Source organism: Muscardinus avellanarius, assembly GCF_963383645.1.
Source record: "Muscardinus avellanarius genome assembly, chromosome: 8".
Taxonomy (NCBI): domain Eukaryota; kingdom Metazoa; phylum Chordata; class Mammalia; order Rodentia; family Gliridae; genus Muscardinus; species Muscardinus avellanarius.
Window position 1 is genome coordinate 3982943 of NC_137794.1, and position 115875 is coordinate 4098817.

At 54.7% G+C, this 115875-nt stretch overlaps 8 protein-coding genes across 10 annotated transcripts; 4 read left to right on the forward strand and 4 right to left on the reverse strand.

Moving 5' to 3' along the window:
• Nucleotides 1-11363: 11363 nt before the first annotated feature.
• Nucleotides 11364-11618, forward strand: MYMX (myomixer, myoblast fusion factor; the record flags this gene model as incomplete). The annotated part of the gene is made up of 1 exon (XM_080699975.1): nucleotides 11364-11618. The coding sequence occupies one exon, from the start codon at nucleotides 11364-11366 to the stop codon at nucleotides 11616-11618; it is 255 nt and encodes an 84-aa protein (XP_080556101.1).
• Nucleotides 11619-21503: 9885 nt separating this feature from the next.
• On the forward strand, nucleotides 21504-29255 carry SLC29A1 (solute carrier family 29 member 1 (Augustine blood group); the record flags this gene model as incomplete). 2 transcript variants are annotated; one of them, XM_080699795.1, is made up of 12 exons in its annotated part: nucleotides 21504-21547; nucleotides 23864-23945; nucleotides 24610-24782; nucleotides 24858-24997; nucleotides 26021-26155; nucleotides 26240-26337; nucleotides 26466-26544; nucleotides 26930-27021; nucleotides 27400-27508; nucleotides 27714-27799; nucleotides 28731-28930; nucleotides 29144-29255. In XM_080699795.1, exons 1-12 carry the CDS (start codon nucleotides 21519-21521, stop codon nucleotides 29253-29255), a joined length of 1335 nt encoding a protein of 444 aa, XP_080555921.1. In that variant the 5' UTR covers nucleotides 21504-21518. The 2 variants fall into 2 exon arrangements, with proteins under 2 accessions (XP_080555921.1, XP_080555922.1); XM_080699796.1 differs by having other exon boundaries at nucleotides 26466-26538; nucleotides 26897-27021.
• Nucleotides 29256-46067: 16812 nt separating this feature from the next.
• On the forward strand, nucleotides 46068-51040 carry HSP90AB1 (heat shock protein 90 alpha family class B member 1; the record flags this gene model as incomplete). The annotated part of the gene is made up of 11 exons (XM_080700602.1): nucleotides 46068-46214; nucleotides 47309-47515; nucleotides 47604-47763; nucleotides 47876-48009; nucleotides 48091-48399; nucleotides 48745-48910; nucleotides 49043-49233; nucleotides 49333-49480; nucleotides 49603-49871; nucleotides 50325-50658; nucleotides 50735-51040. 11 exons carry the CDS (start codon nucleotides 46068-46070, stop codon nucleotides 50842-50844), a joined length of 2175 nt encoding a protein of 724 aa, XP_080556728.1. The 3' UTR covers nucleotides 50845-51040.
• Nucleotides 51041-51624: 584 nt separating this feature from the next.
• On the reverse strand, nucleotides 51625-54241 carry SLC35B2 (solute carrier family 35 member B2; the record flags this gene model as incomplete). Of its 2 annotated transcripts, XM_080700657.1 has the most annotated exons (3): nucleotides 51625-52563; nucleotides 53731-53881; nucleotides 54048-54241. In XM_080700657.1, 3 exons carry the CDS (start codon nucleotides 54107-54109, stop codon nucleotides 51625-51627), a joined length of 1152 nt encoding a protein of 383 aa, XP_080556783.1. The 2 variants fall into 2 exon arrangements, with proteins under 2 accessions (XP_080556783.1, XP_080556784.1); XM_080700658.1 differs by lacking the exon at nucleotides 53731-53881 and having other exon boundaries at nucleotides 54052-54120.
• A 2227-nt stretch (nucleotides 54242-56468) lies between these two features.
• Nucleotides 56469-65051, reverse strand: NFKBIE (NFKB inhibitor epsilon; the record flags this gene model as incomplete). Its single annotated transcript, XM_080700767.1, has 6 exons — nucleotides 56469-56534; nucleotides 57843-58082; nucleotides 58243-58331; nucleotides 60227-60449; nucleotides 62458-62560; nucleotides 64684-65051. The coding sequence occupies 6 exons, from the start codon at nucleotides 65049-65051 to the stop codon at nucleotides 56469-56471; spliced, it is 1089 nt and encodes a 362-aa protein (XP_080556893.1).
• Nucleotides 65052-71998: 6947 nt separating this feature from the next.
• On the forward strand, nucleotides 71999-77637 carry TMEM151B (transmembrane protein 151B; the record flags this gene model as incomplete). The annotated part of the gene is made up of 3 exons (XM_080700264.1): nucleotides 71999-72115; nucleotides 73935-74375; nucleotides 76513-77637. The coding sequence occupies 3 exons, from the start codon at nucleotides 71999-72001 to the stop codon at nucleotides 77635-77637; spliced, it is 1683 nt and encodes a 560-aa protein (XP_080556390.1).
• Nucleotides 77638-79795: 2158 nt separating this feature from the next.
• Nucleotides 79796-90199, reverse strand: DRC5 (dynein regulatory complex subunit 5; the record flags this gene model as incomplete). The annotated part of the gene is made up of 5 exons (XM_080700592.1): nucleotides 79796-80043; nucleotides 80730-80904; nucleotides 82277-82726; nucleotides 87250-87818; nucleotides 89929-90199. 5 exons carry the CDS (start codon nucleotides 90197-90199, stop codon nucleotides 79796-79798), a joined length of 1713 nt encoding a protein of 570 aa, XP_080556718.1.
• Nucleotides 90200-101312: 11113 nt separating this feature from the next.
• AARS2 (alanyl-tRNA synthetase 2, mitochondrial) lies at nucleotides 101313-115359 on the reverse strand (the record flags this gene model as incomplete). Its single annotated transcript, XM_080700603.1, has 22 exons — nucleotides 101313-101477; nucleotides 101808-101918; nucleotides 102008-102091; nucleotides 102600-102710; nucleotides 102872-102994; nucleotides 103235-103343; nucleotides 103476-103585; nucleotides 103905-104042; nucleotides 105232-105372; nucleotides 105471-105584; nucleotides 105702-105874; nucleotides 106095-106239; nucleotides 106564-106697; nucleotides 107116-107227; nucleotides 107322-107360; nucleotides 107687-107795; nucleotides 107955-108100; nucleotides 111215-111359; nucleotides 112096-112263; nucleotides 112478-112623; nucleotides 113873-114064; nucleotides 115117-115359. The coding sequence occupies 22 exons, from the start codon at nucleotides 115357-115359 to the stop codon at nucleotides 101313-101315; spliced, it is 2958 nt and encodes a 985-aa protein (XP_080556729.1).
• Nucleotides 115360-115875: the final 516 nt, after the last annotated feature.

A 115875-nucleotide genomic window follows, 5' to 3' on the forward strand; every position in this document is an offset into this window, starting at 1 on the left:
GCTCTCCCTGGCGGACTTTGGTCAATGGGGAGTCAAAGCCTATTCCAATAATTACACACACATTTTAAGTTCGCATGCACACAGTTCTCTCACTAGCACGTCAAAGCCCGATTCCAAAGTCCAGTCGGCCAGGTGGGAGGGTGCTGCTGTTGACAGTGGCCTGGCGGGTCTCTTGAGCAACTAGTCTGAGAGGCAGCCGTAGGGACAGGGCCCTTGGTGCTGTGATCAGGGTCACTTCAGGCACGCCCCTTCGATGGCAGGGCTCGGGGAGTTGAGACAGTCGTGCTGTCCTGGCAATTCCTTGCCTAGCTGGCATTTAGCTGGCTCCGGTCCTTCTTTATTTATTTTATTTTATTTTATTGCGGGTCTGGGATGGAACTCAGGGGCATTAGACCTTCGAGCTACACCCCCTGCCCTATTTTTTATTCTTTATTTTGAAACACGGTCTCACTGAGTTGCAGAGGGCCTCACTAAGTAGCTGAGGCTGTCCACGAACCGCGATCCTCTGGTCTCAGCCTCCCAAATGCTGGGATGACAAGCGTGTGCCACCACGCCCGGCTACTTCCTTCTTTAAATGAGGTCTTTCTGTGTAGTCAAGGCTGGGTTGTTTACCTTTCTTCTGATTGGTTAGCTTGCCTATGTCACTTTCTTTCTTTCTTTCTTTCTTTCTTTCTTTCTTTCTTTCTTTTTTTTTTTTTTGCCATACAGGGATGAAATCCAAGGGCATTCTACTTCTGAACTACACCTCCAGCCTTATTATTTATTCTTCATTTTGAAATAGGGTCTCACTAAGTTGCAGAGGGTCTCACTAAGTAGCTGAGGCTGGCCATGAACCTGCGATCCTCCTGTCTCAGCCTCCCAAGTCCCCCCCTTTTTTTTTCCAATTATTTACACTTACATAATCTTTGTGTACCACTATTCTCTAGTCCTCCATCCTATATTTGTTTACAACTTTAATATTTGTTAATATCTATCTTATACCATTCTATCCCATGATATTTGTTTAGAATTATCCTATAGTATTTCACAGCACACTATCAATTAAAATCACACTGTCAATCAAACTTTGACACTGATAGTACTCGTTAATATTCTGATTCAAAATAAGCAAGGCGGCTGGGTGTGGTGGCACACGATTGTAATCCCTGCGCTTGGGAGGCGGAGACAGGAGGATCAGACAGGTTCGAAGCCAGCCTCAATGGCTTAAGAGACCCTGTTTCCAAATAAAAATACTTAAAAAAAAATGGGTCTGGGAGTGTAGCCCGGAGGTAGAAGGGTTTCCAGGAACCCCAGGACCACCAAAATAAGCCAGGCATGGTGGTGCACGCTTGTAATCCCAGCCTATGGGAGGTGGAGATGGGAGGATGGAGAATTGCAGTTAAAGGACAGCTTCAGCTCCTTAGTGAGGCCCTCTGCAACTCAGTGAGACCCTGTTTCAAAATAAAGAATAAAAAATAGGGCTGCGGGTGTAACTGAGAGGTAGAATGCCCCTGGGTTCCATCCCTAGTACCACAGAACAAAACAAACAAACAAATAACAATATTCTGTTTCAAAATAAAAATTGATGGGGACTGAGCCTGTATTGGTTGTAAATAAAAGTGGTTTTATTTGCTCATAAAAACAAGTTTTCATACTTAGGCAGAACAATAAAATCCTCTTCTCTGTCTCTAAGCTGTCAGCCAAAAGCTGCAGCCAGGGTTGACCTTGACCAGCTAAAAGTTGGCTTTTAGCCCAGCTGAACACTGAGTGTTAAATCACAGACCTCTGCACTTATAGTAAAAGAATTATATAGCCGGGCGTGGTGGCGCATGCTTGTAATCCCTACGCTTGGGAGGCTGAGACAGGAGGATCGCACAGGTTCGAAGCCAGCCTCAGCTATTTAGTGAGGTTCCCAGCAACTTCATAAGACCCTGTTTCCAAATAAAATATAAAATAGGTCTGGGAGTATAGCCTGGAGGTAGAAAGCCCCTGGTTTCTATCCCCAGTACCACAAAAGAAGAAAGAAAGAAAGAAAGAAAGAAAGAAAGAAAGAAAGAAAGAAAGAAAGAAAGAAAGAAAGAGAGAGAAAAAGATATATATAGACTCTTAAAACAGTTTAGACTAGCCGGGCAGAAAGAAAGAAAGAAAGAAAGAAAGAAAGAAAGAAAGAAAGAAAGAAAGAAAGAGAAAGAAAGAGAGAAAAAGATATATATAGACTCTTAAAACAGTTTAGACTAGCTGGGCAGAAAGAAAGAAAGAAAGAAAGAAAGAAAGAAAGAAAGAAAGAAAGAAAGAAAGAAAGAAAGAAAGAAAGAAAAGAGAAAGAAAGAGAAAAAGATATATATAGACTCTTAAAACAGTTTAGACTAGCCGGGCGTGGTGACGCACACTTGTAATCCCAGCATTTGAGAGACTGAGACAGGAGGATCGCAGTTCGAGGACAGCCTCTGCTGCTACTTAGTGAGGCCCTTTGCAACTCAGTGAGATCCTGTTTCAAAATAAAGAATAAAAAATAGGGCTGGGAGTGCAGCTTGAAGATAGAATGCCCCTGGGTTCCATCCCCAGTACCGAAAGAAAAAAAAAGTTTTTTTCAAGTAACTTCTACCAGACAGAGATAGGAAAAGACTGAGAACGCACCAAGGTCATAGGTGGGCAATACATGCTTTGTACTTCAAAGAGGGCATATACCATGTAGTTCCCTGACCTTGCTAACCAAATAATGCTTTTTTGTGTGTGTGGTACTGGGGATGGAGCCCAGGGGCATTCTACCTCCAAGCTACACCCCAGCCCTGTTTTTTATTCTTTATTTTGAAGCAGGGTCTTACTGAGTTGCAAAGGGCCTCACCAAGTAGCTGAGGCTGTCCTCGAACCACGATTCTCTTGTCTCAGCCTCCCAAAAGCCGGGATTACAAGTGTGTGCCACTACGTCTGGTTAAGTAATACATTTTAACCAATGATCTAACAGAAAAGGCTCACACAGCAGAGTTAACTGGCAGACCTGCACCTGCTTTTGGTGGGAAAAGAGGACTATTAGCTAAGCAGGATGGGAAAAAGGAGCTGATGAATTCTTATTTTAAAAAGTGTCATGTAGGCCGGGCGTGGTGGCGCACGCTTGTAATCCCCGTGCTTGGGAGGCGGAGACAGAAGGATCGCGCAGGTTCGAAGCCAGCCGCGCTGGCGTAAAAGACCCTGTTTCAGAAATATAAAATAGGTCTGGGAGTGTAGCCCGGAGGTAGAAGGGCTTCCAGGAACCCCAGTACCACCAAAAAAAAAAAAAAAGTGTCATGTGTTCAGAGACCTCAGTGTCTTACTTTTAAGGTACTCCACTGCGTCCCTCTGACATAGTGCTTTGATTGTTCTGTCCCTTTGCTTACGCTTGCAGCAGTGCAGTTCTGGCTATTTTTTCTAAACTAGCTAAGAATAAGAACCCACAGTGACCTCTCAACCGTCACAGTTTTGGAGCCAATGTGGGGCCATAACTGTTACAAAACTAAGCCAGGCGTGGTGGCACAGGCTTGTAATCCTAGTACCTGGGAGGCTAAAACACAGGTGGAGCACAGGTTTGAGGCTAGTCTCAGCCACATAGTGAGGCCCTCTGCAACTTAGTGAGTAAAGAATAATAATAAAAAATAGGACTGGGAAGCCAAGTGTGGTGGTACACGCTTGTAATCCCCGCGCTTGGGAAGCTGAGACAGGAGGATCGCACAGGTTCAGAGCCAGCCTCAGCTATTTAGTGAGGCTCTCAGCAACTTAGTGAGACCCTGTTTCCAAATAAAATATAAAATGGGTCTGGGAGTATAGCCTGGAGGTAGAAAGCCTCTGGGTTCCACCCCCAGTACCACCAAAAAAAATAAAAAATAAATAGGACTGGGGGTATAGCTCAGAGGTAGAATGCCCCTGGTTTGAGGCTGGGGAATATATCTCAGTAGTAAAATGCTACTGAGTTAAATCTCAACACAAGAAGTACAAGGAGAGGGTGGGGGAGGCATCATGATGCTGCAGAAATACATGGTTCTAGACCCAGCGTCCAACAAGCCCACGGCTTTGGAAACCGAGGCTGGGACGGATGGGGTGTGTCTTAGTGAAAGTCACGGCAACCCAGATCTGGGCAGTGCTTGGTGGGGCCTCTGGGTCCCTCTGAACCACACAGGGTCCAGTGGGAGTGCCAGTGGGAGCTCCGCCTCGTCTTTTCTTGCCTTTGGCCCAGTACATAGGCTTTGTTCCCCAAGGGCTCTCGAGCTGTGTGCAGCCCAGGGACTTTCCCACATCCTGGGAGTGTCTTTGGGTCAATGGAGCTTTGGGTTCAGTAGCCCAGGCTCTGGGGCAAAGATGCCCAAGCCTGGATCGTGGCACAGAACTTTATTTTTTCTTACCGCCAATGTCTTCTGCCAGGCAATGGCGACTCAGCAGCAGCCGAGTCTCGCTCTCCTGAAACTCACATTTTAGTGCAGGAGGCAGATGACAAACAAGATAAGGGAGGGCAATGTTTAGCATGTGGGACAGAGATAGCCGAAGGGTGGAAGGAGTGTTCCTTTAAATAGAGATGGAGCCACGTAGACACTGTGAAACTCCTACCAAGAGCTTTTGTCAAAACTGGGCCCAGCGGCACAGTCCTGGAATTCCAGCTTCTCAGGAGCCTGGTGCAGGAGGATCAAAGTTTGAGGCCAGTCTTGGCAATTTAATGAGACCCTGTTTCAAAAAAGAAAAAAAGGAGGAGTGTGGGTAGCAACATAACCCAATGGTAGAATGCCCCTGGGTTCCATCCCCAGTACTATGCCAAAAAAAAATTTTTTTTGTCCTGTTGATCTGTCTTATATCAACTTATCTGACCTGCTAAAGAACCCAGGTCTGAGCTGGGCATGGCAGTGCACTTCTGTAATCCTAGTACTTGAGAGACTGAAACAGGAAGATAGAAGGTTCAAGGATAGTTCCAGCAATGTAGCATGACTCTCAGCAACCTAGTGAGACCCTATTTCAAAACAAAAATAAAGCCGGGCATGGTGGCACATGCCTGTAATCCCAGTACGTGGGAGTCTGAGACAGGAAGATCACAGGTTCCAGGACAGTCTCAGCAAGTACTGAGACTCTCATCAACCTAGCGAGACCCTGTTTCAAAATAAAAATAAAATAGGCATTGGAGTGTAGCTCAACAGTAGCCCCTGAGTTCAATCCCCAGTACCAATAAAATACGATAAAAAGGGGTGTAGCTTGGAAATAAAATGCCTCTGAGGTCAATCCATAAAATAAAATAAAATAGGGCTGGGGTATGTATAGTTCAGAGGGAGAATGTCTCTGGGTTCAATTCCCAGTACACAAAAAGAAAAAAATCCTAGAGGTATGGAAAGGTACATATAATAGTTATTCTCCACCATGGTTTGGTGACCATAAGGGACCTTACAAGTGTTGTAGAATTCTCATGGCGTTAGACCTGCTCACTCCAGGACAGCAGCAGACATAGGGTTCTGGGACGTCCTGACAGAAAGCCAATTGAAGGCAGGATTCTCCCTTCCCAAGGCTCCCAAATCTCTGCCTGCAAAGAGAGGGTGTATCTTGGTCAATTCTCACCGCTAAAATAACAAAGGACTGACCAGCAACTAAAAGGAAGAAAGATGTATTTGTTTGGGGTTTTTGTTTGTTGGTTTGTTTTGTTTTGCTTTTGTTTTTGCAGTACTGGAAATTGAACCCAGGGGGATTGTACCTCCAAGCTATACCCCAGCCCTGTTTTTTATTCTTTACTTTGAAACAAGGACTCACTAAGTTGCAGAGGGCCTCACTAAGTAGCTGAGGCTGCCGCAAATCTGCAGCTGAGATGCTGGTGTGACCAAGAGTTCTAGTGTTTATTCTTTAGTTGGCACTGGAAATCAAAGTTACTGAAGGTTAAGAATTTTAATTAAGAGCCGGGTGTGGTGGTGCACGCTTGTAATTCCAGCATTTGGGAGGCTGAGACAGAGGACTGTGGTTCGCGGCCAGCCTCAGCTATTTAGTGAGGCCCTCTGCAACTCAGTGAGTGAGACTCAGTTTCTAAATAAATAATAAAAAATAAAGCTGGTGGTGTAGCTCGGAGGTAGAATGCCCCTGGGTTCCATCTCCAGTACCACAAAAATAAAAAAGAATTCTAATTAATATATGTAATTAAACTATTAGAAATAATAAGGGTAATTACACTACATGAAAAGTATGCAAGTCATCTGAGATATGTTTTTGGTACAGAAAGTTATAGGTATGATATATATGCATGTGTACAGTACTGGAGACTAAACTCAGGGGCCTTCTGTGTCTGAGGATCGTGCAGGTTCAAAGCCAGCCTCAGCTACTTAGTGAGGCTCTCAGCAACTTAGTGAGACCCTGTTTCCAAATAAAATATAAAATAAGTCTGGGAGTGTATCCTAGTGGTAGAAGGCCCCTGGGTTCCATCCCCAGTACAAAATAAAAGTGTTTCTTCAAAAGGGCTGGGGTATAGCTCAGTGGTAGAGTGCTTAAAGCCCTGCGTTCAATCCCCAGCATGGCAAAAAAGAAACAAAAACAAACAAACAAAAACAAACAAACAAACAAAAAACAGTACAAAAGTACACTGATGAAAAGCCAGACTTTGGTGATTTGGTGTTTTCTCTCTCTCTCTTTTTTTTCTGTACTGGGGATGGAACCCAGGGGCATTCTACCTCCAGACTTATTTTTTTATTTTTTATTTTATTATTATTATTTTTGTGTGTGTGTGGTACTGGGATTCCTGGAAGTCCTTATACCTCCGGGATACACTCCCACGGGCTACACTCCCAGACCTATTTTTTAACTTTTTTATGTGGAAACAGGGTCTCTTAAGCCAGCGAGGCTGGTTCCGAACCAGCGCGATCCTCCTGTCTCCGCCTCCCAAGCATGGGGATTACAAGCGTGCGCCACCATGCCCAGCGAAGCCTTATTTATTTTTGAAACGGTCTCACTGAGTTGCAGAGGCCTCTCTAAGTAGCTGAGGCTGGTCCCAAACCCGGATCCTCCTGTCTCAGACTCCCGGATGATGCTGGGATTATAAGTGTGCGCCACCACGCCTGGCCAACTCGGATTACTTTATTATTGTTTTTATTTTGAAACAGGATCTTGCTAAGTTGCTGAGAGCCACGCTCTGTGCTGAGGCTGGACTAGAACCTGTGAGCTTCCACAGCCTCCCAGGTGCTGGGATTACAGACTGCATCACCACCATCACCACCGCTATCAGGCTAATGACTGTTTCCATTTCCTTATTATTACTTTGTGTTGGGAGCTCCCCCTTGTCGTCTGCTCTTGATAAGAGATTGTGAAAGTAATCTCCTAAGTAATCTGCCTAGGGGGAGAATTCTGTGTTTATTAAAATAATTTCCTGTGCTTCTTGCCATCATCATTAGGTTGTAGCTTTTTTTTTCTTTTCTTTTTTTTGGTGGTACTGGGGATGGAAACCAGGGACATTCTACCTCCGAGCTACACCCCCTGTGCTATTTTTTATTCTTTATTTTGAAAAAGGGTCTTAATAAGTTGCAAAGGGCCTCACTAAGTACTGAGGCTGGTCGCGAACCACGATCCTCCGGTATCAGCCTCCTGAATGCTGGGATTACAAGCATGTGCCCGGCTACTTTTTTTTTTTTTTTTTTTTTTTTTTTATTGTACTGGGGATGTAACCCAGGGACTTTCTATCTCTGAGCTATACCATGAGCCCCCCCCCCTTTTTTTTTTTTTTGCGATACTGGGGATGGAACCCAAGAGCACCAAGAGCATTCTACCTCGGAGCTACACTCCTAGCCCTATTTTTTGTTCTTTATTTGGAAACAGGTTCTCACTGAGTTGCAAAGGGCCTCACTAAGTAGTAGCTGAGGCTGTCTGCGAACTGCCATCCTCCGCCTCAGCCTCCCAAATGCTGGGATTACAAACTTATGCTACCATGCCTGGCTTCTATTTTTTATTATTTATTTTTATATTTATTTATTTATTTATTTATTTATTTATTTATTTATTTATTTTGCAGGTCTGAGAATGGAACCCAGGAGCAATCGACCTCTGAGCGACACCCCCTGCCCTGTTATTTTGAAACAGGGTCTCACTAAGTAGCTGAGGCTGGCCGCGAACCTAGATCCTCCTGTCTCAGGCTCCCAAATGCTGAGATTATATTCTTTATTTTTAAACGAGGTCTCACTAAGTTGCAGATGGCCTAAGTCCCTGAAGTTGGCTGTGAACCCTTGATCCTCCAGTCTCAGCCTCCCAAGTACAGGGATTACAAGTGTGCACCACCATACCCGACTATTTTTTAATTTGAAACAGGTTCTCACTAAGCCGCTAAGCATGTGGCACCATGCCTGGTTCTTCATTAGGATTATTATTATTATTATTATTATTATTACTACTACTACTACTACTACTACTACTACTACTACGTAAAACTAAGGGGCAAGAGTGTAGCTCAATAGTAGAGCACTAGCTAAACATGTGTGAGGCTCTGGGTTCAATCCCCAGTAACACACACGTGCGTGCACACACGCACACACACACCAAAAAATAAAATAATATCCCGAGTTTTTTCAATTTTAAAAAAGCTAGCTGGAGCCGGGCGTGGTGGCAGATGCTTGTAATCTTAGTATTTGGGAGGCTGAGACAACAGGATCCCAGATTTGTGGGCAGCCTAACTGCTTAGTGAGGTCCTCCACAACTTAACCCATTTCAAGATAAAAAATAGAGCTGGGGGTAAGCTTGGAGGTAGAATGCCTCTGGGTTTATTCCCCAGTACCACAAAAAGAAGAAGAAGAAGAAGAAGAAGAAGAAGAAGAAGAAGAAGAAGGAGGAGGAGGAGGAGGAGGAGGAGGAGGAGGAGGAGGAGGAGGAGGAGGAGAACTGAAGTTTTTCTGCAACCATGTGACTTTCTGTATCCATCTTTCACTCTGGTATGTCCCACAATGATCTGTAATCCTATTTAATCAACTGTTCTAAGTCCTTAATAGTTTCTGAAATCAAATTCTAAGTTGTTTTTTTTTTAAACCTCAAACTAACTTTGAGATTTTCCAGATGAGCTCTGGAATATATCAAAATAATTTGTTCTCTCCCCTTAAGAAAAACAGAGATGTTAAGCTAATTCGAATTTTTTTAATATTGAGGATCAAACCTAAGGCCTTGCTCATGCTAAACAAACACTCCACCACTGAGCTACAGCCCCAACCCTAACTAGGCTTATATGATATTAAATTATATGGGTACCATTGTCAAATAATAAGTGATACTATGCCGTGTGTGTGTGTGTGTGTGTGTGTGTGTGTGTGTGTGTGTGTGTGTGAGATACTGGAGATGGAACCCAAGGCCATTCAACCTCCGAGCTATACCCCCAGCCCTATTTTTTATTCTTTATTTTGAAACAGGGTCTCACTGAGTTGCAGAGGGCCTCACTAAGTAGCTGAGGCTGTCCACGAACCATGATCCTCCTGTCTCAGCTTCCCAAATTCTGGGATTACAAACATGCGCCACTACACTGGGCCCCCGCCCTATTTTTTACTTTTTTATTTTTATTTTTCTTGTGTGTGTGGTACTGGGGATGGAACCCAGAGGCTTTCTACCCCTGAGCTACACTCCTAGACCTATATTTTATTTGGAAACAGGGTCTCGCTAAGTAGCTGAGGCTGGCTTCGAACCTGCGCGATCCTCCTGTCTCAGCCTCCCAAGCAAGGGTATTACAAGGGTGTGCCACCACGCCCGGCTTATTCTTTATTTTTTTAAACAGGGTCTCGCTGAGTTGCCGAAGGCCTCACAAGTTGCTGACGTGGCTCGGAACCTGCAATCCTCCCGTCTCAGCCTCTCAAGGACTAGGATTACAAGCGTGCGTCACCACGTCCAGTTTGTGATGTGTATTTTAAAGGACTCTGGGGATATGATCATTTATCTCACCCCACCCGCATCTGCCATTGGCATCACCATCATCTCTACCACCGTCAAAGACCTTGAAGAAGCGGCCTTGGTGGCACAGTCCCTGCATTCAGGAGACTGAGACAGGAGGATCGCAGTTGGCGGACAGCCTCAGCTACTTAGTGAGGCCCTCTGCAACTCAGTGAGACCCTGTTTCAAAATAAAGAATAAAAAACAGGGCTGGGCGTTGCTCAGCAGTAGAATGCCCCTGGGTTCCATCCCCAGTACCGGAAAAAAAAAAAAAAATCCTCAGGCCTGTTCACTTTACGAAGAAAAAGGACGAGTTGCTAAACGGGGTAGATTTACAGGCAGATTCTTCCTCCCCTAGTGGCTTCCTGAGGAAACCCAACAGCCATTTGTTTATCCCAGGGCTGCGGGAAGGACGTGTATTGATTGGCACATGCGTACACATATGCCAATCCTGCGTTCATGATCTTCCTCAGTTCTCACCATCGCCCTGCAGGGGAGCAACGCTTACAACCTCGGTAAAACCACTGAGGAGCCGGCATGGAGCTGCACGCTTCTAATCCCAGCATTCGGGAGGCTGAGATAGGAGAATCGTGGTTCTCAGCCTCAGCTACTTAGTGAGGCCCTTTGCAATTCAGTGAGACCCTGTTTCAAAATAAAGAATAAAAAATAGGGCTGGGGGTATAACTGGGAGATAGAATGCCTCTGGGTTCCATCCCCAGTATTACAAAAGGAAGAAAGGAAGAAAGAGAGAAAGAAAGAAGGAAGGGGAGGGCGACTGGGTTCCAGCTCCGGGATCTGACCCAGCCAGGGCAATTCCTGCACCTGTTCCCTCCTCCCGTCTCCTTCCAGATTGGAAAGGAAACCAGCCCAGCTGCCCTCTGCCCTCTACACACCAGGCGCCAGAACACAGCTGTTTCTTTGTTGCCCACCCCCAGGCGGGCTGAGCTGGGTGGGTCTGGGCTGGGTGGGGCGGCCCGTATTGTTTCAAGCTAGTGGTCTCCGCTGCAAATGCAGCCAGAGGTCGATTCTGAGCAGCAGTTCTGACCTGTGAGAGCTGCCAGGGACCGGATTCATGCGGTAGGGGGCCGGATCGGTGGGGTAGGGAGGCGAGGGGGCAGAGGTCTGTGAGGACCTGGAGTTTCCAAAGGAAAAATTAGAGTTGCCCGGGGAAGTACTGGGTGGTGGGAGAGGGTGGGGGTGTGCCAAAGAGCGGGCTGCTAGAGGAAGGGGGATCGGAGAGCAGAAGGGCACCAAAGGCAGGAACTGGCAGACTGTGCACCTGAGCTCCGGCTTTCCTCTCTCTAGCCGGAGCTCAATCCCCCCAACGGGGCTACGCTGAGAACCCGCCAGAGCCAAAGAAAGGGCTTCACTGCAGCAAAGCGACCCGCGGATCGAGGTGTCAACGCAGGCGGGCCCCCCTGCCCACCCGCCTCTTTGCCAGTGAGGTGAGCGGGAGGAGCAGGCCGAGCGCCCGCCCGGGGTGCCTTCGCAGACACTGCCCCGCCATGCCCGCCCCGCTGCTCCCGCTGCTGCTGAGAGGGCTCCTGGCCCGCCTGCTGCTGCCCGCTGCCCGCCTGGCCCGCCGCCGCCTGCTGCCCCTGCTGCGCCGCCTGGCCAGCCGCCTGGGCTCCCGGGAGCTGCGGGAGACTCTGCTGGGCTGTGTGCTGCTCGTCCTCAGCCAGCGACATCCGCCAGACGCTGGGGAGGTCTCCAGAGTGGAGCAACCAGAGAGGAAGGAGAGGTTGGGCCTCCAGAAATAAGGCCACCACTCCCGGGGCTGCTGGGCCCACCTGGGTGCTTTGGGAGCAGCGCAGTCCTGGAAGCCACAAGCTGCAGCCCGTCCAGTGGGCAGAAGATCTGGTGGGGTCTTACCTGAATGTCCTCCTGCTGCCAGCAGAAATGTCTTTCTGGAAGGATGCTGTGTCTAGTAGACAATTGATCATTGATTCTTCTCCCCCTCATCCCAGTTCCTCTCCAAGATTCTGCTAATGGCCTCTGGTCTCAGGGTGGTGCAGAGCTGACCTCCCAGTGAATGGGGACATTGAGTCCAGAGAGGGCGATTCTAAACCTAGGGACAAGTGACAGCTCAGCTAAGAAGTGATATTTGAATCTAGAGTGTCGGGTCTCCCAGCCTCGGGACCTACCTTAAGATAACGAGATTGGGAGGCTGAGACAGGAGGATCGCGATTCAGAAGGCTGGGACAGGCTGGGATGGGAGGATCGCGATTCACAGCCTCAGCCACTTAGCAAGGCCCTTTGCAGCTTAGTGAGACCCTGTTCCTAAATAAAGAATTAAAAATAGGGCTGGGGGTATAACTCGGAGGTAGAATGCCCCTGGGTTCCATCTCCAGTACCGCAAAAAAAAAAAAAAAAAAAAAAAAAGACAGCCTCAGCTAGCTACTTAGTGAGGCCCTTTGCAACTCAATGAGACCCTGCTTCAAAATAAAAAGAATAAAAAATAGGGCTGGGGTTGTCACCTGGAGGTAGAATGGGCCACTGGGTCCCATCCCCAGTACTGCAAATAATAATAATAAAATAATAATAATAATAATAATAATAATAATAATAACAACAACAAGATCTCAGTCACCTTTGAAGGTCCACATAAAGCCCAGCACAGAGGAAGTGCTCAATAAATACTCCTTGAACTCCTGGGATGTCCTTGAAAGTCTTGTCACCCACACCTCTACCCCTGCCCCTAGGACTTAACTTGCCTGGGCAGCTGGGGAGGGGCCGGGCCTCCTTTGCCACCTGTTCCTGTTCCCCCTCTGTCTCCACAACCCGGAAGTTGTTTCTAGTATCTAACTGGTCAGAATGCTACTCAGCGACCCATTGTAGCTAGGTTCTGTAGGGAGGAGGCCGGCTGGCCAGCACAAAGACTCTGGAGGCTTTGCTAGAGAGGTGGGAAAACAGAAACTTGTTTGCTAAGGGACCCTGTTGTGGGGGGTCGTGGGGTACAGAAATGCAAGCTTTTAGAACTGGGCGTGGTGGCGCACCCTTGTAATCTCAGCACTTGGGGGACTGAGACAGGAGGATGGCATGTTCGTGGCCAGCCTCAGCTACTTAGTGAGGCCTTCTGCAACTTAGAGAGACCCTGTTTTAAAATAAAGACTAGACCAGTCGTGGTGACACATGCTTATAATCCCAGCATTTGGGAGGCTGAGACAGGAGGACCTGAAAACTACCCTTCTTCATTTTTCCTCCCCAGTGGTAGGTGCTTGGGGGTGTTTAAGAATTGTTTGACACATTTGAGAATGGGGCTAGTGGCCTATGGTTGTAATCCTAGTACTTGGGAGGCTGAAACAGGAGGATTGCAAGTTTAAAGTCAGCCTCAATAATGCAGCAAGGTTCTCAGAAACCTAGTCAGACCCTGTTTCCAAATAAATTGGAGCCAGGTGGTGGCCCACGCTCATAATCCCAGCATTTGGAAGGCTGAGATGGGAGGATCACCGTTTGCAGACAATCTCGGTTACTAAATGAGGCCCTTTTCAACTCAGTGAGACGCTGTTTCAAAATAAAGAATAAAAAGCACGGCTGGGGGTGTAGCTCAGAGGTAGAATGCCCCCTGGAATCAAAAAAAAAAAAAAAAAAGCGGGCTGGGGGCGCAACTTGGAGATAGAATGCTTCTGGGCCCATTTCCAGTACCAAAAAAAAAAATTTTTTTTTTTTCACATTCCAGCCTCTGGATAATTTTCTTATTCTTTCCTATGCAATGACACAGGCTTGGGCTCTAGGTTGAGAGGGGACAGTCAGGAATGCTGGACCCTGAGAAGCGACCCCCGACCCCAGCAGGACCCCACCTCAAATACACCTTTGCTTCCCGCCTGAATCCTGAATAGGTGCGCGCGGCACCCGTGGCAGTTGGACGGGCAGGGTGCAGGGGTCCGAGTCCCGAGGTCTCTAGGCAGCTTCCAGGGCCCCGGGGCCAGCTGGCGGCCCCTCCCATCGGGCCTCCCAGCCCCTCCCCAGCCAGCCGCAGGGCGGGAGCTCGGGCGACCGGCCATCTGGGTCCAGCCCCTCTCCCTCGGGGTGGCCGAGCTCCGGCCACGGCTGTGGGCCCAGCCCGGAGCCAGCTGAGGCGGACGGGGACCGGACTGCCGACCGGAGGATTCCCGTCCCCTCCCCCAAGTGCGGAAGCCCCCCAGAGTCGCAGCAGGTGCGCAGGGAACAGCTGTCGAGCGCCGGCGGTGGGAGGGGCGGGCCGGGAGGGGCTGCGGGCTCTCCGGCCGCCGGGCGGGCTGTCGATCAGAATTGCGGGTTCTGGAAGAGAGGATCCTTTCTGGGAGTTTGAAGGCCGACCTTGCCGACTCCTCCCCACACCACCGCCCCTTGGAGGTGTCCCCAAGGTCAGACACCTGCCCAGAACTGAGGCAGGGGTCAGAGGCCTGAGAAACTGGGCTGGACCCGGCGGAGACCTCGTAAACAAAGACTTCCTCTTGAACCCTGACCCAGTACCCACCCTCACATCTGTCTTTGTTTAAAATTTGAATGTTGTAGCTAGGCGAGGTGACACAGTCCTGTAATTCCAGTGCTTGGGAGGCTGGGATGGGAGGATCGCAGATTCCAGGCCAGTGCACCATGACTTAGTGAGACTCTCAAAATAAAAATAAAATAAAATAACGGAGTAGATCTGGGAGAGCAGAGGGAGAATCCCCCCCCCCAACTCGGGGTTCAACGCCTAGTATTGCAAAAAGGAAAAGAAAAAGATGCATTCATCACCGATTCTTTGCATGACTTCAGTGGTGTGTGAGTAATAACACTGTGGATTGAACACAGGGGCGTTCTACCTCTAAGCTACACTTTGAGCCTTGTTTTATTTTTTTATTTTGAAACAGGGCCTAGCTTTATTTCTGAGGCTGGCTTCAAACCTGAGACCTTCCTGCTTTAGCTCCCACGTACTGACTGGGATTACAGGCATGCACCACCACGGCAGCTTTAACTTTGATTTTTATTTATTTATTTTTGGTACTGGGAGTGGAACCTAGAGGCTTTCTACCTCCGGGCTATACTCCCAGACCTATTTTATATTTTACTTGGAAACAGGGTCTCACTGAGTTGCTGAGAACCTCACTAAGTAGCTGAGAGTGGCTTCGAACCTGGGTAATCCTCCTGTCTCAGCTGCCCAAGCACGGGGATTACAAGCATGCGCCACCACGCCCAGCTAACTTTGATTTTTATTTGTTTATTTATATTTATTTATTTATTTATTTTTATTTATTTTTGTGGTACTGGGGTTCCTGGAATCCCTTCTACCTCCAGGCTACACTTCCAGACCTATTTTTGTATTTTTATTTGGAAACAGGGTCTCTTAAGCCAGTGAGAGTGGCTTGGAACCTGTGCGATCCTCCTGTCTCCGCCTCCCAAGCTCGGGGGATTACTTTGATTTTTAAATACTGCGCTAGGGGTGGAGGTGTCACTCAGCAGGAGATCTTGTCCCCAGTGTGCAAGGCCCTGCGTTTAAACCCCAGCACCTCAGGCAACCAAACAAAAATCCCACCCACATTGCATGAAAACATTTGTCTTGGTTACTAAGTGTTGTTTTTTTTTTTTTTTTTTTTTTTTTTTGGTATCCCTTAAAATTGGCATCTCAGGCAAATACCTTATGGGCCTCTCCCTGCTGGGAGGCCATGAAGATATAATCACACACACATCTGAGAATGAGAGAGAGTGTGTTGGTGACAAATCCCCACACCTAGCAAACACAGATGGCCTGCTGGTGGCAGCTGAGGGCTTAGGCCTGAGGGGAGACGACTGTGGGTGGTGGCGAGGCACCTTTACATCCCGTAAGGGGAAGGAAGGCACCACAGTCCTGCGCCGGTGAGGACGCGGGGTTGGGAGCGGTGATCCACAGGACAGCCCTGCCCACCCTGCCTGGTGGACCTGTGGATACAGGGAGGGAGAGAACCAGAGCCCAGGGGCAGGCCTGGCAAGGCACCAACCTCTCAGAGTTGGGGCTCCCAGGGCTGACCAGCAGAGGGCCCTGGCACCCAGCAACTCTTCCTGCCCCCGGAGGCCACTCAGAGCCATGTGGGTGCTGGCTGGGGCCCAGGCAGGGTGCATGCCAGATGGGCTTCTCTCCAACAATAATAGGCCTGGCTGCTGCCATCTGCCATGCGGGCCAGGCCCAGCGGGGGCGGGAGAGGAACCAGTCATCCCCAGTCTGGCCCGGCCCGGCCCGGACCCTCGCCACTTCCTCCAGTTTCCTTCCACTTGCCGCCTTTGAGCACAGCTGCAAAACAGCCACCAGTCACCACGCCTGGCAGATCTGCCTGCCCGGCCCTCCACCCTCAGAGGCGGGAGGCCGGGGCCAAGGAAGAGGGGAGGAGCCCCTAGGAGAGGAAGAGAGAGAGACAGGACAAACAGGATGGTGGGAATCCAAGGTTGTGGACAGAGGCCGCTCCAGAGCTGAGGCAGAGCCCGCAGATCACCTCCCACGCCGGCTTCCTGCCCTCCGTTTGCTTAGCCCAGGGGCAAGACTGTGTCATCTCCTCCGCAGGAACGGAGGCTGGGACACCCCTACTGGAGTAGTCAGGAGCGCTAGGCGAACCCTCCCTCCCTCCTCAGGGCCTGACTTTCTCTGGGGAGAGGGTTTAACCTGCATTTACTACTGCTAATTGTTAATTAGTGGCTGCGGCTTTTTCAGGGCAGGGGTCCCGAGGGCAGCTGCAGGTGGAGTGGGCAGCCTGGGCCAGATCTTTTCCTCCTTCCAAGACCTCCGAGGCCTTGGATGGCTCTAAAGCACTGATGGCTGCTGTAGGGTCAGCTACTGACCCTCATTTACTGCCCCACAACAAAGGAGTCCTTGTGGACCCCTCCTCAGCAGGCCTACCCCCAAGGAGAGGATGTGGCGCCAGCAGGACTTCCACCTCCGACCCTGTTCAGCGGGGATGGAACAATGGGATTCTGGCTTCTGGCTGGGTGTAAGGCTCTTCCTGGCTTTCTCTTCTATCCCCAGTTGCACCCCAGTCTTTCCAAGCACTTCAGGGCTGTGCCTCTTGCCCCCCCCCCCAGCTCCTTCAAGTCAGAGTTGTGGGTGATGTGATGTTTACGGGCCTATGTCTGATGTGTATGAATCGGGCAGAAAAGCCCACCAGGCAGGTCATAGAGCCATTAAGGAATCCGACAAGGGAGTGGGGTTGGAGACTGAAGTCTTCTTAAAGGGAAAGGAGGAGGGTTTGAACAGAAGACTGTGTTAAAAGTGGGGCTCTGGAGCCGAACATGGAGGCACACACTTGTAGTCTCAGCATGTGGGAGGCTGAGACAGGAGAATTGCGTTTCGTGGCTAGCCTCAGCTACTTAGTGAGGCCCTTCGCAACTCAGAGAGACCTGGTTTCAAAATAAAGAATAAAAAATAGGGCTGGGGGTGTAGCTCGGAGGCAGAATGCCCCTGGGTTCCATCCTCAGACCCGCAAAAATAAATAAATAAATAAATAAATAAATAAATAATAGGGTTGGGTATGTAGCTCGGAAGTAGAATGCCCCTGGGTTCCACCCCCAGCACCGCAAAATATATAAATAAATATAAATAAATAAAAAGTGGGGCGCTGGAAGCCGCGCCTGCGGCGGCGCACACCTTCATCTCTGTACTTGGGTGGGTCGGAGGCCAGCCTCAGCACCTCGGCGGGACCTTGTGTCAAAATTAAAACAACAAAATAAGGTTGGGGATGTGGCTCTGGGGTCGACTGCCTCCGGGTTCAATCCCCAGCACCAAGACGGAGAGGAAAAAAGTGGAGGAAAAAGTGGGGCTCGGGGGAGGGGGGGGGATAACGGAGCCCGCGGCGGGCGGGGCGCGCAGGGCCGTGGGCGTGGCCGTGGGCGTGGCCGTGGGCGTGGCCGGCGCGGGGGCGGGGCGCGCGGGCTCGGCCGGGCGGGCCAGCGCTGGGCGGGCTGCAAGGCGCTCGGGGCGCGGGAAGCTGCGGGGAGAGCGCGCCAGCCCGCGCGGAGGACCTTCCTGGGCAGGTGCTGGGGCTGGGGGCGCGGCCGGGGCGCGGGGCCGGCCGGGCTGGCGCGGGGGCCGGGGCACGCGGCGGGCCGCTCCCGAGCGCAGCACGTGGCGCGCGCGGCGGGCGCGGGGATGGGGACCCCGGCGGGGCGAGGGCCGCGGGCCCGGGCCTGGGCGGCCGCGCGGGCCCCCCGGGGCCGGCGGGTGACGATGCGCCCGGACGGCTCCCGGTGGCGGCGGGCAGGGCCGCCCGGCTCGCGGAGAGGGGGATGGGGATGCCGCGGGCCGGGAGCGGCCGCTTTAAGCACCCTCTTTGCGGGCCACGCTCCGGGCTCGCGCCTCCCCTTCCTGGCGCGGCCTCGCTCCTCGCCGTGAGAGTAAGTAGGTGACCGGCGAGGACACGCCGGCCCCAGGCGTGGCGATGGCTGCGTCCACACGGCCGGACCTCCCTCCAGCCCTTGCCTCCCCTTCCTGGCGCGCTGCCACCTCCAGACCTCCGGCTGCCCCGGGGCCCGTGTGAGTGCTTGGTGGCAGAATGCGTGTGTGATGGGGTGGGGGCCCTCCACCTGACACTCCTCTGGCTTGGGACCCTCTGCGCCTGCACCTTATTTCTTCCCTTTTATTGGAGCAGAGCTCTCCCCAACACCTCCAGGTGAGAAGCAATTTATACTTCTTTAAACCTCCATCCCCACCCGCGAAGGAACCTAGAATAAGCTACATATTGAATTTGAGTCCTGGCACCCGAACTCACCTGTTCTTTTATCAGAGACAAGGGACACCTCTCCCAGCCTCGGCTGGCCTCGTCTGTTGAGCAGAAACAATCTGGAACTAGCCTCTGGGTAGTGGGGAGCAAGAGGGGAGAGGTGTAGATAGTGACCGGCCCCAGTTGGGATCCAGGTTGATGTAACACCAAGGTATGTCCAGAAATTGGGGTACAAGAGAGGGGCTGGGAGCCTGAGGGCAGGGAGGGCTGCTTTTAGGGCAACATTTGGCAGGCCGAGGCTTGGCGGGAGAGGCACCGGGTATCAGATTCGTGGTTTCTGTTGGGTAAAGACAGACAAGAAGCCGGGCGTGGTGGCGCACGCTTGTAATCCCCGCGCTTGGGAGGCTGAGGCAGGAGGATCGCGCAGGTTCGAAGCCAGCCTCAGCTACTTAGGCTCTCAGCAATGTAGTGAGATCTTGTTTCCAAATAAAATATAAAATGGGTCCGGGAGTATAGCCCAGAGGTAGACGCCTCTGGGTTTCACCTCCAGTATCACACACACACACACACACACACACACACACACACCAAAATAAAGAATAAAAATAGGGTTGAGGGTGTAGCTCGGAGATAGAATGCCCCTGGGTTCCATCCCCAGTACTGCAAAAAAAAAAAAAAAAAAAAAAAGAAACAAAGAAAAGAAAAAAAGACAAGAAGTACACAGGAAGGAGGCTGGCCTAAGATGTGGCAGGAGGAGGGCCCCCCGTGGAGCTGAGTGGTACCCAGGCCCCGGGCGGACGGGAACTGTTGAGAACCGCAAGCTGGGCTAGAGGACAGACATGAATGCTTCTTCAAGCCCAAGTCAGTTTTGCAAGGAGGAGAGTCATTCTTCCCACCACAGGCTCCATCTGGGATAAAGCTAGACAGGCTCTTAGCTGTCAGGAACCTTGCCAGGACAGGGCGGAGTCCAGGCTGTGCTGAGGTGAGGCGCCGTGTGTGCGGTGGGGCGGCCTCTCTACTACCAAAACCTGAGCCCTGCCCCCCCTTGTCATTTTCCCTTGAGAAACAAGTCACTAGTGTTCCTACTCTGTCCCGGTGCCTAGAAACAATGTCTGGCTAGCATGCATAGTTCCCAAGTCAATATTTGTTGGAAGGAGGGTTGGGAGAAGCCTTCATCTGGAGGTGTGTGGGTTTGTTCCCCCACCCTCTAACCCCCCCACCCCCCGTGGGCTGAGGGCTGGAAGGGAAGACTGAGAGAAGTCTAGAGTTTACCCAGGGAGGGGTGGACAGGAATTGTTGGAAGGAGTGAAAAAGGACCGGTGGAGAAAGGGAGCTGAGTGTGTATCCCAGGCCGCCCTAACCTCCCCTGCTGAGCGCCTTGCTGGGGGGCCTTATCTCAGGCTGCTCTGCGGCCTTTTATCTCCCAGTAGCTTCTGAGGCTTCTCAGTATGGGGCCCCAGAAGGTGAGGGACTCTATCCTGATAGCCACTTTTTTTCATTTTGACTTAGAAGCCCCGTGGACAGGGCCTGCTGCCTAGACCTGGGCTAGGAATTGCTGCTGGGGACTGTCCAGGCCCCCTCTGCTGGCCAGTCTAGGCATCTGGTGACTGCCGAGACCCCAGGAGAAGCCTGTCCGGGTTCAGACACCAGGGCCCGGTCCAGGGCTGGGCCTCCCTAGGGTACCAGTGATACCAGCCTGGCCTGCCTGGCTTTGTAGCTATGGGGGTATTAAGGATTCAACACAGGCGCCTCGTGCTCTACCACTGAACTGCAGCCCCAGCTCTTTTTTTAATTTGGTACTAGGAATTGAATCCTAGGGTATTCTGCCTCTGAATTACATGCCCATACCTTTGTGGGTTTTGGGGTTTTTTGTTATTTTATACTGGAGGTGGAACCTAGGGGCATTCTATCTCCAAGCTACACCCCAAACCCTTTTTTTTTAATTCTTTATTTTGAAATAGGGTCTCACTGAGTTGCAGAGGGCCTCACTAAGTAGCTGAGGCTGTCCGTGAATCATGATCCTCCTGTCTCAGCCTCCCAAATGCTGGGATTACAAGCATGCGCCACCATGCCGGGCTCAAGGCTGGTCTTGAACTTACCATCCTCCTGCATCAGCCTTCTAAAGAGCTGGGGTTACAGGCATGTGGCATTCTGGCCATACTGTCCAGAGGGGAAGCTGTTTAATCCTCTGGCGCTGGGACACCTTTCCCACACAAGTGGGACAGATGCTTGAGGGAGACAGCCAGAAACTTTGGGACTGTGAATTTTGGGCCTGTGCACCAGTCCCCCTTTGAGGCCACTCTCAGAAAGGGGAAGAGGAAAAAGACCTTGGACCAAGTCAGAGAGGAACCAAGTGGGGGATGGGATGGCCCTGGAGCCAGCACGGGGGTCAACAGGAGGAGCTGGGTTGTGTTCCACACCCATTGTGAAATATTTTCCTGGAAAACTAACCAGGAACTGGGGAACTTGTGTGCAGTGTTTGGAAGGAAAGGAAGGTTTCAGCAGAGAGGCTGGGATGCGTTCAGGAGGGCACAGACTCCCCGCAGCCCACCCTAGGAGGATGGAGAGGTCAGGCGGCAGGGGGCCCCGGAGCCCAGGCCTGGGCATCCATCCCTGCTCTGCATCTTCTCTCCCTCCTCCCCCTCGTCTTCCCGCAGCCCTGACCCTGACCCCTCTGGTCTCTCTTTTAACTCTCTTTCTCTCCCTCTCAAACGCGCTTCCTCCTCCTCCCTCCTGCTTTCCAGCTTATAAACTGCTGTGGCTGCTGGATAAAAATAGCGGTGGCAGCAGCCAGGCCGGGAGCCAGGTGGAGCCCGAGCAGGCAGAGCCACCAGGCCTGCCTGGTCAGGGGGGTCCTGCACCCTTTTTCTGCTTGCCTACGCCGTCTTCTCTGCGCCCACAGGTCCCCCAAGCTGCCGAGGAGGGCTGGGTGGAAGCGACTGTCCCCAGCGAGCACCAGAGGAGGGAGGGAGCCGTCAGCCAGACCAGCCAGACACAACTGAGAACAAGGGCACCATGACGACCAGCCACCAACCTCAGGATAGGTACTGGGGAGGGCTGGGGCCTGGGCTGAGGACTTCAAGGAATGGGTCTCCAGAGGCCTGGGGCCTTATCCTGTGGGGCCAGGTAGCTGTGAGTCAGGACGTCAGGCACGAGGGTGGGGACGTGCGTGCCCGGGCTGGGTGCTGCTGGCTCGGTGTCTCGGGGAGAGCACCGGGCAGCCTCTTCCCACCACCGCTGGGGAACTCACTCTTGGCAGCACCCCTCATTCAGTGCACATCTGGCAGCACTGCTCCGTCCCTCGGAGCTGCCCTGGGGCCTCTGCCTCAGATGACCCCTGCCTCCAGGGAGACCTGCAGGTCTTTGTATTGGGGGAAGAGGCCATGTTGATCCAACTCCTCCTGTGGACCTGGGACCTGAGAAGGTTGAGGGGATCGTGGGTCAGCTCTGGCCCCTCACGTCTCCCCTGAGCCAGAGGCCACGGGACCAGGCCCCTTTGGCTGGGGAGCCTTGAACAGTTAGCTTGATCGCTCTGGGAGATAGAGGTGAGGATATGTACTTCACGGGCTCTTTGGAAGGGAGGGGATTTAAGTAAGTGTGGGCCGGCACGTCCCTGCCTCTTCCCCGGCCCAGGCTGCTCCCTGCCCCAGCTGGCCCCTCCTGGGCAGTCCCCAGAAGCCCTGGCCCCTCTACCCACCCTTTTGCCCCCTCCCTGGCTTCCTGTCCTGTGTGACCTTGCCCAGGAGTTTTGCCCTCCATTCTGGGCCTCTAACCCAAATTTTTTTGTTTCTTATTTTGTTTTGTTTGGTACCAAGGACTGAACCCAGAGGCATTCTATCTCTGGGCTACACCCCCAGGCCTAGTTTTTTTTTTTAATTCTCTTTTTATTTAATTAATGAATTTATTTATTTATTTTGCAGTATTGGGAATGGAACCGAGAAACATTCTACCTCCGAGCTACGCTCCCAGCCCTATTTTTTATTCTTTATTTTGAAACAGGGTCTCACTGAGTTGCAAAGGGCTTAAGTAGCTAAGGCTGGCTGCCAACCTGGATCCTCCTGTCTCAGCCTCCCAAATGCTGGGATTACAAGCGTGCACCACCATGCCTGGCTTCCAGCTTATTCTTTATTTTGAAATAGGGTCTCACTAAGTTGCATGGGGGGTTACTAAGTAGCTGAGACTGGCTGTGAATCTTGCAGTTGTAAGAACTCATACCTAGCTGGGTGTGATGGCGCACGCTTGTAATCCCAAGACTTGAGAAGCTGAGACAGGAGGATTGCAGGTTCGCAGCCAGCCTCAGCTACTTAGTGAGGCCCTCTGCAACTTAGTGAGGCCATGTTTCAAAGTAATGAGTAAAATAGGGCTGGAATATAGCTCAGAGGTAGACTGCCCCTGGGTTCAATCCCCAGTACTATAAATAAATAAGCCCAGACTATAGCCAGGTATGGTGGCGCATGCTTGTAATCCCAGCATTTGGGAGGCTGAGACAGGAGGATCACGGTTCATGGACAGCCTCAGTTACTATGCAGTGAGGCCCTTTGCAACTCAGTGAGACCCTGTTTCAAAATAAAGAATAAAATGTAGGGCTAAGGGTGTAGCTTGGAGGGAGAGGGCCCCAGAACTGCAAAAATAAATAAATAAATAAATAAATAAGCCCAGACCTGCCCATTTGGGCTACTTGCGCACTTCATCCTGGCATCTCTGCAGGATGCACACATCTGGAGATGGTGGCCCACCAGGGTCACTAAGCTTGCAAGCAAGGCCTGCCTAGGGGAGGCTGCTCTGGCTGGAGCCAGGGGCTGTGTTTGCACTCCAGTCCAGATGGCGCCCTGTGGCTCCAGATCTCTGGGCCAGCCTTACGTGGTTTGACCTCCCGAGCCACTTCCCCCCGGGCCAATAGCTCCCTCATCCCCAGCTTCCCCCAGGCACCCTGCTCGCCTGTCCCACTAGATCCAGCGTGCTCTGGGAGTTTTGACCTCAGAATCCTCTTCAGGGAACCACAGGGCACAGTTCCTGCCCAGAGGCATAATCGCTTCCAGCCTGCTCAAGGGGGAGGTTTGCTATTGGCTTTCTCACTCCCCCGCCCACTCCAGCCCCTCCGCAGGATTTGCAAAACCATCTCCAGATGTGTGGGTCACAGATGTGTGGGTCATGCCGGTTCCCAGCCTTCAGGCTCCCCCGAGTGTTCAAGGCTGAGAACCAAGATCCTGTTCCCTAACCCGGGATCCACACACGTACCCCACACGGAGGGACGCAGGCGCGTGGACACAGATGCCCCGCTCCTGGGACAGCTGGAGGCACGGGGACCACCAGGAGGGTGGGGCCGTGTGCCACTTGACCCCTTTTTCCTCTCATTCCAGATACAAAGCTGTCTGGCTTATATTCTTCATGCTGGGCCTGGGGACGCTGCTGCCCTGGAATTTTTTCATGACAGCCACTGAAGTAAGCCTGGGAGGACAGCCGGGCGTGGTGGTGCACGCTTGTAATCTCAGTACGTGAGAGGCTGAGACAGGTGGATCACACGTTCGCGTCCAGCCTCAGCCACATAGGTCCTTTGCAACTCAGGACCCTGTTTCAAAATAAAGCATAAAAAATAGGGCTGGGGATGTAGCTCAAAGATAGAATGCCCCTAGGTTCCATCCCCAGTACCACGAGATAGAGAGACAGAGAGAAGGAAAGAAAAGAATGAGTAGTAGCCAGGCGTGGTGGTGCACACTTGTAACCCCAGCATTTGGGAGACTGAGACAGGAGGATCGTGATTCACGGTCAACCTCAGCTACGTAGTGAGTAAGGCCCTTTGCAACTCAGTGAGACCTTGTTTCCAAATAAAGAATAAAAAATAGGGCTGAGTGTTGCTCAGAGGTAGAATGCCCCTGGGTTTCATCCCCAGTAGTGCAAAAAAATAAAAAATAGGGCTAGGGGTGTAGCTCGGACGTAGAATGTCCCTGGGTCCCATCCCCAGTACTGGAAAAAAAAAGAAAAAGACAGTGGAGGGGGGGCCTGGGCTCCCTGGGGGACAAGTATCCTGGGCCTGTGAAGCCTGGGACGTGCCTTCGGGCCCTGGGAAACAAGGCGCTCCCAACACTTTGCTCTGCAAACCCCACAGTATTTCACAAACCGCCTAGACACGTCCCAGAACGTGTCCTTGGCCCCGGCTGACCCCGCGGCGCCCTCGCCGGCACGCAGTTCTCTCAGCGCCATCTTCAACAACGTCATGACCCTGTGCGCCATGCTGCCTCTGCTGCTGTTCTCCTGCCTCAACTCCTTCCTGCATCAGAGGTGAGCCCTGCCTCCGGTGCCCCCAGGAGGGCCCAGGCCTCCCAGCCCTCACTGCCGGCCTGGCCCCTCCTGCAGGATCCCCCAGTCTGTGCGGATCCTGGGCAGCCTGGTGGCCATCCTCCTGGTGTTCCTGCTCACCGCCATCCTGGTGAAGGTTCAGCTGGACGCTCTGCCCTTTTTCATTCTCACCATGGTCAAGATCATGCTCATTAATTGTAAGCCGGGGCCAGGGGCGGGGGATGGCGCCGGGGCCCGGACGGGCCTGGATCTGGCCGGCGCAGGGCAGAGAGGAGGACACCCACCACCCAGATGAGACGCCCGGGAGCCGGGCGTGGTGGTGCACACCTGTCATCCCCCCGGAACTTGGGAGGCTCAGACAAGAGGATTGAAGGTTCCAGGCCAGCCTCAGCAACTTAGCAAGACCTTGTTTCAAAATAAATTAAGAGGCCGGGCGTGGTGGTGCATGCTTGTAATCCCCACGCTTGGGAGGCGGAGACAGGAGGATCGCGCAGGTTCAAAGCCAGCCTCTCTGGCTTAAGAGACCCTGTTTCCAAATAAAAAATATAAAATAGGTCTGGGAGTGTAGCCTGAAGGTAGAAGGGTCCCATCCCCAGTACCACCAAAACAAACAAACAAAAACAGGAAAGCTGGGCATGGTGGCACATGCTTGTAATCCCAGCATTTGGGAGGCTGAGACCAGAGGATCACGGTTTGCGGGCAGCCTCAGCTACTTAGTGAGGGACCTCACGACTTAGTGAGACCCTGTTTCAAAATAAAGAATAAAAATTAGGGCTGGGGTGTACCTTGGAGGTCGAATGCCCCGGGTTCCATCCCCACACCCACAAAAGAAAAAAAAAAAAAGGAGCTGAAGCTAGGCATGGTGGTGCACGCTTGTAATCCCAGTACTTGGGAGGCTGAGATAGGAGGATCGCAGTTTGCAGACAGCCTCAGCTACTTAGCGAGGCGCTTTGCAATTCAGTGAGACCCTGTTTCAAAAATGAAATAATAAAATAAAATAGGGCTAGAAGTGTAGCTTAGAGGTTAAATGCTTCTGGGTATTTTTAAAAAAGAAAGAAAATAGGGCTGGGGGTGTAGCTTGGAGGTAGGATGCCCTTGGGCTCGGTTCCCAGTATAGAAAGACAGGCGCGGTGGTGCAGCGGCACCTTGGAGCCCGCTGTTCTGTGGACCCTGGGCCGCGGTCCAGCCCCGCCCGCTGACCCACGCGCCCTGTTCCTCAGCATTTGGAGCCATCCTGCAGGGCAGCCTGTTCGGTCTGGCCGGCCTCCTGCCTGCCAGCTACACGGCGCCCATCATGAGCGGCCAGGGCCTGGCCGGCTTCTTCGCCTCTGTTGCTATGATCTGCGCCATCGCCAGTGAGTTCTCGCCCGTCTGTTGCCCCGAGGGTGGGGGCGGCCAGGGGGGAGGGCCCGTCCTGACCGTGGGCGCTGTCCACCCAGGTGGCTCCGAGCTGTCGGAAAGCGCCTTTGGCTACTTTATCACGGCCTGCGTGGTTGTCGTTTTGGCCATCTTGTGTTACCTGGGCCTGCCCCAGCTGGTGAGTGAAAGCTGGTGGGGGTGGGGGTGCAGACCAGGGCACCTGGGGGTCATACGATGCCTGCCGCTAGGCCGGATCCTAGAGGTGCCCCTGACTCTGCCTCCCGGCCTGTCCCCCTTGCTTGACAGGAATTCTACCGCTACTACCAGCAGCTGAAGCTGGAGGGGCCTGGGGAACAGGAGACCAAGTTGGACCTCATCAGTAAAGGTCTCAGAGCCTCAGAAGCCGGGCACGCGCAAGGGGACAGTAATGTGCACACTGTCTTACCTGGCAGGCAGGAGTCAGCGGAGGGCAGTGACCAGGGGTGGAGACAGAGCCTGGGAAGGAGAAAACCGGGGTGATCCTGGTTGGCCCTGAGTGCCCCGGGTATTTGTCCCAAAGGCTCTGGGAAACATTTTCAGATTTGGGGCGGGGAGTAACGTGGCTGAGGCTCCTGGGATTGGTTAGGCCCCGGGGAATTGTGGGAGACCTGGGCTAGGTGTTGGGGCGTGGCTGGAGACCCTTCCAGGGGGTGTTCACCTCCAGCTGACTCCGTCTGTCGCTCCATCCTCCTCACAACTTGAAAATCCTTCTACAACCGGTCTCGTGCCAGGAGAGGAGCCAGGAGCAGGCAAGGAGGAGCCTGGGGCCTCCAACTCACAGCCAGCCAGCAGGAGCCGCTCTATTAAAGCCATCCTCAAGGACGTACGTGGGGCAGGGCATCCTGTCCTCTGACCCTCGCCTTCTCTCTGCCACCAGCTTCCCTTCTGATCTGAGACTGGTCCCGCTCCTGGATTATTTGATTACTTTGTGCGCGTGTGTGTTGCTGGGGATGGATTCCAGGGGCATTCCACCCCAAGCTCTACCCCAATCCTGTTTTTATTTTGAAACAGGGTCTCACTAGGTTGATGAGAGTCTCACTACTTGCTGAGACTGTCCTCCAACCTGCAATCCTCCTGTCTCAGCCCCCCAGGTACTGGGATGGCAAGCATGCGCCACCACGCCCGGCTGTGCTCTTGTGTCTTTGGCGAACGGCTGCCAGGAAGACATGGGAACTTGGCTCATCCTCTCCCTTCTCTCCAGATCGCAGTCCCGGCTCTCTCCGTCTGCTTCATCTTTACGGTCACCATTGGGTTGTTCCCTGCCGTGACCGTGGAGGTCAGGTCCAGCATCGCAGACTCCATCACTTGGGGTGAGGAACCCAGGATGGGGGAGATCTGCTCAGGCAGGACAGGGAGCGGGCTGGAGAGAACCCGGGATGCTTGCGCCCACCTGGCCCCTCTGGGTCCCTTTGGTCTTCCCTGGACTCCAGGCGTCTCTGTTGCACAGTTGGGGGCTGAGGCCCAGCGCGGTGCGGGCCTTGTCTTCTCTCTCCTGACCTCTTCTTCCTCTCCCAGGGAAATACTTCATTCCTGTGGCCTGTTTCTTGACTTTCAATGTCTTTGACTGGTTGGGCCGGAGCCTCACAGCTGTGGTCATGTGGGTAAGTAGAGGAAGGGTCACCAGGCTCCTGTGGGAAGAAAAGCCCGGGCTGAGACCCAGAAGGGAGTGCAGGAAAGCAAGGCGTGAGGAGGCCTTTTTTTTTTTTCTTGGTGGTACTGGGAGTAGAACCGAGAGGCTTTCTACCTCTGGGCTATACTCCCAGACCTTTTTTATATTTTATTTGGAAACAGGGTCTCACTAAGTAGCTGAGGCTGGCTTCGAACCCGTGTGATCCTCCTGTCTCAGCCTCCCAAGCGCGGGGATTACAAGCGTGCGCCACCACGCCTGGCTCAAAGAGGCCATTTTTAAAGAGCCAAGCCAGGTGCCATAGCTCGCGCCTGTGATCTTGGTACTGGGGGGGGCCCAGACAGGAGGCTCGCAGGTTCGAGGCCAGCCTCAGCAACTTAGCGAGAGCCCCGTTTCAAAATAAAAAGGAGTAAGCATGCAACTCAGAGGTAGAGCACCCTGGGTTCAGTCCCCAGTAGTACCACAAACACACACAAAAGTCCAAAAGTAAGTTGCATTTAATAAGTGTATAAGTCCAATAAGTATGCAACTTAACAAATATGTGTGCCAGCAGCCGGGCGTGGTGGCGCACGCTCGTCATCCCAGCATTCAGGAGGCTGAGACAGGAGGATAGCGGTTTGCGGCCAGCCTCAGCTACTTAGTGAGGCTCTTTGCAACTCAGTGAGACCCTGTTTCCAAATAAAGAATCAAAAATAGGGCTGGGGGTGTAGCTCGGAGGTAGAATGCCCCTGGGTTCCCTACCTAGTACGGCCAAAAAAAAAAAAAAAAAGTGTGCCTGCCAAGATGGAGATGAGGAACGCTCTGGCACTCCAGGGGGCGCCACTGAGCCCCTGCCAGCCAGGCCTTCCCGAGGGTGGCCTTAAGGTTTCAGCGCTGGCCCCGCTGAGGCCAGCCTGTGTCCGCAGCCCGGGCAGGACAGTCTCTGGCTGCCGAGCCTGGTGGTGGCCCGGCTGGTGTTCGTGCCCCTGCTGCTGCTCTGCAACATCCCGCACCACCGCTACCTGGCCGTGGTCTTCCAGCACGACGCCTGGTACATCTTCTTCATGGCCGCCTTCGCCTTCTCCAATGGCTACCTTGCGAGCCTCTGCATGTGCTTTGGGCCCAAGTGAGTGGGGTGGGGCGGGGTCTGGAGCTGGGGGGCGCTCAGTAGGGAGGGGAGCAGGGGACGGCCAGCCGCAGGACCGTGGGGCGCGTGGGGCGGAGGACAGCGCCAGGGTGTGTCCCCCAAGAGGCTGGGAACGGATAGTGAGCAGGAGGAGGTCGCAGGCAGGGCTCCCCCTGGGCTGAGCCGCCCTGAGCGCCTCCCTCCTTCCTTTAGGAAAGTAAAGGCGGCTGAGGCGGAGACCGCGGGCTCCATCATGTCCTTCTTCCTGTGCCTGGGGCTGGCGCTGGGGGCCATCTTCTCCTTCCTGTTCCGGGCGATCGTGTAACCGAGGGTGGACGATGACACTGCCCGCCTGCCTCCTGCTGAGATGGGCGGGCGGCCTGGGGTGCTCCCTGCTAGCGGGCCTTTGCTTTCTTACGGCCGGGCCGGGCCGTGTCCGGGCCCAGGAGCGGGATCCTCCACAGAAGGGACGGCCCGAACCCAGAGGACCCGGGCTGGAGGACAGCTGGAAGGGACGCGGTCTCTGGTCCCTGCTTGAGTGGGGCCACAGAGGATCCTGGGCTCAGAGAGTTTGTGTGTGCGTGCGTGCGTGCGTGCGTGTGTGTGTGTGTGTGTCTGTCTGCCTGTGCCAGGGGTGGCTGGAGGCCAGGCCTGACCGTTGTATGGTCAGCTCTGATTATTCCCCGCCCTCCTCCCTCCCTCCTCCGCGCTCCTTCCCCCGCCGTACCCGCCCAGCACCTTGTACAGTTGCCGTTTTAATGCCTTTTTTATACTCGACAGAAGCCAGGTGCCGTCAAAGGCTCTCTGATTAAATAAACTTTGTTTTCCTCCATGGCTCCCTGTGTCCTCTAGTCGCACCCAAATGCCTTGGTGAGGGCAGAAGGCTGGCAGGCTGAGTGTGGGGTGAGCACGCCCCAGGCAGGCCGGGCTGGGTCAGGGTCAGGGTCAGGGTCAGAGGGGAGGGACGGGCCTAGAGCCAGGACACGCAGTCTGTGGCCCCGACTGTGGCCCCGACGGAAAAGGCCAAGGCTTTTTTTTTTTTTTTTTTTGCGGGTCTGGGGATGGAACCCAGGGGCATTTGACCTCCGAGCAACACCCCCTGACCTATTTTTTATTCTTTATTTTGAAACCGGGTCTCACTGAGTTGCAGAGGGCCTCACTTAAGTAGCTGAGGCTGTCCGTGAACCGCGATCCTCCAGGTCTCAGCCTCCCGAATGATGGGATTACAAGCGTGCGCCACCACGCCCGGCTCAGGCCAAGGCTTTTGTTGGTGTTTTGTGGTGGTTTTTTTTTTTCAGTATTGGGGATGGAACCCAGGGGCATTCTACCTCTGAGATCCACCCCCAGCCCTATTTTTTATTCTTATTGTGTGTGTGTGTGTGTGTGTGTGTGTGGGCTTTCTACCTCGGGACTACACCCCAGCCCTATTTTATAAATTACCTGGAAACAGGGTCTCACTAAGTTGCTGAGAGCCTCACTAAGTAGCTGAGGCTGGTTTCGAACCTGCGTGATCCTCCTGTCTTGGCCTCCCAAAGGTGGGGATTACAAACGTGCATCACCACGCCCGGCTTTTATTCTTGATTTTGAAACAGGGTCTCACTGAGTTGCAGAGGGCCTCACTAAGTAGCTGAGGCTGTCGGCGAATCGTGATCCTCCTGTCTCAGCCTCCCGAATGCTGGGATGACAAGCGTCACCACCACGCCCGGCTAAGGCCAAGTTTTGCTGTTTCCTTCCTTTTTCACAAGACCGGAGCTCAAGACAGCGCCTCATCTTCATTGTCTCCTCTGCCACCCCCTGCTCCGTGCCCAGTGGCTGCAGTTAGCCCTGCACAGCTGGCCTCATCCACCCCCAGTCCTGGCCGGCTCCCACAGCGCTGGGCAGGAAAGGCTGGGGCCTGAGGGTTCCCTCTGCCTGGCACCCAGCCCCGACACCAAGGCCCAGCCTGCCAGGCCTCCTGGAGAACAAGGGGCCTATGTGTCCTCCTTGGAGCTGGACCTTTCTTCTTCAGCCCAAACTCTGGCCTGGGAGGGTGGTTTGCTGTGGGACTCTAAGTCTCTGTGGAGGGGAGAATGCCCATCTCTATTGGGAGAGCAGAGCTCTGGCCACGGTGCCCCAGCCCCTGGGCACGTATCTTGGGCTCTTCCAGAAGGGCTGCGAGTACTGCCGCCCAGCCCGGCTGTGCTCCCTGACCTGGGCCAGCAGATCGCTACAAAGTTGGCGCCGCTAGCTTTTATCCAGGGCTAACTTTCTTGGAGGAGCTTAATTAAAGGCGGCAAGCCTCAGTAAGCGCTGGGAGCTTAGTTTTCATTTTCTTTGATGATCTCGGGCCCTAATAGAGTTGTTAAGTATTTAGGAACTGCAATCCATGCACTAATTAGTTAGGGCTGGGGACCTAGCGCCAAGGTAGGGCGCTTGGCCAGCAAGTGCGAAGTCCTGTGTTCAGGCCTTGGCAACACAGGGAGAGAGAGAACCCCATGGGTTTATCAAAGCAGAGACTATGTCTTTTTTTTTTTTTTTTCGGTTTTGGGGATGGAACCCAGGGGCATTTTGCCTCTGAGCTACATCCCCAGCCCTGTTTTTTATTCTTTATTTTGAAACAGGGTCTCACTAAGCAGCTGAGGCTGGCCCCAAACCTGTGATCCTCCTGTCTCAGCCTCTCAAGTACTGGGATTCCAAGTGTGCCTGCCATGCCTGGCATCAAGGTCTTTTTATTTTATTTTTGGTGGAACTGGGGGTGGAACCCAGGGGCTTTTGTACCTCTGGACTATACTCCCAGACCTTTTTTATACTTTTAGAAACAGGTTCTCACTAAGTTGCTGAGAGCCTCACCAAGTAGCTGAGGCTGGCTTCGAACCTGTGCGATCCTCCTGTCTTAGCCTCCCAGGCACTGAGATTACAAGCCTGTGCCACCATGCCCAGCAAGGTCTTGCTTTCTTATCAGGTCCAAAGCTGCTGGTTCCTTGGGAGTCTTCCTCCAGCCTTTGAAGTGCTGCAGTGAGAGGCAACCTGAGGCCACAAACCCTGGGGCTTCCTCTTCTGCCTTCCCAAGCACAAGAGCCCTGGTGCCCTGCCCGCTTCCCACCTCAGTGCCACCAGCCCCACCTCCACCCCAGGGATCCAGTGTTTCCTCTGCAGAGCCCTTTACCACCCATGCCTGGCCTCTGGGAACCAACTCCCACGTCTCCCCCATGCATCCCCCACGTGACCACACAAGGATAATCTGAAACCAAGTGTCAGGCGCATATCTGGAATCCCAGCTACTCAGGAGCCAGAGGCAGGAGGAGCACAAGTTTGAGGCCAGCCTGGGCAACTTAGGGACAAGATATCACAAGATAAAATGGGCTGGGAGAGCCTGGCGTGGTGGCCACACTTATAATCCCAGCATTTGGGAGGCTGAGACAAGAGGATCATAGTTCTGAAGAGCTACTTAGGCCCTTTGCAATTCAGTGAGACCCTGTTTTAAAATAAAGAATAAGGCCGGGCGTGGTGGCGCACGCTTGTAATCCCCGCGCTTGGGAGGCTGAGACAGGAGGATGGCGCAGGTTCAAAGCCAGCCTCAGCTACTTCGGCTCTCAGCAACTTAGTAAGACCCTGTTTCCAAAATAAAATATAAAATAGGTCTGGGAGTATAGCCTGGAGGTAGAAAGCCTCTGGGTTCCACCCCCAGTGCCACACACACACACAAATATATATATATATATATATATATATATATATATATATATAGAGAGAGAGAGAGAGAGAGACTAAAAAATAGGGCAGGGGGTGTAGCTCAGAGGTAGTAGGTCCCTGGGTTCCATCCTAGTACCGCAAAAAAAAAAAAAAAAAAAAAAAAAAAGCTGGGGATGTAGCTCAGTGGTAGAGCTCTCCCCGGATTTGATTTTTTTTTTTTTTTTTTTTTTTTTGTGGTACTGGGGATGGAACCCAGGGGCCTTCTACCTCCGGGCTACACTCCCAGACCTATTTTATATTTTATTTGGAAACAGGGCCTCTTAGGCCAGCTGAGGCTGGCTTCGAACCTGCACAGTCCTCCTGTCTCCGCCTCCCAAGCACGGGGATTACAAGCGTGCGCCAGGACGCCCGGCTGCTTTCCCTGGATTTGGACTCCCAATTCCACAGAAAGAAAAGAATAATCTGGAAACCTATTTAGGGGTGCGCTGGTCGCCCTCCCTGAGCACTTCCTGACACTCTATAGCTTCGGCCAGTGCATTGCTTCCTCTTACCCCCACCCTGTGCTGGAGATGGAGCCCGGGGCATTCTGCCTCCCAGCTACACCCCAGCCCTGACTTTCATTCTTTATTGTGAAACAGGGCCTCACTAAGTAGCTGAGGCTGGTCGTTAGCCTGGATCCTCCTGTCCTAGCCTCCCAAGTACTGGGATTGCAAGTTTGCGCCACCACGTCCGGATTTGCACTTAAATTGATGTGGAAGAAAATTTAGAATATTTTTCCCCAAGAGTCTTCTAATGGAAAAGCTGAAAACTGACCCATTTCCTGATAGCCTCGTTGCAGCGATTACTCCTCACCACAAGAGGGCGCTCTGCACCCAGCACCGCTGAGTGGGAGTCCCAGCTGGGGTAGGGACCTCTACTGCCTTGATTTGATGCTGGATGCTGCTCATTCCTTCCTGACATTTATTTTTATTTATTTATTTGTGTGTGTGTGTGTGTGTGTGTGTGTGGTACTAGGGGTGGAACCCAGGGGCTTTCTACCTCCGGGCTATACTCCCTGACCTATTTTACGTTTTAATTGGGAACAGGGTCTCACCACAGCTGGCTCTGAACCTACACAATCGTGTGTGTGCGCATGTGTGTGTGTGCGTGTGCAACCTCGCATTGAGTGTGTAGTACTGGGGATTGATCCCAAGTCCCAAGGACATTTTACTCTAAACTACACCACAGCCCTATATTTATTTATTTAACCCTAGAGATTGAAACAAGGGGCACTGAACCTCTGAGCTACACCCTCAGCCCTCTTTTATTTATTTAATTTATTTATTTATTTATTTTTGCAGTACTGGGGGTGGAACCCAGAGGCATTCTGCCTCTAAACTATACCCTCAGTCCTCTTTGTGGGGAGGGTCCTGGGGATAGAACCCAGGGACATTCTACACCCCCAGCCCTATTTTTTATTCTTTATTTTGAAACAGGGTCTCACTGAGTTGCAGAGGGCCTCACTAAGTAGCTGAGGCTGTCTGGGAAGCGCGATCCTCCTGTCTCAGCCTCCCGAATGCTGGAGTTACAAGATTGTGCCACCACGCCCAGCTCCTATTTTTTATTCTTTATTTTGAAACAAGGTCTAAGTTGCGGAGGTGGGGTTTACTAAGTAGCTGAGGCTGGCTGCAAACTATCCTCCTGCCTCAGCCTCCGAGTTTTGGGTTTATAAGCCTGCGCCACTATGCCTGGCCTTACTTTATTTTTTTATTTTGAAACAGGGTCTGAGTTGCTGCGGCTGGCTGGGAATCTTTGATTCTCCTGTCTCAGCCTCCCAATTACTGGGATTATGAGTATGCACTACCATGCCTGGGGACTTTTTAATTTTTACTTTATTTTTTTAATTTATTTTTATTGGTGCATTGTAATCATACATCACATTGGAATATAAGACTTGAGAGGATATACAAGCACACATCATACAATTAGCCCTCATCCAGTCCCCATCCCATTCCCTCCCCCTCCCTGGATCCCATGCTTGTTTGGTGATTAACTTTGATACATATGTTTATGTACCTCCTGCTTTTTAAAGAGGCTCCATCCTCCCCTATTCCATACCCTCTGATTGGTCACCTTAATTGCTTCACTATAGGGCCCTTTCTATAGCTCGACCACTTCCTGTTGCCCCTTTCCTCCTAGTTATTGCTGATTAGAGGAAGCATCTGGTTTTAATTTTCTGTGATATTTCTCTGTGCATGCCGTGTTGCAAATACCGATCCCACTCTTCACGGCCCCAGTTGTGGCCTGGCTACCCGGTGGACTGATCCGGACCTCGCTGGCTAAAGCAGCGGCCTTGCCTCATGGGAGGCCCCAATTCTGGTCTCGCTGGCCCCGACACTGTCCTAACTCCTCAGCTGGCTCTGATCCCGGTCTCAGAGGCCCCAGCACCGGCCTTGTCTCACGGCAGGCTCTGATGCCGGCCTCACTAGCTCCAGCACCGGCCTAACCCCTCGGCAGGCTCTGATCCCGGCCTTGGAGGCCTCAATAGCGGCCTTGCCTCACGGAAGGCTCCGATGCTGGCCGCTGGCTCTGGCACTGGCCTGACCCCTCGGCAGGCTCCGATCCCGGCCTCGGAGGCCCCAGCACCGGCCTTGCCTCATGGCAGGCTCCGATCCCGGCCTCACTGGCCCCAGCACCGGCCTAACCCCTTGGCAGGCTCTGATCCTGGCCTCGGAGGCCTCAATAGCAGCTTTGCCTCACAGAAGGCTCCAATGCCGGCCGCTGGCCCCAGCACCAGCCTAACCCCTCAGCAGGCTCCGATCCCAGCCTCGGAGACCTCAATAGCGGCCTTGCCTCACGGAAGGCTCTGATGCCGGCCGCTGGCCCCGGCACCAGCCTAACCCCTCAGCAGGCTCTGATCCCGGCCTCAGAGGCCCCACACCGGCCTTGCCTCACAGCTGGCTCCGATCCCGGCCACGCTGGCCCTGGCACCGGCCTGACCCCTCGGCAGGCTCCGATCCCGGCCTCAGAGGCCCCAGCACCGGCCTTGCCTCACGGCAGGCTCCGATCCCAGCCTCGCTGGCCCCAGCATACTTTATTTTTTTATATTTTTTGCAGTACTTGGGATTGAAACCAGGGACATTCCACCTCTGAGCTCCACCCCCAGCCCTATTTTATTCTTTATTTTGAAACAAGGTCTCACTAAGGGGTAGAAGGGCCCACAAATTGCTGAGGCTGGCCATGAACCTTCAATCCTCCTGCCTCAGCCTCCCAAGTACTGGGATTACAAGCATGCACCACCACACCTGGCTTCCTATTTTTTAGTTGCGAAGGGCCTCACTAAGTAGCCAAGGCTGGCTAAAAATCTTGATCCTCCTGTCTCAGCCTCCCAAGTACTGGGATTATAGGCATGTATCACCACAGTAGGCTTTATTTTTCTTTTCTTTTTTTTTTTTTTCTTTTCTTTTGAAATAGGGTCTTGCTAAGTTGCTGAGAGTGTCACTAAGTTGTTGAGGCTGGTCACAAATCTGTGATCCTCCTGTTTTAGCCTCCCAAGTATTGGGATTACAAGCATGCATTAGCATGCCCAGCTATTTTTAATTTTATTTTTCGTATTTATTTTTGTGGTACTGGGAATTGGAGACAGGGGTATTCTACCTCTGAGCTATGGCCCCAGGCCCCCCACCTATTTGGCAGTACTGAGGATGAAACCCAGGGGCATTCTACCTCTAAGCTACACCGCTGGTCCTATTTTTTAGCCTATATATCTTTTTTTTTTTTTTGCAGGCCTGGGGATGGAACCCAGGGGCATTCGACCTCTGAGCTACACCTCCTGCCCTATTTTTTATTCTTTAGTTTGAAACAAGGGTCTCACTAAGTTGCAGAGGACCTCCCTAAGTATCTGAGGCTATCGGCAAACCACAATCCTCTGGTCTGAGCCTCCCAAATGCTGGGATTACAAGTGTGCGCCACCACGCCAGGCCTGTCTTATACACTTTTGACAAACAAAGCCCCAGTAAAATCAGCAGCCATCCTTGAAAAGTGAAAACGCCTTGGGTCTAGCCTACAGATTGCTGCTTGAGAGAATAAGAAGAAGGAAACGGCGCTGGGAAGCCAAATCGGAGGGCCAGGTGCAGGAGAAGCCCATTCTTGGAAAGGAAAAAGCAAACTGAGAAGCTCAAAATGGATGTGCCCAGAGAATGCAGAGTCACTTTAAAGAGACAGCTTGCTGGGCGGCAGCACACTCTTCCTGCAACCTGAGCTTCCACACTCCGCGGCAGCCAGGGCAGACAGCGAGGGCAGACAGGCCAGCCCAGTCCCTGAACCCAACCCACCCTGGCCCTGTGCCCTGCCGGCCAACAGGCACCATCTGCCACTGTCCTGATGCTCCCCACCGCCTTCACAGCCAGCCCTGGTGCTCCCCACCACCTTCTCAGCCCTGATGCTCCCCTCCATAGCCTTGACAGCCCTGATGCTCCCCCACCACCTTCCCAGCCCTGGTGCTCCCCCGCCATCTTCTCAGCCCTGGTGCCCCCTCCATAGCCTTGACAGCCCTGGTGCCCCCCCCAACCACTTTCTTAGCCGTGATGCTCCCACCACCACTTGCTCAGCCCTGGTGCTCCCCTCCACAGCCTTGACAGCCCTGGTGCTCTTCTCCACCTTCCAGGCTGTCCTGGTGCTCCCTGCCGTGAGCGAGCTGACTGGCGGAGAGCTCTGTGGGTCAGCGTGACCCCCCAAATGCCTGCCCTCGCCCAGGCCTTGGGGGCAGGGCGCCGGGCTTGGATTCAGCCAGGAATCGGTCTTGGGTGTGCAGTGTACCGGGGTTCCATTCTCAGTACTGCAAAAAATAAAAAAGGGAGGCCAGCCTCACTCCCAGCCACGGTCCGCTACGCCCGGTGACGTCACCCCGGGAAGGCGCGCGGCCCTGGCCAGAGCGAGCCCGCCCCGCGGGACGCACGGCCCGTGTCGGGTCACCTTGAGCCGGACACTCGGCGTGTCCGCCGCTCGGCGCCGCCTCGCACCCGCCCGGAGCCTGGAGGGTGGAAACGGGAGCCGCCAAGCGCCAGGGTGGGCAGCTCTGGTCACCACGCACGCGCACGCACGCACACACACACACACACACACACACACACACACACACACACACAGCAACAAAGGCGACCAAAAGAGACGCATCGCAAGACACCGCCCTGCGAGTGTGGTCCAAGCTCCTCCCCGGCCTCCGGAGTCCCGGTCCCTGCTCCATCCCCAGATCCAGCCTCCTGGAAGTGGGATGGGCCGTCACTCAGCGCCGCCAGGGGCCAGGTGAAACCCACGGAATGCCTTTGTGTGTGTGTGCTACTGGGGATGGAACCCAGGGGCACTCTACCTCCGAGCTACACCTCCAGCCCTATGTTTTTATCCTTTATTTGGAAACGGTCTCACTGAGTTGCAAAAGGCCTCACTAAGCTGTCCAAGGCGCGGTGGCGCACGCTTGTAATTCTAGTACTTGGGAGGCTGAGACAGGAGGATCCTGGCTCTTGGCCGGCCTCAGCTACTGAGGCCCTCCACAAGTTAGTGAGACCCTCTTTCAAAATAAAGAATAAAAAATCGGGCCAGAGGTATAACTCAGAGGTAGAATGACCCTGGGTTCCATCCCCAGTGCCGCAAAAAAAGAAAAAGAAAGAAAGAAAGAAAGAAAGAAAGAAAGAAAGAAAGAAAGAAAGAATGAATGAATGAATTAGGACACTCCAGCTTATTTATCAATCAGCTAATGAGGACCCCAATCAGCCCAAGGGCCCTAAGGCTGACCAGACCACCAGGATGCGCCTAGGAGCTATGGGACTAGCCCACCCCTCAGGAAAGTCCATATAAGAAGAGAACCCTGAACTCCCCAAAATGCCTTCCTTACTTTGGAAGGCCTGCGTTCTCTCTCGAATGTGTATTTTTTTCCTAGTGAATGTGTATTTTGTAGCAGGGTATGGTGGCACACACTTGTAATCCCAGCATTCAGGAGGCTGAGACAGAAGGATCATAATTCATGGCTAGCTTCAGCTACTTAGTGAGGCCCTTTGCATCTCAGTGAGACCCTGGTTCCAAATAAAGAATAAAATATAGAGCTCGGGGTGCAGCTCGGAGGTAGAATGCCCCTGGGTTCCATCCCCAGTACCGCAATAAATAAATAAATAAATAAATAAATAAATAAATAAATACATGAATAAAATAAAAACACTTAAAAATGGGGCTAGGGGTGTAGCTTAGAGGTACAATGCCCCTGGATTCCATCCCTAGAGCCGCAAAAAGAAGAAAGGAAGAAAGAAAGAAAGAAAGAAAGAAAGAAAGAAAGAAAGCTAGAACTGAAAAAGCCCAAGTCACAGAGAGATGGTAGCAGGAGGAGACACATTTACAGCCGCCCCATTCTGGGACGCTGGCATTGGCTGCAGGCAGGGCTTAGTCACCCCCGCCAGGCCCTTGGGAGGGTGAAGCAGAGTCACATGTGCATTAGCACAGCAGATAACCAGAGGTCCCTGGTTTATAATTCAAGAATCACTCCAGCGGGCATGGTGGCTCATGCTCCTAATCCTGGTACTTGGGAGGCTGAGACAAAATGATCGCAGGTTCACGTCAGCTCTCTGCAACTTTGTGAGACCCTGTTTCAAGATTAAATATAGAGCCGGGCGTGGTGGTGCACACTTGTAATCCCAGCATTCAGGCGGCTGAGACTGGAGGATCATGCATGGTTCACGGACAGCCTCAGCTACTTAGTGAGGCCTGCAACTTAATGAGACCCTGTTTCAAAATAAAGAATAAAAAATAGGGCAGGGGGTGTAGCTTGGAGGTCGAATGCCCCTGGGTTCCATCCCCAGACCTTAAAAAAAAAAAAAAAAAAAAAAAAAGATTAAATATAAAAAGTAGGCCTGGGGTGTAGCTCAGAGGTAGATTGCCTCTGGGTTGGTTCAATCCCCAGTTCCATGGAAAAAGAAAGTTAAAAAAAAAAAAAAAAAAAAAAGAATGGCCAGGCATGATGGTGTAAGTTTGTAATCCCAGCATTCAGGAGGCTGAGACTGAAGGATTAAGGTTCGCGGACAGCCTCAGCTACTTAGCAAGGCCCTTTGCAACTCAGTGAGACCCTGTTCCAAAATAAAAAAATAGGGCTGGGGGTGTAGCTCGGAGGTTGAATGCCCCTGGGTTCCACCCCCAATACCGCAAACAAAAAAAATATATAAATAAAAAATAAAGTTGGTGTTGTAGCTCGGAGGCAGATTGACCCTGGATTCAATCCCCAGTTATGCAAAATAATATAAATAAATAAATAATAAAATAGAGCCAGGTGCGGTGGCGCATGCTTGTAATCTCAGCATTCGGGAGGCTGAGACCTGAGGATCGTGGTTTGAGGACGGCCCCAGCTACTTAGTGAGGCCCTTTGCAACTCAGTGAGACCCTGTTTCAAAATAAAGAGTAAAAATAGGGCTTGGGGGTGCAGCTCAGAGGTTGAATGCCCCTGGGTTTCATCCTCAGACCCACAAAAAATTAAAAAATAAAAATAAAATAGGCCAAAGTAGAATGCCTCTGGATTTAATCCCCAGTCCCACAAATACACACACACACCTCAACTACAGCATTTGTGTGTGGGGGGTACTGTGGGCTGAATCCAGACACATTCTACCTACAAGCTACACCCGCGGCTCTTTGTTTTTATTTCGAAACAGGGTCTAGCTAAGTTGTTGAGAGTCTTGCTAAATTGTTGAGGATGACCTCCAACCTGCAAGCCTGTCCGTCTCCCAAGTACTGGGACTACAGACATGCGCCACCATGCCCAGTTTAGATGAGAAATTTGCAGCCTTCATCCTTACATTGAAAAGGGAAAGGCTGAAATTTAATGTGCCAAGTATTTTTTTTTCCCGGTACTGGGGATGGAACCCAGGGGCATTCTACCTCTGAGCTATACCCCCAGCCCTATTTTTTTATTTTTTATTTTTTTGCAGTACTGGGGATGGAACGCAGGGGTATTCTACCTCCGAGCTACACCCCCTGCCCTATTTTTTATTCTTTATTTAGAAACAGGGTCTCACTGAGTTGCAGAGGGCCTCACTAAGTAGCTGAGGCTGTCCTTGAACCACGATCCTCCAGTCCCAGCCTCCCGAATCCTGGAATTACAAGTGGACGCTACCACGCCTGGCTTTTTTTTTTTTTTTTTTTTTTGGTACTGGGGATGGAACCCAGATGCATTTGACCTCGGAGCTACACCCTCAGCCCTATTTTTTATTCTCTTTATTTTGAAACAATTTCTCACCGAGTTACAGAGTGCCTCACTAAGTATTAGATGAGACTGTCCAAGACCCACCATCCTCCTGTCTCAGCCTCCCAAATACTGGTATATACTGGGGCATAGCTTTGAGGCAGGATGACCCTGGCGTGGTGGTGCATGCTTGTAATCCCAGCATTTGGGAGGCTGAGATAGGAGAATCCAGGTTCGCAGTTCAGCTACTTAATGAGGTCCTTTGCAAGTCAGTGAGACCCTGTTTCAAAGTAAAGAATAAAAAATAGGGTTGGGGTGTAACTTGAAGGTAGAATGCCCTTGGGTTCCATCTCCAGTACCAAAAGAAAAAAAAAAAAGAAAGAAAAGAAAAAGAAAAAAAAGAGAAGAAAAGAAAAAGAAAAGAAAAAGAAAATAACAGATTTGATTTGTGTAGTCTTTTTTTTTTTTTTTTACTTCTACAAAACTTCAAAGGAACAGGTCATTTCATTCTAATATTAGAAAGTCTATCCATGAGCTGGAGGTGGTGGCGCACGCTTGTAATCCCAGCATTCAGGAGGCTAAGACCGGAGGATTGCAGTTCGCGGCCAGCCTCAGCTACTTAGTGAGGTCCTCTGCAACTTAGTGAGACCCTGTTTCAAAATAAAGAATTAAAAAAATAGGGCTGGGGATGTAGCTCAGAGGTTGAATGCCCCTGGGCCCTGGGTTCTATCCCCAGAAACACACACACACACACACACACACACACACACACACACACACACAATCTATCAATGAACTAACCATATAAGTAGATTAGGAGGATTTATTTAATTTATTTATTTTGGTGGTACTGGGGTTCCTGGAAACCCTTCTACCTCCGGGCTACACTCCCAGACCTATTTTATTTTTTTATTTGGCTGGCTTCGGACCTGCACGATCCTCCTGTCTCTGCCTCCCAAGCACGAGGATTACAAGTGTGTGCCACCACGCCTAGAGATTAAGAGGATTTAAAAAGTAATGTTCTTGCCGGGCGTGGTGGAGCATGCCTGTAATCCAGTACTTGTGAGGCCGAGCCAGGAGGATCCCAGATTGGAGGACAATCTCATCAATGTGTTGGGATTTTCAGCAACCTAGTGGGAGACTCTGTTGTAAAATCTATAAAAAGGATATAGCTTGGAAGAATGCACCCAGGTTCAATCCCTAGTACTGAACACAGCAAAAACCATCCCCACCACCAACAGATAACCGGGGAGGGCCAGAACAGATGACGGGGCATGGCGGCCGGGACCCGGCTGGGGAGGCTGCTTGTTCTGGGGATTCTAGATTTCCGCTTTTAAACTCCATGAGTCCCCGCAACCCCCAGTGCAGCCTGATCGCACTACACTCGGGTGCCGCTCTGAAGTCACCACTCAGCAGCCCAGGCCCAGCCGCTTCTTCAAGACTTCATTAAGCTTTAGCTAGTTCAAGGGTCTGACTTTTCTGCAAGAAGAGAGTCTGAAACAGGAGAATCGCGGCTCGTGAACAGCCTCAGTTACTTAGGGAGGCCCTTTGCAACTCAGTGAGACCCTGTTTCAAAATAAAGAATAAAAAAATAAGGCTGGGGGTGTAGCTCAGAGGTAGAATGCCCCTGGGTTCCATCCCCAGACCTGCAACACGTACCCCTGCCCAATTTTTTATTCTTTACTTTGAAACAGAGTCTCATTGAATTGCAGAGGGCCTCACTAAGTAGCTGAGGCTGTCCATGAACCACAATCCTTCTGTCTCAGCCTTCCAAATGCTGGGATTACAAGCCTGCGCCACCACACTCCGCTTGAGAATTTATCTTTATCTCCTCTCCCACCCCCCAACTGTTAAAATTTTCTTAAAATTATTCTATTAAGCATGCGCCATGGTGGCACATGCTTTTAATCCCAGTGCTTGGGAGGCTGAGGAAGGAAGACTACAGCCTCAGCTACTTAGGCCCTCCACAACTCAGTGAGACCCTGTTTCAAAATAAAGAATAAAAAACAGGGCTGGACATGTAGTTCAGAGGTAGAATGCCCTTGGGTTCAATCTCCCAGGACAAAAAAAGGGGGGTCTTTGCTGGGTGGGGTGATGCGTACCTATAATCCCAGGCTTGTACTTGGGAGGCTGAAACAGAAGGATTGAAGGTTCGAAGCCAACCTCAGCAATTTAGTTAGACTCTCAGCAACACAGGGGGACCCTGTTTCCAAATAAAAAAATAAATATAAAAAGGGCTGAGGGAACTGGGTGTGGTGGCACTTGCCTGTAATCTCAGTACTTGGGAGGCTAAGACAGGAGGATCGCAAGTTGAGGACAACCTTAGCAAGTAGTAAGACATTCATCAACCTAGTGAGACCCTATTTTTTAAAAAAAGAAAGAAAATAGGCTGTGTGTATGCATGTGTGTGTTTGTGTGTGTGGTGTAGTTCTGAGGTAGAATGGCCCAGGGTTCAATCCCCAGGACCACCAAAAAAATTCATAAAATAGGGCTGGAATACAGAGGTAGAATGCCCCTGGATCCCACAATTCTTCAGTAACACACACACACACACACACACACACACACACACACACACACAGCCCTGCCATGTTGCCCTGGTCTCTCAAACTTCTGGGCTTAAGTGATTCACCTGCCTCAGGTTCCTAAGTGCTGAGACTACAGGAGCCTGCCACCATTGGTTTGAGATTTCATTTTCTCTCTACTGGGGATCTTAGGGGCATTATACCTCTGGGCTACGTCCCCAGACCTTTTGTTGTTGTAACGGGGACTGAACTCAGGGGCATTCATTCTGCCTCTGAACTAAACCTCCAGCCCTTTTTTGAGACAGGGGCTCACTAAATTGCTAAGTGCTGGCTTTGAACCAGCGATCCCCCAGTCTCAGCCTCCCAAGTACTGGTACTACAGGTAAATGCCACCATGCTCCACTAGCCCTATTTGAATTTTGAAACAGGGTCTCTCTAGGTTGATGATACTACTAATTGCTGAGGCTGTCTTCCGGTCTCAGCCTCCCAAAGGCTGGGATTTACAAGCACGCTCCAATACGCCTGTCTTTTTCATTTTTAAAATTTTCACTTATTTGTGGAACTGGGGGTTGAATCCGGGACATCCTAACTCTGAGCTACACCTTCAGCCCTACTTTATCCTTTGGATACAGGGGCTCACTATGTAGCCGAGGAGGGCCCGGAACCTGTGACCCTCGTGTCTCGGCCTCCCAGATCCCGGGGTTCACAGGCGTGCACCACCGCTGCCCAGCCGGTTTGAGATTTGGGCCGGGGGCTGAACAGCAGCGCCCAGTGTCCCTTCCCACGCTCGTTGACGTCTCCCAGCCATAATGAAGGGGAGGCTAAGGAGGAAGGTGGGTGGTCAGGGCAGGATGAGGACGCGGAGGGCAAGGAGGGGAGCAACGTCCCCTTTGTTCTCCAGAGTTCAGCGTGGGCAGGCTCGCCGGGCCGCGGGAGGAGGGTGCGGCGGTCGTGGCGGCGCCGCGCGGGCCCAGCCCGGCTCCGAGAGCCTGCCCAGGCGGCGGAGGGCGACGGGGCGGGCGGGCGGCCATGCGGCGGCGCCTCTCTGCGACCTCCCGGCCTGGCGGGCCGCGGAGACCCTCCCTCCCTCCCTCCCGGCCCGGCTGCTGCAGGAGGGAAGAGGCCGAGGGCGCCGACGCGGCCCCAGGGCCGCCCGAGCCCCTCCGCCCCGCAGCGTGGGCGCCGCCACCCCGCACCCCGCAGCTCCCGGCCGGCGGCGGGGAGGAAGGTCCGCGGTGCTGCCCCGCGGGGCGCACTGCGCCGCACGCCCGGGCGCGGGGGGCGGGGCCTCGGCGGGCAGGGGCGGGGCCGCCCAGACCGGCCTGGAAACTGCTGGAAGACCGCAGCGCCGCCGCAGCTCCTTCCGCCGCGCGCCGACAAAGAGTCCGCCGCCCCGCCCCGCCCCGCCCCGCGGCGGCTGCTCGCGCCCCCGAGGCCCCCGCTCCGCTCTGGGCGCGCGCGGGCCGGGGTCCGCCGCCCGCTCCAGCCCCCGGCCCCCGCCCCGCCGGGCCCGCGCCCGGGCCGTGACGTCGGCGGCAGGTGCGGCGCCCCGCCCCGGCGGAGGGATCCGGCGGCGCCGGCCCCGCTTATATAGGGCGGCGGCGGCGCGCAGCAGCTCTCTCGAGCCGCCCCGCAGCCAGCCCCGCGCCCGGCCCTGCTCCGTCGCGCTCGCCGCCGCCCGTCCTGCAAGGTAAAGGCCCGCCCGCCGCCGCCCTCGGCCCGCCCGGCCCCGTCCGCCCGGCCCCGTCCGCCCGGCCCGGGGCAGCGCCGGCGGCGGCTGGCTGGCGTGCGGGGCCGGGCGGGCGGGCCCGCACGTGGCGGCCGCGGCGCTGCCATGTTGGCCGCCCACTTCCGGGCGCGGGAGGCCGAGGCTGCGGGAGGAGGCCGCGCGGTGACTCAGCACGGGCCCTTCGCAGGTGGCGGGCGGCCGGGGCCCGCGAGCAGCTGCCCGGGCCGCCCGGCGGCGCGGTGGGGGAGGAGCGGCCGCGCCGCAGGATCCCGCCCCTCCCTCCCTCCCCGAGCAGAGATTGTTCTGGAAGCTTCTGGAGCCGGCGCCCCGCCCCAGTGCCCGGATGCTGGGGCGAGGGGCGGGTGCACGGCGCGCCCCCTCCCCGCGGGGCCTGGGCCTACGCATGTCCGGCAGTGACGAGGGTCCGCCGGGCTTCGCCACCATCTTACTTGGGTTCCGTGCTGCCCTGGCGGCTGCGCCGGGCGGGTCACGGAGCCTTCGCCTGGGCGCCTTTGTCCTGGTGTGCTTGCCCCTAGGAGGGCCACCCGCTCATCCCGCGGGACCCTTTCCTTCTCGGTGGAGCGGCACACTTGATGGACGTGTGGGGATTTTTTTTAAAGACTTCGTTCTTTAATTTCAAGTGAGGAAAGGAATTGGTGGTCGTGACCTTTGAACCTGTAGAGGGATTCCCGGAGATTCCCACCCGAGATACCTGCGTTGCCGCCAGCATCTGAGTGTCTCGCAAGCTCGGTGCATACGGAGGCCTTCACTATGCTGGGCCCCGAGATGCCTTCCAAAACCGACTTCATATTAAGTTGGAGGCTTCAGGCTTTTTCTCTTGTAAATTGGCTGTTCCAGCCTAAAAGATGTGAGGTTTTCCTTTCTAGAGGAGTGGGTAGCTCTCAGCTCAGTGGTTTTAATTCAGTCTGTAAGTAAGACCTTAATTGAAGTGGAATGAACTTTAGGTTCTTAAATGGGGAACCACCATGCTTTACCTAATTCTTGGTCTTCTAGATGCCGGAGGAAGTGCACCATGGAGAGGAGGAGGTGGAGACCTTCGCCTTCCAGGCAGAAATTGCCCAGCTCATGTCTCTCATCATTAATACTTTCTATTCCAACAAAGAGATTTTCCTTCGGGAGTTGATCTCTAATGCATCTGATGTAAGTGTTCTGTTCTTTGTTGGAATGCTGTACTTTTGTTTTAAAAAATTGCCAGGAAACTTGGCTTGGTACAAATCTAAGTTCCAGTATTTGGGGAGACTGAGACAAGGGTTGCAGGTTGAAGGCCAGCCTCTTGTTACTTAGCAAAGACCTTGTTTCAAAGTAAAAAAGCTTGGGATGTGTGACTGAGGTAGAGGTAGAATGCCCCCTGGGTTCCTTCTTCAGTAGCAAAAGTACAAGCCCCAAAATGTCCCAGAAGACAGGATTATCAGAGCATTTGGGGGGCAGGTATTGAATGGAATCATGATGAGCTCTGCCTAAGATTTGCCTTAAGAGATGGGAATGTTTTGGACATGGGTAACCACATCATTGGTTCTTAAGATTTGCAGGGCAATAAGAGCTAAGGCTGTTTAGGGAGTAGGAAGATTTTTCTTGGGCAAAGACCTCTAAGGAAGATATAAAATTTGGCGTTTGTACTCAGGAGGCCGACACCAGGATCCAAGCTCATGGGTAACCTCAGCTACTTAGGCCCCAACTTAGACCCTGTTTCAAAATGATAAAAACGGGCTGGAGGTGCCACTTGAGGTAGAGTGCCCTCGGGTTGCCATTGCACTTACAATCCAGTACTGGGGGAGGCATAGGTTTGTGTCCAGGCTCAGCAATTTAGGACCTCAGCAATTTAGTGAGACCCCATTTAAAAATTAGGCCTTGGCCCTGCGTGGTGGTGCAGCCTTGTAATCCCCGCGCTTGGGGGGCGGAGACAGGAGGATGGTGCAGGTTCGAAGCCAGCCATGCTGGCTTAAGAGACCCTGTTTCCAAATTAAAATACAAAAAATAGGTCTGGAAGTGTATCCCGGAGTGAATCTCAGTACCACCAAAAAAAAAAAAAATTAGGGCTTGGATGCCAGGTGTGGTGGCACATGCTTGTAATCCCAGCATTTTGGCAGACAGTTTCAGCTACTTAGGCCTTCCACAATTTAGTTAGTGAAACCTTGTTTCAAGAATAAAAAATGGGGCTGAAGGTGTAGCTCAGGTAGAATGTACTGGCTTCAATCTCTAGTACCATACACAAAAAATTTTATTTGTGCTTGCAGGCCTTGGACAAGATTCGCTATGAGAGCCTGACAGACCCTTCCAAACTGGACAGTGGTAAAGAGCTGAAAATCGACATCATCCCCAACCCTCAGGAACGCACCCTGACTTTGGTGGACACGGGCATTGGCATGACCAAGGCTGACCTCATAAATAATTTGGGAACCATTGCCAAGTCTGGCACTAAAGCGTTCATGGAGGCTCTTCAAGTATGTGGCGCTTCATCTATATACATTCTTATTCATCAGTGTTTGGTTAGTTTCTCAAAACTCGTATAACTTAAAAACTCTTTGGCAGGCGGGTGCTGATATCTCCATGATCGGGCAGTTTGGCGTTGGGTTTTACTCTGCCTACCTGGTTGCTGAGAAAGTGGTTGTGATCACAAAGCACAATGACGATGAGCAGTACGCCTGGGAGTCATCGGCCGGCGGCTCGTTCACGGTCCGGGCCGATCACGGTGAGCCGGTGGTAGCTCCAGGGCTGGGTTGGAGCGCTGGGCCAGTAGGAAGCAGTTTCCATCACAGTTGTGCTGTGGTTCTGCCTCTTCACGCTTTCTTGATTGACTCTAGGTGAGCCCATTGGCCGGGGTACCAAAGTGATTCTCCACCTCAAGGAAGACCAGACTGAGTACTTAGAGGAGCGGCGGGTCAAAGAGGTGGTGAAGAAGCACTCACAGTTCATTGGCTATCCCATCACCCTCTACGTGAGTACAAGCTGGCGACCCTTTGGCCCTCCGTCTGGCCCTCGTGGTCTTCAAGGTTAACAGCTGTACTTGTAATTTTAGTTGGAGAAGGAGCGGGAAAAGGAAATCAGCGATGATGAGGCAGAGGAGGAAAAAGGTGAGAAAGAGGAGGAAGACAAGGATGATGAGGAGAAGCCCAAGATTGAAGACGTGGGCTCAGACGAGGAGGACGACACTGGGAAAGACAAGAAAAAGAAAACCAAGAAGATCAAGGAGAAGTACATCGACCACGAAGAACTGAACAAGACCAAGCCCATTTGGACCAGAAACCCAGATGACATCACTCAGGAGGAGTATGGGGAGTTCTACAAGAGCCTCACCAATGACTGGGAAGACCACTTGGCCGTCAAGGTGAGCGGGCCGTGTGGAGCTCAGCTGCAGAGGAGTGTTTGCTGGCGCTAGCTTAGGACACAGAAGTGGCCAAACTGGTTGGCTGAGAACCATAAAATGATGGGAGCATAAGAGGTAGCGACCACACCGCAAAGGCGAGGTTCTCGTGGCTAGTGTCTCTTAAAGAAACCTGGATAATGGCTGTGGCAACTAGCCACACCAGGGTTGATTGCAGGCGATTGTTGATTTCTGCCCCTGCCTGCTCTCTCCCTAGTGCTCCCTAGGAGGGTTATTCCTTAGTGATGCTTTGTGAGCAGACGCCCTGTCCTGAAGTAACATTGGCGGGTCATCCTGGGTTTCTTTCAGCACTTCTCTGTAGAAGGCCAGCTGGAGTTCCGGGCTCTGCTGTTCATCCCTCGCCGGGCCCCCTTTGATCTCTTTGAGAACAAGAAGAAGAAGAACAACATCAAGCTCTATGTGCGCCGTGTGTTCATCATGGACAGCTGCGACGAGCTGATCCCCGAGTACCTCAGTGAGTGCCCTGGGCGGGCGGGGACCTGCAGTGGGGTGTGTGCTGAGAGGAGCGTGAAGCTACAGAGAGCAAAAAGCTTTGGGTCTTAGAGTTTGGTTTGGCTGTCACTGAATCTTCTACTTTTGATTACAGACTTTATCCGTGGTGTCGTGGACTCTGAGGACTTGCCCCTGAACATCTCCAGAGAAATGCTGCAGCAGAGTAAGATCTTGAAAGTCATCCGCAAAAACATTGTTAAGAAGTGCTTAGAGCTCTTCTCTGAGCTAGCGGAAGACAAAGAGAACTATAAGAAATTTTATGAGGCCTTCTCTAAAAACCTGAAGGTAAGGAGGCAGGTGCTCGCTCTCGATCACTCCATGGTAGGGACTTGCTTTCTCAGCAGCATGAGGAGTCACGATGGTTTTCTCTTCCCACTCTTGAAGCTTGGAATCCACGAGGACTCTACTAACCGGCGCCGCCTTTCTGAGCTGCTGCGCTATCACACCTCACAGTCTGGAGATGAAATGACCTCTTTGTCCGAGTATGTCTCCCGCATGAAGGAAACCCAGAAGTCCATCTACTACATCACCGGTGAGTGGAAACCTGGTTCCTGAGCAAAGCCTCCTTGGGTGGGTGTGGACCGCCGAGCCTGGGCTCCCTGGGAATTGGCGGTGAGGCCTTTTCTATCCCTAAATATTTTAATACCCCTACAGGTGAGAGCAAAGAACAGGTGGCCAACTCGGCTTTTGTGGAGCGTGTGCGGAAGCGGGGCTTTGAGGTCGTGTACATGACTGAGCCTATCGACGAGTACTGCGTGCAGCAGCTCAAGGAGTTTGATGGGAAGAGCCTGGTATCCGTGACCAAGGAAGGTCTGGAGCTGCCTGAGGATGAGGAGGAAAAGAAGAAAATGGAGGAGAGCAAGGCAAAGTTCGAGAACCTCTGTAAACTTATGAAAGAGATTTTGGATAAGAAAGTTGAGAAGGTGAGCATTTCTCTGGAACTAGCATACAGCTTGTAACTAGTGCCCTCTGGGCATAATGGACATAGCTGCCTGCACAGATTCCAAAATTGTGTAGAGCAGGAAGTTGGTTCAGCCCCTTATAATAAATATATAAGGAATATTAAATACCCATGTGAAACCTAATACAAACCTGTTTTTTAAAATGGCATTTAGGGGTTGAGGCAGGGGACATTCTAATCTACAGCCCTATTTGTTGATAGGGGCTTAGTTGCTTGCGGCTGGCCATGAGCCTGTGATCCTCCTGTCTCTGCCTCCAGAGCACTGGGATCACAGGAGCACGCACCATCATGCCTTGCAGACATCTTTTAAGATGGGGTTGCTGGTATGCTTCCAGGTTCTCAAGTCTTCTAGAACTAAGAACAGGTCTGCATTGCCCTGTACTGCAAATCCTAAAAGTTTTTTGTGACTCCACAGGTGACAATCTCCAATAGGCTTGTGTCTTCACCCTGCTGCATTGTGACTAGCACCTATGGATGGACGGCCAACATGGAGCGGATCATGAAGGCCCAGGCCCTCAGAGACAACTCCACCATGGGCTACATGATGGCCAAGAAGCACCTGGAGATCAACCCCGACCACCCCATCGTGGAGACTCTGCGCCAGAAGGCAGAGGCCGACAAGAACGACAAGGCCGTCAAGGACCTGGTTGTGCTGCTGTTTGAAACCGCGCTGCTGTCTTCTGGCTTCTCCCTGGAAGACCCCCAGACCCACTCCAACCGCATCTACCGCATGATCAAGCTAGGCCTAGGTGAGCGCAGCTCTGTCCTGGGCGTGGAGACGCTGCTCCCAGTTCGGATTTCTCACTTGGTTTGTCTTTACCTTAGGCATTGATGAAGATGAAGTGACAGCCGAGGAGCCCAGTGCTGCTGTTCCTGACGAGATCCCCCCCCTCGAGGGGGATGAGGATGCATCCCGCATGGAAGAAGTAGATTAGGATTCCCACAAGGAAGCCGCACCCTCTGTATAGTGTCCCCACGGCTCCCCGGCAGCCTGGAATGGCCCTGGCCCTGTCCCACCTGGCTCCCTCTGCTCATGTCTAGTGGTTTTCTTTCTTTCCTGTCCTTGTGTCTTGACAGGAAACAAAAGCCCTGTAGCCCCGTCCTAGACTTGGCTTGACATGCAGGGTTGGACGTTGTGTTTGTTTTATTTTGAAATTAAAGTATGCAAAATAAAGAATGCAGTTTTATACAGTTCTGCTGTCCCTCGCATAGTCGTGATAATGATGCCCAGTCTCGCCTCATAGGGCAAGCTAACCTGGCTTGCGTTCCACACACGGGCACGGGTTCTTTCAGCTCACCAAAAACACAGGGTCAAGTCCATTGCAGCAGTTTAATAAAATTTAAAAAGCAAAAAGACATTTCCAGAGTACCAAGATCTGCACTGGCTCCTGCGGCCCAAGAGCAGAGCAGTGCGGTCGGCAGGGCTCCCACCCGGTCCCCTGGCAGTGCCTCTTCTGTCCGGGGAGCAGCGTTTGGAGCCAGTTCTTGTGCTTTTCTCACCCCCACAGTAAGAGATGCAGGTATGGGGTGGTGGTGAATGTATGGGACTCACCTTCGACCTGGGATCAGATCCACATAGTAGAGAAGGGGTGCTTAAGGCAAGAGGGAAGACCTCCTGGGCTCCCCACCTCAACTGCAGAGCCAGCCTGATACTGGGAAAACCCACACTGCCCTGAGCCAGCACCTGATCAGTAGGTCCCGGTCCACTTGACCCCTCAAACCTTTTGCACAGGGGGTTCCGTGGGCAGAGCCTTCTTTCCCCTCTGTTTTACTCGGCCCCGGGCATACACTCTGAGCAGAAGGGCAGCAAAGACCACAGCCACTCCGAGGCCCCCTACCACAGTGACGGTGTGGCCGTACAGAAGGCAGGAGAGCAAGATGGCGATGGCCTGGCGCAGGGTCATGATGATGGTGAAGGCTGCGGCCCCGAACTGCGCGATGGTGTAGAAGATGAAGAGCTGGCCGCACGCAGAGCACACAGACAGCAGCAGGGCGTGCGCGGCAAACTCGCTGTGCCGCCCCATAAAGCGGGTGCCCTCCAGGAGGGCCCCCTGCTGCAGCAGCGAGCCCACTGTGAAGAGGCAGGAGAAGAAATTGACCCCAAACATCATCTGCACCGACGACATCTTGTAGGCAAACAGGGCATCCTGCCAGTTAGAGGTGAAGCTGTCAAAAGCGATGTAACCGGCCAGTAGGAGCAGGCCTGAGAGTGTGGTGGCCGGGGAGCTGCGGGGCTCCGGCCCGCTGGACAGCAGGAACATGCTGACCCCGATGGAGATGAGTCCGGCCGTCAGGTACTCCCAGTGCTCATAGCTGCGGCGAGACACCAGCTTCCCCATCAGCATGACGGGGATCACCTTGGAGGCCTTGGCCAGCACCTGGGTGGGGAAGCTGACGAATTTGAGGGCTTCGTACTGGCACCAGCTGCTAAGCACATTTGACAGGCTGGCAAAGGAGTACCGGTACATGGGTGCCCCATGTCGGGGCTGCTTGCAGAGGACGCAGGAGAGGCCAGCCACGATGAGAGCCAGCACACGGTTCATCAGCACCAGGAACTGCGAATCTGTGAAGCGCTCACCCGGGGAGGCGGCCGTGGCCCCGTAGCTTCGGGTCATCACTCTCTCCTGCAGCACACCCCAAGTCAAGTAGGACATCTAGGTAGGGAGGGTGGAGAGGACAAGAGAAGAAAAAGGCAGAAGACAAGCTGATTTCAACTTCCTCCTTCCTCAGAATGACTAAAGGACAGCATGCGAGCACTGGTTCCTCTGTAGAAGTCTCCTCTCCCTCCTAGGCCTGGACTCGCCTTGTAGGAAATCAGGTGTGGTAAAAAACATAACATACTTCAGGGCTGTCCAGGCCCCGCCTGTCCCCATGGTATGGGGCATGGCTCCATCCAAAGTGTTCTCCTGTTCTCAGCCCATTCCCCTAGGCAAGAGCTCTCCGGGAGACTGGTACTTCTGTGTGGTCCAACCAGGTACACCACCTAGGACAGCACCCACTCCAAAATGCCACGAGGCCAGCGTCTAAGCACCCCTCCCACATGCAGTTCAAGACCGCTCCAAGCTTTTTTTTTTTTTTTGGTACTGGGGATTGAACCCTGAGGCATTCTACTTCCAAGCCACATCCAAGCCCGTTTTTACCTTTTTTCCCCTGTGGTACCCAAGGGCTTCTACCTCCAAGATACACCCCCCCCAGCCCTATTTTTTTGTTCTTTATTTTGAAACAGGGTCTCACTGAGTTGCAGAGGGAGGACCTCACTAAGTGGCCGAGGCTGTCTTCGAACCGCAATCCTCCTGAATGCTGGGATTACAAGTGTGCACCACCATACCTGGCTCTGTTTTTCTTAAGTGGAATTCATCTCACCAGGTTGCTGAGCCTTGCTAAGTTGCGGAGGGCTCTGAGCCTGTGATCCTCCTGTCTCAGCCTCTCAAGTACCGGGATTACAAGTGTGTGCCACCATCCCGGCATCCCCTAAGCTTGCTCAGTGGGCTTACAGTATATTTTGAGACACATCAATGCATGTGTTAGTGTAACAGCACGGGAGACATTATGGAACCGTGGTTAAGAGATGGGCCCTGTTCTGCATTACAGACATCATGATATTAGAGAGTTAGCTTTCAGTTATCGATGCTGAGAAAGGCAGAGGAGGAGGAAAGCGTTTCCTCCGAATACCTCCACGATGGTGATGCGTGTCCCTGGGAGGAGGGAAACCACACACCCATCAGCAAACCTTCGGGTTGGGCAGGATGGAGACTTGGTTTCACAGAGTCCCTGCGCACCCAGACTCCATCCAGGAAGACAAGCAGAGCCTGCCTACCTACCTGGAGCCCCACGGCACAGAAGAGCAGCTTCAGGGCCTGCCAAGTGGGGGTGGTCTCCGCTGTCTCTGTCCGCGGGGCCAGGGGAACCTCATCAGAGGCCTTGGGCTCATTGCCAAACACACAGGCCTTCACCAGGGGGTAGCAGAGACCCCTGCCTGAAGAAGGCACACAAAGTCAAGCCCACCTCCCGCAAGCACCTTCCCCAGGGCCACTGTGCGGCAGGCCGCCTCCCTCCGTCCTCCCCTCCCCTTTCCTCACCCGGCATCCGCCAGCACCTGCCAACCTGACCTCAAGGCACTTCCCCACCCTTTCTACACACACCTGTTTCCAGGTAGTTCTTCCGTCTGAAGTACTGCACCAGGATGTAGCCGGGTACCATAAAACTGGCATAGCCAGCGGCGTTCACCAAAAAGCGAAAGAACCAGAGCTGGGTCCACGCCTGCGGAGGGGCTTCGGGGGGCTCCCCGCCGGCGCCCGGGGAGGGGAGCGCGGCCAGCACCGCCACTGCCCACCACCTGCCGAGAGGCGGGCGTCAGGGCGGCGCGGCGAGGGGCCGGCCCGGCTCCCGCCCCTCCGCGGCGCCGGCTGGACAAAGGGCCTCTCTCTGCCGGCCGTGGGGGCTCGGCGCCCGCCGCCTCCCTCCCGGCGGGCCCGCCCTCCGGCCACACAGCCGCCCTCTGTTCCCCGCGCGGCGCCCCCGCCCCCCGGCCTCCCCCGGCCGCGCGGACCCCGCACCGCGGCCCATCACGGGCCGGCTCGGTCTCGCGCCGCCGCGCGGCCCCACCTGGCGTCCATGGCCCGGGGAGCGCGAGACCCCGGGCCGGTCGCCCTCCGCTCCCGCCGCCGCCGCCGCCGCCGCCGCCGCCGCCAGCAGCCAGCGAGCCCGCGGGCGGAAGTGCCGGCCGCCCCGCCCCGCCCCGCCCCGCCCCGCACAGCGCCCCCGCGCGGCCGGAGGACCGGAGCGCCGACCCCAGCTTTGCCAAGCCTCGGCCCCCGCCGAAACGACAGCTTCTCAGAGGCGTCCCCGGACCACCCAAACGGCGTCCGTCCACTAGGCGATGCACGCTTGCAATCCCCGTACTTGGGAGGCCGAGACAGGAGGACCGCAGCTTCGCAGCCAGCCCCCACAACCTCACGAGCCCCCCCACCCGGGAACTTAGGTAGAATGCCCCTGGGTTCAGTCCTCGGTGCAGCAAATCAATAAATAGACAAGGTCTGGGCGTGTAGCTCGGAGGTGGAATGCTCAAGTCACACACACATATACATACAAAATACATATTTGGATGTCTTTTGGGGTGGCACTAGGAATGGAACCCAGAGGCTCCAAGCTACACCGCCAGCCCGATTTTTCTTATTGGAAACGGGGTCTCAATAGATTGTTTGGAGCCGGGGCTGGCTTAGAACCTGTGATCCTTCTGTCTCAGCCTCCCAAGTACTGAGATATTACAAGCTTGTGCCACCACACCTGGCTGACGTTTGAGTTTAATGTTTATGTGTGGCTTCCTCACAAGATTCAGAACATTTTTTTTTAATGGTACTGGGGACTGAACCCAGAGGCAGTCTATCCCCAGCCCTATGGGTTTATTTTGAAACGGCCTCACTAGGTTTCTGAGCATCTCACTACTTGCTGAGGCTGTCCTTGAATCTGTGATCCTCCTGTCTCAGCTTTCCAAGTATACTGGGATTACAAGTCACGCCTGAGCTTTAAGGAGAGACCATGCTGGTCTCTTCCTCCCTGTTCATCAGGCCCATGCAGGCCTGACCTTGCAGGGCCCTCCATGTGGAATGGAAAAAGATATTAAAATGTCACTGCCTCACCCCCCACCCCTGGGCTCCTCCGGGACCTGTGCCTCTCATCCCTCTTCATGGTTCTCCGTCCCTTGGCATTTTCACAAAAAGGAGAAGTCTGTGCTGGCCAAAAGACAGGCCTGAGGACCATTAGCCCCCGCCCTTCCCCGCCCAGCAAGGGCCCACCCTGCTCAGGGGAGCTTCGGCAGGTCCACCCATGCACACATCATGCAAGACAACTTTGGAAGGGAAACACTTTTTTTTTTTTTAAACAGTTCTGGAGGTTGTACCCAAGTGCTCAACCTCTGAACTACACCCCAAATCTTTTTTATTATTTTTCTGTTTTAATTTTGAGATAAGCTCTCACCAAGTTGCCCAAGATGTCTCCCACCTGCAAGTCCTCCTGCCTCAGCCTCCCTAGGAGCGGGGATTACAGGCCACCAGGCCAGGAGGGGAGACACATGGAGAAAGTCTCTGCGACTGTAGTGTCATGTTGCTGAGATGTCTCCTCCCCAGAGGATCAGTTTGGGGCCTTCGGTGTGAAGTCTGTAGACAAAAGTGTTTTCAAATCCTCAAAAGCAGGGTGGTGGGCCCTGGGGGGCCGCTTGCCCCTGTCTGATTCTTCTCAGGACCGTCTGCATTTTCCTGCTGGTTGGCAGTTTCAGACTGACTCAGTGGTAGAAACGAGAGCCCCTGCCCCAGACATATTTACCAGAGGGGTAAACAGGCTCCACCCAGGACACCTGGGACTTGGGAGTCTTCCAGGAATCGTCCGCCTGGGAAGTTCTCTCCTTTGCAACCCCTCCTCTCTCTTGACTGTGCTGGCGCCAGGCTCTGGTCTCGGCAGTCCCTGGGGCACCAGACCACGCGGGGCCCCAACTGCAGCAGCAGCAGCCCTGCTTCCGAGATGGAAGGTGGTGGGGGTCAAGACCCCAGACCCTGCCCTGGCTTCAGTCAGCACACAGCAGCGGCCTCCCTGAGATCTTCAGGTCGTCGAAGGGCAGAAGAGTGAGGGGCTGGGAGAGAGAACGGGGAAAAGCGAGATGAGGGGCAGTGGGGGGACCCACAGGGCCACCCCGTCCACCCAGAGCTGAAGAATGTCAGCGAACACATCTTTATACCAATTCCCAAATCGTGGCCCAGCCAAGAATGGCAGAACTGGGAGGCCGTAGGCAAGCCCTCGTTCCCTAAAATAAACCCAGAATACCCACGCTAGGGGGACATTCGAAGTGGCCCAAAGCCGGGCGTGGTGGCGCACGCTTGTAATCCCTGTACTTGGGAGGCTGAGACAGGAGGATCGCACAGGTTTGAAGCTAGCCTTGGCTACTTAGTGAGACCCTGTTTCCAAATAAAAAAATATAAAATAGGTCTGGGAGTATAGCCTGGAGGTAGAAAGCCTCTGGGTTCCACTCCTAGTACCACACACACACACACACAAAGAAGTGACCCAGCCCATGAACTCATTTTTGTTGGGGTTGGGAGGCAGTGGGGAAGAGTACTCACAAACATTTTTAACATTTTCTTTCTTTCTTCCTTTTTGGTGCTAGAGATCTAGGGATTCAACTCAGGGGCACTTTACCCTCCTGGCCTTTTTTTTTTTTTTTCTTGGTGTGTGTGTGGTACTGGGAATGGAACCCAGGAGCGTTCTACCTCTGAGAAACACCCCCTGCCCTATTCTTTATTCTTTATTCTGAAACAGGGTCTCACTAAGTTGTGGAGGGCCTAAGTGGCCGAGGCTGTCCACAAATCTCGATCCTCCTGTCTCAGCCTCCCGGATGCTGGGATGACCAGCCTGCGCCCCCACGCCCGGCTCCCTCTAGCTTTTTTTATGTTTTATTCTGAAACCAGGGTCTCACTAAATTGCTGAGGCTGGCCTTGAACCTGTGATCCTTGTTTCAGCCTCCCAAGTACTGGGATTACAGGTGTGCGCCACCATGTCTGGCTGAATATTTAAAAATAGGAAAGACTGTACAGAAATCCTGGGCTTCACCTTTCAAAAAATTCCCAAGAGCTAGAAACCCTGGGCCTAGATTCCCTGCGGTAGCCTTTGGCGAGGCTGAGCGGGGCGGGTCTCTGCGTTACACCTGCACTGATTGACAGATACAAAGCTTAGCAGGCGTCCAAGGCTGGGCCCTCTGACCCTGATCAACAGAGAGACAGGCTCGGAGAGGGCAGAGGCTGGCCTGGGGCATCGCAGGTGGCAAGTGTCAGTCTTACGCTCCAAGAGCCCGACCTCTCTGGCCCTTAGCTAGTGACAGCGCCTGTGTCTGCCAGGGGCGTGGAGGCCCTGCACAGAGGAGTGGGGCAGAGTCCGTGACTCGTACATCCTCAGCCAGGTCCTGGGGTGTCTCATCTTCCACATTCAGCAGCAGGGAATCGGCGCCGGCCTCACACAGAGTGGACGAGATGCTGCCCAGGCGCCGGCCAGCCGCCAGGTGCAGGGGCGTGCACCCATTGAGCATGCGGGCGTCTACCTGGGCGCCAGCCCGCAGCAGGAACTGCACCAGGCCCCGCTCCTGGGTTTCCACGGCCAGGTGCAGCGCCGTCTTTCCACTCGTGCCCTCCTGGAGAGGAATAAAGATGTCAGCCAACGTCCCCGGGAGGCAGTGTGCCGGGACTGGGCCCTGGAGAAAGGGAGCTGGGCAGGAGGGGATCTTGGGTGCCAGCCGGTCCAGGCCTGGGGGCGGGCCGTGGGCGGGGCAGGCCCCTGATTGGCTGCCGCACCTGCGCGTCAATGTCAGCTCCGTTCTGCAGCAGCAGCTCCATGAGCGGCTGGTTCCTCTGCAAGGTGGCGACGTGCAGACAGGCCAGACCTGGGTGGGGCGGGAGGGCCGTGACTGGCGCCCACCGCGCCTCTCCTCTTCAGGGCCCTCCCCACCCTGCAGCCCCAGGGGCTCCCTGCCCACTCGGTGCCTCCTGTCACAGGGCTGTTAAAACACAACCCTTCCCTACCCCCCAAAAAAAACCCCTCAGAAGTCTGAAGGGGAAAGGAACTCAGAGTTTCCATCTTTTCGGTCATGTTATGAAACGCTCACGCTTGAGGGGTCAGGCTGCTGGGCCTTCCAATCCACGCCTCTCGCCCACACACTCGGAGCGCCACCTGCCTCTCAGCCCAGTCTAGACTTCTTTGAGACACCATCTGGGGACCCTCATGCCCCCGCCTCTGCCCAAGGGCCACTTCCTCCAGGAGGCTCCCCTGGCCTTTGGGGTTTTTTCTGTTTGCCATACTGGAAATTGAACCCAGACACATTTTTATTCCCCCTTGGTGGTACTGGGGATTGGAGACCGAGAATCATTTTACCTCTGAGCTACACCCCAGCTCTATTTTGTGTGTGTGTGTGTGTGTGTGTGTGTGTGTGTGTGTGTGTGTGTGTGTGTTTTCGGTACTCGGGATGGAACCCAGGGGTATTCTACCTCTGAGCTACACCCCCAGCCCTAGTTTTTCTTCTTTATTTTGAGTCTCACTGTGTTGCAGAGGGCCTAAGTAGCTGAGGCTGTCCGTGAACCACTATCCTCCTGGCTCTGCCTCCCAAACTCTGGTGTTATAAGTATACTCCCCAACACCTGGCTTCTATTTTATTTTGAAACAGGGTCTCACTAAGTTGCGGAGGCTGGCTTCAAACCTGAGATCCTCCTGTCTCAGCCTCCGGTTACAGGTATGTACCATCACACCTGGCTCCCAGGGGAGTTTTACCTCTGAGCTATACCCCCAGTCCTTCTTATTTATCTATTCATTTATTTATTTTTAAAACAGTCTCACTAAGTTACTGTGCTGACCTCAAACCTCCAACCTGCAATCTTCCTGTCTCAGCCTCCCAAGTACTAGGATTGCAGGTGTGTGCCACCACACCTGGCAAAGTCTTTTTTTTTTTTTTTTTTTTGCAGTATTGGGGATGGAACCCAGAGGCATTCTACCTCCAAGTTACACCCCCAGCTCTGTTTTGTATTCATTATTTTGAAACAGGGTCTTACTGAGTTGCAGAGGGCCTCATCAAGTAGCTGAGGCTGTCTGCAAAGCACAATCCTCCTGTCTCAGCCTCCTGCATGCTGGGATTACAAGCGTGTGCTACCATGCCCGGCTTTATAATTCACTTATATATTGTCTGTCTCCGTCTTTTTCAGTTTTGTTTACAGATGCAAGCTCAGCCCCTAGAATAGTATCTGGCGTGCAGAAAGGCCCTCAGTATATCTCTGCTGAAAGACTGAAGTTCACATAATTTCTATTAATACACACACATACACATACACACACAGGTTTTTGTTCCAGCACTGGGGATTAAACCTGTGATTTAGAATTACCTCCCAGCTACATCCTCCAGCCCTATTTTTTTTTTTTTAATTCTTCATTTTGAAACAAGGTCTCACTAAGTTGCGGAGGGCCTCACTAACTAGCTGAGGCTGGCTGCAAACCTGAGATCATCCTGTCTCAGACTCCCAAGTACTGGCATTATAAGCATGTACCACCATGCCCGGCTTAAACCATATATTTTTAAGGACAAGACTTAAATTTCTGCTCAGTACACAATAAGTGCTATGGAAATTCTGAATCAAACAACGCATTCATAATTTATCGCTTTCGCACACTGAGTGTCCGGGGGTTTAGACCTGGGGGAACAGCATTGGGTGAGCCGAGACCCTCCCTTCCGGGAGAGTGGGGTCCCTGTCTCCTGTGCCCTCTGCGTTCCAGGGGTGCCGGGGATGCCCGTACCTTGCCAGTTCTGCAGCTGGAGGTCCAGGGAATGAGATGGCCCCCTGCCTGGCTCTGGCTGCCCCTCCAGCAGGCAGCGGGCACAGGCCAGATGCTGGCGCTGGCAGGCCACGTGCAGGGCTGTGTCACCATGCCGGTCCTGTAGCACGCGGCTGGCTCCCTTCAGCACCAGAGCCCGAACTGTGTCCGGCTGGTCCAAATGAACGGCCAGATGGAGTGCTGTCTGTGGGCACAAACAGAGGGTCACGGGGCTACCAGAGGGCGCTCCCACCTCTGGGCAAATGCCAGGGGCAGGCACAGAAATCCCCAGCTGCCGGCCCTTGTGTGAAAGCAGCTGATAAAGGCCAACCCTTGGGCTTCCAAGGAAGTGCCAGCAAGCCCTTCCACGGCGTACCCCACTATCAACTTCCTGGGATCTCAATCAATTTTGAAAGCAGGAAGGGGAAGGGGGAGGGGCTTCCCTTTTCCTCTTCCTCGTTTTTTCTTTTTCTTTTTTTTTGTACTGGGGATTAAACCCAGATGCATTCTACTTCTGAGTTATACTTCCAGCCATATATGTATGTGTATGTGTATGTATGTGTATATATATGGATATATGTAATATTTATTTATTTATTTTTGTGGTACTGGGGATAGAACCCAGGGGCAAGCTACATGTACAGCCTTTGTCTTTCTTTCTTTCTTTCTCTCTCTCTTTCTTTCTTTCTTTCTTTCTTTCTTCTTTTCTTTTTTTGTGGTACTGGAAATGGAACCCAGGGATAGTCTACCTCTGAAGTACACCCCCAGCCCTATTTTTTCTTTATTTGGAAACAGGGACTCATTGAATTCTAAAGGGCTTCACTAAGTAGTAGCTGAGGCTAAGGCCTACCGAAAGCTGGGATTACAAGCATGCACCACCATGCCCGGCTTCTTTCTTTCTCTTGTTCGTTCGTTCTTTCTTTCTTTCTTTCTTTCTTTCTTTCTTTCTTTCTCTTTCTTTCTTTTTTTGTAGTACTAGGGATGGAACCCAGAGGCATTCTACCTTTGAGCTACATCTCTAGCCCAATTTTTTTTTAATTCTTTATTTTGAAACAGGGTCTCAGCCGGGTGTGGTGGCGCACGCTTGTAATCCCAGCATTTGGGAGGCTGAGACCTGGAGGATCGCGGTTCGCGGACAGCCTCAGCTACTTAGTGAGGCCCTCTGCAACTCAGTGAGACCCGGTTTCAAAATAAAGAATAAAAAATAGGGCAGGGGGTGTAACTCGGAGGTCAAATGCCCCTGGGTTCCATCCCTAGACCCGCAAAAAATAAATAAATAAATAAAATAAAATAAAAATTAAAAAAAGAGAAAGAAACAGGGTCTCACTGAGTTTCAAAGGGCCTAAGTAGCTGAGGCTGTCCGAGAACTGCGATCCTCCTGTCTCAGCCTCCCAAATGCTGGAATTACCAGCATAAGCCACCACTCCTGACTTTATTTATTTATTTATTTTGGTGGTATTGGGGGTGGAACCCAGGGACTTTTCTACCTCAGGGCTACACGCCAGCCCTATTTTTTGTAATTTTTTGGAAACAGGGTCTCACTAAGTTGCTGAGAGCCTCACTAAGTAGCTGAAGCTGGCTTCGAACCTGTGTAGTCCTCCTGTCTCAACCTCCCAACCGCTGGAATTAAAAGCGTGCGCCACCACGCCCGGTTTTAAATTTTTTAAAACAGGTCTCACTAGGTTGCTAAGTTGCTGGGGCTGGTTCTTAGCCTGTGATCCTCCTGTGTCCGCCTCCCAAGTGCTGCATTATAGGCATACACCCCTGCCTGGCGCCCACCCCCCACCTTTCTTTGAGGTTCACTCAGGCCCTTGGAAAGATCAGAGGCCAGCTCCTCACCCTCTGGGGAGACCCGTACTATCCCCAGGGGTTGGGTTAGAGGACTGTTTCCCCAGGAACGCCCTCCTCCAAGCCTCCACTGAGATGTTACCTGCTCTGGTAAGCCTTCCCTGCCAGCTCCACAAAGACCCCAGACCTCACAGCGGACCTTTGTCACCCCGGTGTGTTATCTGGGGCTAACAGGAAGCCCCCAGCCCGTGCTGAGAGCATCGTGTAGGCAGCCTTACTCATCTGTATATCTGGAGCTTTTGGGCCGGGGCCAGCGTACGGTTTAGTGAGCAGCCTAAGGACGCGGGTAGCCTGGAGTGGCTGCCGGGCCGGCGGCCAGGGTTCCACCAGGAGCTCTCTGAGCGTGGGCCCCTCTCTCCACCTACCTGGTAAAGGTTGTTCTGAATATCCAGGACGTCCTGCGGCAGCAAGGCCAGGCAGCAGGACAGCACGTCTGGAGCCTCGTGGATCACCGCCAGGTGGACCAGCCTGGGGAGCAGGGCGCGGGGTCAGGCCCAGGCCAGAGGGTGGGCAGGGGTCTTGGTGTTAGGAGCACCCGTTAACCTCTAACTCGCCACCCGCCGGGTAGGCACAGGAAATGAGAGTTTGGGCCAGGAAGTGGGGTGGGCGCGGGAAGCCAGGGTTCTGGGGGCGGCAGCTGGGCGTTCCCATGGCTGGCCCGCGGAGGGCCTCGGCTGGGTGGGCGTGTGGGCAGGGTGCTGACCAGAGCCTTCCGGTCCAGCCTGCCCACAGCCCAGGCCCCTCTGCCTCCAGGGCCCTGCAAGGCCAGCTGTGCCTCAAAGTTGACCTGAAAGCTGCGGGCGCAGGACAGGGGGTTTCCAGGCCTGTGCTTCCCACCTCCCTAGGACAGGGAGGACAGAAGAAGGCAGACGGGGGTTCCCCCAGCAACGGAGCGTCACACATTCCCAGGGAGGGAAACGCGTTCTTGGGAATCTCACTATCCTCCCCAGGGGAATCGAGAGGGCACAGGCCAGACAGGGCCTGACCAGAGCCCTCCACTCTTGTCTGCACCTCCAAGGGGAGGTCCGTGCACTGCAGAAAAATGTGTGTTTGATCAGGGGAACAAGAGTCTTAGCCTAGGGCGAGGGGGGCCGCCGGGAGGGGAACTTCCAGTCTCGGGGTTTCCCCATATCAGGTGGGTAAAATGAAAGCCAGAGCTGGAGGGGTCTGGCCTGGACAGCTGCCTGGGGCGCAGTGAAGGGAGCTAAGAGGCCTGCCTGCGCTGGGGAGGGGGCTGCTCAGGCAGAAAGGGGGCAGGCTCTGGCCACAGGCAGGAGGCCCGGAGGGACCGGTCTGGAAATCCCCTCGGCCTGGGCTGCTCTCTGGTCACATTCCTGCAGCCACCTCCCTCTCTCCCTCAGCCTCCCCTCCTCCCACTTCCTCTTCCCACTTCCACACCTCCAAGGGGGGAAAGTGCCCCCTCCTCTTGGGGGGCCGAGTCCAGACACCGGTCCCCTTCACGCACAAACAGTGCCTGTCTCCAGCTAGAGAAGGCAAAGGCGGCAGTGTCACAAGCCCACACTCTCTGGATCAAGGGTCAGCCAGAGGGTGTCCTGCATGGAACCCCAAAACTGTGGGGCTTGTGATTCAGGCACAGAGTACAAAAAGCCTGTCTCCTCCCCCACTTGCTGGGTCCAGACACTATCTCTATCGATGTCCACCCAGGACTAGCATCTCTGTATCTCCCCAAAGCACTAGCATCTCTGATCTGGGGCCCCAGCCTCACCCCCACTTTCCCCCCTCCCCATCCCAGCCACTCCCCCCTCCTCCTGTGTGTTCTCTTCTTGGGGCCCTGTACTGGCCATCTTGCCCCACACAGCTGCCTCTTACTTCAGCTACCTCCTAACCCTGTCTGTATCGCAGTCCACTTGGAGCTCAGGAAGGAAGGGTAAACTGAGGCACGGAACAGGAGAGACAGGGAGGGGCGCTCAGAGGGCAGAGGCGGTTGGGGTGGCTGGCTTCAGCCCTCGCTTCCCCTTTCTCAGCAGAGGAGGAAGTACACCCACCCGGGCCGCCAGCCGGCTGTCTGTCTCTTGAGGCAAGAGCACCCCAGCCTCCTCACCCACTTCTCAGGACCATCCCAACCCTGCAACCTGGCAGTACCTTCAGTCCGACACCAGACTTCTCTAGGTCCCCAATGGCAACCTGTAACTGGGAATCCCAGATACTGAGCAAGCAAGGATGCCCCCTTCCCCAGTAAGTGAAAGAAACACACACACACACACACACACACACACACACACACACACACACACACACACACACACTGGACTGGTCAGGGGAATTTTCTCTTCCCAGGGGTAGATTCTGGTAGATTTCCAAGACGCCGGTGGGGTTCCGGGAGCCTGGGTAAGAATGGCCCTAACTCTGTCCACTCCCAAAAGGGAGGACCAAGAGATGCGAAGCCCTCTGGTCTGGACGTTGCTAGAGCTCGGAAATGGACTGAGTAGAGTTTGGAGCTTGAAGAGAGAGCGGGGGCTGGCCCTTCCCGGGTCGGTGCCTCGCAGGGCCCCCTTGGAGGTGGCGGGGCAGGGGGTGCCCGGCCGGCAGCAGCTCCTAGCATCCCATCTCTGCCTAGCACCCATACTCACGTGTCTCCGTCCTCAGAGATATAAGTGAGCGCTTCGAGCTGCTGAGGGCTGAGCGGCCCCGCGGGCGGCCGCGGCGAGCGGGGGGCCGGGTCCTCGGCCTCGGCGCCCCCCAGCAAAGGCAGGGTCTCGGTGAGCGAGGAGGAGCCATAGGTGGAGTCAGCCCGCTCCCCCTCCGCCTCTGCCTTCTCCCGCGTCTCCTCGGCGGTCCGTGGAGGATGGGGCCAGGGCTGGGGGCGGCCACCGTCCGAGGGCCCCGGGGCTGGGGCCGGGGCGGGCTCGGGTAGGGAGCGCAGCGAGCGCAGCGATTCGATGCCCGAGTCACACTGGCTCTCGTCGGGCTCGTCCGGCCCCTTCCGCGCCTCCGACATGCCCGCGGCGCCCGCCCCGGGGCCCGGGCTCCAGCAGGATCCGGCTGCGCCGCCTTCCCGGGGGGCGCGGGCGAGAGGGAGGCGCAGCCGAGCCGGGGGCCGCCGGCCGGGTCCACCGCCGCGGGAACTCTGGGCAGCCGGCCGCCGAGCTCGGCTCTGCCCCGCGCCCCGCCCCGCGGACCCGCGATTGGCCGGGCGCTGGCCACGCCCACGACCACGCCCCGCGGGCACTTCCGGGCAGAGGCCACGCCCCTCCGGAATCCCCCTGTCCGGGTGCTTGCGTAGGCTGAGTCCTGGGTTACCGGCCTCGCTTACTGGCTCCTTGATTATTTTGCCATCATTCATTCGTTCATTCACTCATCCATTCTTCCCCCTTCCTTTATGCCATTCACTAACGCCATGCATTCATTCTTTCCTTCCTTCACCTGTATTTCTTCATTCCTAGGCGGATATTAATTTTCTGCCTAAGCTGGGGGTCCTGCGGGGAACACGCGTCGCGTAGGTGGTGGAATCGGGAAGCATGGTTTCCCATTTCTGGGTTTCGATTGCTTTTCCCTCTTGCCCTGCCAGCACCCAGTGTGGGTGCGGCAGCAAATGTGGGTACGCCCTCCATGTTAGGGGAGCCTTGCTTTCCCGGCGTCCTGCACTGCCCGCCTCCTGTGCCTGTTTCCCGGATCGCGTAGAATGGGGCATGAGGATGTGCTCCCGGACAGTGGGTTTTCTCAGGCCGACTGCGGTCTCACAGAAAGCGCGTTCGTGGGGCGAGCACTGGCTTTGGGTGGTGACAGTATCTGGCCACGCCCACTGGTCAGTGACGTTTAGTTCCTCGTGATGGGACCGGGATGCAGAGGCCCCGGACACACTGTCGCGGTCCCTGCCCCAGGTGCAGTCCCCAAACGTCTTTCCTCCCCAGTCCCCACTTTCCATGGGCCTAGGGGGCCGTGGGGGAACCCGGCTCGTAGGTGAGCTTCACACCGGTGCCCTGGGACTCTGAGAGCCACCTATCTTGGGCCAGCAGAGCTTCGTTTTCAGTTCCAGCCCTGGGGGAAGGAAGTTGGAGTGAGTGTAGACAGCTACTAATCAGTTTTCCACTGCCCCCCACAGCATCCATCCATCCATCCATCCATCCATCATCATCCATCCACCCACCCACTTATTTGACAGACATGTATGGAACCTCTGCTATATGCCTGACATCGTTCTCTCTGCTGGGAGCAAAACCAACCATCACAATAGTAGTAATAACCAACAACTCCCACCCTGCCCCGAAAATCCCCAGGTCTTAACTTTCAAGAAAATAGCTAGGGGGCGTGGTGGCGCACATTTGTAATCCCAGTACTTGGGAGGCAGAAATCGGAGGGTCTCAGTTCACAGGCCCTCAGCAACTAAGTGAGACCCTGTTAAAAAATAAATAATAAAGCCGGGCGTGGTGGCGCACGCTTGTAATCCCAGCCTTCAGGAGGCTGAGATAGGAGGATCTCCATTTGTGGCCAGCCTCAACTACTTAGTGAGGCCCTCTGCAACTTAGTGAGACCCTGTTTCAAAATAAAGAATAAAAAATATGGCAGGGGGTGTAGCTCGGAGGTAAAATGCCTCTGGGTTACATCCCCAGACCCGCAAAAAAAAAAAACCAAAACAAAATAAAGAATAACAAATAGGGCAGAGGGTGTAGCTCAGAGGTCGAATGGCCCTCGGTTCCACCCCCAGACCCTCAAAAAAAAAAAAAAAAAAAAAAAAGAAAAAAGAAAAAATGGGGCTGGGGGGTGTAGCTCAGAGGTAGAATCTCCCCTGGGTTTAATCACCAGCACCACAAAAAAGCAAGCAAGCAAAAAAGAAAGAAACTACTTAGCAATGGTAACTCAGAGAAATTGTGTTAAGACAGGAGCAAAAACAGGGTGTTTGAGGGCCACCCAGTGGGGATATCTACTCAGTAGGCTGTACGCAAACCTCAACCCCGTCTCAGCCTCCCTAATGCTGGGATTGCAAGTGTGTGCCACCATGCCTAGCTAGATTTTTTTTTTTTTAATACGGAAGATTCAGCCATCGCTGGGGTATTTTTTAATCCCAAGGACATCAGAATGAAGTAGCAGTTGTCAAATTCTTTCAACAATTTGTCTTCAAGAATTTTGCTTTAGAAGCCGGGCGTGTGGCGCACGCTTGTAATCCCAGCATTCGGGAGGCTGAGACAGGAGGATCCAGGTTCTCAGCCAGCCTCAGCCGCTTAGTGAGGCTCTTTGCAACTCAATGAAACCCTGTTTCCAAATAGAGAATAAAAAATAAAGCTGGAGGTGTAGCTAAGTGTAGAATGCCCCTGGGTTCTATCCTTAAAACCACAAAAAATTTTTTTTGCTTTAACATCTAAAAAAATTCATTTTCTCATTTCAAATCAATTAACTATTCTGGGCGAGACAGATCACTCATTTGCCCATGACCTTTTAGGAAATTTGTCATTAAAAAAATACTGTACCACACCCAATTTGCTTTAGTGTATTTATAAATGGTGAACTCAGTTTCTGAAATTAAACTTTTTATTTGAAAAAAAAAAAAACGGCCGGGCGTGGTGGCGCACGCTTGTAATCCCCGCGCTTGGGAGGCAGAGACAGGAGGATCGTGCAGGTTCGAAGCCAGCCGCGCGCGCTGGCTTAGGAGACCCTGTTTCCAAATATAAAAATGTAAAAAGAGGTCTGGGAGTGTGGCCCGGAGGTAGAAGGGCTTCCAGGAACCCCAGTACCACCAAAAAAAAAAAAAAACAAAACAAAAAAAAAACCACTTCTTTCTCAGCTGGGCGTGGTGGCAATCCCAGTATTTGGGAGGGTTATACAGGAGGCTTGTGCCCTGTGCAACTTAGTGAACTTCGTGAGATCCTGTTTCAAAATAAAAAATAGGATTGGAGGCAGGGCGTGGTGGTGCACGCTTGTAATCCCCTGCTTGGGAGGCAGAGACAGGAAGATCGCGCAGGTTCAAAGCCAGCCTCGCCGGCTTAGGAGACCCTGTTCCAAATTAAAAAAAAAAAACATTATATATATATATATATATATATATATATATATATATATATATGTATTAGGTCTGGGAGTGTAGCCCGGAGGTAGAAGGGTATCCAGGAATCCCAGTACCACCAAAAAAAAAAAAAAAGGATTGGAGGTGTAGGTCAGAGGTATTGTAAATTTTTTTTCTTTTTTTAGCTGGGTGTGGTGGTGCATGCTTGTAATCCCAGTGAGAAGCCAAGACAGAAGGATTGCAAGTTCATGGGCAGCTTCAGCTACTTAGGCCCCCTACAACTTAGTGAGACCCTCTTTCCTGTTTCAAAATAAAACAATAAGCTGAGTGTGGTGGCGCACACTTGTAATCTCATTACTGGGGAGGCTGAGATAGGAGGATTGTGGGTTCATAGGCAGACTCAGCTACTAGCGAGGCCCTCTGCAACTTAGACCTTGTTTCAAAATAAAGGATAAAAAATAGGTAGAATGCTCCTGGGTTCTATTCCCAGTGCAAGAAAAAAAAAAGTAATAAAAAAATAAGGCTGAAGGTTTAGCAGCTCAGACGTAGAATGCCCCTGGGTTCAATCCCCAGTACTGAAAAAAAAACTTCTTTATTAAGATCCACATAGGGTGGAGTGCCTGAGCCCTCTGTAAGAACACAGACTGCACGAGGGTGCAGTGACCACCCTTCTAATTCACACAAAGGTTCAGTTTAGGGGAAACCTCCGCCCAGCCATCCAGGAGTCTGGCCCTGAGCCATAACAGGTGTGCGCCAGGCCCTTTCTCAGCCACGCGAGGGCAGCATCGAGTCACCACGGTCTCCAGCCCCAGCCTGGACTCTGACGGGAAGCCCCGGTCACTCTGGGAAGAGGGACCAAGCCGCGTGGTCTGGAGAGACTTTGACTCACTGGCAGCAGGTCAAGGGCCGGCCGTCTCAGCGCAGTCTCCTCCAAGGCTGGCCCTCAGGCCCATCTCTCCCTCCTGTTCTGGTTCCCACCTCCGCCCACCCAGCGGGTTCATCTTGTGGGAAACAGGCCTGGTTTCCATGGTGACTAGCCGGTCAGCTGCTTCCTCCCACCTTCAGCCCCCTTTCCTGGAGCTTCCAGGGAAGGGTGGTGTGTGCGCACGGGGAAGGCATTGGTAGTACTTTTTCTCTTGGGAGCTTTGAAAGGCTCCGAGTTGGACTGCCGCTCCTCCAGAGCCCCCTGAGGTGGGGATTGAAGGGCGGGTGGGTGTCAGGAGGGAGATTGTAAGAACCACACGGGGCGGAAGAGGAGCCTCTGTGGCTTCAGAAGGCCTGTCTAGGACCTCTGCCCCTGCCTGCAGGGTGGAACAGACTGGCTGCGGGGTGTGGCTGCCGAGCGGACTTCAGAGAGTCAGGGTAGGAGACTTTGGGATGGACCGCCAAGAGAGTCCTATCCCCATGCAGTGCAGGGAAGCCCTGCCTCCTCTGGACCACAGCCTCCTCTGCTTGGGCAGGGGGGACGGGCTCACCAAGGGAGGCCCCGCAGGCTGGAGGATTCTGCAGCGACAGGCGGACAAGAGCCCCCTGACCTGGCTTGGGAAGGAAAGCATAAGAAAATGTAGGCAGGACCTGGAGTGGGTGGGGAGGAGAGGCAGAGGCGCCCCCCCAGATGAGGTGCAGGGATGTCCTGGCACCAGTGCTTGTGCTCCATCCCCAGAGACCAGATGTCCAGGCTTTGCCACAAGCTAATTTCCGATCCCAAGTGGCCCCCATGGTCTTTTGGGGGGGGCATTGGGGATTGAACTCAGGGGCCTTTTACCTCTGAGCTACACTCCAGCCCTTTTTATTTTTTATTTTGAAATAGTCTCACTAAGTTGCCGAGGCTGTTCTGGAACCTGTGATCCCCCTGCCGCAGCCTCCTAAGTGCTGGGGTTACAGGCGTGAATCACTCCTAGCTTCTCATGCCTTTTTTTTTTTTTTCTTGGTGGTATCCTAACCCTAACCCAGGGGCATTCTACCTCTGAGCTCCACCCAACGCCTGATTTTATCCTTTTATTTTGAAACAGGGTCTTAAGTTGCTGAGGCTAGCTGAAAACTTGTGATCCTCTTTTTTCAGCCTCCCAAGTACTGGGATTGCATACATGCCTGGCTTCCTCGCAGATGGATGGATATATATATATATATATATATATATATATATATATATATATATATATATATGATGTTCTTTTTTGGTGCTGGGGATTGAACTCAGGGACAGTCTCCTCTGGGCTACACCCCTAGGCCTGTTTTATTTTTTAATTTTGAAACAGGGTCTCACTAAGTTTCACTAAGGGCCTCACTAAATTTCTCTTTCTTTCTTTTTTTTTTTTTTCCACTACTGGGGATGTGATTTAGGGGCACTCTATCTCTGAGCTACACCCCACCCCTATTTTTTATTCTTCATTTTGGAACAGGGTCTCACTGAGTTGCAGAGGACCTCCCTAAGTAGCTGAGGCTGTCCATGAACTGTGATCCTCCTGTCTCAGCCTCCCAAATGCTGGGATTACAAGCGTGTGCTACCACGCCCGACTCTCACTAAATTTCTGAGGCTGGCTGCAAGCCTGTGGTCCTCCTGTCTCAGCCTTCCAAGCACTGGGATTGTAAGTGTGCCTCACTGTGGATTTTTGGATTGGGAAGGTCTGAACTCTAGGACTGGTAAGCAGGTGACCGGCAGGTGCCTGGAGTAGGCCACTCACTCTCCCTCTGCCTCCCTTGAGGGTAAATAAGGAGCAGAGCAGGTCAAAGACCCTAAGGACGCGGAGTGGGACTGCACAGTGACTACACACCCAGGCGGACCTGCGGGCATCATTGCTTTCCCACGGCGGTTGTCTCCCAGGCCTGCCCCACATCAACTGTATGCTCCTCCAGGGTGGAAAACGATTTCATTGCATATGGTGCAAACACTGCCTGCCTGATCCTAGTTTACTGAATGGATGCTGCCGTCCAGGAATGCCCAGAGCGAACGAACGCCCCTCGGTTTCCCTTCTTCGGGAAACAGAGAGGGGCTGGCGGCCCGGGGTGGGGGTGGGGCTGGGGGAGGGCAGGCTGCTTGCCCGGCACTCAGCCTGGGCGCCCACAGGCCAGAGTCTTAGGGGTGGCGCAGCTAAGGATGAAGAACCGAGTGCTCAGAGCGGGCAAGGTCACACGCAACGCGTTAATGGCCGAGCCTGGGCTGAGAATGACAAGTTGGGTTCCCTTGACCTCCAGCCTAGGCCGCTGCGCAGGCTTCATGGCTTTGCTGGAGCGGCCCTTTTAGGGAGGAAGATGCCTCCTGAAGACGCTTCCAACGCCCTCCTCTCTTCATGTAGCTGAATTCTCTTCCCCTTTCCCGATTCCATCTCAGTCTGGCCCTGCCTTAACCCTTCAGCAAGCCACAGGGAAGAGGGATGCTCTCGAGGATGCCGAGAGCGGCGGCCGGCCCGGGTCCCAGGAGCTGGCGGGGCCCGGGCAGGGATGCGGGGACCCTCGCGCCCCTCCTCGGAGCACGGCCGGAGAGGAGCGGGGGCGGCGGCCTGCCCAGGCCGGCGGGGGGGTGGGGGAGCGCGGCAGGGGTGCGGAGCCCCTGTTGCTTCTCCCCTCTGGGGGTGGCCATTAGGTAGGCTCGGGGAAGGCGGAGTTTGGGGGGCCGGGGGCGGGGCTCGGCCGCGCTGGAAGGAAGGGGGGGCGCGCTGGCTCCAGCTCGGCTCAGACAAAAGGCGGCGGCGGGAGCGGGCGGGAGGCGGAGCGGCGCCGCGAGGGCCTCAAGGTGACACCGCCCCCGGCCCCGGCCCCCCCAGCCCGGCCCCTCCAGCCGGCCCCCCCTCACCCCGGTGCCCTTCCCGGCCCCCTCCCCCCGGCGGGGGGTGGGGAGCAGCGAGGGCCCCGCCCCCTCCCGCCCCCTCCCCCGGCTCCGCGCAGGATGCCCCCGGCCCCCGGCAGCCCCCCGGGAGGTCCTGAGCTCGACGCGCCCCCTCTGCGCCATGTCCCCCCCGGGCTCGGCCGCGGGAGAGAGCGCCGGCGGCGGCGGCGGCGGCGGCGGCTCCGGGGTCCCCGAGGATCCCACGGCAGCGGCGGACGAGGGCCCCGCCCGAGAGGAGGTGAGAGCCGCGGCCCCTTCCCCCGCGGCGCCGCCCCCGGCCCGGCCCGCGCCCCCGCGTTCCGCCGCAGCGCCCCGCACCCGCGCCCCGCACCCCGCACCCCGCACCCGCCGCCGCCGCAGCCCCGCCGCCCCCACCCGGCCCGAGCGCCCGCGGCCGGCGGGGAAGGGGCGCCGGGGGCGGGGCGCGGGGGTCCGGGGAGGGGAGGGCGGGGCGGGGCCTGGCGGAGCCGCGGCCGCCGTGAAGGCCGGGGGAGGGCGGGCGGCTCGGAGGGGCGACCGAAGGGGACCTTGAGGAAGCGGGGGCTACGCGGGCCGGGCCGAGAGGTCAGAGGTGCCCAGCGGCCCCAGCCCGAGGCCGCCGCAGGGTGAGAGTGGGGGGCGCCCTTTCTCCCAGCCCCCTGCTGCTGCCCGAGGGGGCCCAAGCCGAGAATCCCAGTCCTGGCACCAAGCGTGGCCCGTGCTCTGACACTGGAGACAAAGAGACCGAGGAGAGTACCAGAAGTGCCCCCAGCCTCCCGTGCACACTTGTGCACACGCATGCACAGTGCAGGAGGGCTGGGGACTGACCGCAGGTAGAGGGCCCTCAGCGGTGCTCACCGGGGCAGACACAGCCAGGCACAGAGCTGCACAAGTGCACCTCCCAAGGACAAGTGCACCTCCAGAAGGCACACACACACACACACACACACACACACACACACACACCCCTCATCTCCGAGGGACCTGCTGTGGGCCATTTCCTGTCCCACCCACCTGTCCATGCCAGATCCATGGCCTGTAACCGTGCCCTCCCTCAACACAGCAGGACACTCTGTGGGGGGGGTAAACTTAGGACGCCCCAGAAATCAAAGTCAGTAGTCATTTCTTATGTGGCTGCTGGGTACCAGCACCCCAGTAGGTGCCCGGCATGGGCTTTGGTCTCAGGAGTGCTCAGTCTTGGGGAGATCCGGACATGTAAACAAACAACTCATCAGGCCTGCCAAGGGACAGAACCTGCCGAGCACTTGGGAGCACCAGAAATTGTTTTCTAGTGACAAATAGCTGACTTCAAACATCTTCCCTATCCCAGCCTCATCTCCTCCTCCTGCCCTGTTGGATACCTCCCCCTGGACTGCCTTCTGCCAGGGCCCCCAGTCCCTCCCTTCCATCTAAGACAGAGGGGAAGACTTCCTAGAACCGGCGACTTGTGGGAGGACACGGGGAGTAAGCGGGGCCTGGGCTTCCTTGGGGGTCCTCTCTCAGACAGGGTGTTAGGCTCCCCGTGATTGCTGGGGAGATGGGGCCGCAGGGGAGTGGCTCCTCTTAACCTAGGGCAGAAAACAGCTGCAAGCAGGCCCTTCCAGTTCTGTGGGGAGGTGATGTCAGTCCCTCCCCTCCCCTGGAGCGCCTGAAAGGGGTCTGGGCTGGGGACCTACCTTGGCTGACGCCTGTCTGTCTGTCCTCCCTTCTCCCTACCCGTACCTTCTCCTGTTTCATTGCTGTCTTTGCGTCTGTCTTTGGACTCCCTGGGTGCCATCCTATCCATCTGTGTCTTCTTTCCTCCCTGGGCCTCCATTTCTGGCTCTGATCCCTCTGCCTCTTGGGGTGTCTTTCTGCCCTTTCCTGTACTGGCCTTCTGGTCCCTTTTCCTGTCCTCCTGGCTCTTCTGTGTTTCCCTCCGGTGGTCTGGGGCCCCCATCTGGATCTCATCTCTTCTCTCCACATCCCTGTCTGTGTCTGTGGCGCTGGCCTCGGCCGCCCCTCCCGCGTCCATCTCTGTGCTGGGCCCACCGTGTTTCACTCCGCTCATCTCGGCCCCTCCCCGCCCATCTGAGCAGCAGCGCCCCATCCAGCCCTCCTTCACCAAGTCCCTCTGCCGTGAGTCCCACTGGAAGTGCCTCCTGCTCTCCCTGCTCATATACGGCTGCCTGGGGGCCGTGGCCTGGTGCCACGTCACCACGGTGACCCGCCTCACCTTCAGCAGCGCCTACCAGGGCAACAGCCTCATGTACCATGACAGCCCCTGCTCCAACGGCTATGTCTACATTCCCCTGGCCTTCCTGTTCATGCTCTACGCTGTCTACCTGGTGGAGTGTTGGCACTGCCAGGCCCGCCACGAGCTGCAGCACCGCGTGGACGTGAGCAGCGTGCGCGAGCGCGTGGGCCGCATGCAGCAGGCCACGCCCTGCATCTGGTGGAAGGCCATCAGCTACCACTACGTGCGCCGCACGCGGCAGGTCACCCGCTACCGCAATGGAGACGCCTACACCACCACCCAGGTGAGGGGTGGCGGGGGGGCCGGCCCCGCAGGAGGGAAAGGCCTCCCTCTCCCTGCTACCCGGTGTGTGGGGGGCACAAGGAGGAAGCGCCCATGGGCGCTACAAGGAAGGGGGTAAGAAGCACTTGCAAATATTAGGTCGTCTATTGAACCCTCAAAATGAGCTGATGAGGTGGGTATGTCCTCATTTTATAGGCGAGGAGACAGCCACAGAGAGATTAACTGGTTTGAGATCACAAAGCTGAGCCAGGCATGGCGGCGCACGCTTGTAATCCCAGTACTTAGGAGGCCGAGGCAGGAGGATCGTGGTTGTGGACGGCCTCAGCTACTTAGTGAGGCCCTCTGCAACTCAGTGAGACTCGGTTTTAAAAAATAGGGCAGGGGGTGTAGCTCCGAGGTCGAATGCTCCTGGGTTCCATCCCCAGATCCACAAAAAAAATAAAAATTAAAAAAAAATCACATAGAGGAGCCAGATGTGGTGGTGCACACTTTTAATCCCAGTATGTAGGAGGCTGAGGTAGGAGGATCACAGGTTAACGGTCAGCCTCAGTTACTTAGTGAGGTCCTCTGCAACTTAGTGAGACCCTGTTTCAAAATAAAGAATACAGAGTAGGACTGGAAATATAGCTCAGAGGTAGAATGCCCCTGGGTTCAATCTCCAGTACTGCAATTTAGAAAAAAAAAAAATCAAGCCTGGTGTGGTGGCGCACACTTGTAATCCCAGCATTTGGGAGGCTGAGACAGGAGGCTCGCAATTCATGGACAGCCTCAGCCACTTAGTGAGGCCCTTTGCAACTCAATGAGACCCTGTTTCAAAATAAAGAATAATGCCGGGTGTGCTCTTGTATTCCCCGCGCTTGGGAGGCAGAGACAGGAGGATCGTGCAGGTTCAAAGCCAGCTGTGCTGGCTTAAGAGACCCTGTTTCCAAAAAGAAAGTATAAAATAGATCTGGGAGTGTAGCCCGAAGGTAGAAGGGCTTCCAGGAACCCCAGTACCACCCCCCAAAAAATAAAGAATAAAAATAGGGCTGGTTAGCGGGGCGTGGTAGCGCACGCTTGTAATCCCAGCATTGTAATCCCAGCATTCGGGAGGCTGAGACCAAAGGATTGCTGTTCTCAGACAGCCTCAGCTACTTAGTGAGGCCCTCTGCAACTCAGTGAGACCCTGTTTCAAAATAAAGAATAAAAAATAGGGCAGGGGGTGTAGCATGGAGGTCAAATGCCCCTGGGTTCCATCCCCAGACTTGCAAAAAAAAAAAAAAAATAGAGCTGGGGGTGTAGCCTGGAGGTAGAATGCCCCTGGGTTCCATCTCTAGTACTGCAATTTAAAAAAAAGTCACATAGCTGGCCTCTGGAGATGGGAGGGTGTAGGCTGGGTAGTGCTGGCCCCTACAGGGGCTTCAGGTGCTCCGTCTCTCAGCAGGTGCACTTGTTCAGTGAGGTGGCCGCTCCCTAGTTCTGCCCCAGGTCATGTGCTCAAAGTCTCGTCCAAGGTTTGCAGCTCCTAGATTGCAGAGCTAGACTCGAACCAGGTCCCTGCATCCCCAGCGCAAGGCTCGCAGGAGCTGGGCATGGAGGGTCTTAGGGGGAGTCCACAGGGCAATCAGCACTTCCAGGAATAGATCTATGGGGGTTCTGGAGGAGGAGGAATGCCCCCAGATCCAGGGGGCTTGGTTCAGTCTCGGGGTGGGTAGATAGAAGCCTGGGACCTCTGAGAAGCAGGGAGGAGGCTGAGTGACCGCTAAGGCCAGAAAGGGCAGCCTAGTGACCGGAAGGTTCTTGGGGGCTTTTTTTGAGCTTTCACTGGAAAGACAGTGGTAAAAAGGGAGGAGGGAGGCTGTGGTGGGAGGCATCTGGGACAACGCAAGTGGTGGGAGAGGGGTCAGGCAAGCCCGGGGTGGTGGTGGTGTCTCAGAGCCAGGGCCCGGGCCTGGAGGAAAGCAGGTCGGGCTGGCTTCCTTCCAGTCCTGTCCGGTCTCAGTGACCCCACCGTCCAGACGGTGAGGCCTGCTGGTGAGGCCTGCTGCCTCGACCCGACAGGGTCAGGGGCGGAGCAGGCAGGTGTTGGGGGGGGGGACCAGGCTCCCGGGGGGGCCCCCAGCCGCCTCCCTCCCTCCCTCCCTCCGCGCTGGCTGCAGGTGTACCACGAGCGCGTCAACACGCACGTGGCCGAGGCCGAGTTCGACTACGCGCGCTGCGGGGTCCGCGACGTGTCCAAGACGCTGGTGGGGCTGGAGGGCGCGCCGGCCACGCGGCTGCGCTTCACCAAGTGCTTCAGCTTCGCCAGCGTGGAGGCCGAGAACGCCTACCTGTGCCAGCGCGCGCGCTTCTTCGCCGAGAACGAGGGCCTGGACGACTACATGGAGGCGCGCGAGGGCATGCACCTCAAGAACGTGGACTTCCGCGAGTTCATGGTGGCCTTCCCGGACCCGGCGCGGCCGCCCTGGTACGCCTGCCCGGCGGCCTTCTGGGCGGCCGCGCTGCTCACGCTGTCCTGGCCGCTGCGCGTGCTGGCCGAGTACCGCACGGCCTACGCGCACTACCACGTGGAGAAGCTCTTCGGCCTGGAGGGCCCCGGCTCGGCCAGCAGCGCGGGCGGCCGCAGCCCCAGCGACGAGCCGCCGGGCCCGCGGGCGCCGCGCCTGCCGCGCGTGGACACGGTGGACAGCACGGAGCTCGAGTGGCACATCCGCTCCAACCAGCAGCTGGTGCCCAGCTACTCGGAGGCCGTGCTCATGGACCTGGCGGCGCGGGGCGCGCGCGGCGGCGGCGCGGGGCCCGGCTACGCGCCCGCCGGCCGCTACGGCGGCGTGGGGGGCCCGGGCGCGGCGGGCGGCGCCCCCTACCGCCGCAGCTGCGAGCACTGCCAGCGCGCCGCCAGCAGCTCGTCCATCTTCTCGCGCAGCGCGCTCAGCATCTGCGCCAGCCCGCGGGCCGGCCCGGGCGCCGGCGGGGGCTGCGGGGGCAGCCGCTTCTCGCTCGGCCGGCTCTACGGCTCGCGGCGCAGCTGCCTGTGGCGCAGCCGCAGCGGGAGCGTCAACGAGGCCAGCTGCCCCACCGAGCAGACGCGCCTGTCCAGCCAGGCCAGCATGGGCGACGACGAGGACGACGACGACGACGACGACGAGGAGGCCGGGCCGCCGCCGCCCTACCACGACGCCCTCTACTTCCCGGTCCTCATCGTCCACCGCCAGGAGGGCTGCCTGGGCCACAGCCACCGGCCGCTGCACCGCCACGGCTCCTGCGTGGAGACCTCACTGTGACCGCCCTCGCCGGACTGCGCCCCGCGCGTGGCGGCGGGCAGGAGGGGGCCGAGGCTGGGCAGGGTCCAGCGGGGAGGGCAGACCCCAGGGGGCCCACGCCCCTCCCGCCCTCCTTGTACATAGACAGAGGGTGTAGGGGGCGCCGCTCCTGGAGAATCCTGCCGCCCCACCCCGGCAGAGCATCCTCCCCCAGCCCCACCCAAGTTCCTCGGGAGGGGGGCACCCCCTCCTCCACGCGCACTGGGAGATCCCGGGCTTCTGTTACTTGGCAACTGTGCCCTGGAACCCGCCCTGGACCTCATCTCCCGGGAGCATCTTGGCGGGGCGGCTGGGGTGGGGGGAAGGCACGCGGGCTTTCCTTCTACCGTCGCCCACCCCCGGGGCCTCCACCGAGGGCACCCTGGTTCGGTGACATTGAGTTCGGGGGCGGAGGGGGCCCGCGGCTGCCCCAATACTCCGTCCCCGCTCAGTGGAGATGGCGCGGTCCTCCTCTTGGCGTCGGCCCCAAAGCTTGGGGTTGCCTCGCTGTCTGTCTCTCTGTTGTTTATCTCCCAGGGCCTGGAGGGACAGTGCTCGCCACACCCCCGGGCGGGCGCTCCAGGGCGGGTGCAGAGCCGGGTGGGAGGGCGGGGAGTGGAGAGGGCGGCTGCCGCAGTCCCCGGCGGCTGCTTTCACCTGGGTTCCGGGCGGGTGTGCCTTAGAGGGCAGAGATGCCACCCTGGGGGTGCTCGTGGAGGCGGCAAGGTCACGAGGCACACCTGGTGTCTGTGGAGGGAGAGGCCTCTTAAGGTAGGGTCCGGGGGCAGCCCTCTGCTCCCAGGGCCTGTGGGGAGGGTGGCTCGCCCTCCACCTGTCTCTGGGGGCTGAGGAGGTCCTCACAAGCCCTAGCTGGGGAAGGACTCAGTTCCGTGGGTGGGTCAGAGGCGGGAATTCTCTCAATCTTGCCCAGTCCTTCCATCTGCTCCGACCCCACCAGCTGAAGCCCAGCCGCGCGTCCTGGGGTCTGGAGAGGGACTTCCTGCCACTACCCCAGGACGCTGCCCCCATCCCGTTCCCCCAAAGCTCTGGCTCTGGCACCCGCCTGCTGTCCCGCTGTGCTGCCCACACTTCTGCCCGAGTGCGTCCGTGTGCATGTCTGTGTCCGCCCCGCCTTCCCGGCTGCGGGGCTGAGGTTCCCCCAGATTTCCCGCCTGGGTCTCGAGCTCAGTCTGGAGAAGACCTTGAGCCGCCAGGCACCCTCACCCACTCCCTGCTTGTTCTGCTCCACCACCAGGACTCCGGCTTCCTCACTTCTCCTTCTCCCCATCTCCCCCAGCCCAGCCGAGGGTGTGGCCTTCACCTATGCAACACAGCTCTGGGCTGCCCTCCTCTCCTTCCCGGGAGGAGGGAGCCCGGGCTGGGAGGGGATGCCATGGCCCGTCCATCAGGGGTTGAGCATTCCCATCACGCAGAGATAGCAGAGCAAGGAGGGAGGGGACCCTGGGGAGCCAAGATGTGGGCAGCAGGGGACAGCTGCACCCTGGGTTTTCCTGGGCATCAGTGCCCAGCCTGGAGGCCGCCTGGCCCCTGAGCCTGTGCTCCTCAGGGCCTGGTGGTTGGAGCACCCTCTCTTTCCTCTGAATAGACATCTGTTGAGGGTGTCTCGGGCCACAGTTCTTGGCCAGCTGGCTCCCAGACGCCCTGTCCTCACACAGGGGCAGCCCGGCCATCTACCCGCTCTAAAGAGGGAGGACTCGGCTCCTCCTCCCCTGGCCGGTCCTGAGCCAGAGCCTGGCCTCGCCAGGGGGAAGAGGAGCCCCTGTTCTTGTTTCTGCGGTATCGACCATTTCTGCCGAGGTCTTCCCACACAGGCGGCCCACCTCCCACACATGCACAGACTTAGAAACCAATTCTTTGGTCTCTTTTCTTGGTAGCTTTATTGATTGCCAGGGAAAACGAAAACCAGAAAATTAATTAATCTCTAAAATTAAACTTTACACTGAATGTTCTTGTTTCTCTAATTAGAACCTCTGCTAGCAGCTGTGGCTACACATACACACACACGCACGCACACACACACACCTACACGCTGTACTCTGAAACCGTCAGAGGGTGTCAGGCACGGAAGGACTCTGGGCTGCCCGGACAGGCACACGCGTGTAGTCACCCCCAAGCCCCCTTAGGTGCTCTGCTCGGTGGCTGCTTGTTGGAAGGACTTTGGCTGCAGCCATGCTCCGTCCTTTGGGGACGTGGGTCTGGAAGCACAGGGCCGTTCAGCCGGGGGGATGGGGTGGGGGCTCTGAGGGTGGATGCGACTCCTGGGGGTGCGGCCCAGGCTGGGCAGCCACAGAGTGACCGGGACTCCTGGAGGGCGCCTGGAGGCTCCCGTGTCCTGGGATCGAGGACGGTGGGGAGGCCCGGGCCTGGCTGGGGAGAAGACAGGTCCATGTCACTTGGGTGCATCACACTGTGGCCTTCCCGTCATGGATTTCCAAGCGCAAAGATTGTACAAATCAAACCGGCGGAGAATAAAGTTGCGGATGACTCGCTGGCTCCTCTTCTCAGCTTGGGCTTCTTCCCCTGCCGCTGCTGTCCCCCCCGTGAGCGCTGGGGCTGGGTGGAGGAGCAGCGCCATGCTTCTCTCCCAAGCAGTCTGAGTCCCTCCTGTCCTCCGCTGTCCCCTTCCCAGGTTGAGGGCGGGGGACACATAGGACACAGGGAGGTGGCCTTTGCAGAGGGTGACGAAAACCCAGGTCTAACTGCTGCAGCCAAAGGGCTGTGCGTGTAGGTTCCGATCTCAGTAGAGAGGAAACGGGAGGAGGGTGCGCCAGGGTGGTGAACGGCCTCCACCGGAGGGTCCTGCCTGATCTAGGCCTCCAAGCGCTCCCCTCTTTCTGGAAGAAGTTGGTCACTTGGGGGGTCTGGTAATGCTTCTTTTCTGGGCGGGACCTGAGATCCCCCTAGGGCATTTGTGGGTTCTCCTCTCCCTCTGACCCAGTGTGACCCAGGCAAGGGGTGAGGGACGGGGCTGGCCAGTGGCTCAGGGCAGGCCCGCCCGCGCCCGCGCCGCCCTCCGGCTTATTCCACAGAATTCCCTGGGCCGCTGCTCGCACTGGGCAGTATGACGTGGTTGGGATTCAAGGCCCGCAGGCGGGCGGCTTCGCGGTTGGCGTGCAGGGCCTGGCCAATGAGGTACTCGCTCTCCTGCGCTACGTCCGACAGGCGCAGGTCAAATTCCAGGAGCGTCTTGTTGTCCGACATGCCTTCCAGGAGCTGCTTCCCGCCGTCCTGGGAGGGGTGAAGAGGGGGTCGTTTGCAACAGTACCTGGGCCACAGTGCACGCTCGGGGAGCACGCTCGGGGAGCACTGTTCTCTCCTTTTCTGCCTCTGGACATGTCCCTAGATGAGAGACCAAGACTGCAGCGGTTATCTTGGGACCCTCCCTCAGCATGGAGCTGGGGTGGGCAGAGTGGCACTGAACTGGGGTGGCATTGAACTCAGGGGTTACCATCCCCAGGACCCCCAACCCTGGGGCTTCTGGGTGTGTGAGATACCGAGCATTCCTCTTACGTAAGCTGGCCCCTAGTTAAGCTTTCTATTGCTTGTGCAAGAGCGCACCTGCGGAGATGGTGCTGTGCACGTTTGTGCAGGAGCTTTGGTAGCGGGCTCAGGGGCTTAAAGGCCGCACACAGGGCCTTCCTGCAGAGCCCTCACACCTCCACCCCATCTTGGGTTGGGTGGGTCAGGTCCAATGTGAAAGCACCCCATGCTGGGATGTTCCATGGGGAATGCCAATAGGGTGACGTGACATCAATTTAATGGTCCCAGAAGCATTGAAAAAAAAGGAACTAGTGCCAGGTGTGATGGTGCACGCTTGCAATCCCAGCATTTGGGAGGCTGAGACAGGAGGATCATGGTTTGAGGACAGCCTCAGCTACTTAGGCCGTTTGCAACGCAGTGAGACCCTGTTTCAAAATAAAGAATAAAAAATAGGGCTGGGGATTTAACTCAGAGGTAGAATGCCCTGGGTTCGATCTCCAGTACCAAGAGAGAGAGAGAGAAGAGAGAGAATGAATATAGTCTGGAGGTAGAAAATCCCCTGCGTTCCACCCCCAGAACAACCAAAATTAAATAAATAAATAAATAAATATTATTTGGTGGTGCTGGGGATTGAGCCTAGGGATATTCTACCTCTCAGCTAAACTTCAGCTGTACTTTTTATCCTTTATTCTTTTTATTATATTTTGCAGTACTGGGGATGAAACCCAGGGACATTCTACCTCTGAGATACACCTCCAGCCCTGCTTTTTATTCTTTATTTTGAAACAGGGTCTCACAAAAGGCCTCACTAAGTAGCTGAAGCTGGCCGTGAACCGTGATCCTCCTGTCTCAGCCTCCTGAACGCTGGGATCACAAGTGTGTGCTACCACGCCCGGCTGTTGCCTTTTTAAAATTTATTTGGTGGTACTGGGGATTGAGCCTAGGGGTGTTCTATCTCTGAGCTACAGCCTAGGCTTTTTTTTTTTTTTTTTTTAATCTTGAAATAGAGTCTTGCTAGATTGCTGTGCGCTGGCCTCAAACCTCTTGACACTTGCCCTCGAGTGCCCTTTGGCAGCTGGATTCCGTGCCCGCCCCGGCCTGCCCAGCTGTGCCAGCTCACCAGCCCGATGTGGTTGCAGGACAGGTTGATGCTGGTGAGCGTGGTGTTGATGGCCAGCACCTGGGCCAGGAGCGTGGCCGTGGGCTCGGACAGCTCGTTCCCCCCCAGGTGCAGCGTGGTGAGGCACCTGTTGGTCTGCAGGGCGTGGGCAAGCGCCTGGCCGCCCTCGTCCTCGATGCAGTTGAGGCGCAGGTTGAGGGTCGTGAGGTTGGCGTTGTGCGCCAGGGCGTGGGCCAGCGACTGGGCGCCGGGAGCGCGCACTTGGTTGTTGGCCAGGTTGAGCATGCGCAGACGGCTGTGGCTTAGCAGCTTGGCGGTGCCACGCGCACCACGGTCGCCAATGAGGTTGTGTGACAGGTCCAGCTCCTCCAGGGCGGGGTGGTCGAGCAGGCTTCGGACCAGGATGCAAGTCTTCTCGTCATCCACCTTGCTTCGGGTCAGCCTGAAGATCTGCAGGCAACAGAAGGTCTCGACCTGCCGCCGGGGCTGGCCTGCCGAGGCAGGGGGAGATGCCACTCCCACCCCCATACTGGGATTGAATCCAGCAGTGCTCTACCACTGAGCTACATCCCCAGGCCTTTTATTATTATTATTATTATTATTATTATTATTATTATTATTATTAATTTTGAAACAGGGTCTTACTAGGAGGCTGGGACAGGAGGATTGCAAGTATGAGGCCAGCACCTTAGTGAGAGCCCTTATCTCAAACTTTTAGAATAAAAAATGGCCTGGGGAGCGGCGTGATGGTGCACTCTTGTAATCCCAGCATTTGGGAGGCTGAGACAGGAGGATCATGATTCGTGGACAGCCTCACTTACTTAGCGAGGCCCTCTACAATTTAGTAAGACCCTGTTTCAAAATAAAGAATAAAAAGCCGGGCATGGTGGCGCACACTTGTAATCCCAATGCTTGGGAGGCGGAAGCAGAAGGATCGTGCAGGTTTGAAGCCAGCCTCACTGGCTTAAGAGGCCCTGTTTCCCAAATAAAATATAAAATAGGTCTGGGAGTATAGCCCTGAGGTAGAAGGGTTCCATCCCCAGTACCACCAAAAATAAATAAATAAATAAATAAATAAAGAAAGAAAGAAAGAAAGAAAGAAAGAAAGAATAAATAAAAATTAGGGCAGGGGGTGTAGCTTGAAGGTAGAATGCCCCTGGGTTCCATCCCCAGTACTGCGGGGGCAGGGGGGGGGGAACAGCTACATCCTCAGCCCTTTTTTATTCTTTGTTTCTTTTTTCTTTTCTTTTTTTTTTTTTTTTTTGTAGTACTGGGGGTGGAATCCAGGGGCTTCTCCCCCCCCCTATCTCTAGGCTATACTCTGAGACCTATTTTTTATACTTTATTTGGAAATAGCATCTCACTACGTTGCTGAGAGCCCCACTAAGTAGCTGAGGCTGGCTTCGAGAACCTGCACTATCCTCCTGTCTCAGCCTCCCAAGTGCTGGGATTACAATCATGTGCCACCACACCTGGCCCCAGTCCTATTTTTTATTCTTTATTTTGAAACAGAGTCTCACTAAATTGCAGAGGGCCTCATTAAGTAGCTGAGGCTGGCTGCGAACCTGCAATCCTCTTGTCTCAAGTGTGTGCCACCACACCCAGCTCTTGCTTGGTTTTATTTATTTGTATTTATTTATTTATTTATTTATTTATTTATTTATTTTTGCTGTACTGGGGCATTCTACCTCCGAGCTACACCCCCAGCCCTATTTTTTATTCTTTTTTTTTTTTTTTTTTTTTGGTACTGAGGGTGGAACCCAGAGGCTTTCTACCTCCAGGCCACACTCCCAGACCTATTTTATATTTTATTTGGAAACAGGGTCTCACTAAGTTGCTGAGAGCCTCACCAAGTAGCCGAGGCTGGCTTCGAACCTGCGCCATCCTCCTGTCTCAGCCTCCCAAGTACTGGATTACAAGCGTGTGCCACCACGCCCAGCTAATTTTTTATTCTTTACTTTGAAACGGGGTCTCACTGAATCGCAAAGAGCATCACTAAGTAGCTGAGGCTGTCGGTGAACCGCGATCCTCCGGTCTCAGCCTCCCCAATGCTGGGTTTATAAGCGTGCGCCACCACGACCGGCTTCCTTGAGTTGGTTTCAAAAGCAGGCATGTTTCTTGAGAAAACCCAATGCCCTCTTTTATCACCGCTCTTTCTCCCCCTCACAGTCAAGTTCTTGAATACGCTGGTCACAGCCGCCCCTTCCAGCTTCCCACCCTCCCCAGGGCCCCTGGTTTGCAAAGCCTGGCCCAAGGCTGGCTTCGCTCCCTGACTTGACAGTGCTCCTCCCCTGGCTCTGTGCGCGGTGGTGCTGGGTTCCCCTCTTCCTCCTCCCTCTGTTTCCTGGCGGCTGGCCTTCTTCCAGCAACACCACGTGCCGGGTGTCTTCTTGCCTTGCTTTGGCTTCCCCTCCTGAAACTCCATCCAAAAGGAGACCTTTAACGCTGTGCCCGTGAAGATGGCGCCTGCTTCCAAGCTCAATTCACAGCTCTTCTGAGCTGCGGATCCTCTACCCAGCTCACACGATGACCGCTGCTCGGGGTCAACCAAAACTTGCGCTCTGTCCCTTAAAACTGGTCCTCCTCCCCCATCCCCGCCTGCCAATGGCCCCTCCAGCCATCTGATCTCACCAGCAAGAACAGCTGGCACCTCCCGCCCCTTCCTCCTCTTCTGTATCCTTATTCTGATGGGGCCAGTTGATCCGACTGCCTCCATCTCCCTCAACTCAGCTTGCTTCTCTCCATCTCTACAGACACGGCCAGAGTTCAAAGTCACCTTTCGTCCTTGGCAGTGGTCTCCTAGGTGACCCGCCATGCCCACTGTTGCTCTGCCCAGGCCACTCTCCCTCACCAACTCGCTGATCTTTCCATGTGTGCCGTCCAGTAGCATCACCTCCCTTCACCTGGTACCCTCGGATGCTGCTATGATTTGCATGTGGTTTGTCCCCCAAAGGTTCATTCGCTGAGAACTTCATCTCAGGTGTGCTGGTGTTGCAAGGCAGAGCAACCCGTAAGAGGTGGGCCTAACCCATGAGCTCAGCCGGGTGTGGTGGCGCACGCTTGTAATCCCTGCGCTTGGGAGGCGGAGACAGCAGGATCACACAGGTTCGAAGCCAGCCTCAGCTACTTGGTGAGGCTCTCAGCAACTTAGTGAGACCCTGTTTCCAAATAAAAATAAAAACAAAAAAGGTCTGGGAGTATAGCCCGGAGGTAGAAAGCCTCTGGGTTCCACCCCCAGTACCACCAAAAAAAAAAAAAAAAAAAAAACCTCAAAATAAAAAAACAAATCTCTCATGAGTCTGTCTTCTCTTTATAGCACTCATCATCCCAGTTTAGGGTGGTCAGAGATGATATAGGATACCCTGAAAAGGGAGTAGCTCAGTGAGAGGACGTGCTTAGCAAAATACAAACATGCAAAACAAAACAAAACAAAACAAACAAAAACCCCACTAAAACAGGATGCCAGGTTAAATTTAAATTTCAGGTAAACAACTATGACCTATGAGATATTCAGGCAATACTTCTAAATCACTGTCATTTCTCTGAAATTCGGATTTAACTGGACGTCCTGTATTTCTATTAGCTAAATCTGGCAAGACTAGTCTCGTGACAATTTTACATTTCTCTGATTGCTCATTAGTGCCTTTCATCCCACAGCCGGCAAGCTCTCGAGGGCACAAATAGAATCCTTTTGCTCGTGCTGGGTCTTCAGCACCTGGGACAGGGCCTGGCCTGCAGATGTTTGTCGCATGACGAAGCGGTGGCCTCCTTCGGTCTCTGCACTCCCAGAAACTGGGAGCTTGGCACAGGCGGCACAGAAAGCACTGAGGCTAGAGTAGGTTTCTGAGCCTGTGCTTAGCAGGCCCTGGGTCCAATCCCCAGCACCCAGCCCAGCCAAGCAAAAACACTTATTAACGAACAGACGCCGGGGAAGCCAAGTGTGGTGGCCCACGCTCATAATTCCAGCATTCAGGAAACCGAGACAGGAGGATTGCAGTTCATGGCCAGCCTCAGCTACTTAGTGAGGCCCTCGCAACTTAGTGAGACCCTGTTTCAAAATAAAGAATAAGTGGGGCATGGTGGCTCACGCTTGTAATCTCAGCAAGGCTGAGACAGGAGGATCTGGATTCGCGGCCAGCCTCAGCTACTTAGTGAGGCCCTCCGCAACTTAGTGAGACCCTGTTTCCAAATAAAGAATAAAAAATAGGGCAGGGGGTGTAGCTTGAAGGTAGAATGCCCCTGGGTTCCATCCCCAGCACCGCAAAATAATAAATAAATAAATAAATAAATAAATAAATAAATAAATAAGTAACAGGGCTGGGGGGTGTAGCTCAGAGGTAGAATGTCCCCAGGTTTCACCCCCAGTACTGCAAAAAAGAAAAAAAGAATACTAATGTAAAAAAAGACTCTGGAGCCGGGCGTGGTGGCGCACGCTTGTCATCCCAGCATTCGGGAGGCTGAGACCTGGAGGATCGCGGTTCGTGGCCAGCCTCAGCTACTTAGTGAGGCCCTCTGAAACTCAGTGAGACCTGGTTTCAAAATAAAGAATAAAAAATAGGGCAGGGGGTGTAGCTCGGAGGTCAAATGCCCCCTGGGTTTCATCCCCAGACCCGCAAAAAAAAAAAAAAAAAAAAAGACTCTGGGAGTCGGGTAAGGGGGTGCATAGCTATAATTCCAGTACTTGGAAGGCTGAGACCGGAGGATCACAGGTTCAAGGACAGCCTCAGCAAGTAGTGAGACTCTCGTCAACCTAGTGAGACCCTGTTTCAAAAAAAATAAGGCTGGGGGTGCAGCTTGGAGGTAGAGTGCCCTTGGGTTAAAACCCTAGTACCACCCACCTGCACATATACATAAAAAAAAAGGAAAGAAAGAAAAAGAAAAGGAGCTGAGAGGTAGATGTTGGTGGAGGAAAAAGAGGAAAGGAGAGGACAGCAGGAGGCTCGAGAGGAGGTGGGGCTGGGGGGCACTGGTACCTTGAGGGTGTGGCAAGCTTTGAGGGTGGCCGCCAAGGAGTGGCAGTCCCGGTAGGTGAAGAGGAAGAGGTGCCATTCGAAGTTCATGCCGCAGTCTTTGACGCCGTACACCAGGTCCAGCTCCTCCAGGTGGCCCAGGCCGGCCACCAGGTCGCCCAGCTGGTAGTGGTCCACGATGGGCTCCTCCTCCTCGCCCTCGCTGCCCGAGTCCGACTGGTCCCCGCTCTGGGGCGGGAGGGGCAGCTGCACGGGCGGCAGGAACTGGTCCACGTGGATCCTGCGGATGTGGTTTCTGCAGAGGGGCAGCAAGCCCAGCACCACGCCGGGGTCCGTGGTGCCTGGGACGAAGTGTTTCAGCAGGTTCTCCAGGTGCCTCTCGAAGAACATGCGTTTCCAGCTGCCGCCGTGAGCCGCCACGTGGCACACGGGCCAGCGCTGCGTGCAGCAGCGGCGCCAGTAACCCTCGTCCTCCACCAGGTTGGCGGTCACAGACAGGGGCAGGTCCGGGGACAGGTGGTTCAGGACCTTCTCCTGGTGCTCCGGGAGCAGCTGCTTCAGGATAGGGTTGTCTTTGGAAGCAGAGGAAGGAGAGCGGGTGTCACAGCGTTGGGGACAAGAAAGCCCGAAGAAGCGCAGTGGCTGGGAGGTGCAGCTCGGGGTGCTCCCCAAGGTCGAGATCCTGCAGCTGGACAGCCCGATGCTTCCAACCAGAGAGCCCCGGGGTGGAGGGGAAAATCGCAGGTTCGACCCTCCCTTGCCATCTAGTGTGATGGAGGAGACAACCCTGGCTTCAGAGGCTCCCAGTCTGATCGGATTTAGTCATTTGAAAACAAATATACTGGGCGTGGTGGTGCACGCTTGTAATCCCAGCGTTCAGGAGGCTGAGACTGGAAATCGCAGTTCGCAGCCAGCCTCATCTCTTTCATGAGGCCCTTTGCAACTCAGGGAGACCCTGTTTCAAAATAAAGAATAAAAATAGGGCTGGGGGAGCCAGGCATGGTGGCGCACGCTTGTAATCCCCGCGCTTGGGAGGCGGAGACAGGAGGATCGTGCAGGTTTGAAGCCAGCCGCACTGGCTTAATCGACCCTGTTTCCAAAAATAAAAATAGGTCTGGGAATGTAGCCCGGAGGTAGAAGGGCTTCCAGGAACCCCAGTACCACCAAAAAAAAAAAAAAAAAAAAAAAAAAAATAGGGCTGAGGTATAGCTTAGAGGTAGAAGGCCCATGGGTTCCATCCCTAGTACCTCAAAAAAAAAAAAAAAAAAGAAATGAAATATATTTGCTTGAACACCTACTATGGGCCAGACACTGTTCTAAGTGCTGGAGATCCATGATTGAAGGAGGGAGAGGAGGCCTACCCTCTTGGAGTCTGCATTCTGGCTAGTGGAGGCAGACGGTAAACAGGTGACATGAATATGCCCTGCTCAGGTGACATAAATATGCCCTGCTCAGGTCGGGGGATGTCTCTAAAGAGAAGGGGGTTCGGCCAGGCGTGGGGGCACACGCTTGTAATCTCAGCATTCGGGAGGCGGAGACAGGAGGATACAGGTTCACAGCCAGCCTCAGCTACTTAGTGAGTGAGACCTACTTAGTGAGATCTCAAAATAAAGAATAAAAGATGGGGCTAGAGGTATAGTTGGAGGTAGAATGCCCCTGGGTTTCATTCCCAGTACTGAAAAAAAAAAAAAAAGAAGAAGAAGAGAAGAGAGAAGGGGGTTGGCAAAACACCAGGTTCCCGGATGACCCGCTGTTCCCACAAACCTCACCAAGTCAAGGAAACACGGAGAGCCAGCCTGGGCAGGGAAGCACAGAGGCACATGACCTAGACGGCCCTGGCTCTCTCCTGCACAGGGGGCGAGGGCAAGCTAGTGTCCTCTGTAGCTATTTTCCTGTGCGTGCGCCAGGACGGTGCCTCCTTGGGAGCCGGGCCCAGGAGCAAGCTGAGCGAGCTGGTGCTGGTGACGTCCCTGCGTCTGCGGCCTGACATGCCAGCCCCTCTCTGAGTGGGGATGGGCAGGGACCTGAGGTCACCGGGGAGAGGACGCGAGCCACTCGGCCAGCCAGCCGCCACCGGACAGACACCGAAAGGGTGGGCAAGGTCTTCGAGGACTGTGGGGTTACGCTGGAAGCCTGGCTGGCGGTGGGGAATAGGTCCTGGGTGCTGACCTGCTACCACTAAAGCAGTCACTGACCTCTCTTACGCTTTCCCCAATAAATCACGTGTCTCCCATGCTGTCTCCGGCCACTTCCTTTGGCCTGTCTACAATCCCCTCTTCCTTTGGCCTGTCTGCAATCCACCCCTCTGCCTGGGCAGGACTGGGCTGCACATGGGGCAGGTTACTATTGATAAACCGATGGCCCTGTTCTCAGGTCCCCATCAGCTAGGAGGGTCAGGCAGCTCGCCTTTGGAAGAGATTAGCACTTAGCATAGGGTGTGGGGGAGCCTCGAGGCTTCAGGAGTCGTGGAGGACTCCCCTGGGAGGAGGTGGGGACTCGGGGGCCTTCTGGACGAGGGAGTAAATAGATGTGGTTCCGGCTGGGTTCTGCGGGAGAGGGTACCCAGGCACCAGAGATGGGGCGCCACGTGGACGGAGGTCTCCAGGGCCTGGGAGTGGGACTGCGGAAGGGGCTGCCCCCTCCCCTCCTGGCCTGCCCCTCCCCAGGACCGCCCCGACTCACTTTGGAAGTTCTTGACGATGTGCTGAATGCAGAGCTCTGTGAGGAGGGGCACAATGGCCAGGGACCACTCGTCATCCTCCGCGATGATCCTGCGCATGCGATGTAAATTGGAGACCTTGGGCTTGCCGGAGAACGGGCCCGGGGTGGGCGAGGTCTTGGAGGGCTGCGGGGTTATGCTGGCAGCCTGGCCGGCGGTGGGGGACGGGCCCTGGTTGCTGACTGAGGACCGGCTGGCGACGAGTTGGGTAGGTACTGCTAAGGTGTCCTGCATGCTGGGGTCTGGCGATGGAGGGACAGGAAATCCCTTGGTGTGGCGATGAAGGGACAGGAAGCTTCCCGTGTGACAGGAAGCTTCTCAGGCTGCTGACCCTGGGTGCGGGCGGGGACCTAGAGCAAGAAGATAGGGGTACACAGTCACTCTGGAGGGCCTTCCAGGTCCATCTCTGAAGTAGAGCAGATCCAGGGGCAAATCCCAGTCGTGTGGCCTTGGGCAAGTGGCCGGACCTCTCTGAAATTCAAATACTATCTCCGGGAAGGGAAGCGAAGGGAACAGCAGTCAATACAGGATTATCTGGAGGAGCGAATCAAGTAATGCATCCAAGAACTGCAAGGAATGCATGATACGCGCAACTGTAGCAAGGCGCGACTGAAAAATTTAGATAATAATAACTCTATAGGAGTTACAGGAATTGTATGCTAGACACTCCTTACAGGTTTCTACAAAGTGTATATTTGCTGTGGTTCTGGGGATGGAACCCAGGAGCATTCTACCTCCGAGCTACACCCCCAGCCCTATTTTTTATTCTTTATTTTTTGGTGGTACTGGGGGTGGAACCCAGGGACTTTTCTACCTCTGGGCTATACTCCCAGACCTATTTTTTTTACTTTATTTGGAAACAGGGTCTCACTAAGCTGCTGAGAGCCTCACTAAGTAGCTGAAGCTGGCTTTGAATCTGTGTGATCCTCCTGTCTCCGCCTCCCAAGTGCTGGGGTTACAAGCGTGAGCGACCACGCCCAGCTTTATTCTTTTTTTTTTTTGAAACAGGGTCTCACTGAGTTGCAAAGAGCCTCACTAAGTAGCTGAGGCTGTCCCTGGACTGCAATCCTCTGGTCTTAACCTCCTGAATGCTAGAATTACAAGTGTGGGCTACCACGCCTGGCCTTAAAAAATATTTTTGAGCTAGGTGTAGTAGTATACACCTATAATCCCAGTACTTGGGAGTCTGAGACAGGAGGATCGTGGGTTCAAAATCAGCCTAAGGAGCGTAGTGAGTCCCTGTTTCAAAATAAAAAATAAAATAGGCCAGGTATGTTGGTGCACGCTTGTAATTCCAGTACTTGGAAGTCTGAGACAGGAGGACTGCAGATTTGAAGACGGCCTCAGCAGGTAGTGAGACTCTCATCAGCATTGTGAGAGCCTGTTTCAAAAAAAAAATAGGCTGAGGTATAGCTCAGAGGTTGGATGCCCTGGGGGTTTGACCCCCAATAATTCACACACACACACACACACACACACACACACACACACAGTGTGTGGTATTGGGGTTTGAAGTCAGGGCACACTCTGCCTCTGAGCTGCATCCCCAGCTCTTCTTTTCATTTATTTTTGTGTGAGATTATATATACATATACATCATGAGTGTGTGTGTGTGTGTGTGTGTGTGTGTGTGTGTGAGAGAGAGAGAGAGAGAGAGAGAGAGAGAGAGAGAGAGAGAGAGAGAGAGAGAGAGAGAGAGATTATAGTTGTGGTACTGGGAATGGAACCCAGGGGATTCTACCTCTGTATTACACGTCTAGCCCTATTTTATTTTTTTTTTTTTCATGGTACTGGGGATGGAACCCAGGGGCTTTTCTACCTCTGGGCTATACTCCCAGACCTATTTTATACTTTATTTGGAAACAGGGTCTCACTAAGTTGCTGAGAGCCTCACTAAGTAGCTGAGGCTGGCTTTGAACCTGCGCGATCCTCCTGTCTCAGCCTCCCAAGTGCTGAGATTATACGCCACCACGCCTGGCCTTGAAACAGGGTCTCACTAAGTTGTAGAGGCCTCACCTTGTGATCCTCCTGTCTCAGCCTTCCAAGTATTGGGATTACAAGCATGCACCACCATGCCTCACTTATTTTATTTTTTTGTGGTCCTGGGATGGAACCCAGGGGTATTCTACCTCTGTGCTACACCCCCAGCCCTATTTTATATTCTTCATTTTGAAACAGGGTCTCACTAAGTTGCGGAGGGCCTCACTAAGTAGCTGAGGCTGGCAGTGAACCGCAAACCTCCTGTCTCACCCTTCCCAGTACTAGGAATACAAGAGTGCACCACCATGCTGGGCTACCCCCGGCCATTTTATAAATTTTTTTTTTTTTTGTTTGAAACAGGGTCTGGCTAGGTTGCTGCAAATCTCATTAATTTGTGGAGGCTGTCCTTGAACCTGTGATCCTCCTGGCTCAGCCTCCCAAGTACCGGAATTATAGGCCTGTGCCACCATAGCCAGCTCCAGCTACTTATTATCTATACTAAGTCTTCCAGCTCTGGCATTCATGAGTCCATCAAACCTTTGCTAGCCTTTAGGGCAGAGTGGGCTGAGAGATAAGGGGGGAGACAGACAGACACACACACACCTGTCCAGGGTACAGCCCCTCCGCTGCCCCTCCCTCGGTGGGCTCCTTACAACCTTTCAAACAGCAGCCCAGGCGTGGGAGGGGAAAAGGCATCTGAGTCTGGTCTGAAGACAGAGCGTGTCTAGTCTGGGGACCTCCCACTCGCCGGCTCGGGCACCCTTGCCCTGGGCACTCGGCCCTGAGACCTTCCGGTCCTCCCCAGGTGCTCCCCTCTGATGGCCGATGGCCGCCGGGAAGGAACGCTCTCATCCAGCCAAGCAGTCCTTGGCAAAGGGAGGGACCAGATGGTGTGCCCAAGCCTGCCAGGAATCTCAAGGAGGAAGAGCTTGGCAGGGAGGGGGTTGGGGGGCAGGGCAGCGTGGGGAAGACATTTCTGTATTGTGACACCCCTAAACTCAAGGTTTAGCCTGTCAGCTAAGCACCCTCAGGGGTGGGGCTGGCGCAGATGCTGCTCAGAGGCTCGCCGACCGCCAGCTACTAGACATGTGACCTTGGCCAAGTTACTTAGCCCATCTGAACCTCAGTCTCCTCACCTGTAAAGTGGGATAATAATGTCTTCCTAGAGCCGGCTGTGGTGGCGCACTCTAGTAATCCCCGCGCTTGGGAGGCTGAAACAGGAGGATCGCACAGGTTCAAAGCCAGCCTCAGCTACTTAGTGAGGCTCTCAGCAACCTAGTGAGACCCTGTTTCCAAATAAAATAGAAAAAGCTCTGGGAGTATTGCCTGGAGGTAGAAAGCCTCTAAGTTCCACCCCCAGTACCACCAATAAATAAATAAATAAATAAATAAATAAATAAATAAATAAATGGCTTTAAAAATGTCTTCCTAGGAGGACTATGGGGTAGACTCCTCTGAGATAATATCTGATTAATATTGATGATATTTGCTGCGCGTGGTGGCGCACGCTTGTAATCCCAGCATTCCGGAGGCTGAGACCAGAGGATCACAGTTTGCAGACAGCCTCAGCTACTTAGTGAGGCCCTTTGCAACTTAGTGAGACCCTGTTTCAAAATAAAGAATAAAAAATAGGGCTGAAGGTGTAGCTCGGAGGTAGAATGCCCCTGGGTTCCATCCCCAATACCACACACAATCAGAAGTGTGTGTGTGTGCGTGCGTATGTATATGAAAATTGAAAAGGGTGCTGAAGGAATGTGTGAAGTCATTGTGAAAGGACTTAGGCTGGGACCATATCCTGACACCTGCTACTTTTTTTTTTTTTTTCAGTACTGGGGATGGAACCCAGGGGCATTCTACCTCTGAGCTAAACTCCCAGCTCTATTTTTTTTTGAGGTACTGGGGATTGAAACCAAGGGCATTCTACCTACCTCTGAGCTACACCCCTCAGGTCTACGTTTGTTTTTTGGTACTGCAGGTGGGACCCAGGGGCTTTCTACCTCTGGGCTACACTCCCAGACCTATTTTATACTTTATTTGGAAACAGGGTCTCACTAAGTTGCTGAGAGCCTCACTAAGTAGCTGAGGCTGGCTTCAAACCTGTGCGATCCTCCTGTCTCAGCCTCCCAAGCACTGGGATTACAAGTGTGTGCCACCATGCCCGTCTCGGCCCTATTTTTTTTATTTGGTGGTACTGGGGTTCCTGAAACCTCTTCTACCTCTGGGCTACACTCCTGGACCTATTTTTTATACTTTTTAAATTTGGAAACAGGGTCTCTTAAGCCAGTGCTCGCAGTTAGCTTCGAACCTGCGCGATCCTCCTGTCTCTGACTCCCAAGCACGGGGATTACAAGCGTGCACCACCCTGCCCGGCTCAGCCCTATTTTTTATTCTTTATTTGGAAACAGGGTCTCACTAAGTTGCTGAGAGCCTCACTAAGTAGCTGAGGCTGGCTTCGAACCTGTGCGATCCTCCTGTCTCAGCCTCCCAAGCGCAGGGATTACAAGCGTGTGCCACCACACCTGGCTAATATGTGCGTTTTATACATATAATTATAAAATCTGCCGGGATTCGAAGCCAGCCTTGCTGGCTTAAGAGAACCTGTTTCCAAATAAAAATATAAAAAATAAGTGTCTGGGAGTGTAGCCCAGAGGTAGAAGGCCCCTGGGTTCCATCCTCAGTACCACCAAAAAAATAATTATAAAATATGTATACTTTAAAGGTTAAGGAGCACGACTGCGGCGGCACTGTCCCTTGTGCTATGTGGAGGGCATGCGGCTGACAGGTCCTGTCCCCGCCTCGCTCACCTGCTGGTTCTCCTCCTACGCTCTGACTTTTCCTGTTCAAGAAGTCTGGGTTGCAGGCTCAGCCCCTCCCCCTGTGCTGAGGGTCTTAGGGTCCTGGTGGCCTCACTTTTTACCTTCTCCTGAGGTCCAGACTCAGGCCTCGGGGCGCCTCCTGGCTCCCTGACTCAACCGTCTACCTGCATGGTGTCCTTGGCTGCGTGGCCCCTGGCCCCGGTCTGCTCAGGTCAACCCCCCCCCATGCGGTGGCCACACAGGTATCTGAGGCAGGCCTTTTGTGGCTCCCCATGGCTTCTAGGCAGAGCCAGCTTCTCCATCTCCTCCCTCCATGGCTGGGTGCTCTCTGAATAAACTCCTCTTTGTAGCCCAGCATGGCAGCACACGCCTGTAATCCAGTACTTAGGTGGCTGAGACAGGAGGATTGCAGGTTCGAGGGCAGCCTCAGCAAATAGTGAGACTCCCATCAGCCTAATGAAACCCTGTTTAAAAAAAAAAAAAAAGGGCTGGGAAGGTAGCGTGTAGCCAGCACCAGAAACACAAAATAAAACAAAACAATTCTCTTAGCATCTGGGGTACTGTACCCACTGTTCCACTGCCCTGTGTCTGTTCTGCCCTTCCCAGCACCTTGTCTGGGAGAGGGATGGCCGCTGGTCCATTGAATCTGAGCTCAAGCACCCCTTCCTCAGGCTGTCATGTCCCCTGCTCACCAAACAAGCCCTCGCTTTGTCAGAGCCCCAGCCCTGTGGTACGTGTGTCCCCCAGCTGACCTGACTGGCCACCCTGTCCCCACACTCATGCACGACTGAGCACCCCGGCCATCAGGACACAGGCCTGCTCCCCACTCCTTCGTGGTCTCCAACCCTTGGCCAGGCCTGCTTTAGAGGAGGGAGCTGGGATTTGAGGCTGCCCCATCTACTTCCAAGAATAGATTTTGGCCAAGAGAGGGATTTTGGGGCCAGAGGGATTGGTTCAGGGCTGGCTGCCTGATGCCAGCCAATCAGAGAACGTCTCAGGATTTGCTCAAGAGGAGGCAGACAGAAGGACGCGTGCTCATAGGATCTGGAGCCCCAGCTGCTGAAAAGTGTCTCCCTCACACATGCAAGGCCTGTTGTGTGCAGCGGGGGCGAACCAGGCAGAAATGAAAGGCAGACCCGCAGACGCAGACCCGCTCACGCAGACCCGCTCCTTCCAAGGCGTTGGGGGGGGGGGTCGGGTCGGAGCCGCAGCCTGAGGCTACCTTGGCAGCGGTCTACTTTTCCTTCTCCCCCCCTTTTTTTTTTTGGTACTGAGAACTGAACCCAGAAGCATTCTACCTCCAAGCGACACCCCCAGACCAATTTTCTTTCTTTCTTTTTTTTTGATACTGGGGATGGAGTCCAGGAGCATTCTACCTCCAAGCCACACCCCCAGCCCTATTTTTATTCTTTATTTGGAAACAGGGTCTCACTGAGTCGCAGAGGGCCTAAGTAAGTAGCTGAGGCTGTTTATAAACCTGGATCCTCCTGTCTCAGCCTCCCAAATGCTAGGATTACAAGCGTGACCACCACGCCTGGCAATTTTTTTCTTACATATACAGATCTGTATTTATTTTATACGATTAAGAGCATGTACTACTTTAAAAAAAAAACCTGCTTTAAAAAAGATTTTTTTGGGGGATTGGGGCTTGAACCCTGGGGCATTCTACCTCTGAGCTAGACCTCAGCCCTATTTTTAATTCTTTATTTTGAAACAGGGTCTCACTGAGTTGTGAAGGGCCTCACTAAGAAGCTGAAGCTGTCTCAGCCTCCCAAGTACTGGGATTACACGTGTGCAGGCTTGTTTATTACTTTTTATTTTTTATTTTTTTACCTTTTAAATTTTTTTGCGGGTCTGGGGATGGAACCCAGGGGCATTTGACCTCCGAGCTACACCCCCTGCCCTATTTTTTTTAAACAGATGCTGCATTTATTTATTTATTTATTTATTTATTTATTTATTTATTTTTGGTGGTGGTACTAGGGGTGGAACCCAGAGGCTTTCTACCTCTGGGCTATACTCCCAGACCTTTTTTTATATTTTTATTTGGAAACAAGGTCTCACTAAGTTGCTGAGAGCCTCACTAAGTAGCTGAGGCTGGCTTTGAACCCGTGTGATCCTACTGTCTCAGCCTCCTAAGCGCAGGGATTACAAGCATGCGCCACCACGCCCGGCCCCCCTGCCCTATTTTTTATTCTTTATGTTGAAACCAGGTCTCACTGAGTTGCAGAGGGCCTCACTAAGTAGCTGAGGCTGTCTGCAAACCGCAATCCTTTGGTCTCAGCCTCCTGAATGCTGGGATTACAAGTGTGCACCACCATGCCCGGCTTTTTTATTTTTTTGGTGGTACTAGGGGTGGAACCCAGGGGCTTTCAACCTCTGGGATATACTCCCAGACCTATTTTATACTTTATTTGGAAACAGGGTTTCACTAAGTTGTTGAGAGCCTCACTAAGTAGCTGAGGCAGGCTTTGAACCTGTGGGATCCTCCTGTCTCAGCCTCCCAGGCGCAGGGTTACAAGCGTGCGCCACCACGCCAGGCTTATTTATTTTATTTTGAAAAAGGGTTACTGAGGGTCGGCTACATTGCCGAGGCTGTCCTCTAACCTGTGATCCCCCTTTCTCAGCCTCCCAGGTTCTGAAATTACAGGCCTGTGTCACCATACCAGGTGGCATCCGTTTCTCTTAACTGGGAAGCAGGTGCCTGCCCTCTTTCTGCCCATGAGCTCCTCTGTGTCCCTGGACACCCCCTTGGAGGTACCCGGGCTTTAGTGGCCCGCCTCCCTCACTCCCCTGACCCAGCTTCCTCTGCCTTCTTAGCCTGACCCACCCAGGCCGTCCCCCCTTGACGCCCTATGGCGAGCCTCCTAAAAGACCCGGGCTTTCGTCTGTTCCCTCTACCTGCCTTCATCCTTCCTGACCACCGTGTCTTAAGTCACTCCAACTAGGAATTCCCGGTTTGCGGGATCACAAGAAGAGGAGCCAGGTGGTGGGTCTCTGGCCCGGTGAAACGGCCTGGACTGGTCCCTCAGGCTCTTGCCCACTAAGTGGCTGTCTCCCAAGGGAGCCCACAGGCACCCCACCTTCCCTCAGACACCCCAGCAGGGAAGCTCAGCTCCAAAGGCCAGCAGGTCGGTCCTCCATCCTACCTGGGGTGAAGCCTCTGGCTACTGCTTGGTAACCAAGGGAAACCGACCTGCGCTGCTGGGGGAGGTGCCGGAAGCTTTTGCCCCCCACCCCCGCAGGGTTGCAGCCCTCACAGCTGGGGACGCCCTTCCCGAGGGGAGGGGATGAGGCTCCAGGGCCTAGAACTGTGCCCCCCCCCCCACCGCGACCTACCCGACGCCCCACTTCCCCGCTCCTCTTCCGCCCTTCCCCACTCCCTTTATCAGGACTCCAGGCCTCCGGGCCAGTTTGCAGACGGTGGCAGGGACAGGTGGGGCCAGCGCGGGCTGAGGGCGTTGGAGGGGCTTCCAGTCCAGGTGGGTGTCCGCTCTGCCTGCGCGCTGCACGGTCGTTAAGGACGCTCGCGTCGTTAGGGGGCGGGCCTTGGCCCCCAGGGCCTGAGGGGCGATTGCTGTGGGTGGAATCGCTGTGTCTGGCTCCAAGCTGGGCCACTTTGTTCCGGTGGGGGTGGACGGCGTCCGCTCCTCGCCCCCTCCTGCCAGCTGCAGATGTTTCCAGCTTTGGCATGGTGGTGGCGCAGGCTTGCAATTCCAGTACTTGGGGGGAGGCTGAGACGGGAGGATCGCAGGTTCACGGCCAGCCTCAGCTACTTAGTGGGGCTCTCTGCAACTTAGTGAGACCCTGTTTTAAAATAAAAGGTAAAACAGGGCTAGGGGCGTGGCGCAGAGGTGGCACACCCTGAGTGCATTCTCTAGCACAAATAAACACATGCCCGCGGTTGGTGTGACTCCAGCGCTCTGACTTCCTACCACTGTCCGCTCATGCTCAGAGTAGCCTGGAACACGCGTCCCCCAGCTCCCAGGCTGGGGGCCACCTTCAGGTGAGGCAGTGGCGCCACCGCGGCCTCCGATCTCCATTCTTCCTTCATTTTAATTTTTATTTGGGTGCTGGGGATTAAACCCAGGGCGTCCCAGACGCTAGGCAAGCGCTCCCTACTACTGAGCTACGTATGTCCCAGCACCCTGTTTTGGGGACTGGGGACCCAGGGGCAGTCTACCCCAGAGCTACACTTGCAGCCCTATTTATATATTTATTTACCTCGAAACAGGGTTTCCCTAGGGTGCTGCGGCTGGCCTCAAACCTGCAATCCTTCTGTCTCAGCCTCCCAAGTACAGGGATTATAGGCGTGCACCGCCATGTCTGGCTTTTGTTTTTATTTGTTGCAGTACTGAGGACTCAGGGGCGTTCTACCACTGAGTTATATTCCCAGCCCTTTCTCCTTCTTTCTTTTTTTTTTTTTTTTGGTGGAACTGGGGGTTGAACCCAGGTACATTCTACCTCTGAGCTACACCCAGCCTTATTTTTATTTTTTATTTATTTATTTTTTTGCGGGTCTGGGGATGGAGCCCAGGGGCATCTGGCCTCCAAGCTATACCCCCTGCCTTATTTTTTATTCTTTAGTTTGAAACAGTCTCACCAAGTTGTAGAGGGCCTAAGTAGCTGAGGCTGTCTGCAAACTGTGATCCTCTGATCTCAGTCTCCTGAATTCTGGGATTATAAATGTGCGCCACCACGCCCGGCTTTTTATTCTTTAGTTTGAAACAGGGTCTAAGTTGTGGAGGGCTCGTACCTGCAATCCTTCTGTCTCAGTCTCACAAGTACTAGGATTACAAGCGTGCGCCACCATGTCTGGCTCATTTTTATCTCTTATTTTTTTTTTTTTTTCGGTACTGGGGATGGAACCCAGGGGTATTCTACCTGCGAGCTGCGTCCCTGGTCCTATTTTTTATTCTTTATTTGGAAACAGGGTTTCACTGAGTTGCAGAGGGCCTAAGTAGCTGAGGCTGTCTTCGAATTGTTATCCTCCTGTCTCAACCTCCCAAATGCTGGGATTACAAGTGGGCACCAACACATCTGGCTCCTTTTTACTTTTTAAGCTAAGATCTTGCTAAATTGCTGAGGTTGGCCTCAAGCTTGTGACCCTCCCTTCTCAGCCCCCTGGGGATTGAACTCAGGGGTATTCTACCTCCAAGCTACACCCCCCCCCACCACCCTTTTCACTTCAAAACAAGGTCCAAGTTGCTGAGGTTGGCCTCAAACCTTTGATCCTTCTGTCTCAGCCTCCCAAGTACTGGGATTACAGACCTGCACCACCATGGCTGGCTTCTTCTTTCTCTTTGCTGCCCGTTTCTTCCATGGGAAAGGCCACTGGGAAGCAACTGTCGTCTAGTGTTCGCCAAGATCTTAGCGACTGACCAGTATCGGTTGCTCAGTGCATCAACAAAACAGGGTCTTAATTAAAACAAGAAGTCACTGCTAATGAAATCAGTGACATCGGGGAGGGTCACCCAGCTGTGGTGACTGTCACCGGACGCTTCTGGGTGGTGGTGGCCAGGGAGCCGTCTGTTGCTGCGCCGCCGAGCCCTGTGTGTGGAACCCCAGGGCGCTGGCGAGGGCGGCCCAGAGAGGGTCCTGAGCCTCTGTGCTGGGTGCCAGTGGTTGGATGGTGATGAGCATTCATGCCAGGCCAGAGTGGAAGGTCAGTTTTTTTTTTTTTGGCACTAGAGACTGAACCCAGGGGAATTCTACCTCTTGAGCTACACCCCCAGGGCCCCCCTTTTTTAAATCTTGAAACAGGGTCTAAGTTGCTGAGGGTGTTGCCATGTTGCTGAGGCTGGCCTCCAATCTGTGATCCTCCTGGCTCAGCCTCCCAAGTACCAGGGTTACAGGTGCGCACCCCACATCTGTGGAAGGCACTCTTTCATGTAACAGAACCTCTCAGAGCTTCCTATCCTCTGTAAAATACATTTTATTTTTATTTATTTTTTGTGGTACTGGAGAATGGAACCCAGGGGTATTCTACCTCCAAGCTACATCTTCAGCCCTATTTTTAATTAATTAATTATTTTGCAGTACTGAGGATGGAACCCAGGAGCATTAACCTCCAAGCTCCACCCCCAGCCCTATTTTTTATTCTTTATTTTTGAAACAGGGTCTCACTGAGTTGCAGAGGGCCTCACTGAGTAGTAGCTGAAGCTGTCTTTGAACTGCGATCCTCCTGTCTCAGCCTCCCAAATGCTGGGATTACAAGCATGTGCCACCACACCTGGCTCCTATTTTTTATTTTGAAACAAGGTCTAAGTAGCTGAGGCTGGCTGTGATCCTCCTGTCTCAGCCTCCCTTTTAGGAAAAACCATGACGTGCTCCAGCCTTCACATCTGGTGGGGATGAAGCGTCTCTGGTCCACTTCTGCCTCTGCAACCCACATCTCCATGTACCACGGACGGCCTGGTTCAGGTGGCTGTCTCCAGCTCAGCCCTGGGCTGGTTCAGCCTCCTATCCTCCGCTTCTACCTCCAGGGAGGTTCTGCCTCCTGGGTACCAGGGCTTGCTTCTAGTCCATATGGACCCCAGGGTGTGCCTGGGTCAGAGCTGGTTGAGGGCGAAGTCTCGGGCCGTGCTGAGGGCTGCGTCCAGGTCAGCGGTCCTCCCGGTACCCTGGGCCACCACTCGAGAGCCCCAGGCCTTGCCCCCCATGTGGCTGCACACGGCCAGGGCCCAGGCCTCTGCTGAGAAGGCAGCTGTGGCACCCTGGGAACAGGTAGAAGGGGCGCCAATGCAGAGCACCCCAATGCCAGCAGCCCTCAGGGGCCTGAGTGATCAGTACCTGCTCCCCAGCTGGGCACAGGGGCGGTTGGGAAGGGGACAGGAGGAGGGAAGGACTGGGATGCGTGTGGAGGCTGATGAGCGCCTGCAAGGCCCGGGAGAGCTTGTACCGAGGGAGACTTCTGGCACCCTGTCTCTAGGGACAGGCTACTTGTCCTGGGCATGGGTGTCCACATAGTGTACCTGCGCCCGGCCCCGGCTCCCTTGTCTGCGGGGAATGAAGGGGCTGGCTGGGCGGCTGACCTCTGCTCTCACCTGGGCCACCTGGCAGGCACACAGGACGCTGCCCACCGGCTGGGGACTCAGCAGGAGCACGGACGTGTCGGGGGCTTGTGCACACAGCTGCCGCACCACCTTCACCAGCACCTGGCGGGGAGGACCCAGGGTGACCCACGGCTCCCAAGGCCCAGCCGCCTCCCTGTCAGGCCCCAGGCAGCCCCCGCACCAGCTCTCACCGAGAGGGACTCGGCGGAGACCGTGTCCACGATCAGAGGCCCCTTTGCATGCCGCTGCAGCAGCTCCTCGGATTTCTTGGCAGCCTGCAGTCAGGACATGGATGAGGACAGGGGCTGGGACAGGCTGAGATCTCCCACTGACCCCCGCTCTGAACCCAGGCCGGCGACTCCCGGCCTCCTCTGCCCCTCGCTCAGTGAAGGTCGTTGGCCGTGGCAGTGATGTGGGAGGGCTCTGCCTAGAATGGCCTCCTTTTGGGGTTCTCCTGGGGGCCTCCCTGTCCACCTGGCACCAGCTTTTCCAACATAGCTCCCAGCCCCTACAAATAGGTCGCTGAAGGTGACAGAGGTAAGCCACAGCACAGATGGACCCGGAGGGGACCAGTCAAGGGCAGTAAGGGTTGGACGGTACTCATCAAGTTAGGAGTTTTCCGGGGAGGGAAGAGCTGGGGCAGCAACAGAGCTTAGCAGAGAGAAGTGGGGAAAAAGCTGGTGAAGGAGGATGCTGCCCCCCACCCTTGCCCGCGCGTCCCTGCACAGCCGGACTCGCCCCCACCCCAGGTCTCGCAGCCTCACCGTGAGCCCCGCTCCTCACCTGGCCCATCTCCAGCTTCCGGAGGGCGGTGTTGGCACGCCGCTGCAGCGACTTCAGCGTGGCCTGCAGTGCCCTTCGCTGCCACTGGGGCATCACGGCGGTGTCCACGGCCTAGGCCAGAGCAGCGCTCACCCACCCTATCCCTGTCCCCGTCCCAGAGCTGCCCTCTCAGCAGGGACCCGGCCCAGGGCGGACACCGTTACCCACTCTGCAGACCAGCATCTGGGCCAGCTGAGCCCCACCCACTGGGTGCTGGGAACTGGGCGCCTCACCTCAGTGAGCCGGCCCACGTCCCGCGAGAGCCGCTGGGCCTCCGCCAGGTCCCGGCTGCCCCGCCCCAGCCGCTCTGTGGCTGCTTCTACCTCCTGGGCCAGGCTCTGGCCCACCTCTCGGGCCTGCGGGGAGGGAGGGGACAGCGTGGCCAGGGCTGCCAGCCGTTCGCTCACCGCCCCAGGACAGGGGGCTTGTGATGCATGGCTGGGCAGGGCCAAACTGGAAATATTTAATAGGTTCAGTCACAGCACCAAACAGTCCAGCGCACACATGCGAACATCATCCAGGCCGCTGGGCCCCCTCGAGCCCGGCGAGGTGTGCCCTTGCCCTCCAACATGTCCAGAGCCTTCATGCCTGCTGACCTGCCGGGCCTGCTCTCCAGTGATGGCCAGCAGGCGGGTGGTGCCCTTGGCAAGCTGGCGCTCCCCGATGATTACCATGTCCCCCACGGCCCCTGTGCGTAGCAGGTGTCTGTGGGCAGGAGGAGGGAGAAAGCCAGGGATGCTGGAAGAAGCCTAAGCCCCGAACCAAGGGCTGGTGGCTCCAAGGCCCATGGAAGGGTAAGGATCCCAGGCCGCAGGGCAGGGCAGAGGAGTGACTCACGTCCCACAGCAGAGCTCCACAGAGGTCTGCAGGGCCACCTGGGAGGCTGGGTCCAACGCACGGGCCACGGGCACCCCCACCGACACCACCCGCACCGGGTCTGGGTACACCTGTGCACGAGAGGGGACAGGCCGCTGATGAAGGACAACAAGGAAGCCTGCTGGCAAGGCCTGGAGGGGGCGGCTATCTCCACCAAGAGGGCTCCCCCAAGCCAGGCCTGGTGGCGCAATCTTGCCAGCCCAGCATTCAGGAGGCTGAGACAATGGGGTTCACGGTCAGCCTCAGCTACTTAGTGAGGCCCTTTTCAACTCAGTGAGACCCTGTTTCAAAATAAAGAATTAAAAAATAGGGCTGGGGGGGTGTAACTCAGAGTTAGAATGGCCCTGGGTTCCATCCCCAGTACTAAAAAAAAGGGCTGCCCCAACTCACCTCGTCCAGAGAGCGCAGGCCAGGGACGTGGGCAGTGCGTGCCAGCGGCACCTCCTCCATATACACAGCCTCGTTCTGCTGCACAGCCTCCTGCACGGTGCCTTCCACTGTCCGAAGCTGCTCTGGGGTCAGTGGGACCTGGGGGTGGGGAGAAGTGGACAGGGCAACAGGCATTAGCCCGTGCCTGAGGCTGCCGCGTTCAGGCGCAGCCGATGTTCCCCGATCTGTGCCCAGGTTCTCGAACAGTGGCTGGCTCAACACAGGTGCTCAGTGAATACTGACAGAGGTCAAGAATAAACACGTAGAGCCGGGCGTGGCGGTGCACCCTTGTAATCCCCGCACTTGGGAGGCGGAGACAGGAGGATCGCACAGGTTTGAAGCCAGCCCCCTGGCTTAAGAGACCCTGTTTCAAAAAAAAAAAAAAAAAAAAAAAATATATATATATATATATATATATATATATATATATTTATATTTATTAGGTCTGGGAGTATAGCCTAGAGGTAGAAGGGTTCCCTCCCCAGTACCACCAAAAAAAGAAAAGAAAAGAAAAAAAAAAAAGAAAAGAAAAGAAAAGGGAGGCTCTGTCTTCAGGAGGCTTACAACAATGGGCAATATAGACAGGCAGGACCGGGCGTGGTGGCGCACTGTTGTAATCCCCGCACTTGGGAGGCTGAGACAGGAGGATCGAGCAGTTTCACAGCTACTCAGCTCCTTAGTGAGGCTCTCAGCAACTTAGCAAGACCCTGTTTCTAAACAAAATATAAAATAGGTCAGGGGTTAGCTAGGCATTGTGACACACACTTGTAATCCTAGTATTTAGGAGGCTGAGATAGGAGGATCGCAGTTCGCCGACAGCCTCAGCTACTTAGTGAGGCCCTCTGCTACTCAATGAGACCCTGTTTCACAATAAAGAATAAAAAATAGGGCTGGGGTTGGAGCTCAGAGGTAGAATGCTCCTGGGTTCCATCCCCAGTACTGGAAAAAAAAAAATAGGTCGGAGGTGTGGCCCGGAGATGGATAGCCCCTGGGTTCTATCCCCAGTACCACAAAAAGAAAAAAGTGTGTGTGTGTGTGTGTGTGTGTGTGTGTGTGTGTGTGTGAGTGTGTGTGTGTCCAGGCAGGATGGGGAGTTCTGGTGGGAACCGGGAGGTGGTCAGCAGTGTGTCCTGATGGGCTGATGGAGCTGAGCGAGGGGGCAAGGGCAGCAGAGAAGGGGAAGGCAGCCCAACTTGAGCAAGAGCGGCTTGAGTGGTGGCAGGCACTAGGCTCGGGCAGGTGGGCGGCTGGTCCCCACACCAGAGCCGGTCTCTCTGCATCGGCTTACCTGGGTGGCCACATCAAAGCGCAGCCGCTCGGGGTTGAGATGGGAGCCCCGCTGCTCCGTGCCAGGGCCCAGGGTCTGCCTCAGCGCCCAGTTCAGCAGATGGGTGGCCGTGTGCTTCTCCATGCAGGCCAGACGCCAGGCCTGCAACACACTCGTCACCTGGGGCCTCGCTGGGGGCGGGGGGCAATGAGCACAAAGGGCCTGAGGTGCTTCGAGCCCAGCTAGGGTGGGGTCCTTACCGGGTCCACATGCAGCTGCACCTGGTCCCCCACCTGCAGGCTTTCAGGGGCCATTGCCTCGTGCAGGATGAAGCCCCCATAGACTTGGGCCCGGGCCACAGGGAACAGCACATCCTGGGAAGAGGCAGGGCCAAGACACCCAGAGATGGCTGGCGGCCCTTGCCTCCCGTGGCTGCCATCCTGGCTTGGGTTGGCCTCCCACAGGCGCCAGCCTTGGGTGGGGATGCTCACCTGCTGCCCTGCCCGCACCAGGTAGCCACGGTCAGAAGCCTGACCTCCCTGTTCAGCGTAGAAGTTGGTCCTGTCCAAGAGGAAGCCGCAGCGCTGGCCCGCCCCCACGGAGGCCACGGCCGTCCCGTCCTCGGCGTACAGCTGTAGCACCTGTGCCTCACAGATGCAGAACTCTGCCAGGGAGCGGGAGGGTTATCTGTGCTAGGCAGGGGCTGGGGATGTGGGAAGGGAGGGTCTGTGACTTGAGACCAACCGGCGCCCAGCTAGGGGCCACAGCAACCCCTGGTGGCTACACTGCCCTAGGGAAGGAACAGGGGCTGGAAGCTGTCGCCTTTGACTTCCTCCCCACGAGGGCAGGCCAGCTGGTGGCGCCCGCGGGGGGGCCGCTCTCACCGTACGCCCCGTCGGGCCGCAGGGAGTAGTGGTACTTGGGGCTGTCATCGGTTGCAGGCACTCCCTGGCGCTGCAGCTCCCCTAGCGTGTGGACGTCTAGGTGCAGGCCCTGCTCTTGAACACGCTCTGCCTGCTGCCCCCGGTGCTGCGGGACGGGTGTGGATGAGACTGGTGGGGAGAAGCACGTGGGATCTGGCCTCACACAGCCCTGACCCCGGGGCCTCCCTGGAATGACCCCAGGGCCTGGTGCATCCACCCGCTGGGCACTGCCCCGTGGCCCCTCCAGGACGCTGTGCTGGCGTCTCCCAGGCTCTGAGCAGGGCCTGAGGTTTGTCCCTGATCCCCGTGGGGGCACGCACGGATCTGAGCTCGGCATACTTCTTGGCAGCTGTAGCTCTGGCCTGAAAACTTTTGGGCGAGGGCTGAAGTACCCCAACAGAACCCAGCATGGGGGTGCTCCCCTCAGTACCTGGGCCTCCTCCTGGGCCAGCCGCTCCAGCCCGGCAAAATCCAGCTGCACCCCCTTCTCCTCCAGCATCAGCTCCACCAGGTCCAGCGGGAGCCCCAGGTTCCCAGACAGTGTCAAGGACCAGGCCACTTCAGCTTCGAGGAAGGAAGACGGGAGTGTTGAGGAGGGGAGGGGTCAGACAAAGGGAGAGGTGAGAGGTGAGGGAGAGCCGGGGCCAGGACTTCTCTGCCCACACAGAAGCCACCATTTGCCAAGTGGGAGCACCTGCCCCATGCCAGGGACCCCAGGTGAGGGGTCCCCTTCAGGCTTCACACCCCAAAACAGGGGCAGCCCAGGCACCTCAGAGGAACAGGGAGGCCGGTCTGAGCACAGCCCGCCTGGCTGGCTGGGGAGTGTGGAGTAAGGACAGGGAGGGGGTGCAGGTGAGGACAGGAGAGCTCAGCAGAGGCATGGGGCAGGAGGAGGGAGGCGCTGGGCTGGCCGAAGCTCCTTCCCCTCCCTGCCCCGCCATGTGTGTGGGCTCCTTGTACCTCGGCCAGGCCCCCCACTCACCAGGGAACACATCCGAAGGTCCCAGGCGCCTCAGGGTACGATCAATGATGCGCCGGCCCCGCTGCAGGGAGGCCAGGAAGGCTGCCTCGTCCTCGGACACCAGGCTGGCGATCTGAACCGGGCAGGCGTTGCAGCTGGGTCTCCTTGGGGAGAGGGTCTCCTCGGGCACCCTCCCCCAGCCCCTCCCTCCCACCTGAGCCTTGTACCTGGGCTGAGTTCTTCTGCAGTTCTGGGTAAGCGTTTCCCTGGGGGGGAGATGGAGAAAAGTGACAGGCAACCATGCTCTAGGCCCCCACCCAGGCCTCCCTGACGACGCCTAGATGCTCTGAGGAACTGGGGGACAAGGTACAGGCAAGGGGGGATCCAAGGTCAGAAGGTCACTGACCGAGGCAAGGAGCCTCCTGCAGCCTGGCTGCCTCTTGCGAACAAGGACCGCTTTCTTATTTTGCACACAGGATGCTGGGCTGAAGGCTCAGGGCAGTAGTCCCGGGTGCCCGGGCCAGGGGCACTGTCTGGGCTCAGCAAGGGCTCCCCCAGGGCCCAGGGAGGAGGGAAGAAGCTCTGCCCTTACCAGAGTCTCCACCACTACTGGTACCAGGCTGCCGAGGAAGCCGGGCGGTGCCCGTAAGACTTCGGTGGAGAACCGGACGGCTCGGCGGAGAATCTGACGAAGAACCAGCCTGGGGACATTCAGAGCCCAGATATGAACCCCAGCAGCCCCTGGCAGCCACGTGTGTGTGGGGGCTCCCACTCCTCCCCTCCCCATTCCTCCAGTGCACCTGCCCAGCCCACCCACCTCTCCGTTTCCTCCCCGCCCCTCTGGAGCCCTTCAGACTCACGGGGCACCTGACATCCCCGGGGTGATGCCATCAGCCATGCAGACGCTGAGCATGCGCATGTGATCAGCCACCACCCGGTACGCTGTGTCTACTCGGCCTTCGTCTGCTGCTCCTACCCGGCCCAAGTACGGGGGCGCGCCGGAGCCCTGAAAAGCAGGACACAGATATGGCAGTCGGGCCTGCCTGATCTGGCCTGGGGGTGGGTGTGCTTCCTTGACCCTAGAACATGAGCCCCCACCCCAAAGCCAACCATCCCCAGAACGGCCTTTGGGAGAAGCTGCTGGCTGAGTGGGCACCGTCCTGCCCTCCTGTGGCTCACGACCTGAACAAGGACCCTGGCCGTTGTCACTTCCTCAACTCCTATCAACTGGGTGCACCCTTGGGAGATGTGATGTCCGTCCCTAAAACAGCCCCGTTCAGGAGGCATTATTATTATTACTATTATTATTTCGGTGCTGGGAATGGAACCCAGGGGCATTCTATCTCCAAGCTACACCTCAGCCCCATTTTTTTTTTATTCTTTATTTTGTATTTTTTTATTTTATTTTATTTTTTGGGTAAAAAACTGTGTGTACAAACATGTACTCATCGCTGATTTAACCCCTACCCAATTCCCACCCCATTCCCTCCCCGTCCCTCCCTCCCTTGCTTGGCTTAGTGGTTGACTTCGATATGTTTAAGTACATTGTGTGTTTTAGAGATTTTCCTCTTCCCCCCTCCTTTCTCTTCCTTTAGGTTGTCTTGTTTGCTCCTCTATAGGATTTCCTTTTTCATCTAGAGTTCCTCCTATGACCCATTTCTCCCTAACTCTCACATATTAGGGAAAGCATCTGATTTCTTATTTTTTTGTGACTGACTAATCTCACTTAGCATAATGTCCTCCAGTTCCATCCATTTCCCTGAAAATGATGTAATTGAGGTTTTTTTTGATGGCTGAGTAAAATTCCATTGTGTACTTATTCTTTATTTTGAAACAAGGTCTCACTGAGTTTCAAAGGGTCTCACTAAGTAGCTGAGGCTGGCCGTGAACTGTGATCCTCCAGTTTCAGCCTCCCAAATGTTGGGATTACAAGTGTGCGCCACCACACTCGACTGCGGGAGGTATTATTATTTTTGCTTGAAAGAAAAGTAAACAGAAGCTTAGAGAAGCTAAGTCCACGGCCCCACAGGTCATCAGGAGCAGGCCTGTCTGACCTGCAAGCGCTCGCTTCTAACCCAGCCTCTCCCGCCTTCCTGGCCCCGGGCTGTGCGCATGCCCACGCTGCCTCTAGATCCGGGATTCCAACCTGCCTCTTCCCCAAGTCAGTAAACAGCCCTGTCACTCTTTGAGTCAATAACCCTGTCCTCCCAGTCGGAGTCATCTTTGGGTCTCTTTTCTGCCTCTGAGCTCTCCAGTCCATCTGCCCCCCTCCACGTCCTCTCGACCCGCCATGCCCTGGCCAGCCCACCCACCTCTCTCCAGTGCCTTAGCACCTCTTAAAGTATCTCTCGCCTGGCCTCAGAGTCACTTCCTAACTGTTTTCTCTGCGTTTACTCCTATCTTCCCGCAGGCCCGTCCTGCGGCAGCAGCAGGAGTGGCCTTTAGAGAGAGTGCACGGCAGGACCCGCCCCTCCTCCCTGAGCCAGCTCACCACACAGAATAAGGCTTCTCTTCAGCCGCCAGGGCTGACTTCTGCCTTCTTCTGGTGCTAGAGTGTTTACCAACAACAACAAACCCAGGCCTGTTCAGGGCCGCCTAAGCCACTTGGTGAGACCCTGTTTCAAAACCTAAGATAAAATGGGCTGGGGTACGGCGTGGCGGTAGAATGCTCCCAGGTCCACTCCCCGGTACCAAGAAAACAGCAATCCAACAAGACAAAGCCCGGCGCGGTGGCCACGCTGGTCATCCCAGCATTTGGGAGGCTGACAGGAGGATCGTGGATCGAGGACAGCCCCAGCTACTTAGTGAGGCCCTCTGCGACTCAGTGAGACCCTGTTTCAAAGTAAAGAATAAAATGTAGGGCTAGAGGTGTAGCTCGGAGGAAGATGCCCCTGGGTTCCATCCCCAGACCCGCAAAACAAAAAACAAAAACGGTCCTTTCCTGAGCACTCTGTGATGAAAATTTCTACTTACATCCCCTCAAGGGAGAGAATCTATTTCTCCACCCCTGCGCCTGGAGCTGGCTTGGGACTTGCTCTGGCCAATAGAACACCGCGAAAAGGATGCTGTTCTGAGCCTGCCCTCCCGCGCTCTTTCTTGGCACCTTGCCCAGCGGCAGTGTGAACAGGCCGGGCCAGCCGGCTGGACGAGGACAGACACGATGCACTCACCCCGACTGATGGCCAGCCAACGCCCAGAGACAGAGCTGCCTCCCAGCAGACCACAGATGATGGCAAGCTCGCACAATACCCAACAAGCAGTCCAGCCGAGCCAACCACACGGCCGGCCCTCACCCCGCGGCCTGAGCAGTGGTGGCTCCGTCATGGAGGGTGTTCGGCAAAGGCGAATGGAAGCGTGCTCAGCTACGTCTCCTGGGGCTCCACCTCAGTCGACCCCTGCCCTTAGTTTCTTGGCACGCATCCGGTCCTTGCCTGCCCCAGGGCCTTGGTAGCAGCTGTCCCCTCTGCCTGCAGTAAGCTTCCTGTGGCTGGCTCCTCTGAGGTTTCCGCTCCAAGGTCACCTTGTCTCCTGTTCCTCTCTATCTCCCCAGTTATTATTACCTTGTTTATTACCTGTTCACATTCTCTAGACTACTATCTTGTTCTTTCATACACTGATGCATTGCCCAGCTCTCAAATTAGAGGGTAATCTCCGTGTTCTTTCGTCTGGTTTACGGCTAGATCCTCTGTACCAAGCACAAAGAACTCAATGTGAAGTAGCAGGCCCTCGACATTTTTTGGGGGGGGATGGAACCCAGGGGCATTCCACCTTTGAGCTAAGCCCCCTGCCCTTTTATTCTTTACTTTGAAACAGGGTCTCACTGAGTTGCAAAGGGCCTCACTAAGTAGCTGAGGCCGTCCTTGAACCATGATCCTCCTGTCTTGGCCTCCTGAATGCTGAGATTACAAGCGTGTGTCACCACGCCTGGCTCCCTCGATATATGAAGGAAGGAAGGGAGGAATTAGGAGCAACATCAAATAAAGAGCAATGAACCCGAGCCTCACACCTGACCCCCAGGATCCTGGGCTTGTCACTCTCCCGCGTGCCAGGAAAAGCGAATCCTCAGTAGGAGTGTGAAGCAAGGGGCCGAGGGTGGCGCCAGCAGGCGGGGTGGGCTCACCTGCTGAATGGCGTGGAGAATCGGGGACAGGAGGTCCGTGTCGTAGGTGGAGCGCTTGCCTTGCAGCACGGCCACCAGCCTTTCCAGGCCCATTCCTGTGTCCACGTGCCGCTGGGGCAGGGGCTGCAGGCTCCCATCTGCTTCTCTGGCCGGGGAACGTGTGCAAGGTTACAGGTGTGCAGCCGGTGCCACGTGGAGTGGAGGCCGGGGCGCCCAAGCGGGCTGGCAGCAGGAGGCACCAGGTGGGCAGAACTCCGCCCACCCACAGCCATAGAAGGTGACCATGGCCGTGGGTCCTTTTTCATAAAGGGCTAACTCCACCTGCACCCCGGGTTGAGCCCTTGCTTGGACCCAGGCATCGCCTACTGGGACAGAATTCTCTGCCCTTAGAGAAAGACATGTCAAGGCTAGAAGGAAATTGTAGCGATCATCACATTCAACTCCATTATATACTAAGAGGCCAGAGACTAGTTTAAATTATGAGCAAAGGTTAGGATTAAATCAGGTAATATCTGAAAACCGGTTAGAAATGTACCTGACACATACTAAGTGCCTTTTAAGTGTCTTTATAAGAAGTGGATGGTCTCCTGGTGGCCGCCTATTTTACTTCTTTTTTTTCCCCTTGAGGTACTGGGGATAAAACCCAGGGGCATTCTACCTCTGAGCTGCACCCAAAACCCCATTTTGTTTATTCTTTATTTTGAAACAGGGTCTCACTGAGTTGCAAAGGGCCTCCCTTAAGCTCAGGCTGTCCGCGAACCGCGATCCTCCTGTCTCAGCTTCCCAAATGCTGGGATTCCAAGCGTGCGCCACCACGCCCGGCTCTGGCACCACCTTTTTTACTTCTAACCAGGGCTTCTCCTGCTTCAGCACCCTGTTACCTGTTGTGCTGCATGAAGACCAGATTCCAAAGCTCTACGAGCTGGGGGGCTCCTACCCCACCAGCCAGGTCATAGTGGATCTCCGTACAGGGCCCACAAGGGCCAGTGTCCCCCATCTCCCAGAAGTTCTCTTGTGGCCCAAAGGAAAGCACTCGGCTGGCAGGCACACTGGGGAGAAAGCCGGGCAGCAATGGGAGGTGGACGGATTCAGAAGCTGGGACCTCTCTGCCATGGAGCCCCTCTTTAGTCTAAGTCCCAGCTCGAAAAGAGGAGGAACAGGACTGACCCCCAGTATCCTGGAAGATGCTGAGTCTGAGGACCGGGGCTGGCAGTCTGTTTTCCCCCCGCCCTCCAGGAGTGGACGTAGGAGGGGCCGACTTACCCCAAGCTGAGCCAGATGTTCCTGCTCTCCAGGTCTGCGTCCAGCCCTGTCTTGGGGTCGCCACCAAAGTAGGAGACCCAGAGCCTGTCCTCGGGGATCCCGTAGACCTGAGTCAGCAGTTCCCAGGCCATACTGCAAGCCTCCTCCTGCGGGGGAACCCAGCAGCGGGCGGAGAGGGAGGCGGGCAAGAGAGGCTCTACCGATGTGCCAAGCAAGCCGTGGGAGTCCAGGCCTCGTACTGAGACATTTCCACTGCCCACCCTCCTCCAACAACCAGCCACGACCTTTTCTGCCTCTGAGCTATTTTCTGTTTTCTTTTCTTTTTTTTTTTTCGCAGTAGTAGGATGGAACTCAGGGGCATTCTACCTCCAAGCTACACTCCCAGACCTATATTTTATCATTTATTTATTTATTTATTTATTTATTTATCGGTACTGGGGTGGGACCCAGGGGCTTTCTACCTCTGGGCTATACTCCCAGACCTATTTTATACTTTATTTGGAAACAGGGTTTCACTAAGTTCCCGAGAGCCTAGCTGAGGCTGGCTTCGAACCTGAGTGATCCTCCTGTCTCAGCCTCCCAAGCCCTGGGATTACAAGTGTGCACCACCACGCCTGGCTTATTCTTTATTTTATCTTCTTTCTTTCTTTCTTTCTTTCTTTCTTTCTTTCTTTCTTTCTTTTTGTGGTACTGGGAATAGAACTCAGGGGCATTGTACCTCTGAGCTACACCTCCAGCCCTATTTTTTAATCTTTTTATTTATTTATTTATTTTATTATTATTATTTTTTGGTGGTACTGGGGCTCCTGGAAACCCTTCTACCTCCGGGCTACACTCCCAGACCTATTTTATATATTTTTTTTATTTGGAAACAGGGTCTCTTAAGCCAGTGTGGATGGCTTCAATCCTCCTGTCTCCGCCTCCCAAGCACGGGGCTTACAGGCTTGCACCACCACGCCTGGCTAATCTTTTTATTTTTGAAACAGGGTCTCACTGAGTTGCAAATGGCCTCACTAAGTAGTAGCTGAGGCTGTCTGCAAACCATGATCCTCCCATCTCAGCCTCCTAAAAACTGGGATTAGAAGCATGCACCACCATGCCCAGCTCCCCAGCCCTATTTTGACAGAAAGTCTCACTAAGTTGCCCAGGCTGGCCTTGAACTTGTGATCCTTCTGTTTCAGCCTCCAAGCAGCTAGGACTACAGGCAGTTAGGACCAGGCCCAACTTTCATATGATAATTTCGACAAGCCAGTAGGCAAGAGGCACAATCTGCCCTAAAGGGCTTACCATGCAATGAAGGAACTGACATACATTCCGGTTATACCTGTTCGCCCTGACCCCCTTCTTGGCTGACTACTGATCCTATCCTAACTCTTGAGCTCCCTGGAGACTTACCTTAAAATATTCACCCCCAAAGGCCCAATTGCCCAGCATCTCAAAGAAGGTATGATGGGAGAGGTCTCGGCCCACATCCTCCAGGTCGTTGTGACGGCCTCCGGCCCGCACACACTTCTGACTGTTGGCCACACGCCGGAAGCCGGCCATCTCGCTTCGTGGGTCCACAGTGCCCAGGAAGATGGGCTTGAACTAGAAGCACGTTAAGGGGAGAAGGGGGTCTCTCAGTTCCCTAGAGGGAAAGATGGGGCTGGGCACAGTGATGGCTGCTCAGACTGCAAGCTAACTCAGAGCATAGCATGATCTTGGCCCAGGGGAACTACCTGAGGGCCTACTATGGTCTTGGTCCAGGGGGATGACCTGGGGACCTGGGGCAGCCACCTCTGATGTGTGTGAATCAGAGGAGGAGTAAATAAACCCTGAATCCTGAGCCAGAAACCTGCTAGCAAATGGAAAAGGTAAAGAAGGAGGAATGTGTTGGTGGTTGGGGACCACTTTTTTTTTATGCCACTGGGGATGGAACCCAGGGGTATTGTACCTCTGAGCTACATCCCTAGCCCTTTTTTAAAATTTTTGAAACAGGGTCTCACTGAGTTGTGGAGGGTTTCTCTAAGTAGCTGAGGGTGGCTGTGAACCTGCAATCCTCCTCTCAGTCTCCCAAGTACTGGGATTACAAGCGTGCGCCACCACACCCGGCTCGCACTCCAGTAATTTAAGGGGCCAAAACTGAGATCATAGGTTACTTGGCAGGGCTTCAAAAAGAGCATTTAGTACGCATCTTGAATAGCTTCTAAGGTTAATCTCGCATCCCATCCTCAGTGTATATTTGAGAAAACAAAGCCCCGAGAAAGCGCTTGATCAAACTCAAAATTTAGATAACATTACCTAGCACATAATAGGTGTTCAATGAACATATATTTGCTGTATGTGTTATCTTTATTCAAAGGACGAAATCTTCCACGAGTCGGTCCCCACTCCCTCGCTATCTTGGGACTCCACACCTGCTACACTGGGCCTTAAAACTCAATCTGTATCCAGAAGTTTCCAGATCCTGCCTTCTCAGACCTTAACTAAGCCCAGACTGTCCCCAAAACCCCCCTACACACCCTTTGCTCCGAATGCCTGCCTGCCTTCCTCCCTTCCCTCTCTTCGCTCCGCCCCTCGCTCATCTTGCCCAATCCCGCAGCACCTTTCTCCGGAAACGCCACAAACCCCGCCCCCTATTAGCATAGCCCAGCCCCCACCTGGTTCATGCCGGCGTTGACGAAAAGCAGACTGGGGTCGCCCCGGGGCCGCACGGAGGCGGAGGGCACCAGGCGGTGGCCATGGCGATCCCGAAAGAAGCTCAGGAAGGCATCCCGCACGGCCGATCCCTGCGCCGGGGGGGGCTCGGAGGAGAGCGGCCGGCGGCAGGGGCGCTGCCATGGGGGCGACCTTTGAATGGCCCGCCGCAGCCGCCCGGCCACCGCGGCCACCGGCGCCGCCATCCCATCTCCGGGCAGCGGCTTCACGGGGTCAAAGAGGGACGTTGCAAGGAGGCCGGACGTTTGCTTCCGACAGCGACCCCTAGCGGGCGGAGGACTCAAAGTCAGCGTCTGCAGAGCCCGGCACATAGTAGGCCCTTCATTCCCTTAGCATCCAACATATTCATCAGTCTACTCTAGGATAGGCGTTTAGCCACTCCGAGTCCACTAGTAACAGAGTTAATTAAAAAGTGCCCTGCCTTCCAAAATCTATATTCTAGCAGTAATTGTTAGGAGGTAATTATTGATTTTGTAAGCTTACCAATGGGGTTGCACTGAACAGGCGTGGATTCGATTGTGTGTGGTACACATATGCTTTTACCATCTTGTACCCAATTAAGATGTATGACTTAAGCCGGGCGCGGTGGTGCACACTTGTAATCCCAGCATTTGGGAGGCTGAGACAGGAGGATTGCGATTGACGGACATCCCCAGCTCATTAGTGAGGCCCTCTGCAACTTAGTGAGACCTAGTTTCAAA